This window comes from Neolamprologus brichardi, chromosome 2 (assembly GCF_056152115.1).
Source record: "Neolamprologus brichardi isolate AB-2024 chromosome 2, ASM5615211v1, whole genome shotgun sequence".
NCBI classification, from domain to species: Eukaryota; Metazoa; Chordata; class Actinopteri; order Cichliformes; family Cichlidae; genus Neolamprologus; species Neolamprologus brichardi.
Window position 1 is genome coordinate 22,479,943 of NC_142105.1, and position 107,276 is coordinate 22,587,218.

A 107,276-nucleotide genomic window follows, 5' to 3' on the forward strand; every position below is an offset into this window, starting at 1 on the left:
GCTGTGGTGCGTCCTTAGTACCATTTAAATTGCTGAGAAATACTTGACTACCTACACATTTTGTAGACATGGAGACACACTGGCATTTCTTTGTTTGTTAGTGGCCACTATAGCTATAACTGTAAGTTAATTACCCCTGTCCTTTTAGTTCTGATTGATTAATATAGTACTGATACAGCATAATATTGTGATATTTTGCATTTCAATACAGGGAGACCAAATACTACTTAAATTAAAAAACTTTAATTTAAAAAAGAACAGGAGGGTCCATCTCGGTTAACATTACCTGAGAAAACTTACATTGATTTTGATTGAAAAACCATCCTACACTGGACATACCTAGGCAAAACAAAAAACTCCTACACTCACTCACATACAATGCATGACAAAAGTTTAAAATAAATAAATAAATACATTTTAAAAAATGCAGGACAAAGAAAATATTGTATTTGAAGTATTCTCAAATGATAAGAGACAGTCTTTTGGAAACTGGGTGTGGGATCCCCTGAGGATGACTAACTAACCTTGGCGAGGAAAAATATGTATGATCGTCACTGTCTACTGTAATCCTACAGTAACTCACAAGCGCACAAAACATTTCTTTCAGCCTCACAGAGCAACATCTGCAATCAATTACTCCCACCCACCCAGCTATAGAATCCAATAATGACACTAAAGCACAACAGCAATTTTCTTTTATGATGTTGTTTTCCCTGCTTGGCATTGCTTTCGGTAACTATAGAGATGCACAGCAACGGCTGGCACTGACTTGAGTGAATTGGGTGGTCACCGGGTGAAAAATAGGTGCACCATTACTGACTTCACTGAAGGCCCAACTGTTGATTCACCCTCCCTGTTTTTCACTATATAATGTGCCATAATGAGGACTTACACACTCAGTTACACACAAGACGGATTTGATAGTCATCCTGGACGGTAGCCAGGACCTAGTCACTCTTCGATCTTGGTAGGACTGAAGCGAGTCCATGCTGAAAGCAAGCCTCTTGAGCAAACACTTGTGATGTGGTAATGTCACTTCCTGGCAACTCTGTTTGAAGTGGGGCCTTTGTTGGTGCTTGAGGGGGCGAGGTGATACCCCACTGGGATGGACGTAAGCTGAAAGAAACCAGAAAGGAAACGGGGCAGCTAATGAGCACAGAAGCAGGAGGATGTTGTGGTTGGTCATAGCAGCTGCTTGGTTGACCAAAGTCAGTTCAATCTGGGGCTTCCGCAGCAACCAGACATAATTGCTCACCGGCCTCTGACTTGAGCGTTAGGTCAGAAAGTAATATAACAACACACAGATATGGAGGGAGTGTCTGAAAAGAGACAGTGAGAGAATTTAGTGCCAATAAAGATGACAGTATAGACCCTATAATTAGTGTCAGGGAACTCCCATAGTTGAAAACACACCTGCAGCCTCAAACAATCACACCACTGTCTTAGAAAAGAGAAGCGAGGCTTTACAAGAAGACAACGTGTGTTTGTGCGCGTGTGTTACTGTGTGTGTATGTGAGAGCGGGACAGAGGAGAAAATGAAAACAGGTGGGAAGGACAGTGATTGAATTCCATCATCAGAAACAAAAATAGCATGAAAACACACACTCGGGCACGCACACACTCATACACCAGCTAAGCCTGTTTGATTTCAAGGACAACCCAACAAGGTCCGGGCCAATTCAGTGATCTCAGACAGCATTTTCTGCCTAAAGCCATAACACACAAAGAGAAAACACAACAAAGGCTGACCTTGTGTCTTCTGTTTAAGTTACACCACAAAGAAGAGCATGTAATATTCAAGGTTTCTTCCCTGTAATTATCCCACTGCCAGTTTGTTTAAAAGGATGTGCTTCATGCTCGGAAAACCAACAGGAAGTATGTCTGATAAAGACTTTAACTGGTGTTTTCAGGAAGTGATCTTTTGGAGGAAGAATTTAAAAGACTCGGTAGAAGCACAAAATGTGCTGCTGGTTATCTTTTCAATAGACTCTATTTGAAAAATGGACAATGTCACGGTAAAGTCACCTAGAGAGTTTTTGGCCATGGCCATCTTGTTTAACATTGGGGAGTTTTAAACCAGACGTGACCATTTTTGGATAAAAGACCAGTGCTGGAGAGTTATCAGCTAAAGTCAGCACTGGCTAGCTAGCTAAGTTAGAGACATCATTGGTAATTTGGTGTTATGAATATATGGATGGTTATTTTGGTTAGTGAAAATCAGGCTTTAAATAATGTACTTAGTGAACAACTGACTCATTCTTTTAGCGCAACACTGAAAAATATTAAATTTGTCACTCAATTTAAGTTGCTTAAATTGCTAGCATAAAGATGGCTTGCATTCAGGAGACAGATTCAAAGGACCACTTGAGGAACTTCATTTTTTACAAGGACTCCATACTGTCCAAAACTTCTGTCTTTATATTTTGCCAGGAAATGTGCAAACAAACATGTAATCGTAGGCAAAAATAACATTTGTACAATTCTAATAAGCTTGAAAGTTATTATTTAGTATGGCCACGTTTATTAATCAACATAGCCTGAACTCTCTTAGCTTTTAGTAATCTTCAGGAATAGTTCTCCAAGCTTCATGAAGGACATTCAAATATCTTTTTTGGATGTTGGCTGCCTACCTGATCTCCTCTGTACATAATGACGACTGATTTTCAATACTGTGGCTATTTCTGATGAGGCTTCAGTGAACAGTAATGGATCAACTGAAAAGCTAAATAGATCTCTCAGATCTTGTGTCAGGTCTTTGCCGGATTTTTTCCTGTTTCTTAAAGATCTGACTTTGAATAAATAAATAAAAACAAAAACGATCAGGTACAAGGCTGGTTCCTTGGTTGGTTTAAGACTTTTGTACAGATTTGGTGAAGTGGGATCTTCCACAGTATTCTACCATTACATCATTTGATATTGCTTCATTTGTCTTAGCAAATCAGTCAGTATCACTTCCACTTTACTTGAATCACAGATAACATAACAATGAGTTCAACTGCACAAAAAATGACCACCACAGCTGGAGTACTAACATCTGACCACCCAAGTCAACAATTAAACATGCTTAGTCGGCCAAATTAAAGTGAAAACTACTGAAGAGTGACAGACACACTGCATAAGATATGGGTGATGTTTATACATTGAGCTGACGATCAACTGTTAGGATATCAATCAACCATCAAAAATGACTCCAACTATTCCAGCTCACGGGAGGAGATCTAAAAAACAACATCTGCTCCCACATTGATGTGTCACATTTGGATGGTGGCCCCATTGTCGCCCTGACAAAGCTTCAGTGCTATGTCACATTCCTATAATCCACGCTGGAGTAAGGGGCTCAGGGAAGGTTATTATTTTTCACACACAGGCATAAAGCCACAGAGCGGCGGTCCCCCCTCATGACTCACGCACAGGGAGAAAAAGGAGCTGACTAATCACAATAATAACCATCATCATCCTGCCGTCTCGACAGTTGCTTGTCCTCACCCAATCAGCGCAATAACACAATTCAGATCACTCCTCAAGATGAGACAGTATTGCTGTTGAATCAGCTGTGTCAGTGCATATGTCTGTGCTGAGCATGCTAATTGTAGCGTGTTACTGGTCACCTCTGTCTCTCAGCCAGTAATGGGGCACATTTTAGTAGGGCTTTTCACATGGCTAAGCTCTCTAAAGTGGTCTTCTGGGGCTTGACTTTACTGCCTTATGCAAAGCCGGCTGTGTGGTGTGTTGATAAAGACAGAGCAATCTGGAAGATTAGCTGTGGTGTAATGGGGCGAGATGAAAACTAGATGTCATCTCTGCTTCCACGGGCTCAGCCCTTCTCAGCATGTGTGTTTGTGAGCGAGAACTGGCAGAGGGAGGTCAGGGGCGCGTCTGCCACGAGCTCAGCTCTGGCTCTGAAAGCGACATCACCCATGACCTCATCTAAGGAAAAATCCCCCTCTCCTGCCTTTCTCTCCTCCCTTTTCTCTCCTCAAGGAGCTAAGCTCTGAGCTCTGCTTCTGCATTCCTGCTCTCCGAACAGCTCCCACACTGTCTCCAAACTGTGGCAGGAGAGAGGGAACACACAGGGGAACAGTGGGCTGATGGTTAGACGGAGAACAGCAGAGGGGAAAGTCTTGCTGAGGTCATGGACCCCACTAATAGTCTGTGGGCAGTTCAGACGGCCTCCGAAGGAATGGCAATTTGTTAGACAGTCAGACAGATGAAAGCACATAAATGAAGAAATTCAAAAGAGGCTAACTTATTCAGTCACTTGCTTTAATTCACGGGTCTTTGGTTCCATTATAAGGCAGCTTGACACCTTGCCCTTTGATCAAATGAAATATCCCAACAGTTACTGAATGGACCTCCATGAATTTGTAGGTAGTAAACACTGCAACAACAGTTCACCTGCTGAGCAGTTTGGAGCTTCTTTATTAGGCATCAGAGTTTTGTGATTGTATCTGAACCACTTCATGGAAAATACTCTTCTTGTTTTTGTAGCAATTTGTCAGAGGGACAGTAACTGTCAACATTCCACTCCACCACGTACGTAGCTTAGGAATGAGCAGGTATTTCTCCATAAGAAAAACCCCTTCTCTCATTTCCTACAATCCATACAGGAATCTGTAACAATGATGATTGCTTAAAGTGTGTGTTTTCTTTGGGGAGGTGGAGGAGGTTGTAAGTTGTAGTGGAAGGGTGAGGTGTTCTTTCGGTTTCAACAGCAGCCAGCCACAAAGGGGAAACAGCCAATAAGAATCCCTGGAGCCCAATCCTTGCGGTAACCACAACGTGCTTCCAGCCTCTATGACAGCCATCCGCTCCTCCTTTGTCATACACTGCGGCGTCAGCCAGCTCAGCTAGCCAGCACGCGTTGAGCTGATCCTCTAAAACCATCATTAGGTGCCTGCTTATCCACACATACACACATGAATGCTGGGCGGATATGGGCGGAGAGATTTCTAGTTGTTATTTTCTTTCAGAGAGCTTCAGGTCATACTGTAAGGGGTAGAGAAAACAGATGAGTCAAGCATGCAGTCATCCGGTCTTCCGGTCTATTTGCCCTTGTTTGTTCAAGTTATTTTTTTCTACAAATATATATATGTGTGTGTGTGTGTGTGTATTAGACAACAATAGCGACTGAGTATGCTTTCTCCTCATGTCTTTTTCTATTCTCCTGTTCCTTCCTTTCGCCTGCCTCCCTTCCTTGTCCCCTCTTAACCCATCTCCTCTGGCTCTCTCTCCTCTCATTTTAACCAGTAGGTAATGTGATGCTGCCATCAGCCTCCTCTGAGCCTAAATAGACCACAGTGAGAATTTAATAGTGTGACCATGATACATAACAAGTGTCTGTCCAGCAGGGTGACATCAGCAGCGGGGAATCTGCTGGTATCCCTGCCGAGCTCCTGCTAGCTTTGGGGGCAAGAGGAGAGGGACAGAAGTGAACCGAGCTGCTTTTTTCAACAAAACTGACATAGAAAGCAGAAATATGAGTGGAAGCCAACTGTGAACATGGCATTTTTTTTTACCTTAATAACTGTTAAAATCACACCAAGCTGTGATTCTGTGGTAAGGTATGCCTTTGGTCAGCAGCAACTAATGTGTTTGATTTCTGCAAAACAATTTGTCACGCCTGCACAGGCGAATTACAGTGAACAATTGCGGGATGAGTCAACATTAAAACTCATTGTCAACTGTCTTTTCCGAGGTGATTTTGAAAGGAGTTCTGGGAAGTCGACTTGACTGCGTGTTTTACCAAATAAGCATAAAGTAGAAGAGATGGACACAGCCACCATGACATCATCCACTGGTTTGTTGGCTCCCATTCTGAAGCCTCGTGTTCGGCACTGTTTTCAGCATCACAGTGTCGCCATGTCCTAAATCATACGCTGTTTTATCATCTGCTTTACTCAAAATAGGACTATAATTTACAAAATTATCATTATGTTGTATTTAAATAGACTTAAAACCAGTAACTGAGACCATTAATTTCCATTTAATTCAGTTTTATTTATATAGCACCAAATAACAACAACAATCGTTTCAAGGCACTGGAAGGTAAAGACCCTACAGTAATGGAGAGAAAACCCAAACCCTAAGACAACCTCCTTTGAGCAAGCACTTGGCGACAATGGGAAGGAAAAACACAAATTTTTGCTTGTGGAATAACAATACTTACTTTATTCATCTAATTGTTACAAATGTTGGTTCTTTTTAAGTCAACAACAAAGACATAAATAACAACCTACGAAGACTTATGCACCCTCTTTAAGACCTTCCCATCCTTATCATCTTGAATCAGCACTCCCAGATCTGCGTCCCTCATAGTTTTAAGAACAGAAGAAAAGCCTGAAGTTAAAAAAGAAATTCAATATATAGAAATCAGTGATGCAAATAACAGCGGCACCTACTTACTTTTTCTTAGTAACGAGTAATCTAATCTAACTTGCAACGCTGTTACCGTTACTAACAAGAAAATACGTTACCATTTTTCACCACAGACAGCTGTCTTCTTCTTACCTGAGCTAGGGGGGCGAAACAATCGCACAAGTCCTGCTGATTGGCTGAGGAAGAACGAAGTAGTTGTGGTAAACCAATCACATGACCAATTTAAGATGACATAGCAACAAGATGCGATATACCAGTTTTTAAATTGTGTTGATAGGCCACGTAAAACCAGAGTCATGATAATAAAAATATACACGTTGTTTTTTCCTGAATACTATCGTCACGTTTACTAAGGACAGCGCTAGCCCCCATTCTCTACTGAAGACCAAAAGAAAACGAAACAAAAAACACCCCTTTCATATTGGTGGAAAAATGTACCATATCGACCAATCAAAAGATGATATGGCAACGTGGCATTTGATTGCTTTGCAAGAGGGGTAAGTTTTGGGAGTGAAGGCAAGAGAAAGAGAACGTTTTGAGATGTGAGAGATTTGTAACGTTTAGCATGTTTGGAGTGCGTAGTGTGTTGTCTTTTGTAGTAAGTGTCTGGTGTAGTGGAGAGTTTTCTTTAGTGTATCAGAACTATGAGGCATCAGGGGAATGTCACAGATGCTCCCAAAAAGCCACCAGAGGCAGATTGCAATGCAAACGCTGTCTCCAGGTGTCACGGACCCGGCTCTGGAGGACTCGGGGGTCCGTGAGCAGGATGGACCATTATTGTTATTAGTATTGTTGTTTAGTGGTGTTGTCGGGGAGGTTTTGGGCGGGATCATTCTGTCACGGTCTGGCTGGCAGACCGTGGGGATATGGGGGAATGAGGACCCAAAACGCATGGTTCTGCGATGCAAACAGTGCACTTTATTTACAGTGAAGGTAACAGATGCACAATAAATCCCCTTTGCTCCCTAGACTCCCATGTGTGTGTTCCCCTCCGACGTCCGTGCTCGTGCTCCCAGCAGTTGTGTTTCTGCACACCCTGTGCATGCTGCCCTTCTGATCCCTCGTTCCACCTGCAGGACAATAACAGAAGCAGCCGTTAAACACTGAACCCGTGCGCGCACACGATCCGCACTTCCTAATACTACACACTGACTTGGAGTCTTAGTTTAATGATCCCGCACCGGTGGGAGCTCCAACACTCTCTTAAGTAGCTCCCCCGACGAGCCCTGATCACCAACAGGTGTGTGGCAGGAACTTCAGGTGTGGCCAGTCCTCCTGCAGGGCCACACCCATCAGGCCTGCATGTGGCTGTCCTCCAGCCACACATGTACACACCCTGCCTCTACATATGAGTGGAACACCAAACACAGCATAGTGCAGAAAAACACACATCCCCAAATAACAACAACAATAATAATAACAATTCTAATAACAATAATGGTCCATCCTGCTCACGGACCCCCAAGTCCTCCAGAGCCGGGTCCGTGACACCAGGTGGGAAAACAGGAGGGGTGATATGCCTCCTGTTGTTAGGCCTGCAGGTATTGGGCTTGTGATGTTCTCCTTTATCTTATAGTGGACTGAAATTATTTTTCTGGAGTGGCACGGCTAATTTGTGTGGGATCTTATTTGATGCAGAACACCTGATTGTGCTGTAAATAGTTTGAAATGGTTATTTAAAAAAAACACCTTGGCTGCATTTTAGGTAAATAGCTACATATAACTTTGTTGTTTGCAAAACTTGTGCATAGGTTTTAGTTTTTGCAGTTGTTACAGTAAAAAATACAACTTTTTTTTACTGTTTTTTGTCTGATTTTAGATCAATTGTGTTAATACAGTATGTCAAGATGAAAGAATAACTGTAAATTTAGACATATGAGGTTGTGCTGAAAAGAATGATACCAAACAAGGCACCTTTTTAAAGGTGAAATCTAGAGGTAAAATCAAATGTAGTCAAAAACACCCAATTATACCCTAAAGTAAGACTATAGTTACTTTACCAAGTAATTAGTTAGTTTTAGAATATTGTAACTCAGTTACCAACTCCGTTACTTTTTTTGAAGAAGTAACTAGTAACTAGAAGTAACTAGTTTTCAAAGTAACTTGCCCAACACTGATACAAATATAGCAAGAGCCAGGAAATGATCTAGGAACATAATATCGAGCTTGAAGACTCCTGAAAAAATGTCTTTTAAGGAGAGAAAATTTTATATACCGTTAAAAAGAACTCAAAATAGAATCAACAGACAAATCTTTCGAGGTTCTTGCACCCAGCCTAGCCCATATAAAGAAAGTGTTACTCAGTTATGATCTGTATGTTTGATTTGGCAATGATTTAGAGCTAGATGCCCTTTCTGCCCTTCCCTTGCCATTTATCCAGGCTTGGGATTGGTACTTGGAGTATACTGGCTCCCCATGGCTGGATTAGATGAGAAGGTGAATAACACCTTATTTACTTGACTCACGCTGGGACAACATTGAGTTTACTGGCAAGACTGGGAACCTAAAAAAAAAAACCCAGTTTGCTCTCAATCTTTGCAGGTTTTGGGGGCAGTTGTAAGAAAAATAGCTGGGCCTGATGAAGTAGTGGAGAGAGTAGGCATGAGTCAAGAATGACTCGTTTTTCATCTAACAAATGAGGGGTGTTGGTCAAAAAGTAAACGCCATCAAAGTTGATGAAAAATGAGATTTTATTACTTAATATTTCAGCCTCTTGAGGGCCGCTCTGCTTACACAGACAGTCATGTTTGCCTTCGCCAAATGTCCTGCCTTTGGCTGCATGTGTCAATTTTAGAAGCTTAAGGAGGAAGAGAAAGAGCAGACAGGAAAAGGATGAGGAAATGGAGAAGAAAAGGCTGCATGACAGGAAGAAATAACAAAAAAGAGACTAATCTACTTAATGACAGGTAGTGACAGAGTGACTCTTAATCTTTTGTAGGCGAAAACAAGCGAGCACCCTCCAGAGCAGAGGTTGTCACCTTGACCCATTCTTTGTCCTCCCGTCTATCCCTCTTTCTCACGTTACCCCTTTGCCCTAATCTCTCATTCCTTCTCTTCATTTCTGTCATCCTCCCCTCCCTCCTCCTCCTCCTCCTCTTTTGCACTATGTGCTGTGCAAATGGGCCGACACAGACTGCGTGCAACACGCTGATCCTTTGCAGCTTATTATTGTTGCTCAACAATCACTCCCTCCCTGTCATCGCTTCATCCACCAGGAGTGGCACGCTGACATTTGGGCCAGCATTTCAGGTTGACTTCACGGGCCTGTGAAACGCATATACACCTAAAACAACCTCTGGCATGCACAAAGTAATCAATTTCAGGTAATAATGTGTTCCTGTTGATGATATCCGGCAAGAGAATGATTACATTTCCAACTGCTGGCGTGCGCACTTCCATATTAGTGTGGAAACTACCCATTGTTGCCTCTCAGCAGGGCAGGAAGCACCTTTCACAACAAACCTACCCTCCTTATACCGATTAAATCCAGTGCAGCTGCCGTAGCATCTGATTACTTAAGTCTATTTGGCAATGACAAGAAGGCAATGGAGCAGTTTACTTATTAGCTTTAGATCATTTTGGCAAAAGTTAGAAATAACTAATATTTAATGTTTGAATGTTTCCATTAATGAGCAAAGTAGTCCGCTCCACAGCCTTTGATTTGGCTACTTTTTAATGCTACTGTTTTTCATGTGTACCTCAGAATAAAGCGGAAGTCTTACATGTGTGTGTGAACCAACTTACTCTAGGAAAATCACAGCCCCCAAAAACAATATCAAACACAATAGGCTTGCTGGTATTTCCCACAAGCGTCTGGCATGCAATAAATTTTGCCACTTCTAAAGAATCTCGGCCAACCTGCGAGGAAATGCCTTAAAGCTCTGTGGAAAAATAATCTCTTTGACTCTCTAGGAATAAAAAAATAACTTCTAAGGGCAGGACAAGCTCAAAGTGTAGACTCTGTGGAGCTGTTTCTCAAGCCCAACAAGGAAAATTCATGAGAAGTGCAGTGCTGATGGCTGATGATGGGCCACCATCCTGGCCATTATTTCCTGGCTGGGGTCCACGAGGCCACCGAGAAACAGAACGCAGTGAACTCCCTTCTTCTTCTCTCTCAGCATTGCGATCAGGCCCGGGAATAGCAGCTATGTGAGCATGACTGCACGACACTATTTCTGTGCGCTCTGCTACTTGACATTGAGAGGCTGGGATTAGGTGGCCCCCCACTACTGTAAATGAATAGCTCCCGTCACTCACACACGCACACAAACACATGTGTGTGCTTTGTAAATACACATATGAACATAAAAGAATGTGACTGAGAAACTGGAGTTTTCTGCACATTTTCACCTTCCTGTAAACGCCACGCGAGGATGACGAAAGCCGAAGTGCTGTTTTTCAGTTTCTCAACAAGCGGTATGAAGAAAGTTGCATTTTGAATCAGGTACCACGCCCTCGGTGGTTCAGCTGAACATCTGTCAGCCACCACCACCTCCCCACCACCCCTTGTGCGAACATGAGCTCCCCACAGTGTGCTGCTTATTCAGTCTATATGGAACGTATGGGAATCAGACCCACAAACAGTGCTGAAAAAGATCACATAACAAACATACATGTTTTGCTGTGGATTCTTTTCTTGGTAATGGTTCGGTTAACCCTTCAACCCACTCAGAGTCAGCTCTGAAGCATGACTGTACCACATTCCCACTTACACAAACACACACTGCCAGTGTAACAACATCTGTGTAGGAGGTGACTTCAAGGGAGTGACTAACATTTGGCGGGGCCTCAACCTGCCTTTGAGTCCAGCTGGGTCTTTTGACCGTCCTTACCTCCATTAAACCTGTGTGCGGCATACATGACAGCATTGCTGCATCCTGCTATTTGCTGTATGTGGTCTCTCTGAATACTGTGGTATTCGGGGGCTGGTCGAGGCCTCAGATGTTGTGCTCAATCGCGTGTCTTTGAGTGCGACATCTGTTTCAGCTGCGTGAGTAATGGTGTGTGAGGCAGTGGCTAAACATCAGGTGTTTGCCGTCTTGCACATCTCAGATCTGTTGCCTTTCTCCTCCCCCCCACAGCTGGAATGAGTCCTGTATGTATCATGATTGATCTGTCAGTGAGTCTGTCGATGCTGTTGTCATCACATAAAAAAACAACTGATGTCTTCACTTTCGGCTCGCTTAGACAGTCTGGCATCAGTTATTTGTTGAATTGTAAACAGTGGCACGCACAGATAACCCCAATTACATATAATAACTCAGGAAGGATTTTTGATTCAAGATCTATGAGCACTGGCTAAAAATAATAACAGCACCAATGTGCAGGATACAGGTGTCTCAGTTTAAAGCGACCGCTCACACGCCAGAGACAGGAAATAAAAACATGGTGTTTGCTTTAATTGCGGATCCTGAACGAGCTAGAAGAGCAACAGCGGTGTTATCGTTATTAAGACAGGCATTAATGCACAGTCCAACTCAGGAAGCAAATGAATGACTATAAGCTTGGAATAATAAAGATTTATCCCTGCGATAGACTAGCTACCTGTCCAGGGTGTACCCGCCTCTTGCCCTGTGACATCTGGGATTGGCTCCAGCCCCACCATGATCCTGAATCGGATAAGAAAGCGGGTGGATGGATGGATGGAGAAATAACAGAGAAACTCCAGAACTCACATATTGAGATGTTTATTTATTTATTTTTTATTCTGCTCTGAAAAGAAAATCACAAATATAAATCACTTCAAAACTGCAGGATTTGAATGGATAAAACACTTGAATTCACATTGTTTTTCCTTTTTTCTTGACAGCTTAACAGTTTCTCCTCTAACAATGATAAGACATAAACACAACATATTTATACCCAATTCTTTCTACAGTGCATTTCATATGTGACTCCCTCCCTATTGTGAAAGAAATACAGATGTTGAGAGCAGTTCTTGTGGTGCTTATAATCAGTACATAGCAGTGTGCCTAATGATCAGCGTTACCTCTGAAACTGAAACCTAACGTGAAGTAACGGTCCCCGAACCTGCAGGATAAAGCCGGGTGGGGGGATGGGAGAGAGTAGGGCTTTGCCCTCCCTCATTACCAATACTGATGTGCCTTTGAGCAATTCACTGAACCCACATTGGAGCCACTTAGTGGCTGACAGAAGAGACTGGTTGCCCCAGGGGCAGTTTCCAGGTGTGACTATGAGTAATCGTGAGTGTGGTCAGTGTTGGAAATCATCTGAACCACTGGATCATTAAAAATAATATCAAATAAAATAAAATCTCACGTCTTCAGCGATCAATTTATTAACCACAGTGCTATTGATCATCTAGTGGGTGCCAGAATTAAAGTTTATGCATTATTTTTCATGAAATACTGAGCTTTCGCTTCGTTTGCTTCTGTTTCATAAATAAATAGCCTCGAATAAGAAATATAAAAACACTTTTTTTTTGTTTTATTTTAAAAACTGCTAAAAGGTGGTTAAAAATCTCCATAAATACAGTTAGCTTAAATAAATAAATTAAAATTATAAATATACCGTTTACTGTACACACACAAGAAAAAACAAAACAACAACAAAAAACAAACAAACAAAAAAAAAAACACATGACGGCATTGAGCAGGAAAATACAAAATGTTGTCTTTTGAGAGAAAGAGAATCCAGATTGAGCTCTGATTGTTGTTAAAAATCTCAAATAATTTCAGAGACAGAGTCAAGACGCATTCCTCCTTCTTCCCGTTCCTCGTCGCCTGATTCTCGACACACCTCCTCTGAGCGGTTCAATATTCCAGTTCCAGACCGGGAGTTTCTTCTTCTGAAGCCATCAGGAATACATTCACGTGCCCACTCTTTATTTGAACGGCCAGCAGAACATTGGGCAGACGTCCTTCTGTTCTCTTCTTTGCCTACGTTCATTTTATTTTCCTTTTCTTTTCCTCCGGGACCTCCTGTTGCTGTTCACTTTTCATTTTCAGCTGAGGTAGAATTTCTACATCTTTGCCTAAAATAAAAAAAAGGGGGGAGAATGAGTGAAATCTAGTCGCATTTGATAGCGGCTGATGTCAGTCGGTGTACGTGTTTGTAGCCCTTTCCCTAACCACTCACCTCTCTTTGTTGCTTCAGTGGTTGGATGCTGACCCTAGCTTCACCTTCTCCTCATTCTCTACATCATACTCTCCCCGCTTGTGAAACCTGGAATAAACGAAAGGAAAGGGAGCTCGTTCAGTCTTCTACGTATCGCCTCGTTATTAGCTAAGATCCTAACCTGTGCATGGCTGCGAGTGCGTGCCGGGCGTGTGTTTCGCTCACCTGAGCATTAACAAAAGTCCAATGATGGTGAGGCACAGAGACGACAGCACCACCGCCACCACCGCCAGAGCTGTGGTGCGGTCGTAGCCCTCTCGGGACTGCGATGGCAGCAAGATAAACTGACACCTATCGCCGGAGTAATTATGGTGGCACCTGCGAAGAGGACGGTGAAGGGAAAACGGTTAATAATTGATCGACTTGAGGTGCACATGATGTGCAGGTAAACAGAGAGCTAAATACTCACACGCATGATGGTTCACGGAGGTCTTTCAGGTAAGTGCAGGTCCCATGAATGCAGTAATCTTTGTACTTCTTCAGGCAAGGATTCCTCTTCCTTCCCTTTCCCTTTCCCCTCTTCTTTCCCTTTCCTCTCGTTGTTTTTCCCTCAGTGTTTTCAGCTTCCAGAATGGTAGAAGGATCTTTGGGTTTGCTTGACATGGCAACTAAAGTGAGAAAAAAAAAAACAAGACCAACAATTACATGTACTGTCTTTGTTAAAAGCCACTTAAAAGCACCAATTTAAGACATTTTTTAAGTGCCTTACCTCTTGGCAGTTGCAGTTCATAGTCTCCAGATGTGCCATCCTCATACTCCTCATCCTCATAGTAGTAGTCATCATCGTACTCCTCCGCCTCGCCATCCTTGCTGTAATCTGCTGTTGTCGCCCTCACGCCCCGGTTCTCCTCCTCCTCTGCTCTCCTGTCTCTGGTTGTGTCCAGGAGGCTGATAACAGAGGTGTGCCGCTGCTTGTTGCTCTCGTAACGGTCTACTGCAGCACCGCTGGCCAGTCTGAACATCACTGAAGGAGCAGGAAAATCAAATGTTATGAATGAGGTCTGCTTTGAACATACATACACCACAAAAACAAACAACAAAAATCACAATCAGAAAACTCTTCCTCTAGGGGACAACCAGCACAGACAGGTTAGTGCACCAAGCTGGGTGAGCCTTCTTGGGCAAGTTGAAACATGTTGTACAGGAAGAAGCTTCAGGCAGGATTTTTTAGGGATGCAGTAATTACCCTGCTGTTCTCTCTTAGAAAATACACCGGATCAGACATTGTCCTTAGGGATTGATTGAGTCAATGCCCAGCTCAGGATGCACTCAAAAAAACGCCAAAACCATGTCCTCAAATTCGTGGACATTGAGATATCGGCCTGGCACACAGCCTTCCCCCCTCTGTCTCTCATAACACACGCACAAAATGCATGGGCAGACAGTTAGCTAATGTCAGGCAAGAATATGAGTTAAAAATAAATGTATCCAGTTACATAAAGCATGCTCTAAAATAAGAGAGATGACCCCATTAGCTCCTGAATAGGCTGGCATCATGAAAACTGTTGCCTAAAAGATTAAGTTTACACGACATGTTATAGCTCGGTTATTATAGAGAGGATTACACTGACAGCCAAGAAAGACACACACACACGCACACGCACACACACACACACGCTAAGTGATCCATTAATGAACACAGAAGAAACACTGGTTAAGTTGCACAGGCACATGAAACGTACCCAACGCGTGAGCCAGCAACAGCGCAACAGCGAAAATCCTCATGGCTTCCAGTAGCTTTAAGTAGAAAAATTATTTAAATTAACAAAAAAAAATATCAAAAAATCTAAAAGTTATATTCCGTCCACCTCTCAGTATTCCTTCCTTTTTTTTATATGCTTTTTCTTTTTTGTTAATAGAACTCCTCTCTTCTCCTCGCGCCCCTGCTGCCGCTGTCTTCTCTCGAGAAAGACTGGCGACTGAAGCTCAAGAGCCTTTTAGCCTAGATAGATATCCCCGCCTCCTGGGTGTTGCCAATAACCACAAGAGCATGTTGCGCCAATTAATTCGTATTTTAACTCAAATTATCCATCATGTTACTTGGCACTCCCAAAGATAGAAAATAAAATGCAAAAACTGTCGGGAAATTAAAAGAAACAGGACACTGAAACTTAATTAAAAAACAAAACAAATCCTTGGTTCCTTTTGTACACATTGACTCATTCTTTCTGTCTGAGTGCCGTTATAGGGTTTGGTTGTGTTTAATCCAGGTAAATCCGGTGGTTAAAGCAGTCACAGATTTAAAGTATGCGTGTCACAGAATCAGAAGTCCAAATATTAAGTAAGATACATTAACAGTCCATATTTACATTTAAGCAAGATAAGGAGGACAGGAAACGTAGTAACATGACAAAATATACAACTCTGCAGTAAAAACTGGAGATCAGATGATGGGCTTCACTTTGCCTCCAAGTATTAAAAGCGCCTTTAACGGGTACGAAATGTGAGCGCCACCACGTGGTCAAGAATTACACTACACTGTTTTAGGTTCAGGTAGTTTCCAGAGTTAGAAACAAGCGAAATTAACTATTTATTTGAAAAATGTTTAATTTTGATTTACTTTTTTGTCAGCTTTACAGTTAGTCTTGTTTTCAAAAATTCACAACAGACATTTCAATACAAACACCACTTCTTGAAGGGCAGCTGGTTCACAGTAATGTAGACCTCCCGAATCTAAAGAAAGAAAGGCTACAAAGCATCATCAGGCCACTGTGATGCCAAAGGTTACTAAACTTAAGGCCTTTCCTGTGCGTTTCTATTTTCACTTAGTTTTGTGATAACACAAGTTCTTTTCAGTTATCTCCCTGCCTTCCCCTCTTTTTTTTTTTATTTCAGGTAACTGCAATCAACTACAATGTTTTTTCCACACAGACTTGGGTAATTTGAGAAGCGAGGTGATGAGGTGGTTAAAACTGTCCACTCACAACGTGAAGGTTCTTGGTTCCCAGGGCTTCTTGTCTGTTTTACTTCTCTCCATGTACTCCAGCTTCGTCCACAGATGTGCAATTTAGGGTTAATTGATGATTCTAAATCGACCATGGATGTAAGTGTATAGCATAAAGTGCTGCATAAATGTATGTTTCAGATTGCTTTGAATGGTCAGTAAGTCTAGAAAAGTGTTGTATAAATGCAAGTGCATTACATAGAGGAGTAATGGTAGATTTTCTAAGTGCAAAAGGAAGGACGGCAAGCTCCTAATACGTTTATTCACTGCCATTCACTTGATCTTATTACTACTGGTGTCATGCAGTTCTGAGGTAACAACAATTATTCACTAGAAAATTATCTTTTGATTGCAATGTGAAATTCTCCCTTCAGCTCTCAAGTGTAAAAAATACCATCAATAGGTTAATAGCACAAGTGCTTCAACTGGATTAAAGTATAGTCTGACTTCATGGGTGGCTGTGTTAACAACATTCTTAGAATTAATAATTAAAGTTGGAGTCAATTTAAAGCAACACAAAACGGATCAAATAAAGATAAAAGAGATACACAATACATCAGTATCACAGCTTTTGATGTTATTACTACTGCTGGTTTTCTGGAGATTTATGGGCTTTACTAAGTGCATATTCTTACGATTCCCGTCACAGTAAAGCCTCTTTGGCTAAAGCTTAACTACGTTGTAGTGTGTTTTGAGGTCACATGTGGGTCAGCTGCTCACCACGTATGGGGTAATGAATATGTCTGCCCTCTGTACTAACTCTGATGTGACTACTAAATCTGGTGCGCCAGAATGTCATACTAATGAGATTCTTTTAAATACACGCACAGTGATGATGCAAGTCTGATCAGAAACTGTTTATTTCCAGGTCAGGGAGCAAGAATGAAAAACAATTCTAAAAACATAATAAAATGTTGTCAATACGCTAAAATTACCACCGAGCCTTGATAAAACAATTCTAAAACTGGTAAAAATGCAATTTTCTGTATGCACTAAAAATCCCACCCAGTCCCACAACCCAGGACGAATGTTCGTTATGGGTTCACAGGCCAGAAATTCCTTTGCGGAGCTGCGTGCATGGCAGCCTCGTTCCAGGCAGACGAGGATGAGCCTGCTATCCCCTTCTCGTCCCTTTACTGGGCCCATCACATCCCAACTCAGCTCGCATTCTGCACTGAGTCCGTTGCTCGATCGCCTCCCATCGCGTCATCGCCCTGTAAGTAAACAAATAGGGGCCACAACCATCATCCTGGAAGCTGCCCTGGCTTATAGCCATGGCGACCCCCTCCCAACACGGCTGCACCCGGTGAACAACAGTGAAGACACTACTCACAAATGCTGTTAATCACAGGCGTTGTCTCCTATTGTCGCCGTTCCTGCTGTCGGGACTGGGTCGCTACGTCACGCTAGCAGGTGTTCTGGGAACCGGTCCGTCTCCAGATGAGGCGTCGAACCCCCCGCAGGCAGCGATTCCCCCTATTTATTTATTTATTTATTTATTTATTTATTTATGACCTGGCCTTCTTGCGTTCCTTTTCATATCTTGTGCCTCTGTCATCCCAAGCCCCAGTCAGCTTCCTTTTAAAGGGTCCCTTAAACAGCTGATAGGCCACCTCTGGACACACCCATGTCTCAGGTGATCACTGTCAGCTAATTTGTCCCATGCCCAGCCAGTCCACAGTGGATTAAAACAATGTCAAATAAAACACTAAAAACCATGCAATACAAACAGAATAAAATCATGCAAATAAAAACTAAACTCACAAATAAAGACTAAAAAACAGAATAAAACCAATATAAAAGATAAATACAAATTTCCACTGTGTGACATGAACATTCAATCTCAAGTAACATGACTTTTTCTTCTTCTCCATCTTCTTCTGTCATCTGCTTCCTTCCGCTTCCACAGCAAATGATCTGCACCCATCTCACTCCATCCTTACCATCCTCCTCTGTCAGTCCTCTGCATCTCCTCCTTCACTACATCCACGAACCTCCTCTAAGGTCTTCCTCTTTTCTCTTTTATTCTTTCCTGCCTGGCAGCTGCATTTAGCATCCTCTGTCCCATATGTCCACTATCCCTTCTCCAAACCATCTCAGCCTGCCTCTCTAACTCTGTCTTCAAACCTCTCAACTCAAGGTGTCCCTCTTAAGTAATTGTTTGTCCCTACTGGTCACTCCCAATGAAAATCTTTATCTTTAGTTCTGGCTCCTGTCCTGTGAACCACACTAACCCAACACACTAACCTGAAAGGCACAACTAAAATTTCATTGACTGTGAATAAATAAAAACGCGATCTTTAGTTATTAGATATTTGTCAGTCCGCCACTCTCCAGCCAAGTCCAACAGGTGGCAGTGATTTAACTCCAGTGTGTTTTGCTAACCGCCAATGAATCAAAAGTAAAAGAACGTCAGGCCTCACAAGCGTCCGTTATTGGTCTAAGGCGATCACGTGATTTATACGCGAGAAAGGGGGACGGGGGGAGGGAAAACATGGCTGACGAAACAGGGGAAGTAAACACAGCTGTTACAGAGCGCGACGAAAAACAAGAACAAGATGAGCCCAAAGTTTTACGACCAGCGACTAATGGTGAACCGGATGGGGGCAGAGAGCAGGACTGGACCGAGAGGCAGGCTCCCCAGGTCGCAGAGGAGAACAGCTGGTCGGCTCCTCTCCTGTCTCTGGCTCGTAAGGCCACGGAGACGATTAGCAGCGGGATCAGCTACGCTGCTATCCAGAGAAAGCCCTCACAGGGATCCGCGGCGGGCTCCCCGACCGAGAATGAGGCCGAAAGTGACCTCAGTAACTCAGCGAAAAAGCTTCCAGGTAGACTTTGATTTTTCTGATGCCTGCTAGTTAATGCACTTTAAGGTCGAACCATTGCAGTTGTCACAGGCACTTGAAACACTGTATAAGTGTCAGCTGTCACATCACATGACTCCAAGATCAGACTCTTGGTTTTTTTGGTTAGTGAAGTGCTCCTTGCCTGGCAATATGTTTGGGGTTTTTCCGGCTATGTCATCTGACAGAATTAACCTCAGAGCTTCTGCTTTTTTCATGCTTTCTGTACAGTTGTTCCCCCCAAAGACTCAATGGCAATAGAAAGATCCAACCTGCTCAGCATGCTGAAGCTCAGCATCAGAGTGTTGATTCAGTCTTCTATGAGTCTGGGCAGGACGCTTGACTCGGAGTACCCTCCTCTGCAGCAGTTTTTTGTTGTCCTGGAGCACTGCCTCAAACACGGCCTTAAAGGTTAGACGTAAATAAATCTGACTGTTGCTGTTGTGCTATATTTAGCTGCCTGCATGCTGAAGTTAATTCTGCATGTTCGTCTGATTCAGCCAAGAAATCCTTCATTGGTTACAACAAGTCTGTATGGGGACCACTGGAGCTGGTAGAAAAGTTATGCCCGGAGTCTGTCAACATCGCCACCAGTGCCAGAGACATGCCTGGCATTAAGTATGCCATTAAAAAACCTATTTCTATAATAAAACTGCATCACAACTGTGTTTAATTGTACTTATACTGTCATTCTTGTTTTTGTTTTTTGTTTTTCTTAGGACCGGTTTGGGGAGAGGAAGGGCTTGGCTGCATTTGGCGCTTATGCAGAAGAAAGTAGCTGACTATATGAAGGCCCTGCTGGACCACAAAGACCTCCTGAGGTCAGTTACACTTGTTTTATAGTGCACTATAAACATGGGTTTCTTCCCAGCATCCACTTTACCTTTTAAATCCCTTAGTGAGTTTTATGACTCTGGAGCACTGATGTTGGAAGACGAAGGGTCGGTAATGGTGGGGCTGCTGGTGGGCCTCAACGTAATTGACGCTAACCTTTGCATTAAAGGGGAGGACCTTGATTCACAGGTTAGTGATGCTGTTTTGTAAGAATCAGTTTCACTCTGAGGAAGAGTTGGATCGAGATACAGAGTGATCTGCTCTTCTTTCCCGTTTAGGTAGCAGTCATCGACTTCTCACTTTATCTGAAAGACCCTGCTAGCAATGAGACTCCAAAAGAGTAAGCATCTACACTGCTTTACATTATTTTTTTAATCTGGACTGTTCTATATTGTTATTACTGTTTAAAGCATGACCCCATATTAAAAAATCCTTACTAAACTTTGGATAGATATGTCTCACAACTATAAGATGGTGATTGTATCGCTCCCTTCCTTAGTGATTCGAAGATGACAGCCATATTGGATCAGAAGCACTACATTGAGGAGCTAAATCGTCACCTAAGCGGCACCGTCACTGACCTTCAGGCTAAGATGGACTCTCTAGAGAAGACTAATAGCAAGCTTGTAGAGGAGGTTAGGCGTGCTTTGTGTGTGCAGCTGTGGGACTGTGTTCGCACTGGATTGATCCTCTTTAACATCAGCTGGTATCTGTGTGTGTGTGTTTGTTTTGTTTTTTTTCTCCTTTTCCTCAGCTGACAGCCGCCACAGACAGAATCAACTCTCTACGGGAAGAACAGGAACAGCTGAAAAAGGAGAACGAGACGATCTTGCAGTCCAGCCAGAGAAAAGAGGAGGTGTGGGGAAAAAAGTGTCTAGGACTAACTGCAGCTGAAGCCCCTCCAGATTTCAAGAAGGAATGAAAAATGCCATGTTTTTATTTTTCAGGCAGTGCTTCAGGACAGCCAGGCAGAGCTGGAGACATACAAACAGACTAGACAAGGCCTGGATGAGATGTACAATGTGGTGTGGAAGCAGTACAAGGAGGAAAAGCGCATTCGCCAGGTCAAGTATCAGTGACCTCCAGGACAGACTGAACCAACACTCCACACCTGGTGTTTTTGGGTTTTGACTCAACTCTAACTGAATTTGACTCCCTTGTGTATTAGGAGCTGGAGCGTGAACTGGAGCTGCAGGTGGGGATGAAGCAGGAGATGGAGGTGGCCATGAAACTGCTGGAGAAGGATACGCATGAGAAACAGGACACGCTGGCAGCCCTACGGCTCCAGCTTGACCAAGTCAAGACTCTCAATGTGCAGATGTTCCACAAAGCTCAGGTATAAATAGATGAGTATGATTATAACTTTGTCTTTCACACTTACACACACACACACACACAGATTGCGCATTTGTCCAAATCGTGTGGTTTCTCAGGACTCGGACCGCCAAGCAGAAAAAAAGCAGGCAGAGGCCGTGCAGCTTGAGCAGAGGATGAATGAAATGGAGAACACCATGAAGGAACTTGAGCAGAGGTATGCCTGCTTGCCTAGATTGAGATTCAGTTTCGCGTTTACATTCCTTTAAATTGACGCTCCTCTTCATATTTTGTGACTCATAGACTACAGAGATCGGAGCAGGAGCGCAAGCAGAACGACCAGTCGGACGAAGACATGAAGGCGGAGCTGCAGGGAAAAGTCGATGCTCTGCAGAAACAGCTAACAGATCTCGATACGCTAAGGTGAAGAAATACAATTGTGGGCGGTGTTTGAGTGTGGTATTAAGCAGTACGTAGAGAAAAGGTTCATAAAAGGGCAAAGTTGCAAATGTGATTCGCCTAAAATGTTTGTTCTCAAACTTTTCAAACATTGTGTAGCCCGAGTCCATGCAGTAGTTTGCAGTTTGATGACTTGAGAGTCATGTTTTTGTGTTTTCGGAGCACAGGCTGGGGTTGGAGAACGAGCTGCGCAGTGAGAGGGAACAGAGACAGAATTTGCAAAAAGCTCTCCAGAGGGAGCAGGACAACAGCACCGAACTACGCACACAGCTGCAGCAGCTCCAGGGCCTGCACTCGGTCAGCATCTCTCAAACACACACACAACCTGTGTCAGGTTACGCTTGCTCGGATCTAAATAGCTGAATTATAGCGATGGAAAAAAAATGTGTACGCTCTCGACAAATGAAGTTTTATTTTCAAAGTGAAAGGCAACCTACAGCTGCAGCTAAGATTACTCGTACACACAGGCATAAAATACTGTAATCCAATGCCAACATTTAAAATGTGTGATTGGCTTTGTAGAGACTGCTTCTAGACTCTAGCAATGAAGCTGAATTGGCTACAAGTCAGAATAAGAGCTTTTTTTTTTTATTCTTACGTTCATTAAAAAGTACCTTTTGTAATTGTGGCCTTCAAAATGCAGCAACGCCTTTCACCACCAGGGAGCAGTGTTTTACCAGTGGGTGTGTTGAGGTGTTTTTGAATGTGTGGTGCTATTCTTTTAACTTTAGATACTCCTTTGTGTCCAAGGTGCTTAAGAAGCTTTTCCTTTTGTAAAAGAGAATGTGCTCATCCTGACTTACCTGGTTATTAATTCAATTGGCTTGATGTACAAGGTGGTATTACAAGAAAGTACTGTGCAGCCCCAATCCAACTTCACTGAATGTCATCAACACAGTATATAGATGTTTTAGATTAAAGGTTATGCGGTTTGTTGTTGGTTATTTCTTCAATTCTGCTGGTAACGTTTCATATTTCAAACACAGGAATTTAGAAACTGTACCTTTCAGCTTCATCACCAGCGAATTATGTATTTATGCCAGATGACATTACCTTAAAGATATGGTTTATTTTATAAAAATATTTGTATGACAGCTTTAACAAAGCCTCCCTCCTGTTTCATCCTCTTGTAAGCAGTGTAAGAGCATATTACAAATTCTTGAACATAAATGGGATGCTTTGACCTTTTTCTTTTTCTTCTTATGGATCGACTTTGCAGGAGCTGCAGGAGTTGAAGCAGGAGAAGCAGCAACTGCAGCAGAAGTGCGAGCAGCAGGAACAGGCTCTACAAGAAATGGGACTGCATCTCAGCCAGTCAGTAACTGCGATGTTTTTCTTTCTTTTTCTTACTAACGAATGCCATTTCACGTAGGAGAATTTATGCCGCTTTCATCTTTCTCAAAGGTCTAAACTCAAGATGGAAGATTTCAAGGAGGTCAACAAGGCCCTGAAGGTAAAATGTGAAAGAGTCGAGGGTGGTTTACTTTAATTGTTGACGCTGTAAGACTTGGAATGAGAAACCATTGCTCTTCTCAGGGCCACGCTTGGCTGAAAGATGATGAAGCCACTCAGTGCAAACAATGCCAGAAGGAGTTCTCCATCTCACGCAGAAAGGTACGTTCCGCCCACCCTCATTACATTTCATTTGAGAGCCGCTTCTGTTAACGTCCGCAGTCACATAAATGTTGCCACGTCACGCTGTATGTTTTGCATGCGCAGCACCACTGCAGAAACTGCGGCGACATCTACTGCAACAGCTGCTCCAGTAACGAGCTGGCCTTGCCTTCGTATCCACGGCCTGTGCGAGTGTGCGACGTGTGCCACTCCCTGCTGCTGCAGAGAAGCTCCTCCACAGGTTCCTGACGACATACCCACAGGCTTTAATGTTTTCTCCACACGCTCCAACACTGAATATAATCATTTAATATGAATTTAAATACTTGCGTTATGAAAAGGAAAAAAAAAAAGAAAAGGCGGGAATGTGATTTGGTGTTCCATTGATGCAGTTACCTGAAATTCAGGCATTTTATTTGTACTGACAATGGTCGCCTTTAACGTTGACTGGATGGATTTTAATAAAAAGTAGTTTATGCAGACTTTATGCTAACAACTTTGCATAGACATGGAAAGGCTTGAGTATCTTCCACCAATGTTTCCCTGGGTTGGATTAACAGTTTAACAAATTTGGTAATCTCTTGATAAACTGGCCTTTTGATATGTGCAGTTTTTCTAATTCAAACTGTGGATGTACTGTTGGGATTTTAGCTTGAGCTGAGAATCTCTGCTGTTGCAGGTTTGTGTACTCACAGAATGTAAAGGCACACTGTTTTGTTTATTTAGGATGATTTTCAAAATAAATTTAACAGAAATAACCTGAATAATTTACTTTGTCTTAAAATATTATATTTAAACCTTTGTGAAAATCCTGAATAAGAGGGGTGCATTTTTAATTCTGGAAGTGACTTTGATATTCAGCCTTGTTATGCACTTTTTCCCCTCCCCCTTTTTAAGATCAGCTCTAACCCCACTGCTGGATGCAAGCAGAATTGTGTAAATGACTATTTTAGAATGTATTCTATCAGGGTTTTATGGATCACATCAACTGCTACAAAGCCATTTTCTTAATTTGACTTTTTTTTAACTCTAGATATTTGATAAATGAATAAAGCCTCCTGTTTTTCCACCACTTGTGTCAATTAGATATTCCAGACTAGTTTATTCACTTTGTGCACAAGAAATACAAACAGCATCTGAAGCAGTAGAAACCTTCATGGTAGCAGATTTGAAATAAACTTGCTCTCTGTATAGCCCTCATCCAGGAACAGAAAAAGAGCACTAACAGTCACACCATAAGAAAACAAAACATGCTTTGACCATGTTAAGTCTCAAACCCAGATTAACATTTTGTACAGGAATTTAAAATGAAGCTGAACACTATGTAAAAGGTGAAACAAGGTCCAAACATTAGAAGATACCGGACATTTTCAGTTTCTGTTCATGCACTCGGACACTAAAACGTTTTGTCAAATCCACCAGCACAGGATGAGTTAACTGTGCTTAAAGAACGGTAACACAAAACGGCACGCTTCCAGGGAAAGAAACTCAAAGCACAGTTTGTTATTTGTAAATCTGTGAGGAATGGGGAAGACAAACATCACTTTGACACATTTATTGTGACGAACATATGATCTCACTGCTCTCTGAAGATCACCCACTTAAAAAAAACAAAACAATAATAATACAAACCCTACCCTTTGTTTTCCCCCAAAACAACCCCACCAGACCCGATCTGAATTATTACGAGAGACTTGCATTTCCAGTCCTTTCAGCAAAATGCTGAGTTAAAAAGAAAGACAAAAAAAAAAAACTAAAGGCGAAAAGAAAAAACTACATTCCCCATCCCCCACCCAGTCCATTCATTGAGCCTCTGCTTCCTCCTCCACCGCCGCCATAGTAACTGCTTCCCATTCCGCCCTGGTTACCTAACAAGAGAGAGAAAATACACACTATAGGACCAAGGAGTTCATCAAGGAGTCACGCATAGAAAAAAAAATAGAATGGTTCATTTGTGTCCCTCACGACAAAAGCTTTCCAAGTTTAAAGGGCTCAATTAGCCTGGATCCAAGATGATAGAACTACACAGCACGTTCTTCCTTAGAAGCCAGTGTCATTAAATAATTACACAGCAGTTTTGGAAGGAGCTGCTTCAAGTATTTATTTATTTATTTTTTAAATGATGGGGAATAACAGCACTCCTCTGGTAATTATCCACTGCTTTCACCCTTTGCAACACTGCAACAACCCAACTTTAGGACACTTTTTAGCTGCAGATTTTTCTTTACTGTTACTACCGTATATTAAGTAACAATGTAACTAGCATTTATTTCAAATTGTGTGCTTTAGAATTAGCCAGCTCATAAAAGAAAAGTGTTTTACAAGGGCAGTTTAACATGTTACTGAATATTTATGACTTAAAAACAAACAAAAAAAAACAAAAAACAACTTAATAGCATCTCATTTGGTGCCAGACAGCAAACACTTACAGCTGTCACGAGTTTAAAAATAAACAAAAACAGTCACAGTACACAAATAAGGTTTTATGGCACCTTCACCTAGGACAACTTCAATTTCACTTATCAGAGAAAACGGTTAGACTATAAGTCTTTGCTCAAACCTTTAAAGGTTCTGTAAAGAAATATATTTTAGGAAATACAACAGAGCTGACACTCACTATAGTCACTGTAGCCACCCATGTTTCCTTGGCTGCTGTATCCACCAGAGTACCCTGAGCTCAGCTGGCCTCCACTATAGGATGACTGGCTCCCTGTGGAAACAAATCCCATTGGGCTGTATGAGTAAACCAAAAGGTACACAAGCATTTTAAGGGAAATAACACAGGGCCCTATTTTCAATTTCTCTAAAACTTTGACTCACCCATGCCCCCCATCATCTGGCTGCTGTATGCTCCATTACTGCCACCTGCTGTTGAGTTCAAAAACAGCTCCACGTAGCGGTGCTCTGCAGAACAGGAACAAAAATCATAAGAATTAACACGCAGCTTTAAAAGGGTGGGGTGCTCAAGTTATTTTTTAAAGCAAACTCACGCATGTTAGCTTTATCTTTGGACATGGCTGCTACAGCATCTTCGTGTGTTGCAAACTCCACATCTGCCTCCCCGGTAACTCTGCCATCTGGGCCGATCTCAATATGGACCCGCACCGGATTCAAAGGTGAAAAGAACTAAAAAAGACGAAAAATAAATAAATGCACATATCACAAGTGTTGTCTGCTTTTAAGCCTCTGCAGCGACACACAAAAGATAACAAAGGACTGTCAGTGATCTCTCCACAACTTACATTGTAGATGTCTGTTTCTGTGGCTCTGTATGGCAGGCCCCTCATATGTACACAGTGGCCTGTTGTGCTCTGAAAGGAAGAACCGCCATCGCCATACCGTCCATCCGATACACCTGAACATACATAAATGGAATTAACACAAGGTCTTATGAGGATTTTATCCTAATCGTATTAATTGTTATATGAATTGTTAAGCATGAAGAGACATGAGGGGGTGTTTATTTAAAAGAAACTTCATGGGTAAAGACCAGTAAATCTGATTTCACCTGCTCTCCAGTCCCACTTGGACCCACCTCCTCCGTAGCCTCCTCTGCGCATTCTGTCATAGGACCCCCCTCGGCCCATCATGTTGTAGCCGCGTCCACCAGAGGGCCGGTCATAGGGGCCGGGTCTCTGCATGCCCATAGGCTTCCTCTGGGGTTCGTAATGGGTCCGCACCTCAGCACGGCTACTCTTGAAGATCTCAATGTACCTGAGAGCATACAGATACCACAGTGAGGGCATGGAGAATGGGTGAGAAACTGCATTTGCTTAATACTGGTGAAACTGGGCTATGCAGATGCTGTCATGGTGTAGTCCATAGGTAGTAATAGATTTAAGTACTTATTGCTAGTCGTTAATAAAGAAGATTAAAAATAACTTATTTACTAATCAATAAGGAAGTTGTCCAAATTGATAAGGGCCTCAGTGAGTTTTACACTTTTCTTATGGTTACCTGAAGCGACTCAGATGTGTTTCAGTGTTTCAATAGTGGTATGTGTCGTTGCCATGACAGCTTTTGTCCTGGTTTTAGAGGCACAGAGAGAGCTCCAGCCCTTCTGCAACCCACTAAGCATTACCTGTGACAGTGGGCTCCAGATCCTTGTGTACAGTGGCCCTCTGATTTTTACTAGCAGGGAGACTCCTTACCATTTATCAACCTGGACTCATTTTTAGTGCTGAGACACCATTTGTTCTCCAAATCGGGCATGCACTCCAATTCAGGATTCGCCTCATATTTTTGAATGGTGACCAAGCACTAATCTTCCCCCTGAACATTGTGTATATATATTTTTTAAAAACGTGGATCTAAGATAGCAACTTGTGTGTATGTGTGTGTGCGGTAAATATGACAAATATGCTTCAAGTAGCCAAGATAAATGTGTCAGTTTTGCATTTGGTTCAGATGTTGAAGGTGCACACCATAAGAAAAGCAACTTATCCAGCCAACCAACCAACCATCCCCACCTGTGCCCTATTCTTTCCTTGTGTTTCTTTAGAGCCTTTTCAGCTATATCCTGTGAAGCAAACTGCACGAAGGCCTCCCCCGTACTCCTCCCCTGGATGTCCACCGGCAATGTTATCCCATTTGGCACGATTTCCAACCCTTCAACCCAAGGACAGATAACCCCAGCAGGGGACATATTAAATCACATGCCCAATCACAGAGAGAACTTTCTCTAAAGAGAGAGATATTAGACTTATGGAAAACTCTATACATCATCACACATACCAATTCATTCCTTTTTTGTCTTTTTTCTTTTTCTTTTTTTAAACCAGTGACTTTCCATTTAATTTAGTTACATTTACTGTATTCTAGGGGATAAGATAGAAATGGCAGGATAGAGGAAGACTATGAAGAAGGGCACTGTGTGGGGGATATCGGGCTAGTATTAATGTGCTGATGAGGAGGGTCTAGGTGGGTGACATGAGTAAAATTTGTGGTTGCTCTTTAGTTAAATCTAAGAATTGGCATATCCTCCTGAGAATTGAGGAAACAGGAATCTTCCCATTGAACTTTTTTGGTGATTTCCTTCTTCTTTGGAGCTGAAAGAGGCCACCCAAACACATGGGATATCAATGGAAAGCCCACGATGTCCTCTATTAAGTACTTAGTATGATAGCTCAAATAAGTCAAAAGATATAGACCAGAGGACATGAGTGAACAGGCTGGTGCTCAGGAGGATATACTGGGTTTAAAAAAAAAAAACTTTTAAAGATAAAATTATTAATACATGGTGGGGAAAAAAAAAAAAAAAAAAAAAGTTAAAAAAAACTGAAGACAGAGGCTATATCAGTGATGAGCGGGACCCACTCAATAACTAGTGTATTACCATTAGGCTGAGACTATTTTAAAATGTTTCCACATAATGGGGGGGAAATGTGAAGAATGAGGGCTGAAGATGAAAATGAGGGGCAAAGATAGGAAAGGGTGTTTGCATAACAGATTCCTGCCCTTGTACAAAACATCACGTCTTCAAATAAATTCTCTATTTAAACTTCAACTGGCTTCCTTTTCCAGCATCATTTCCTTCATTCATTGTTTTAAGTGTAACAACATTAGATTGTCATTTACAATGGCATACTGACTTCTTTGTAAATTAGATGCAACAAGTTTTGGTGTCGGTAACCAGAAACAAGAAAAGGAAGATCGGAGGGGAGAAGTTTAAATTACCAGCATTAAGGGGGTTTATATTTAACCAGCGAACAAGGTTTGTTGTTACCTGAGAAAAACTGCACAATCTCCTCCTTGCTGCACCCGAAGGGAAGGCCCCGAAGCCGCACAAGCCCGTCCCCAGCTGTCTCTGGACAGTTTGGGCCAGTGTGCTTCATGACCCAGTCCATTTCCACATTGTTTGACTTAAACACTATATCAGAGAAGAGAGAAATTACTTTGCTCAAACTGGAAACTTATATAGCATTTATCAGACATTAACTCAGCTGTATGCTGTTATACACACCTTCTACATATCTGTGACCCATCGTTTCTCTGTCCTTTTTCACTGCAATCTTCAGGTCTTCTTCTGTCTCAAATTCAACGAATGCCTCTCCACTGGGACGGCCCTCTCTTGTGTAGGTGAAATGGATGCCACTTCCATTGTTTAGGATTTTGCACTCTGCAATCAAAATGCATTATCAGATCATTTCTAACTGTGTTACGTGCTGAAGTATTCTTTTGAAAAACAATAATGCATAAATACCTGAGAAAAACCTCTGAACTTCATCCACTGAACAGGACCAAGGAAGTCCCCGGATTCGCACTACATATCCCTCATCAGCCATGACTGGTCACGATCCCTGAAGATTATGAATAAACGCTTCTTTTAATGTGATTAACCAATACAAACTAACAAAGATACAATAATACATCAGTCAATACCCTGGTGCTTCGTTTACTCTTTTATTTTCGTTGATCCCCTCTTCACAAGAACTCTTTCCCCCGTGCTGCACATTGATTTAAAAACACAGTCTCTCTAATGGGGACACGACTAATTCTGAATACAACTGCATTTAAAAAAATCCGACTGGCTAGTTTATACATATACATTGACTACAATACGCCATAAATCTCTTAAAATATATTAAATACTTCTTCAAAGCTTCCCTTGAGTTACTCTTGAGTTATTTCAAGAAAAAGGGGCCTATGTAGCAGCGCCATCTTGAGACAGTTTCGACAGATATTTAAGAAAAATTGCTTTACTGCTCATACTCTTCCGCGGAACAAAGGTTGTTGTCGTCCAAACGCAAGTCCAAAGCAGTCGTCATAATTTCCTTATCTATCAATACTCGCTAACGAACTACCGGCATCCACGTAACAAAAAGCGGGAGCTCCGAGTCGGTGCCCGCTAGCAGCACAAAATCAGTAGCCAGCCACTTTCATTCGACAATATTTCTGCGATTGTTGGCTTTCGTCAACTACGTAAGAGTTTAAAAGAGCCATGTTGTTGATTTGTTACGAAATATCTCACTTATTTTAAACGCAGTGCACGGCCCTTAGCATATTAACTACCGCACCCACACAAGAGAACAAAAGCGGCCCTCTTGGCCTGCGCCATGTTATTAGCATCGGCAGTTAGCTCTTAAGCTAGTACCGTTAACTAAGCTACCTGTATTAAAGCTGATTCACACATAAAAACCTGTACCTATGCACATTATGAGAAAAGTTGTTCAAACCATGATATAACCAAGAAAAACGAGAGATACATTCATCAATATACCTGATACAAACGCAGATGCAACACGCCGGAGTGTGTGTAATCAGACCTGCGTGGTGCGGCTGAAACTCTCCACTGGGTTGCCAGAATTCTCCAACCATCCCCCCTTCAGGAACATCAAAACGGCGCGCCTCATAATGGCATCTGCTTCAAACGGCCAAACAATGACGCAAATAAAATACGTTTATAACAAATTTTAATATTTATTTGTGTTTTGAATTGTATCAAAACCGAAGAATGTATAGTTTGTGAAAGGGTGTGTAATAAATAACGTGACAGAAAGGGTGGATTTTTAAACACACCTGGCAATCCTGACGAAATAACCAAACGCCTCCAACTGGCCTGTGTCCACGCCCAAAACCGATGACGTTTCTACTTGAGGTCCTGGCGACTTCTTCTGGCCTATAAATCCAAGTAACCCTGTTTACATTCGTCAGTAATCCTTTTCAGCTTTTTTGTTTTCTTTTTTGAGTTAGTGTATATGAATGAGCTACTTTTTATGGCAAGGCCAAAGAGTTCATGTTTATCAATGCCAGCTCAAAGCACCACACTACATCACTAAAAACAACCCATTTAGCTACAAGCCTCAACAGATATTAATTTCGTGCTAGGGTAGCTTGTAATAGTAACCTAGTTCGATGAGGCTTATTTTGATTATTGGAACTAAATGATAACACAAGCCTCAGTTGCTGGTTTTGGTGACTACTATGCCTGAAAGACCATGTTTATATACAATAGGGACTGTTTCTCAGACTTGGATTGAGCTTATCCCTGAAGTAAATTTTTTTTTTTTCCAATTATGAGCTTTGTCAGAGTTTTCTTTTAAGATAGGACTAGGCTTAATCCAAGTCTGGGAAATTAGCCACGGGGTCAGCAGCCCCAAGTAATCCAGATATAGACCACAAGTGACCCAGACCTGCAGCAGGGAGTTGGTTGCAAATCAGTGACACCATTAAAAAACATGTGGAGTAAATGAAGAGTGTGGTTTTTTTTTTTTAACTTATTATCATTATTTCAGTATTGCTGCTTATTCAAGGTTACACTCATCTAGTATTGATGCACACTGCTAGTTAAAACATATATACACAATTCTGTAAATAAATGCTTTCAAAAAATGTATGAATAGTCACACAATAATCAAACACAGTCACATGGGGTTTAACCAAAGGGAATGAAATACACTGTTTTTAACCACACTCAGTCCTTACTGAATCAAATGTGATCTATAAGGTAAGGTGTAAATACAATCTAAGACCTTTGTGTAGTTCAGGTGTCTTGGCTCATGGTGGTGACAATCCTAAATTCATTGGTAGTTCTGTAAGATTACATCAAACACAAACAAGGCTCCAGGTAGGCTTTTGACTTTACGAGTACATTACAGTGATCTTTTGCACTAGAGGGCAGTCCAAGTGAAGTATTTATTCATCACTGAAGTCACCATTGTGTATTTAATCTTGTACAAATGTCGCCAAAGCACGCACAGTTCAATAACCCTCAAGGATATCTTGTGACCAATAGACTTTCTTTCACAGTAGACATTTGGACTTGTTACGGTATAGTGGTATACAGGTGTATTAATGTTGGCTGCATTCCTCTCACGGGAGGGAAGGTACTGTTTTCATGCGTGGTGTTTCACTTTCAGGACTTATCGGGACACGCTGAAAACAGAACAGATTCTCAGATCTCTTCTCTGGAAGACATCATTCCCGTCAGATGACCACTCAGAACTACTTTACATGTATTTGTGCAGACAATTTACCCAAATTAAATAAGTGGACCAGCAAAATGTTCCCCCCATAAAATCACACAATGAGAACCACTCATTTGGGAGGTTATAGTTTCAGAGCATCAATTTAATTGTTAACTTATCTGTGAATGAAAAGTTAGTTCATCATACAGCATTGTTTGTTAATTTTTGTTGTTTTTGTGTGTGCATTTTTGCTAAATATATATATATATATATATATATATATATATATATATATATATATATATATATATATATATATATATATATTTTTTTTTCTTTAAATTATTATGTATGATTACTAATAAATTATTAAATTACATTATATTTAATTGGAAGCACTCAATAATGGCTTGATAGCCGTTATTTTACATTAAAAAAATCACACTAAATGATTCATTATAATTTACAAAGAGTGTCAGTACACTTTCGAAGTAGTCCTTATGTGCAAACGGTATCCCAACATGAGTTTACATCAACTAGTAAAACTAGCAACTAGTTAATTTGGCCTACCATGTCATGTCTTGACGTTCGTTCTACTGCCTCGTGATATTGGTAAACCTAACATGACGTCGCGGGCTAATTTTGACAAGCATCAGCTTTAACCAATAGAAGAGACACGTCTTTCCTGATGAACCAATACGGTCGAGAGGATTTTCCACAAGGGCGGCGTTTCTCAGAAACTGTGCGTATCGGGTTAGGTTGTTAGAAAGTTAATGGCTGGGGGAAAGAGATCCTCCTCAACCCTCGCTTCGGGAGAGTTTCTGGATTCCCTGAAGTAAAATCACGCGAATATTCCACAAGAACGCGCCTGGACAGACATTTAAGTCAACAACTAGCACGTTAACGCACGTATCGTGGACACAAGTATGCAGGATGCAGTAGCCGGGACGGCAATGCTGACGGACGGCTTCGAGGACGAGATTGACTCGGTGACTCCTCGCTCCCCAGTGGCAGGGATGGGGGTAGGAGCGACACCAGGAGGAGTCGGACTAGGGGGCATTGGGATTGGTGTAGGTGGAAAGAAAGTACGTTTGTACGGCGAGCCAGGCGGGCCTGCTGCCGAAAGACTGGATTTCAAACTAGCGGCCGCAGCCGTCCTCTCTTCGGGTCCAGGATCCGGCAGCGACGAAGACGAGGTTTCAGAGGTAGCTACGCTAAGCTAGTTAGCTAAGCCTAACCATAGAACTAGGCAACATTCCTCTCCTAGCGCGAGCTGGCTCCTAGCTAGCACATTAGCTCGCAGTTGGCAGCCACCCCCTCCCAGGCCGCTAAAATTACGTAAAATTAACCAACCCGTCAACAGAATAACACTCCTCGTCAGTTGAGACGCTTATGGACAGTTTACTGTCGATCATGTTTGGTGAGACAGGAGCAGTTGTTCACGCCAACCGGCTGAAATGTTTTATTTATGCAGCGCAGGCTGTGGCCACGGCCTAGTTCGGGTGTAAGCGACGACGGCCTCGTTTGGAGCTGTCGTCTCGCAACACCCATCACAAGTTTGCAAGCTATCCAGCAGCTTTCCAGCCACGGCAAATGGATGATGCCCACAAACCCACGGACGTACACGGCCAGCTAAATATCTACCATTTCATAGTTGTGGTGCAATTACGTCACTTTTCCCACCACACCATGTAAATCAACACCGATTGTCCCTTAGGCTAACTTTTCGATAGGTTTAGATTCGGATTTTTAAAAATAGAATTATTTTTCTGCTCGTATTTCCACAGTCGGTGTCGACTAATTAGCTAACTGGTCTTCCAGCCGTTCACCTAGGTCGTTCAGATGGCCACGGTGACTGTCAGCTTTATTTGCGTTGTCACATTTTGAGGGCGATTTGAGTTCACGTTGAGAGGTGTCCAACTTTCAATGTCACACACGGCGGACAGGTGTGACTGCATCCCGTCAGCTAAACGCACTTTAGACATGTTTTGTCATCTGGGATGACATAGTTTAAATTGTGTGTAAAAACCCTCAGTCACCCTGTCATATATGCATTTCAAATGCACGTGTGGCAGAGCCACATCTTAGGGGATTTTTGTCAAAATCTTGAGAGCTATAGTCACTCATCAAATGCTTCGCTATTTTATTTTATTTTACAGCGTCCGTTTGAACGTTATGAGACTTTGCAGCTTTACTGTTCCCATATAATTGCGTTTACCATATCGTATGACAGCAGCAGACACTGAAATGGAAGTTGTTAGACTGCTTGATTTGCACAAACTTGTCAGATGTCCATGTGACTTTTTTCATGGCAACTTGAGGGTTAGTGTAGTTTGTACTATTAAAAAACGCTTCCATTGAAAAGTTCTTGGTGTTAAATGAACCTGCACCAAGGAGCACTGGACCTGACCTGTGGAGCTGTCTTGTTTATGGATGGCTAGTATGTGACCAGTGGATTCTCTGTCTAAGACACACTGCTACACCTTTGATAGACAAGTGAGGGTGTTAGCTCATCCAGCTGTCAATATATCCTGCTGTTTTTGCCTGAGCATTAGCTCAGCTGTGTAGCAGTGGCAGAAGAAAATATCTAATTTGTCACTTGCCTCAAATTGCAAAGGCAAGCGATCATGTTTTCTTGCTCACCCAGTCTAGTTTATAAGGCTGAAAGGGAGCATTTGTTGTGGTGTTTCACTCCTGTGGAGAACACGCTGCACTGGGTAGTAGCAAAAATCTGAGCCCCAGGATTAAGTAGATGCCATTCTAGGCCTTTCCAGCTCTGTGGATACCAACACTGGGAACTGTAGTTCATTAATACTGAAGAGTGATACCCATTGTTGATGATAAAGGCCTCTGTAGAACTACATCCCCCATGGACTGTTGTGCACTGCACTCCTTTCATATAGCTGAATTCCTCCACATTGCTGAATGCTGACTCTCTCACAACAGTTTCTCTCTGGACCAGACCCCGAAAGTCTGCTGCAGCTTGTGTGTGGACATAGAGATATTGGTTCTTTCTCAGGTTTTGCTGGGGGTTGTTTGAAAATGACCAGTAATTTATTCAAGATCATATTTAGAATCATACCTTTCCTGGTAGTCTCTCTGAGGTAATGTCTGTGGTATTTATATTGGTCAGTAGGTAATCTGTATACCAGACCTACTGTACCATAAATACTTGATCAAATGCAATGAATCCCCTTGCACGAAGCCCTCCACAGATTATTTATATATCCCATGTTGGTGTTCAGACAGTTTTGTTTACTTCACCTGCTTTTTAACAAAAATCATTTCCACAGCTATCTGGATACAGTTAAGATGTTACTTTGAAGATGCAAACAGAATTAAACATCCAGCTGTCAAAGTCTGACTTAAAAAAAAAAAGACACCTTATTATTTTTTCTTAGTTATTTGTATAGGTTATTTGTTTATATCTGTGATTTGTCATACTCATTAATGGTTATGGATAGAGGAGTATACATTTTCAAATGTGAGTGGATGAAAAACATTCTTTTTTCATTTTGACCTTTAATTTCTGTTTTTTCAGTAATATATGAGACTGTAGCTCCAATTTAGCCTTGTGCTGTAGTCACATTTACAAAAATATTTCATTGATCCCCTTCCTTTTTAAAACAAAAACTTTTTTTTATTTTGTGAAAGAAACTCTATAGTACAGACTATGATATCTGAGAGCCAAAGCTCAGGTATGAGGTTGTGGAGCTCCGCTTGGGCAGCTGACTCTCAGCTGAATCCGTGTGTGTGTTTAGGGGCTGTAATTCCTGGCCGTAGCACTTCCTGTGCTTTGACTCTTATCCTTGTGCTCCTTTTTGCTTTCCCTCTGTTGAGAGAAACCATAAATAAACAAGAGCCACATGCCTGGTCTTTTTATAGGTGGTGCATTTGTATGTGTACGGCCGCTTTTTATACAGAGTAATGTAAATAATGTTTTCAGTAGTGTAATTTCTTATTATTTTCCTTTTGCCTTTTTGTATTTTTATAAATACTAACCTGGTATAGATTTGATACTCTTTAATTAATGGCCTGCAATCCAAATGGTATCATAAACTAGCTCTCAGTGGGGAAAAGACTTTGTTGCTGACCCTTACCTGTCTCTCCCAGGTGGAGTCATTCATTCTGGACCAGGAGGACCTGGATAACCCCATTATGAAGACAGCGTCAGAGTTACTTTTGTCCAGCGCTACAGATGGAGTAGATTTGAGAACAGTTGATCCAGAGACACAGGCCAGACTTGAAGCTTTACTGGAAGCTGCAGGTATGACTGCATTGTTTGAACTCAGCTCGCCATACTTCTTGACAAATATAAATATGTAATTAATCAGTATGTCATTAACCACACCCATTTTTATACAGCCTGTTTTAATTTGTGCTTCAACATACAGAACCAGCAAACGACACCTTTCTACCTCAGTCTTTTCCCCATATCCATTGCCAGGCATTTAAAAGTGGAGGCCTTATGTTTTTTTGTTTGTTTGGTTTTTTTTAAGGCCTGAAATTGTAATAAGGAGAAACTGTTGGTTCTGTAAGTGTCATATCAGCAGATAGTTTGAAAGTGATTTGGATAAATTAGTTCAATTAGAACTTGTAATCTCAGAGTAAGAAGGTCTGTGTAGATTAATCCATTAGGGCTGGGTGTCCTGGCCTCGTTTGGGCACGTGAACATTACCATGCAGATTAACGCTGGAACACGCTTGAGCCTCCACAGCATGCACAGAGCTTGTGTTGAACGGCTAATGGCTAATCTCATTCTATTCCCCTTTCTCCCTGGCTGGTCTAAACAGTACAGCTAGGAACTCACGCTACTGGTTTACTTGAGATCTCTACAACTATGTACAATAATAAAAAATAAGTTGTTTATTTATGTTTTCATTGATTTGTTAGCTTATTTGTATTGTTTTTATATAAAATTAGCAGAGAGGAGTAGCGTTTATATGAAATGATTGTGGCAAAAAGATCTGTACAGCCTCCTTTCATTCCCTGCATGAGCAAACTAGCCTAATACCAAACCTGTCAAGACCATCCACAAAGATGCCAAGTGTCTGGTGAGATTGGTGGAATATTGACTTAGGCTGTTGTTTATTGCAAAATATATCTAAATATGTTGGTATGGATTTATTATTTGGGCTTATTTGGAGTTTTTCCTATTTGTTTTACATGTTGTCCACACATAGGAAGGTATATGTAGCATTTTCAATGCATTTTGCTATGTCATTCACACGGAAACTCTGCTCACTAGAAGTGGAATTTTTGGAAAGCTCTTTCAAGTGTAAACAAGATAGGGTACCGCAAACACAACGGTGTCCACTGACAGCTGCTAAGTTTTAAATTGAAAATACATTTGTTTGTAGTCTGAAATGCCCTAAATGGGGAGAAAAGAGCAGCAGTTTGCGCAGTGTTTGATAAAGATATATGCACTTTGAAACTAAGTGTGATATATGGGAATTAATCTTCTTATTTTCCAGTCCATTGCTGTGGATTGTGATACCAAATTAAATTCTTTAATAGATATGACCTTATCTTCCTTAGCTTGGTTTTTTTTTGTAATGTGCCCAAACAGTCTGGTATAACTTTTTCAACAAATCTGGTACCAAAGATTTCAGGTATATAAATTATACCATGTAGAGCAAAACCTAAAAAAATAGCCCTGGTGTTATGCCTAAAACTACTGCTGCCATTGTCAAGGTTTTATTACGTTACTAACAAAGGGATTGATATAACATTTAAAAAAATGCCAAACTTTGTTTCATCGCTGTAGCCATCTGGATGGAGACTAAACAAAGCTGTCAGAATTGATACTTAGTTGCAAAAGCATCGATGCCTACAGTGCCATCTTTGCCACCTCTTGTTGACACCTGCACACAGGACTTCTTATCACAAGTAGCTGAAATAGTGGATGTTCCCAATTCTTTTGGAGGAATTTTGAGAGGTCAATAAAGCTCCCATTTCATTAACATTGATGTATGAAACAGTTGCCATAAATGTTAACCTGGTCAGCTCACACTTTAACATTAACTGTTAAACTGTTAGGTATTTTCTCGATAGTCACCTTAGCCATCTGTTGTCATTAAAACTGGCTATGGTTAATTATAAAACAATAATGTCAATGTTGGAGCTAGGCAGCAAATGTTATCAGTTCTGCTTGCTTAAATTGAGGCGAAGAAAAGTGTTCTATTAAGTAGACAAACAGTGACAGTCTACCTTACCATCAAAAAATATGGCGGTCACCATACTGTCTTTTTTTTAAAAAAAAAAAAAATTCTATTTTAGGAGGGGGTGGGGGTCAAGTTATGTTGCTGTATTTTTTTCCATTATGTCAAACATCTGCCTCCAGCCTCTCTCTCATTCACTGTTCACACTGCTCTGCGTTAGTCTGGATCTCCTTACATCCTCAGCTGTGCGCTCCAGAATTGAAACCCATCTAATTTAGCTGCTCTTTATTTGCTCAGATTAGTTCTCCACACTCTGCAAAAATGCTCTGCACATTCAGCAACCCAAATTCTGCATGTGTCCTTAATTAGCTCTGTCAAGGCTCAATATTCCATCTGTGACCCACGGTTTTCTACCTGCTGAATTAATGACAGCAGATGGCCAATGTGGTTATTGGGTAATTGCTAATAGTTATTAGGGGTGGGGGAAAAAAATCGATACTGTGTAGTATCGTGATATTTTGTTTGCTAATAATGTATCGATACAGGGACAGCAGAAATCGATATTTTGTTACTAAAAAAGTTTTTGTGGACTGGAACATGACTTCAGAGCATGTTGATCCTTTTTCTGAGCAAGAATCCTGACATTCCTTCACTGTCCAAATGTGTTTAACTTTTTTTTCGGCAGCAATAAACATGACAGTTTACTTATTTTAATTTAAGACATGTTTTATTTTAATTAAGTTTAAAACTTTTTTATTTAATGTAAAATTATATTTTGTTTTAATTTACTTTCAAATTCTTCAGTTGCTGAATGGGTTGCATAGTTTTCATAAATGGCATAGTTTAGAATAGCTATAATTGTACCAGATGGTTGCATTCAGTTAAGTTGGACTAGACTGTAATACAAACTGTTCAGTTTGTCACCAATAAAACTGACTGAAATGAGAGAAAGACTGAGTGTGAGGCTTTGTTATTAAATAAAATGAATATTGATAAAGTTTACCTTTATGTACAAAATCTGAATATCGCAAAATATTTTTAAAAATTGCAATAATATCGTATCGTGGGATGTATGGTGATTCCCACCTCTAATAGTTATGTGGCTAATATGTGCATTGGCCAGGTTAAGATTGAAGATCACTGTTTACTGCTTACATGTTGGTGAAACAGGAGCTTTATTGACCTCTTTAAAGTCCTCCTAAAGCGTTGTGAAATTTAACTTCTTCAGCTATTAGTGAGGGGAGGAGCTGTGTGCCTATCTGGCCACAGTGGCGCCGTGTGTCAGCTGGAGACAAAACACCACTGTCTGTATTGATATAGTTACAAATAAATGTTGTAATTTGATATTAGTTTTAGTATTGATTTAATATCTGAATATCATTTTGACAACTGTAATCTTACCCCTAATTGAGCGTAGTGGTATTTTGGCCAAATATAACTTTATTTATACATACATACATACTATTTTTTTTCTTTCTTTTTTTTTTTTTAAGGATTTTTTGTGGTTTGGTAAATTAGTGATTGCATATGAGAAATGGATTCAAAAGTGGTATGCAAGTTTGCCTTTTGGAGCTGTTAAAACATTGTAGTAAATGTAAACAGTTAAAGAGTGAACTGGACATATGACTTCTGTTATCGTTCAGCAGTTAAAATATTACCCACTTTTCTAACGTTTAGCAAACTGTAAACCAAACCATAGCCTAAAAATGAGTTGAACCGAGCTGTTGATCAGGAGAATTTTACACCCCTCCTAAGTAAATTGAACTAGCTTTACTAGTTGTGACATAGTAATAATTTATACTAAGCATACATGGTTGAGTCCTGCAGGGATGTCATATGCAAACATGAAATAAGTGTTTGATCAGGTTAAATATGCCAGTGGCAAATTCGGATTATTTTAGTAACTACATTAACAATTGTTTCTGTAGTTTTAATTAAATGTTCCTTGTTTTGTGTTATGTTTTATAGAGACTAAATGCTCAGACTTAATTACAAGAAATGCATGGTGTAAGACAAGTCGCACATGGATTATAAATGAAGGCTACTGTTACCAGTAGCCATACTTGTATGTACTTGCGTAATATCTCCCTTTCTCTTTACTTCTTAATGTAGATGTAGTGAAAAAATAAACAACAACAACCAAACAATTGTAACCTGAGAAAACAGAGTCGTAGTTAGGGAAGCAGGATGTTTACAGACGGGCACTACTGCAACCTTAGAGACCCTCTTGTCTTCAGTCCAAATTATATGTCCTCTATTTCCACACTTTGATTTTGCAGACTGTGGGGCAGATTCCTTGATATTCACTTCATTGATATAGTCCATCTTAAATGAATGGAAGCACAGTAGTGCTTTAATTCGAATTTGCAATGAACTGAACTGAGTTCATAGTGACACATTTTCTGAAGTTTTCCTAAACCCAAGTAATGATTTCTACAACAATGTTGTTTCATGTTTGTAATGTTCAGTAGTTTTTGTTTTTTTTTCAGTCTTGGCACAACTCAAAGAAACATTTCTGTACTACATGTCATAAAATCCCCTAAATTCATAGCAGCTGTACATTGACAAACCTAACTGATAAATTGTCAAAGTAAGATATTTCTTTAGTTTCCAGTGAATGTTGAGTCATTTCAAATACTTTATTTATTTATGTATTTTTTTTTTTTAATTTTTAGCTAACCAGAATTTTTATTCCTGCAAAGTTAAGTCTCAGTGGCATGCTATTGTTTGTTTTCTACCAAATCAGCTCACTGACCTTTTGCAAGTTGATCTTAATGCTAGATGTAAAAAAGGTGTTTTTGAAGCCGAACTCACCTTTCCCCAGCTTTTCTTCTTGCCTGCATAAAATTCACCCTTGTTTCTCACTCTTTGAGTCACATGATGTAAGAAATTGTTCAAATAATAACTACTGGGTGGCAGAATCTTTAACAGGGCAGCCAGTACAACAATTTGGTAACATAATTTGAAAAACTAATAAGACACTGTCACTGCTGCACGGTTCAGTTGCTTGCGAATTCTGAGCTTCACTGGCCATCGGTTGAGATGACTTTCCCTCCATCACAGCACTTTGAGGTGGACGAACGTCTGCCAGGTTACATTTATCGAAATGCATTCCTCCTTTTCAACATATCGGTTATTGTGGTACAACATTATACTGTAGAAGTAACATGCTAGGTAGCATCACAGTTTGCTAACAGTTTAAAGGTTTGCTCTTTTTTTTAGAAAAGTAACGGCAGATGAAGAAGAGGGACTGCAAGTGAAGTTTAAAAAAAAAAAAACAAAAACCCCACAACACTCAGACTTTTTCAGTAATAAAGAAAATTTTTTTGCTACGTTTTTGATCTCACTTTCACAGCAACAGGGTACTAGGTGAGGTAAAGATAACACATTACATGAACCTAACAGGTGTTTTTTTGTTGTTGTTTTTTTTCCCCCCCCAACAATCGAATAGTTTGTGCAACAAAATCTGGAAGTATAAGTTCACATGGTAATTGTTTCAAAGCTACACCTTGGTGTTGCAGTGGAAGTGAATGCTAAGGAGGCATGTGTCGGCTTTGTTTAGAAACGGAGGCAACAAAAGTGTCCGTACATATAACTGACTCTAAAGCCAGGAATAAAAGGTTTGATATTCCTGTTCTGTTTAATTTGGCTGTTATGGCATTAAAGTTTTTAATGTTATTTTGTTTATTATATATCTTATTATATATAAAAACTATAAATATCTACTTGCGCCGAAATATTTAATAATAATGATACCAGGTTACTGTGAAACTGCCAGACTCTTAAATAACCATTGTGCCTTTAAAAAAATATATATATCATGCCACCCAGCATTATGGCCAATAAAACCTTATTAGCAAATGTTAAACTGAACATTTAGACACTAAGAGTGAGAACAGGTGAGTGGCAGGGAACGTATTGTTACTGTTGGATGTAGGTCTTGACTGCAGTTTGTGGTTAATTCAAAGTCTGTTATTAATAAACAGAGGAAATCTGTAGAGGTAGCTTTTGTGAAATGCCTCCAAAATCCTAAAGCTTTGTTCTTGGCTTCTTCTATGCTATGTTAGCTCTTTTGCTAGCGCCCCATACACTGCTTCTGACCCGTGACATAGTAAACAGAGCATATAGCTGAACTTAATAAATCGTCCACATTTATTTACCTGCTGACACAGATACCTGGTCCAGCTGTTTGACTCAGGATGGGATCAAGATCAGTTCATCCTGTGGCGTTGTAGTTATGTCACATCCGGAGTTCTCTGGAAAGGCTATGCAAAAAATGTGGATTATGTGGAAAACCATTTGGAACATGGGATGGGCTGCAATGTGTGAAGGTTACCTTGAGTTTGTTTACAGCGATGCCCAAGTTTGAAGTGCTTAGGCTGACTTCTGTTTAAGCAGCAAGATAATGAGCTGCTTTATTTGTTGTCTCTTGTTTTTGTTTTTTTTAAAGATGTAAATCTATTGACTGTAATTGTACAGTGTATTAAACTGAATGAGGCGCATTGTTAGTCTAAGGCCTATCTGTTACATATGATGAAATAATGATGGATACCTTTATTTTGAATTTGATGTGAATTCAGTACAGAATAAGCTGGATCCAATGAGGAAAACGGATGCTCAAGCCTTGATTGAAGTGCTCTAATAAGCATTCAGCAGTCATGCACGCTTGCATGCACTGGCTGTAGTGGGCTTTGATAACCATCAGTACTGCTGCAAAGATGTAACTTGGGCTGTCTTATATGGGTAAGAAAAATTGTTCCTGTATCCTTCAGAGAGTCAAGGTAACACACTGTATGTTGAAAACTTGAACAAAGCTTGGTGTAAAAGTAACAAACATGATGTGCAGTAGAAATTGTGGCCTCTGAATGTGTGTGGTGACAGTGATTCATGCTACCAGCTCAGCCTTTTCCTTTAAGAAGATGGCCTTGTGGCCCCTTAATGTGGAAATGTCTGTGTCAGAAGTACCTTTAACCGCATGAAGCCACAGCCTCTGTAAAGTGATCACTGTAGTTGGGTCCAGAGTTTAAATAGGAGTTGCTAGTTATGAGTCAGGCTAGATTAAACAGGGTTTAACCAGTTGTGGTTTTCTTGTACTGTGCCAGGACAAGATTGTCAACCCCTCCCAACCCCCCTACAGGCCTGCCCTCACACAGTGTTTAACAATCTGGGTCCCAAGTACACTTCACTTTTTCTCAGCATTTCAGTTCCCACCTCTTGCATTTCTTCTTTTATGCACACAGCCTAAAAGAAACACTGTTGGAAAGCGCAAAGATGGCAACTAAGGAATGTATTTCAGGGCTAAAGTGGGGCATTTTCTTTTGGACTGCTGTTCTCTTATAGAACTTTAAGATTTAATAGAACTGATTTTACATGGAGGCAGCTGTTGTTGAGGAGGGTGTTGGTGCTCCAAGTTTGGGCTTGGTTACTACATGTATACCTTGAGTCAGTTCACTACACAGCAGGCACACTAGACAAATGAACTGGAATCAAGGGGTAAAATGTGCTTAGGCACATTATGAATTACCTTGCTGAGTGCACACTTGGTCTAAAATCAGAGGTTCTGCCTATCACAGTTAGTAGCCACAGGTCTGGAGGGTTGCGTCTATGCATGCATGCACGCACCAGGCATTGGGATAAAATCTGCTAATATGCTGTGGGATTAATGTGATCTTTGACTGCTAAGTGTATTTGGACACAAGTCCAAATTTTTATTTTATTTTTTATTTTTTTGCCGTTTTCCTAAAACTTTCAAAACTTCTAGATTAGCCCACAAAAGCTGATTTTATTTCTTTTGTTTATTTTCAATTTTTAACTTGAGGAGGTGATGATTTAGTAACGATGCTTAGTCATTGTAGCATCTACATAAGTGATTTAACATATCATTTAAAAACTTGATTAGGATTACAAGAAACTGTTAACCATCACAGTCTACACAGTGGTATTTCTGCCCTTTAGCCAGCATCACTAAAGGGGCAAATTTTTTTTCTAGCAGACTGACCAGATGTATACCACTTTATGCTTACCCCTGTTGCATGGTGGTGTCATTGAAAAATGATGTCATATCCGCTGGTGTCTGCCACTGTTTTTGTATCAGGTCAGCTGGTCGTGCACCCCTCAATTTTTGTAGCTTGGCATGTTGTATCTCTCTGCCAAGATCCCCCCCTCCCCCTCCCCCCAAATGTCTTTGCTTTTGGCTTTGACCTCTTCTCCTCCTACATTGGTGCTGTTTTGGTGGTGACACCTGTTGTTCAGGAGAATACTGCAGCAGCTTCCTGTGTTTTCTGGCAAGTGTAAATAAATAAAAATAAATAAAGGGAATGTAGAATGTTGCAGCAGTGCGGAGGGTACTCTGGTGCTGTGTGTCTGTGCAGAACAGTTTAGTTGTGTTTAGTTTTTCTAGTTTTCAGTTGTGGCACAGAGGGTTACTGGGAGAGGGTTTGGGGCAATGTTGTCAGTTAATATTGGCAACTTAAGCATTCGAAACTGTTCAATAAGCCACAATTTTTCAGACAGTTTTGAGAGTTGCAGACAGTTGAGACAACAAAAACTGGAAATATTGGAATGGTGCATTTTTGCTTGGCTGTGTTGGCAGCCAGGATTCTCAGTCTGTCTTTTCACATGCAGTATACATGTATAGAATATATCAACATCTGTGACTGTCCCATTCCTACAAAATGACGGATGGTGATTGTTAAAAAGACCAGGTTGTTATGGAACTCTGGATCTACATAGATTAAAGCAGAGATGATACTTTTATTTTGATAGTCTGGGGTCCACCCAGGTCCCAGTGTCATAAACTTTGCCATGAGTAAGTTGCATGAGGGTCTATCCAAACGTCTATGTGCCTACCTGAGGTTTTTGTGATTACGGCAACTTGTTGAATTTACATTACAATGCAACGACTGCGCATGCGCCTCAGGCGGCAGACTTTGAAGAAGTATAACAGGAATGTTGGCTCTCCAGTTGTCTTTGTCTGCAAAAGTGCATAATCCAGGTTTAACGCTTTTAAATTAAATTAACTCAAAAATCTTCTCCACCCCACACTGTGCCATCAAACACAGACCATGAATATGGGAACTACATATATTGTGAATTATACAAGTCCTAAGTAGGGCTGTGCGATATGACCAAAATCTCATATCCCGATATAAAACATCTATCGTCTGATAACGATATAAATCACAAATATTATATTTTCTGTAAATTCTGTCAATCTTGGGTAGGTGAAGTGTTTCCAGCTGGGCGTCATGTACCTGGAGTCGAGTGTTTTAACCGATGCATGAAACTACACATTTTTAGACATATGTTGTAATGGCCGCCGTTTTCTTTGTGAGTATTTATTACACGGCGTGCTGCAGGGAAAAGCCTGTTCTAACGTTTGAGTCTAAGGTTTGTTTTTTAGCACCTGACGGCTCTTTTTTTGGCTTCTCATCCGTCAATACTTTTTCACGTGATTCCGTTTATTTTGAAAAGTGTCAACAGGATCTTGAGCTTTATTGTGAAAGGTTTATGGGGAAAATAAACAAGCGGACATGCAATGGTTTTACCGTCGTTGTTGCTAACAACAACCCATAAAAACAGGCCCTTGTCCGTCCATAGTGTGGTTATATTAAATACAAGAGAAAGAGAGAACTTTAAGAAATTAATATAGCCACTACAGTGACCATCAAAACGATGAAAAAATATTGCCGTAAACAGTTTATTTTGCGACACCACAAAACAAACGGTAGCGTAAAATGAAACGATAGACGTTTTTATATCGTTATCCGATATATATCGTTATATCAAACAGCCCTAGTCCTAAGTGTCAGTATTTTTTTTTTATCAAAAATTGACTTGCACACCTACTATTTCATGAGTGGTGGCAGTGGTTGAGCTTAGCAAATGAATGAAAGTGAAGTGACCACGTAGGAATGCACCAATTTTTTTTTTTTTTTAATCCATTGTAGAGGGGGGGTCGGTGAATGGTGAAAGTTGTCTAGTGGACAAAAGGTTACAATAAATATTATACATGATACACATATCACATAAGAATCATTTAAAACTGTTTATCAAGTTCTTTTATAATCAAGTTAGATTTAAATTATTATTAATTATTTAAATTAAATTATTCCTTAGAACTAAATGTGTGTAGACCTTTTTTTTCCAGAGCGCTCCTGTTGGAAAGTCTCAGGATTGCAGCAGCAGCACTTTTGGGATCACCAGTTTATCAAAACATAATTGTTTCTAGCAATTATCCTGTTGTGTACTTTTTAAGAGTTGAAACCCTTTCATTTTCTGTCTGGGGTTCCCTTGTTGCTCTGTGTGGGGAAAATTATATCAAAAGAGCTTGCTTTCATGATGCTGCTGCAAATACAAAGCCTAGTTTATTACAGTTACATCCTCAGATTCAGTTCCTGCCCCTTTGTCATGTCTTGGCAGTTACTTGATCCTTTTCTTTTTCCTCCTACAGGAGAGCCACCATGATTTTGCACTCAAACATTATACTGAAAAACTGGTTTTAATAGATTAGTGGCTGCTCTTATTCCACATTACCCAGACACCAGAGACTTTACTGGTACTGCAAATGTAAGTTCATGAAATAACGAATGACATGCAATTAAATGTTCATTTGAAGTAAGTTGACTTAAAGTTTACGTACCTAAACGCACAAAGAAATAAGTGGTGTAAAATAGTTTCTGCTTAGTTTAACAACATTAAGATGAGCTCATGCTCATCCCATTCTGAGATTTTTAAGATCTCTGGCTCTCACTAGCTAGTTTAATTCTACATTCAGACCTCTTAAATGAGGGGAAGGGCGGGTTGCTCAGATGTAATTGATGGCCACAAAATATCACACTAAGTTATTAGCCAGCGCTTACCAGCAGTATTATTGGTTGGTTTTACCTAGAAGGCAACTCATTTTCTCTGAAATGGTACTAATGGTTTCGTCTGACGTATTGTTAGGATAGCTTACATTTTGATCTAGTTGTTGATTTCATTGCACGTAAATGCTTCAAGAATGATTCCTGTTAGACTGGTGTCGGTGCCAGTTATGTTTTCAGTAGGCATTTGGTGTATATACACTTGTCCTGATGAATTTTATTTTAGTTTAACACGATAAAAGATAGATGGTGTTGTACGTGTAAACATGGCAGTGTTGTAGGTGGAGCTGAGCAGGAACAAGTGCTTATGTGTAAACACAGCGAAGAAGGTCTTTTAAATTGATGTTGTGACTGAAATTCTTGACTCATTCACTACTTCCTGCTCTGTTTAGTAGTTATATGTAGAGGATTATACACAGGAGAGGGGATTTGGTGACGGCTGATATCTAACCTATTTATTCCTGTTTAGTGAATGAAGTGCTTGTGTTCTCAGAGGAAAAACACGATAAAGTAAAACATTAATGATCAACTTCCTTGACCTCTTTCCTTGTGCATATGAGACTGTTGTGAAATCTTTGTCTGAGAGCGGTGCTAAGTTTAGCCCGAGTCAGTGGTGAGAAAACACAACCTTAAGGACTGAAGCTCTCTTGTGCCTGGTTAATGGATGGGTTGAAGTTGAGGCCGAAAGGTTTAAAGCCAACTTTATTTATTTTTTTTCCCTATTTTCCCTTCATTTTTACACACGTCTGTAAAATGCACACTGTTACTCCTCTCACAAGTGGTTTGCTGGTTTGGAAATGTTCATTGTTTTCCCTTGAGAGATCTTCCTCCGTAGGTCATTAGCAAAAGCAGTTGTTTTCATTTTGCTGCTGCTTGCCTTGCACTCTGGTCATTGACTTTTCTTCTTTTTCATGACAAAATAGACACACAGACTTTTTTTTCCCTGTCATATTGCATTGTGTTTTCTTCAGTTCTTCTCTTGCTTGCTGGCCACTGTTCCTAACACACCATTTTCTCTCATGGTCACTGCTTTTTACCCATCTATAATTCACACAGGATGAGACAGTTTTCTCTTCGAACATTAACAGCTTGAATCTACATTGGTTCGTATACACTACTGATCACAAGTTTGGAACGAATCTGAACGTGCTAAAAGATTTAAATAAGCATGAAAAGAAGAGAAAGGATCTTATTTTCATGTTCATTATTTAACCTTGAAGTATTTGAATTAAAGCACATCAATTGTGAGATTGGTCCATCTGTCAGTCAAGGTAGAGGAAATGTGTCTAGGAAAGTGTGAGATTTGAACAAGAAAAGTTTTATTTCCAAACTACTTGTTTTAATAAAACACCAGTTTGCTGGTATTGTTATAATGAAATCACCACCAAAGTAATGCTAATTGTCAGTCCTATTGTAGGACGCTAGACTGTAACATACAGGAAGTGCACATAATATTAAACTAATTTAACTTGAAGTCATTTTCAAGAAGCTTGTCTTTACGGCAAAATTATATCCAGTAAATATCAGAATTTCTCAGCAGTGTCACATTGCAGTTCATTTAATGACTTAAGGAAAACTGCAAAATTATGACTCCAAACCTTTGAGCCTTGGTGTATACAACAGCTTAATTTCACTGGTATTATTGTTCTGAACACAAAGTACTGTGCAAACGTCTCAAGTCATTTCTTTTTATTTTGTTTCCAATGAGCCAAGTGTCGTGTCATTTTTTAAATATATATATATATATATATATATATATATATATTTTAAATAATCTTGAGCAATAGGTCTCCAGGCTTTCTAAATGGCTCCGTTTGACATTGGCCAGTACTTGTACCTGATTGTTTTACAGAGGATTTGTTTTCCTCCAAAGAAGAGATTTGAATGTCCTTCAAGAACTATTAATGAAGACTACTTACAGAAAGCCTGACTAATGGTTCCGGCTGTGTTTGGGGAAAAAATGGCAAATACTGACTTAAAAACTCGTTACATTTGTACAAACTATTTGTTATGTTTGTACATCTCAATAAATTGCTGCACCTTTTTCCCGTTTTCCTAGCCCAACATAAAGAAATGAAGACTGACTTAAGACTTTTGCACAGCGCAGTAGATACTCCCATTATTCCCTTTTTATTGTGTACCTTACTATTTGATAAAGAAATTGCGACTCTTAGGTGGTTTATTGAAAAAAGATATATTAAGCCACATTAACAAATGCTTGTGTTTTCTGTGTGATTTTCTTTTTCTATTCATTTTTAAATTTTTATTTTATTTTTTTATTGATTTTTTTCCCTCTTTGTGTTTGCTGCTACTAACCCTGGATTGGATTTGCTGGACTGGACTTGCTTCTTCATCTGGTCTGGTGTGGTTGTGCTCCCCTGTGGTTTGCATTGCCCTATGCACCTCTGCCCTTTTGGTGTTCGGCAGGCATCGGTAAACTGTCCACTGCCGATGGTAAAGCTTTTGCAGACCCCGAGGTGCTACGGCGACTGACGTCATCTGTGAGTTGTGCCCTGGACGAGGCCGCAGCCGCCCTCACCCGGATGAGAGCTGAAAACACACTCAATGCCGGCCAAGCAGACAAGTATGTATCTCGCTCACACCATCAACTCACTCTCTGCTTCATAAACAATATATATGAGCATGCATGTGTGTGTCTCTTTGCTGCCTGGAAGTAATGGTGTTGTTGTGAGGGGTGTGTGTGTTCACCTGCCACAGTGGCAGTAATTGTAGCAGTCTGGTTATTTTCAGCCGTAGTTTAGCAGAGGCGTGTTCGGATGGGGATGTCAACGCCGTGCGCAAATTGCTGGATGAGGGCCGGAGCGTCAATGAGCACACTGAGGAAGGGGAGAGCTTGCTGTGTCTCGCCTGCTCGGCTGGCTACTATGAACTTGCACAGGTATGGAAGAGGTTAGATTGGTGTCCGGATTAAGTTACTGCTAAATACTTAAGGGCCTGTATTCCTTTGACAAGCCTATGAATATATATATTTTTTCTTCTTCTTCTTTTTTCTATTCTTAGGTTTTGTTGGCTATGCATGCCAATGTGGAGGACAGGGGCATCAAGGGGGATATAACACCACTCATGGCTGCTGCTAGTGGAGGTTATGTGGACATTGTCAAACTACTACTTGTCCATGGGGCAGATGTCAATGCCCAGTCCTCTACTGGTAAGACTACTTTAACTTTTCTATTTATAAACCATTTAATGTGACTTCAAAACACACGGTATATTCTCACTTCTGTCTTTCAGGCAACACAGCTTTGACGTATGCATGTGCCGGTGGCTTCGTGGATGTGGTGAAGGTGCTGCTCAAAGAGGGTGCTAACATTGAGGACCACAACGAGAACGGACACACACCTCTCATGGAGGCGGCCAGTGCTGGCCACGTAGAAGTGGCCAGGGTACTATTGGAGTATGGCGCTGGCATCAACACACACTCCAATGAGTTCAAGGAGAGTGCTCTCACACTTGCGTGCTACAAAGGTCAGTACTTAAGTATGGAACTTGTATCCCTAGGTTAGTTTTTATGTTGAGGGTTTATTTTTAGAAAGGAATAAACGTGCATTGTCCTTTTACTTTTTTAGTTGTTATGCAATTTAGCGACTTGGGATAATACTGTTGTAAAATAAAGCTCTTACATAAGTTCTGTTAGCTATCCTAACAGTCGGCTACTCTTTAAAATTGAGCTGGTTATTTTATTTTTCCTTTTAATGAAATGTTTTTTAAAAAAAGTCTACATCTTAAGATCAGTAAAATTGCTGTACTTGCAGTTGACTCTGAACTCATCTAACTTGCTACTTTTCCCCCAGTGGCAGGTTACTCCCATAACCTTGTTCAAAGGCCTGTAAAAGATTAATTACATTGATTTTGTTTGTCCTCTGCAGGTCACTTGGATATGGTGCGTTTTCTCTTGGAGGCCGGAGCAGACCAGGAACACAAAACGGATGAGATGCACACGGCGCTGATGGAGGCCTGCATGGTAAGCATCTGACCTAAAACCTCACTTGACATTTCACACCCCAAACCACTTGTTATGACTTTGTATTTGTAACTATAAACAGACAGTGCATACATTGAAGTAATCGGCATGGTCAAGAATGAATTGCTTTATATATCTTAGACTCCCTTTTGTGTCTCAGTACAGCTCAAACAAAATAAACTTTAATATTAAATTTTAAAAAAAATAACATCAGAAGCATAACAGCAGGTCTTATTCAGTGTCCAAACCCAACAGAGTTCTGTTAATGGTTGGGTACTCGCATGGTTAAATGGGAGAAAAGTGGACTGAAAGATTTTAATAATTTACACCATCTCCCCCGTGCTAATTGTTTTTTATCTTGTTTGCAGATTAGTCGTGCTAAATAATTGTGGAAGGGGTGTGCAGTTTTCTGTAAACATTAATTGTGCTATTGTCGATGGAACTGTACAGCAAGATTTTAGATGCCTTTTCCATCAGTCTGCTAAAATGTCACTTTTCTTCTTTCTCGTTTTAAACACTTTTTCAAATTGATGGTTTAAATTCATGTAGCTTGACTAGAAATTGATACGTGTATTTATTCAGGTGCTTATCTCTATATTCTCTGTGTGTCTCGCTGTCCCAGGATGGCCATGTGGAGGTGGCACGGCTGCTGTTGGACAGCGGCGCGCAAGTCAACATGCCAGCTGATTCCTTTGAGTCGCCCCTTACCCTGGCAGCTTGTGGAGGACATGTGGAGCTGGCAGCCTTGCTTATAGAGAGAGGAGCCAACTTGGAGGAGGTATGCAAAGAGACACTTTAAAAACAAAACGGAAAAAAAATTGTATAGCTGTAGATAGATTTGCTGTGAAGATATACTATAAATGCTCCAAACCAAAAAGTGTCGGTCCTTTTAAACAAAAGTGTTTGCTTCCAAAATTGGGAAATGGCTAATTTTTCACTGTTATCTAAAATGTAAATGACAACATTGATGTAACTGGCTAAAGGCAGTTGGATGAAAATTTCCATCCACATAAACACAAGTCAGGGTTGTGTCCGTGTAACCTGCGAGTCATTTTCACCTTATGTTTTCTTATCTGATGATGCTTCTGTTTGTGTCCAGGTTAATGATGAGGGCTACACTCCCCTGATGGAGGCAGCCAGAGAAGGCCATGAGGAGATGGTAGCACTGCTGCTGGCTCAAGGTAGCAGCCTTTGTTCTTGCATCTCTGAAACACCATAAATAAAAAAAAAACCTAACAATTTTGACATGATCACAGTCGGTTATCATTATGTTTTCCCATTTTAGTAGCTGAATATAACAAAACTGTTCTTGCTCTGTCGTTTAGGTGCTAACATCAATGCCCAGACAGAGGAGACCCAGGAGACCGCTTTGACCCTAGCATGTTGTGGAGGCTTTTTAGAAGTGGCTGACTTCCTCATTAAGGCAGGGGCAGACATTGAGCTGGGCTGCTCTACCCCGCTAATGGAAGCTGCACAAGAAGGCCATCTGGAATTGGTGAAATACCTACTGGCTGCAGGTGGGCAAGGAAGAAGATGCAGCAATGGTAGAAAGAAAAGACACATCAAAAATGTCTTAGACTCTTGAGCTCACACTCCTGTAACTTTTTCTCGTTCAGGAGCAAACGTTCATGCCACGACGGCAACTGGCGATACAGCACTGACGTATGCGTGTGAGAACGGACACACTGATGTGGCAGACGTGCTACTGCAGGCTGGAGCCAATTTGGTACGCCGTACTCTTAAATCCTCTTAGTCACTTATGATTTGCCCTGCTTTTAAAAAAAATGTAGTTACATATACATTGGTTCAAGTGACAGCGGGGCAAGAAAAGATGTGTAAAAGTTTTTTGTGTGTAAATGTATATTGATTGAACTGAGCATCTTCTATTGTGTGAAGCAAGACCTTTACCTTGTAGAACTTGCACCTACAGCAGCAGTTTTCAAGATGAATACAGATTATAGCCATTTTGTTTAACTTCTGTGTTGAACTGAACAAATCCACTTCATCTTTTTCCTTTAGGAGCATGAGTCTGAAGGGGGACGGACACCCTTAATGAAGGCAGCGAGGGCAGGGCATCTCTGTACAGTGCAGTTTCTTATCAGCAAAGGTGCGTAACTGAGTAGCTCTTGGATTTAAATACAAGTATTTGAGGGGGAAAATGCATATCTAACCTCCTGTAGAGTTAGAGAATTGCCTCTCTTGAAAGGGGAAGTAGATTGTTTATATGGGCGGGTTTTGTTTTTGTTTTTTCTGCACATCTGTCACTTAAACTATGATTAATTGAAGTGAATAAATGTCATTGCATGAAGGGATGAGAAGTTTAAAATTTCACCTGAAAATTGTTTTTTCCACCAGTACACTTAGTGTAAGACCAGCAATTGTTATTGTGTCCAGGTTAATGATGAACCACGTTATTGAATATCTGGCTGTAGATATGCATTATCATTACTCCATTACTCTTATAATATATGCATTTGTCTTTGTCTGTGTTAGGTGCTAATGTGAACAGAGCCACTGCCAATAATGATCACACGGTGGTTTCTCTGGCCTGTGCTGGAGGACATTTGGCTGTGGTGGAGCTGCTGCTGGCGCATGGGGCGGATCCTACTCACAGACTCAAAGTAATGCACCCAGTCTGGATTAACACCAGCTGCTTTAATAACGATTATGCTCATTTGCATGTGTTTAATGATAATGCTGATAGAGAAAAACATGCCATATTTTTTCTTTGTAGGATGGCTCAACCATGTTGATAGAAGCTGCTAAGGGTGGCCACACCAATGTGGTTTCCTACCTGTTGGACTACCCCAACAACATCCTGTCTGTCCCAGCCCCAGACCTCTCTCAACTCACTCCCCCATCGCAAGATGCCTCTCAGGTATATGCAGCAACATGATACCCCTCCTTTTTTTCTTTTTTAACTATCATTCTTGCAAGCATGGCTGTTTTCTTTCTTTTTTCCCATTGCTTTAACACAACATATCCTCTGTCATAACAGGTTCCTCGTGTCCCATTCCAAGCTCTCGCCATGGTAGTGCCCCCTCAGGAGCCAGACAGAACCCCATCAAACATCGCTACGCCCCCACCTGTCTCTAGTAAAGGTAAACTGTGCTAGGGGCCCGCTCGGTATACTTAAAAAGTTCTACTTACAAAGTGCACACTTCACTGAGCTGTAGATATATTTATTTGGCCATCTTTAAATCTCAACATCTTTGATGTGTTTTGTTCAAATTCAGGCGTGTCCAAACAGAGACAAGCAGCCCTTCAGCCCGGTGTTCCCAGCTCTGTTGGCCGGGGACCTGAAGCAGAGCCTCTGCCACCCTTCCACTTGTGCCAGCCCCTAGAGTGCATTGTGGAGGAGACGGAGGGAAAGCTGAATGAACTGGGCCAGAGAATTAGCGCTATTGAGAAAGCCCAGCTACAGTCGCTAGAACTCATTCAGGGGGAGCCGCTCACCAAAGACAAGATTGAGGAGCTGAAGAAGAGCCGAGAGGAGCAGGTATAATCCATCATCCACTTAAGATCTGATCTCATTTTGATCTTAAGTTAGGTAGCCTTTAACTTGTAAGCTAATTGACCCTTCAGTGCTTTTTTTCCCCCCCGTATGCATAGCAACATATCACAAGTTAGTCAAACAAGGATGTGACTCTTCCTTAGGTTCAGAAGAAGAAGAAAATCTTGAAGGAGCTGCAGAAGGTGGAACGTCAGCTGCAGCTGAAAACACAGCAACAGTTCACCAAAGAGTACATGGAGGCAAAGGGCTTAGAGCAGCAGGAGGCTGGACAGAGCCAGGGTCCGGGCCCGGGGCCTGGATGTGCATCGTCTGTTCCAGTGCCTCTTCTCACCACAGCGGGTGCACAAGTACACAGTGGCTCTGACAAGGACGAGGAGACAAGCAAAGATGGGGAACAGGAAGAGCCGGAGGATGACGTCGAAGAGGTGAATTTTTCGTATTTGTTTTCTTTGTTTGAATAATGTTTGTTCCCTAGCACTGTCCTAACAGATCCGAGAGACTTAATATGCTCTCTGTATGCTTTCAGGAAGAGGAAGATGATGATGAAGAGGGCTCAGAGGATGAACCAGATGGAGAAGAGGATGATTACCCCAAGCTTCCTCAGGTGGACACAATCATGGGTCACAGGGATGGGTCGCAGTCACGACAGCAGCCGCCTCTTCCCCCTTCGCCACAGACCCAGCCCCAGCCGCCGCCTCCCCCTCTTCAGGCAGCCTTCGTTCCTATCCAACCTCTGCCAGACTACAACCCTGCAGACTACCCAGGAAGTACCAGTCCAGAGCTGCAGAGGGTACTAGTAGGGCAGCAGATGTTGGGGCAGCAGCAGCAGGGTCAGCAGCTGGCTGGGTTAGGCCCAGGAATGATACCTCAACAGGCTCCAGATGGGCTCTTGGTAGCTACACCTGCACAGACGCTCACAGACACACTGGACGACATCATGGCAGGCAAGTACTCAGAAGTTTAACTGTTGGGTGTGAGATGCGAGACTGTGCTCTACAAAGTTTTTTTTTCCTTTTTTTGGGGGGGGTGCTTACATTTGTTTTTGTTTCTTTCTTGCAGCTGTGAGCAGCCGCGTGCCCATGCTGAACACTACATCTTCACCCACACCCCTTTCCCAGCCGCCCACACAGACGCCCGCAAACATCGCCTCTCCCCCTTCAGTCCTACCCCTTTACCCCTCTGTTGACATAGACGCACATGTAAGCCAGTTTGACCTGACAGTATACATATTCTGATAATCCAAGTTAATACATTTATGTAAAAAGTAATATGCCCTGTTAAGAGAGTGTTTTCTTCACAGACGGAGAGTAATCATGATACGGCCCTGACGCTGGCGTGTGCAGGAGGACACGAGGAGCTTGTGTCTGTCCTGATTTCACGGGGAGCCAACATTGAGCACCGGGATAAAAAGGGTATCTTAGAAAGATGATTACAGTCTTCTGATAGTATGGCAGTCTGGAGGGTTAGAGTTTGATTTTAATTCAAAATAGTTTCATTTAACAAAGGACTCATTATTTCTGTTCTCTACAGGTTTTACGCCGCTGATCCTGGCCGCCACTGCTGGCCATGTAGGCGTGGTTGAGGTACTCCTGGACAAAGGGGGTGATATTGAGGCTCAATCAGAGAGAACCAAAGACACACCCCTCTCCCTGGCCTGCTCTGGGGGACGCCAGGAGGTATAAAACTGTTTCAGTTTACTCTCACAGTCATGACATTCCTATACTCCTGCCGCTAACTTCATTATTATCTATGTTGGTAAGGTTGTTGAGTTGCTGCTGCTGCGGGGAGCCAATAAGGAACACCGCAATGTCTCAGACTACACGCCTCTCAGCCTGGCTGCCTCTGGGGGTTATGTCAACATCATCAAAATACTCCTCAATGCTGGTGCCGAGATTAACTCCAGGTGAGCAACAACTGATACCATACATGTAGCATTTTCTCTGTTTTACGCTTCTTTTCTAAAGACTATTTCACTCTTTTTAGGACTGGCAGTAAACTGGGAATCTCTCCTCTGATGCTGGCAGCTATGAACGGTCATGTGCCAGCAGTGAAGCTGTTGCTGGATATGGGTTCAGACATCAATGCCCAGATTGAGACCAACAGAAACACAGCTCTGACCCTAGCCTGCTTTCAGGGGCGGGCTGAGGTCGTCAGTCTGCTGCTAGATCGCAAGGCCAACGTAGAGCATCGTGCTAAGGTGAAGACTTGTGATCACATATAACAGGACTCTGCGGCCACATTCAGATAGTCAAATATCTCAGGGAGGTTTCTGAGTCGAGTGCACTGTGACGTATCTGCAGGGACACCTTAATAAGAGCTGGTTGAATTAGCTTAATAATAAGGGAAGTTATTTAGTGCTTCCTTCATTGCCTTCTTTAGCAAAATGAACATGGTTTAAGAATGGAAATGAGACAACAAAAGAAATCATCTATATATTTTACTTCAATTACAGATGATCTAAAGGCAGAGTTGAGAAACTAGGAGTAGATGGAACAAAAATCAACCATCACAAGCATTTCACCATTTAGGTTCCTGTTTGTTTAAAATCTGAGCAATGAAGTGACATTTTTCTTTGTATGTAAAATGGATTAAACAATCCAATAAGAATAGACTGATTAAACTATTTGGGATGAGTTTTTGGTCCCATTTCAGGACCTGAGTTTCATCATAGCAGACTCAGAGTCCCAGCACCGCTACACATTTCTTTTGCTAAATCCTTAAATTCTTCTTTTCCTTATCCTATGATGTTTGTAAAATAGTAAAAAATAATTACAAAAGAAGGTGGGAAGTAATTTTTTGGGACTGGTTGACCGCACCCATTATCTTCACCATGGTTGAGCTAGGATTTACTTATTACACGCATATCCATCCTTTTCTAGAGCTTGACATAATGGTGTGTGCTGACTACACAACCTGTTTATTATACAACCTTGAGCCCCCTAACTTCTCCCACTGACTCCGTGTCATGTATGAATTATTGGACGATACAAACACTATTTTTATCCTTTTGGGTTACCCTCTTGGCCTTCTTAATAACTAACTGATCGGTTTAAACAGACTGGTCTTACCCCGCTGATGGAGGCAGCATCAGGAGGTTATGCAGAGGTGGGCCGAGTGCTGCTGGACAAAGGCGCCGACGTCAACGCTCCCCCTGTTCCTTCATCCAGAGACACTGCACTCACCATTGCTGCCGACAAGGGCCACTACAAGTTCTGTGAGCTGCTCATCAACAGGTGAGGACTGTTTTGAGTTAAATCTCACTGTGATTCATCATTTAAGGGAATTGGATTGAATGCAAGTTTATTTCTTAGTGAAGCAGACGTTTTAAGCTACACTTTCTGTTTTTTTTTTTCTTGTTTTTGCTTTTAAAAACCAGATGCTTGCCATAAATTGTATTCAGTCTTCTAACCTCATTAGCAAGGTGGCTTTCATTAACTGATGATGGCAACAATTCTGTCTTATTTCAGAGGTGCGCATATTGACGTACGAAACAAGAAAGGGAACACTCCCCTCTGGCTGGCAGCGAACGGTGGTCATTTTGACGTGGTCCAGCTCCTGGTACACGCCAGTGCTGATGTAGATGCTGCTGACAACCGAAAGATTACCCCGCTCATGGCTGCTTTTCGTAAGGTGCGCAGTTGAAGAAGACCTAAGAACGTTGCTTTGTTCTGCTGCACTTTAGGACTACTGCAGTTACTAATTCTTTACTTAAAATTTCAGGGTCACGTGAAGGTGGTGCAGTATCTTGTGAAGGAAGTCAACCAGTTCCCGTCAGATATTGAGTGCATGAGATATATCGCCACCATTGCTGACAAGGTGGGTATTGTTTGCATTTCAGTCAGTAGTCACCTACAGCTACAGAACCTACAGAACCTTTAGAGGAATATGCAGAGCTAAAACTCCAAATGTGACCCTGCAGGAGCTGCTGAAGAAGTGTCACCAGTGCATGGAGACCATTGTCAAAGCTAAAGACCAGCAGGCTGCCGAGGCCAACAAGAACGCTACGATTCTCCTCAAGGAGTTAGACTTGGAGAAGGTAATTTCAGTCACATGTGATAGTGTTTTAGGAGGTAAAAGCATTTTGAATAAAAGGCATGGATAGAAAGAGATTTTATGACTCTTGCAGTCTCGAGAGGAGAGCAAGAAGCAGGCTCTGGCTGCCAAGCGTGAGAAGAGGAAGGAGAAACGCAAGAAGAAGAAGGAGGAGCAGAAGAGGAAACAGGAGGAAGAGGAGGGGCAGAAAACCAAGGAGGAGACATCTGAGATGCAGGAGCAGAAGGAGGATTCAGCTGAAGGTATTGTTTCATTGAAACTTTTAACTCAGAAGTATTTTCATGACTTGGATACATTTTAACTAGAATCTTGTGGCCTGATTCTTCCTAACGCCTGAATTTTACCCCTCGCCTTCCTCAGAAGCAGAGGTTCCAATTGAACCTCCGAGTGCAACTACCACCACCACCATTGGCATATCTGCCACCTCCACCACTTTCACTACAGCTTTTAGTAAGAAGCGAGCGAGTGTGGCCACTACCCCAAGCACCAATCGGAAGAACAAAAAGAACAAGACCAAGGATTCGGTGCCCAATGAACCCATCATATTGCAAGATCCGCAGGTGAGCACTACTCTTTTTAATCTGCCCTGTTTTCATCTCCAGCTTTTCCTAAAGATCGAAGAGGGGGAAATGACAATGTGTGCATTTCTTAACAGGTTGCACTAGCGCAGCACAAAGCTGACAAGAACAAGATCCACGGCGAGCCACGGGGTGGGGGTGGGGGAGTGACAGGCGGCAACAGTGATTCTGACCCCTTGGATAGCACAGACTGTGCCAGTGAGAGCAGCAGCAGTGGGAGCAAGAGTCAGGAGCTCAACTACCTCCCTGACCTCACCTCCTCCGGCACCTCCTCCTCTTCTTCCTCGTCGTCCTCTTCTTCCTCTGCCCCCTCTTCAGGAGCAGTCCAGGCCCTCCTGTCCGGCCCAGAGAAGAGACACAGTTCCCAGCCGCAGAGTGACGGCAAAGTGGAAAACAAAGTCACAGTCTCCATCTCAAAACCAACGCAAAAGTGAGTCTCTGATCGAGCGGGCACGTTTGTTGTTTGACATGTACTTTTGTGTGTAACTTTGGATCTTTAGACATAACAACTACTACTTTGTTGCGTCCTATCATGTCTGTAAGCAAACAGTCTGTCTGGTTCCAGAGCTGCAGATGCAAGCGACTCCACCACCAACTCCCTGCCCTCCCCGTTCAAGACCATGGCTCTTCCTGTCACCTCACCCAACAGTAAGCTCAGCCTCACGAGTCCAAAGAGAGGCCAGAAAAGAGAAGAAGGTTGGAAGGAGGTCGTCAGACGGTCAGTTTGAGTTTGACTCAATGTGTGGAAATTATCAAGAGCAATACTTACATTTTTGTTGTCCCCATTGTCAAATTTTACTTTTTTTCTTTTATTATATTATTATGTATACATCTTAAGGCAAGGCATTGCTTGCACACAAAGCCAATGATTGCATGTTTTTTGATTGAATTAAGAGACAGCTATAGTACAAACATTAATATCATCATTTCACGTGTTCTTTTGAAGATCAAAGAAGCTTTCTGTACCAGCGTCCGTTGTGTCTCGGATCATGGGTCGAGGAGGCTGCAACATAACAGCCATCCAGGATGTGACAGGAGCTCACATTGACGTGGACAAGCAGAAGGACAAGAATGGAGAGAGGATGATCACTATAAGGTAAAAGCAGCGCCCTCTGCTGGACTACAAAGCCATTACAGCTATCACCATATCACCACCATATCAGATGGACTATATGAAGGCTGCTCTTTTTTTTTTTTTTGGGAGGGGGGGGCGATGACGAAATACACATCTGACATTTAATGTGCGAAATATGCAGATTTTCTTTTGCTAGTATTTTCCTCAAGATACTCCCAGTTCACAAAGAGGAGGTGGAAGAGTGAGATATCATATAAGGAGTCTTTTCAAGACATTGCATTTTTTCAGGATAAACGCAAGAAGCATATTTTGGGATTGAACATGCAGACGTATGCAAAGCTTGCCTGTACAGCTCTACATAGCCTGCAAAACAGCTTTGCCTCTAGTGCTACATATGAACAGCCATGTTATTTTGAAAGTATGGGTCAGCCTCTTTAATAGATTTAATAGACTGCTGTCTATTCACATCATGGATGCTTAAGGCTGAAATGAAAATGAGTCATTAAAATGACTTGCGAAATTGCGGCGAGCTATATTCAGTGTGTAGAGGGAAAATAAGCACATCTAGAAACTTTACTTCCTCTTTGGTATAGTTTTGCAGCTTAATGTTGTGTATTGAGCTTTTCTGGGTTTGGTGTCTTGTATGAGGTGCAGAACCTAGAGCTACAGTTGGTGTGCAGTTATTTGGCAAAATAATAAATAACATATTTTTAAAACCATTTTTTTGCCAGTTTTTTTTTTTTTTTTTTTTTTTTTTTTTTTAAGGACATATTTTTGAATAAGCATATTCTGGTGTTTGGTTTCAGAGGAGGCACGGAGTCTACAAGGCATGCAGTCCAGCTGATCAATGCTCTGATCCAGGACCCAGCCAAAGAGCTTGAGGATCTGATTCCCCGGATTCACATCAGAGCACCGGGCTCGAAAACGACCTCAGCTTCCTTCCCCAGTACCACGGGGGCCACCAGTGGTTCAACCACTGGGCCAAAGGCTCTAAGCTCATTGCCCACTTCAACAGGCGTCTCGTTCCAGCCTCCCTCATCCTCGTCTTCATCCTCTTCTCAGGCCGGGGGAAAGATTGGGAAAGGGCTGTCGTCAAACGTCAGGCAGCCTTTCCCAGTGTCCCTGTCCCTGGCATACACCCACCCTCAGCTAGCGCTCCTGGCTGCTCAGACCATGCACCAGATCAGGCACCCTCGTCTACCCATGGCGCAGTTTGGTGGCACCTTCTCTCCTGCTGCTAGCACCTGGGGACCCTTCCCCGTGCGCCCTGTGAGTCCTGGCAGTGCTAACAGCTCCCCCAAACACAGCGGAGGATCCAGTAACACAGGACCACAGGCCAGACCCAACTCGAATCACAGTGAACATAGCAGCACCGCAAGCTCAGGAGTCCCAGTCACAACCACCAATACCGCCACCACCAGTGCTCCCAACACATCCGCTGCTATAGCTACACCTCATACGCCTAACCCTACTCCATATAATCCCCAACAGAGTGTTGCTACGCCTTCCTCTGTCAGAAAACAGCTCTTTGCTCCAGACCCCAAGCCTGCCGGTGTCACACCTGTTTCTGTTTCGTTGCCTTCCAGTGGCAGTAGTACAGTACGAGGCACCAGCTCTCCCGCACATCACAGTTCCACTACAACTACGGCAAATGCTCCTCAGCAGCCAGTGGGACCCATTTCACAGCCCCCCATCCAGCCAGTTAAAACAGAGCCCAGTGCTGCTCTCCCTGCTGGAAAAGACAAGTCGTCTCTGCCCGTAGAGAGCCAGCCCGCTGCTGTCAGCGAGAGCAGCAACTCTGTGAGTTTCGCGGCCCCTGCCATGTCCTTAGCTCCAAAGCCAGAACCCCGCCAGCAGTTACCTCCCCCTCCCTCCTCTGTACCATCCACAGAAGTTCCACAGCCCCACCTCAACCCACAGCCCAGTTCTCACCTACCCACAGCACCTGCTGCTGTTTTCTCGCACAACGTCGCGCACCCCAACAACACCGTACCCCACTTCTCAGCACCTGCACCCAGAGTCTCCCATCGTATGCAGCCACCAGGGCCTTATTATTCCCTTTCTGAGCAGCAGCAGCAGCAAACACAGCAGCAACAACAGTCTGTGTTTGTACCCTTCAGCACTCACCAAGAAGCCCCAAAACAAACCCAAAACCCGACTTCCCAGCCAGCAAGTTTGCCTCCACAAGCTCAGACCCAAGCTCAAGCCCAGATCCCAGGCTCCCTTCAGGTCTCTGGTAATCTTGGAATGATGAACGGTTCTCAAATGCAGCATGTCGCCAGTGCAGGCAAGCCTCAGCAGATGCACCCCAACCTCGGTCATACAGGTCTCTTCGGTTTCAGCAGCATCTTTGATAACAGCAGCCAGGTACGTGTAAATAAATCTTCACAACTACAACTTTACTTGACCGTGCATTTACTTTGATAAGGGCACCATTCAGCTGCATTTTGATAGTAATCAGTTGTGCTTGCCTTTGCAGGTGGGAAACAATCCAGTGTGGGGTGCATGCCATTTGCCTACTCGATCACCCCCAGAGCAGTCTTTCTCGGCTCAGCAAGCGTACATGAGCATGGGCCAGATGGAGAATATGATGCCCCCACCTCCTCCAGACAGCTCAAAAGCCCCTGGCTACCGTTCCACCACCCAGAGGATGGTCAACAGCCCCATCGGTATGGCTGCATTTTTGTTTAATTCCTGTTCTTTGGGTTTAATAATCAAAACAATTATCAGAATAATTTCAGGAGAAATAAAGAAGGTGGCGATTACAGTACACATGCAACCGGATGTGGTGAATCTATGTTGACATGTAAGGTCTTATTTAAATTTAGGACTGTAAAGCTGACAGTCTCCTTCTATTGTCTGTGTCCTTAGCGTTGCCTAACTTTGCCACCGGGATCTCTGGCAGTCCTGTTTTTCTACCTGGTCATACAGCTGGCACACCCTCATTCAGCAGACAGCACTTTTCCCCCCACCCATGGAGTGCATCCACATCAGGTACCAGGCTCACACACTGCTTCTCTTTAATTCTTTTACATTTTAGGCCTTAAATGTACCCCTGCCCCCTTTTATAATCCCTTTAACATTAATTTAATATTAGAGAATTTAACAGCATTTTTCCAATGCTTGTTTTTTTTAAAAAAAATCAGTCTCTTAAAAATTATTTGGAAGTGCTCTAACCTAGGCTTTGTCTTTTTCCACCAGGTGAATCTCCTGTCCCACCTCCCTCCACGGTGTCCTCCTCTGCCCTTTCCACCTCAGCGGTTGCTTCACCTCCTCAGCCTAAGCCAGGCAGCTCCTCGCAACAGGACCGGAAGGTTCCCCCACCCATCGGCACAGAGCGGTTGGCCAGGATCAGACAGACGGGGTCTGTAAACCCACCTCTGCTCACAACCAGCTATACGGCATCAGTCGGACAGGGAGGCATTTGGTCATTCGGGGTTGGCAGTGGTTCAGGTAAGAGCAAATTGGGCCCGTGTGAGAGTTGAACACAGCCATATACAGAAATGGCTTCTCAGTAACTTTGGCGTCCAGCGATAAAACCGCCTTGTGTTGTTTTGGTACAGAGGCTATGTCTGGTTGGTCCCAGCCCTTGATGAACAGCCACATGATGCACCCGCAGATGCACGCGGAGCAATCGGCCTTCTCTCAGCACCAGCCCATGGAGCAGGACGACACGGGCATCGCAAACCCTGCTAACAACTACCACCAGCCGCAGCATTTGCCCAACAGTTACATGGATTTCCCAAAGGTAACTCAGAGTAACAGCTCTGACGGACTTTCAATGCCCATTTGTCTGTCTACTTGTGTTTTACTGGCTATCTGTGTCCATTTTGTCCAGGGGATGCCAATGTCTATGTATGGAGGAACCATGCTGCCCCCTCATCCTACCATGGCAGAAGGCCCAGGGGGGCCGATGTACAATGGTTTGCACGCTGGTCACGCTGGTGACCCTGCATGGAGCCCCATCATTAAAGTGGTCCCAAACAATGCAGATAACTCTGACCCACAACAGCAGGTAAAGTTGGCCTTCATTAAAATCAGACTTGCGACACTGGTGCAGATTTATGCCATTTTATAAGGAGCAGCATTTGACTAATAACCCCCCTGACCTTTCTCCTCTCTCCTTCAGGTGTGGACCGGTACCTGGGCACCTCATGTGGGCAATGTGCACCTGAACCATGTCAATTAGACGGCATCCTACAGCAATCAAACACACACAGCATGACCCACAGTGCAAACATGTAATACCAACTGACCGATACGACCGAATAAGACGACGAAAAAATTAACGCGTAAACTTTTAAACTTTAGTAGAGACCTGAAATGCAGAGTAAAGGTTGAAGAATTGGAAGTTCTCTTTGACGCCATTCTTTGATGTGCCTATCTAACGAGGAAAGAGGAAATTGGGCCAGAGCTGTTATCAGTGTCCCAATGATGCAAACACACACACGCGCGATCACCTGTTCAACAGGATCCATTCTCTGCGTAGTTTAGCGATTTTTGACTTTAAACCCGCGTACACCGTTCTTGGGCTGCGGGGTGGGGGGGGCTCAACATGAAGTAGCTATTTAAACTTGGCCCAGAACTAGATGATGATTACCTGAAGAGCGAAATCAGAACCTTTTAGAGTGGTAAATACATGTATAATTGTTTACATACTAAAAAGGGTTAAAATGAGAGTAAATTTCATGTCGTATAGTGGCTCTACTTTATGTAGCCTGTATTAATGTGAAATATTTACCTTAATATTCAATAAAAAGATTGAAAAATATTTGTGCTGAAGCTTTTTTGTTTATCTTTGTTGATGTATATGACTCCTGAGTCTTCAGTTAAGTTTTGGGTTTTTTTTTTTATCCACTAGATTTTTATTTTATTTTATTTTTTATTCCTTTTTGGGCTCAAGCTTCCTGACTGCATGATTTCTTAGGCAGACATTAAAGTATTTCATTCTAAGTGCTTTACTGAGGGGGAAAAGTGATTTTATGTTTGAGAATCAGTGAAGGTTGTACAATACTGCCACTCAGTGGTAAGAGTGGGGTTTATTTTGTGAAAAATTGAGAGCTATGTGAAACTCCCAATATACCGCGTAGCTTTCCTCCCTATAGCAAACAATTTGTGATTAAAATAAAATGTGGTACTTGAAGATTCGTTTAGATTTAATGTGTAGCTGTTTCATTGAGGCCAATGCATTGTAAAGCACATAAGGAATGTGCCACTGGAAAGTGAAACCTCGCATTCAGGAAAATTAGAACGTCCAGCAGTTTAGCTTTGAGTTGAAAGTTGTGTATTGAGAAGATGCAATAAAGTGTACTCTAAAGTAAAAAGAAGAAAAAGCGCAATTATATCTAAAGTAAAAGCACTTACTGCGCACAATCAGATATTGGATCATAATATTGCTGCAGCTGGGTATGATTTTAAATACTTGTATACTAAAATACTTGAATATCTGCACTAAGAGGCCGTGGTCAGTGTTTAGTCTAATTTGTTTTATATTGATGAATTTGTCCAAGGCATTCCTCTCTAACCAAGGTAGACTTCTTTTTTTTTTTTTAATTTAAAATATTTGGACCTTTATTGTGAAGCCGTGGAAAATCTTAACCGGAAGTGTAGTTTTTGGGATTTCCGGGTTGTCATACCCAAGGTAAGCATGGCGGCAGCAGCAACACCCGGAGTTGCAGAGCAAACACCCGGAGCAGCTCCGCAGAGAGCTGTGCCGTTTGATTTATCCCAGGCTCCACACATCGAAGGCTTCAACCCTTTGCCTAAAGTCAAAGATGAGACATTCAAGGAAAAGTTTGCGAGGAAAACCAAGGAGAACCCATTCGTCCCGATAGGTGAGTTACACAAGCGGAGAAAAGCGCTGCACTGTAAAGTCACAACTGCGGTCCGCTATGTCCTCTACTTCACACAACTATGTTAGCGCTTAAATATAAAACATAAAGGCTTGGGTGAGAGGTGGGCACGACATCAGCTGGTAACACAGCAGAGGTGTGTGGCTAGATCAACGTAACCTATGACATATTTCCCAATGATCTGCTTTCGGTACCGGAAATATTCCCGGAGCTCCTCCTCCAGCTGTGCGGCCGCGTCCTCTCAACCCCCGGAGGTCATTCTTCATATATTTTGTAACTCGTGGTCTGCACATTAAAACCTTAAATACATCAAAGCGTATTAAAAGCTCTTTTAAGTGGATAATGTAAAACCGGACAAACATGTTTGGGATATAATTGGACTGTATCTCACATTCTTGTTCATCTGTCAACAGTTATTTACGTAATTCTGTATCTGATATACTACTGTTGCTTCACGAGAGCTTTATTAAAATAGCCTGTGCTGTTTTCTTTCATCGTTACTCCCAAAATCATACATATAGTCCATTGATGCCTATGATATTATTGCTGATTCTTGTTTTGTGTTCCCTGAAGCGTTTAAGATTCTAATTTAGAAGCTGTTTACACTGAGGTCATCTGTTGTTGACATCTGTAGCAATAATGCTGTCATTAGAAATGAACAAAACTGTAATCCGTGGCAGTTCTCCCGTTATTTTACCGTTGACTGCAGCCACCCTGATAACTAAAGTGTCTGTGCCAAAGGAAAGTGCAGCTTTTATATCTCCATCACCCTATTCTACTTGATATTAGTTACACTATTCAGCCATGAGTTTTGCCTTGTCTATGGATCCAGTTAACTGTCCTAATAAACTGGGTTTATAAGCTATAATTTCTTTATTTTCCAGGTTGCTTGGGAACAGCGGGAGCGCTGATTTATGGTCTCCGTGCCTTCCATCAAGGGAAAACCAGACAGTCCCAGCTCTTGATGAGGGGACGCATCTTTGCTCAAGGCTTCACTGTAGTCGCCATTATTGTTGGCGTTTTTGCCACGGCTCTGAAACCCAAGCAGTGAAATGGATCGATCCCACATCTCTGCCATTGTCCATTCAGTGTATGGAATCGCAGGAGACTCCGGACTTCTTTAAATGAACTGAATAATGTATTGGGTCTTTAACATTCTTCAGACACATGTAAATGTCAGCATTATTTATTGCTGTTTAAAAACTGTGAATCACTCACAAAAAATGAATATTTTCGCTTCTTGCTGACAGTGTGGAACAGCAAAGTTGAATCGGCTTGTTACCAGTAAACAGGCTGGACTTCTTTAACACTACTAAAATGGTGTTGAAGCAAATTGCTGATAAATGTAAATTGTTTTCTTGCTTCTTGCTCATTTGGTGAGCTCTGCTTCAAATGTATCCCCCATACTGTTATTGTTATATTCTAATAAAATGTGACATTTGAACCTGGTGTCATATTTAAGATAAAGCACCATATCTTTGAGTTTCCTGGTGTGCTAACCTATAAGGTTATATTGACAAACTCAGTGTGGAAATTCGTTGTTAATGACTTGAGTTAGGCCCAAGTCCACCTTAAAACACTCAACAGAATAAAATCCTCCTAAGAAGACCTTCAGGTGTTATGTGTAGTTTAATAGTGTAAATTATACACTTTATAAAGTCACTTCTCAGAGAATTGTGCTAGCCAAGTTAAGCATGATATGTATAAAAGAAATTATGCTTAAAAGATTTAAAATATCTGTAAATAACCCAAACGTGGTCATAATATTAGCACTGACTTTAGAGCTACCTTAATTATTTGTCGCACATAAGGTGCTGGAAACATTCCTCAGAGACTAGACCAGGTGTGGTCTTCTGATCTGCATTCAGAGATGCTCTTCTGCATACCTTGGTTGTACCAAACAGTTATTCAGGTTACTGTTGCCTTCCAATCAGCTTGAACTAGTCTGGTCATTCTTTGTAAACCTCAGAGTTGGCTGTGTGGGGAAATCTCAGTAGATCAGCAGTTTCTGAAATACTCAGAGCAGCCACTCCAGCACTAACAACCATGCCACATTCAAAGTCACTTAAATCACCTTTCTTCTCCATTCTGATGCTCTGTTTGAACCACCTATCAAAGTTGCTTGTATGTCAAAATACAAGGGCATAAGGAAGCAATTATCACCAGTGCATTAAGGTGTCAACAGTCACAGCTAAGAATTGAAGACAAATCGGCTGAAGTGATCATACTACACTGTTTTTATTTTCCAGTTCCCTTTTAACATTCACTTTTTCACTATTCCTTAAATCCAAATAGGCAACATGTGAAACAATGTGAAGACATCGCTGTTGTAAATGACCCCGTGCATCATTTCTTTAAAAAGAAATTTAAAATTTGTTGGCGTAACAGAAAATGGTATAATATAGCAAAATAAGAAACAAGCCGTCAAATGTGTGAACTCTGAAAATTTCAATGAAATCTTTGGTTGTAGTTCAATGTTTCTGAATTTAGCTGAAATCTTGCCAAATTGAAGAGAAATTCATCCGGCTAAGTGCTCAAATTGTAGAAAGAGTTCGATCAAAAAAGGCCACGAGCTTGGGTATGTTATAGTGAAAAATATGCTAACTTAAAAACAGTAATTAGGGATATAATATAATACAGTGAACATGAATGTGCTTCAGTTAATGGTTTATAGTTGATGAGAGGCAAAACTGGTTACAATCTAATCTGTAACAGTGCTTAATCGCTAAGTGCTTGACTGTAATGCTAATTTATAAATTCAACTAAAAATGTGCATCCAAAATATCAGGAAGGCATGCAATAAAGTTGACCTAGTAACAATTTATAAGTTAAAGGAGAAAGGGAAATTACTGAATTTACAGTAACAATATTTTCTTAATATAGCAGTGATGAAGCTGACCAACTAAAGGATGTTGTAACAGTAATCCCTCCTCTCACACGAGCGTCAGGTTTAAGTATATTATTTGACTCTAACAGGCATCTTTAAAGGCAGGAAGTGTTTAAAGGTTATAAACATACCAGGGTGTTTTTCGTACACAAAAGGGCATACAAATCCTTCTGATGCAAAGTGAGATTAAAAGGCAATGTTTCTAGCTCCCCCCAGCGACATGCTCTAGCGAACTAGAGGTGTCTGTTTGAGAGAGATCAGCACAGAGCGCATTCGGGAAACATCCTTCGCCTGCTTGTTGGTTTTTGGATTGAAGTCACAGAGACGAGCTACTCTCTCCCATTCAGACCCGGGGCTGTTGCTGTCCGTCTCTGCCATGAAAGCCTCCTCAGATGCTCTGTGGATGTGAAGGGAAGCACAGAAAGGTGTCGGTGAGCTGGAGGTTATCAGAGGGATTTCACGAAAGCAAACGCAGCCTGAGCCAAACACGGTTCCCAACCACAAAGTTCAATCACACCAAGAGCACGTGTTCACGAGATAGTAAAAGCAAAAAAAACCTCATGCATGTCTTTATGCCGCAGATGGTGTAGAAGATGGATGTAGCTTCCAGATCTAAAACCCGAATCCTGCTTTTGTTTTAATGGCCAGCAGGGGGCGACATCCCAGACTAATAAAGGACTTGAAAGCAAATAGAAGTGGCTGAAAAAGATCCTCAGCTGCCTCACTCTTTGACATCAGTAGAACTTTTCACGAGGACTTTATGGGCTCAAAAGTTTTTGGTCCATTTAAAAAACAAACAAACAAACAAAAAAAACATGATTATTCTAAGCGTCAGATTGAAGCAGCTCATTGGCTAACAATTTGTCAATATCAAATCATGGAAAAGCGTAACTGGACTTAAGGGTAGCTACATCCATCTTTCATACAGTCTATACTTTATACCCAACATACACTTCATTGTTGACATATTTAATATTTATTTTTGGTATATAAAAACATCCAGGGCACAAATCAGTCAAAAATAACACAAATAATGCCAAATGAAGCCTTTGACAAAAAAGAAAAAAAAAAAACAGAATTCCAGTGTTGGGTCATGCATCGTGGGCAAAAGAGGTCATTCAGGGGGCAGATCATACAATATTAGAAAGCAGAAGAATTCTAAACGTACACAAAGCCTATAACATCAGAGTTGGGCTGTTTGTAGAAAGCCTTATCAGCAATCCTAGCGTGCAGGGCAAGGCCAAGAAAGCAGTAAAAAAGAAGGAGAGGAGAACAGTTTCAGTGTCAGTCAACAAGCAGAAAAGTGTTAGAGTCTGGGTTATTGTAAGCAACTGAGAAACATTTCTAATGAGGTGGAAACAGTGACTAAACATCTTGCACTAGTGTCATAAACAATCTAGGATGGTCTTTGCTCTAGCATGGGGAGGGGGCGACTGCAGCATTTTCTTTCTGCTGTCTGCATTCTTTTCAGCTAGCTAGTTTCCTGTTTTGCTTTCTGGAGACTTGAACTGGACACACAGCTGTAGACTAATATCTCATCAGAGTATTGCCTCTCAGTGCTTTAGAAAAAATAGAAGAAAAAAGAAAAGAGCTACAGATGCAGAGCGATACCGTGCCAGACTTGGACAGAGTCTGTTGGGAAGTGTGAGAGAATAACTGGTTAGCTTGGTCAAGAAAAGAGAGACTGCACAGTTTATGACACTGAGGGGAACCAGGCTAAATGAAGTATTAAGTATTATAGTGTTTTAATCTGTTGTGATCACCTTGGTGCAGTAAATTCAACACATATACCACAACCGTGTCAATTTATCAGTCAGCTGTAAAACATACACAGGTCTAGGATGTAATCTTGTAGAGAAAGGCACAGTTTCCCACACCTCGGAAGAACCTATAAGGACCTCCACTGAACGTTTATAGTTTAGAGCGAGGTATGTCTGCAAACTGAACCACAATGTTTGTTTTACCAAGAACAACTACCTCTAACTACCAATACAATTTTTTTAAAAAAAGGTAGTAGAGTGATTACAGCACCACCATCATGGATTACTTCTCTGCACATTAGTGGTGGGTTGGGGAGGTCAGATCCTAACCTGTTGTTGGTCTTGTTCTTCTCCATCTGCTCATTTTGGTGTACGTGCCAGTCTTCAAGCTCCTTCTTCGCTTTCACTCTCCATTCTTCCTCCGCTGCCTTGGATGCCGAGTCTTATTAGGACGCAAGAAAGCAGAAACGTCACACAGTTGTATTACATTTAATTTCTTCTGTTTCTATGTGTGACACAAATCTTTTCTGATTAGTTTAAACTTTATCACCAGTGTGTTGAAAGCCAGTTTAGCCTCTAACAGAAGGGCAAAAAGCAGTACAGTGAAGCGTTAGTAAATAGGTGTGATATGAACCTGGGACCTTGTAAGGAAAATAAGAAGAATCATAAGAGCTACACAGCACTAAGTGCATTACACACAATCACTGATAGCGTCTGGGAAACATTGTTACCAACCTAATGCTTCAAGGCGTGTCTTCTGCTCCTCCCTCCATTTGCGTAAACTTTCAGGTTCTTGCCTTTGAATATCCACCTGGGCGATGGCTGCGTAGCTGTCTGTTGGGCCATTGGACTCCTGTTGGAGTACGCAAAACATGTACACCATTAGAAGCAGCTATTCGGTTCATTCATGCGTGAACGCCACAGCAAACCCACTCCTTCATCACATGATTACGGTGTTCAGAATAAAACTCAACCACACTTAGGTTATGTAAAGAGGCAGACAAGACTGAAGCTCACCTGAAACAGGTCTCCATTCAACGTGGCAGGCTCTTCAAACCCGTCTAGCATTTTTTTTTAAAAAAAACAAAACAAAAAATACACAGATATAAGTTAAGATGAACTTCTTGGAGTTTATCCGCTTATACTTCCTTGCTATCTGGAGCGACTTATGCTCGCTGCTACTACTACCGTGGTGTAACTTTTGGTCTCGAAACGGATAAGACTTCAGAAATGCAGCAACACCTGTTTGGTTACCTGCTTAATATTGTCTGGGCTGCTTTGTCGGTTAGAAGGCCAGTAGCACTTGTTCGCTTGCTTAGTTTTAAGGTGCTAGTGTCACATAGCTGATGTTATGTGGGATAGCGTTAAACAAAACCTACGTGTCGCAGCTAGCTAAGCTACAAGGCTAACGTAATGTTAGTTTGAATCTAATTGGAAGCAATAAGAGTGTTACCCACTTATATCAGACAGCGGTGTTGTTAACATATGGCGGTGGGGCCTTTGTTGGCTAACTACCAAGCAAGTTGCCGATGCAAGTCCCGGTATTAATATTAGCTAGCTCTAGTTAGCTTTGTTTGCTCGTTAGCTAAACGTTAGCTGACGTTAGCTCAGGGAGAAACTTGCCATAGTTGTCGGTCTGCGGCTGCTGAACACCGGCTCCTTCTAGGATCCCAAATGCGTCGCCATCGTTTTCTATCCCCGCTATCTCATTCTCCTGTTGAGCCAGGAAAGCGGCGGCCGGGTCCTCTTCAGTCGGGTGCGCTCCGTTGTCAGCCATCTTTCACAAAAAGTGTAGAAGTTTGACTGAGCTTGCTTAGCTAGCTAAACGTTAAAGCCACAAAAAATCAGGCCACCGAGCTCTGCAACGTTAATAGTAACAACTTAAAAATTCGATTAGAGTGATATCTATTCTAAATATTGCTTGGAACAATAGAGTCAGCTAGTAAAGCATACGGAATAAACAATCTACGCGTCGATTAAAGGCCGTAACTGATGATTCATTATTTCTTCACTTGTTCAACCAGTATGTGTATGATGATAGAGCAGGGGCAGCACCCCGAGGGGACCTTTACATTTTGTTGGAGTTTGTCGCCATCTGCTGGCCATCTGCAGCACAGCACTGTCATCTCCAAGGGTTGTAGTGCTAATGCAGTGACAGTAATAAAAAATATCTACAAACCTTATATAGCACAATTTCTAAACAGAAATGGAAAAATGGTTCGTAAAAGCATAAAGGTTATGCATTCACACACACACCCCCCTTGCAGGAAAATAAATATCCTCAGCAAAATCTACATGAGTGGGTCATTAAAAGGGAGACGCAGCAGACATCCTCACCACTTAACTGGAACACCTTCAAATCCTCCCTGCCACCTGCTCCTGGATCAAAGATTTCCTCACTAACCGCCCCCAATCAGTCCAACTTTGCCCTCACCTCTCCCCCCACTCGCTGTCACTCTGCACCAGCTCCCCCTATTGTATGCCCTCTACACTGACATCAACCCACCCAACCAACATAGTCGTCAAATATTGCTGATGACATACAAGACATTAGCCCTTGGCTATAATCTGGTATGTTTACATTCATGTAATTTTATTTTTTACATTTATGTTCATTAACATGCACTGTCCTAAATAAATAAATAAATAAATAAATAAAATACTGGGTTCATCTCTGATGGAGGCGTACAGGGCAGAGGTAGAGAAACTTGTCACACTGGTGCTCAGAAAATAACCTAAAGCTGAAGGTCCTTAAAACAAAAGAGCTCACCTTGTCCTCTGCTGGCCTTCTACTGCTCCTCAGTGGAGCATGCTCTCCTACTGCCTGGGTGTTGGGTACGCAGGGGCCACAGCTGAGAGCAGGAAGGCTGTGCAAATGTAATTACATCGCCCAGAAAACCATTGACTGTCCTCTGCCAACCCTGGAGGCCAGGTCAAGATCTCCGGTCAGTCAGGTCCTACACCTCCAGACTTACAAACAGCTTCTTCCCCTGGGCCATTCGGACTGTTAACAAACACTCAACAAACACCCACACCCCACCCCTGCCCACTCACCTCACCATGGTTTGAGTATCCTCATAACTCAGGTGACTCACACACAGTCTATTCAGACCATATATTTTCTTTACACTGCTTCCAAGCACTTTGCAACTTGTTCTCTAAAATGTGCCTTTCTCTTATTTTTGTATATACCCCTCTTGACTCCTGTTTATATATATTTCTCCTGTTTGCTATTTACTCCTGCTATGGATCTTATTAACAGCCTATGACCTAAATGACATAAATCTATCCATATGACATAAATCTGGCTAGAACTTTGTCTGTCACATAAATGTTAATAATAAATATTACCCTCCTCAATTGATCAAGCTTAACGTAACGCCTGTTACGTTAAGCAAAAGAAAACAACTCCATTTGCAGGTGCTGATAGCGCCAAGGGCACGAAACAGCATACCCATTGTAGTGGAAGTAACGTTAGGTTTCACAGCGAGCGGCGTGTATGGTCGTTTTGTGACTTCCTCCCCTTTCTTTGGAATGTACAAAGGTACAAAAGAGCGAGAGCTCCACTTCTGTTTCAGGGACTGCGATTGATGACATGCGCATGATAATAAATGGTAAATGGACTGATTCTTATATAGCGCTTTTCTACTCTCCCGGAGTACTCAAAGCGCTCTATACAACATGCCACATTCACCCAGTCACACCCATTCTCACAAGCACTTTATCTGTACTTAGTGCTTTTTCTAGCTACATTCACACACATTCATACTCCGATGGACGCATCGGAGAGCAACTTGGGGTTAGTATCTTGCCCAAGGATAGTTGGCATGCAGACTGGAGGAGCCTGGGATCGAACCTCCAACCTTCCGATCAGTAGGTGACCTGCTCTACCTCCTGAGCTACAGCCACCCCAAAGAGTGTTGATTGCGGCTGACCGTATCTGCGGACTTTCTTAACTTTTTTGTTTTGTTTTTTGGTGATACGTTTATCCACTTATCCATTTTCCTACCAAGGAGCTTCCCTCAAAAATGTTTCACAAAAGCATTTTCAAAGAAAATATAAAGCCAAACATAGTAGCACTTGCAGTAGAAGCAAATACAATATTTCTGTCTTTACGCACATTTGTACGGGGGCCTGGAGATGCAAAATACAAAATAAAACAAAAAACAACAGGCAGTATAGACAGTTAAAAATCCTTATCACTCTTAAATGCAACAAATATTTTATTGTTTATAGGGTGTACCTTGCTTTCTTACGAATGCATATTTCCTCATGCCTCTATGCTCAGGCCTAATTCTTGATTTCAGGGTTTGAGGACTTTCTTAACTAAATGTGCACGACAACACACAATGTCAGTCTAACTTTAACTGTTTTTTGAACTAACTTCACTTTTCTTTATTATTTTACAGGCTCTTGCGCTATTTCATAGTATAAGTCTCTTACCATGCAGGCACCTGTGAAACTTTCATTTTAACTGTGTTGGTTATTGTAGACGGTACTAGTTTTACTTGCTGGTAAAGTATATATCTGTTTCTCTCTCCATCTAGGATACGTCATGTCAAATTAAGTTACCTATTACTATTAAATAATAATGGCTTAGCTAGTAAGTGCAGTAAACAGCGTGTGTAAAAAGTTATTCTTCAGGGGCGGTGTCCTGGAATAGTTCATGTTTATCCCTGAGGCATAGTCTTATTTATTTATTTATGTTCCTTTAGTTAAAACCGACGGAGTGATTGAAAAAAGAGGTTTCAGGGCGGCTATGATGAATGGCTTTAGTAGTAGCAGCTGATGAGTGCAACTCGGCCTCTGAGTGAAATGAAGCCTCCGCCCATGTGACTTCTGACGTCTCAGCAGAGTCCTGCTAAAAAGAATTTGAGGGAATGAGTTTGCTGCTCACCAGGGGGATCCACGGCGGCTTCCTGACGTTTGCTGCAAGGAAGTCTGAAAAGTTGCCTGCTTGCCAACTCACTTATTACCATATTTTTAAATTATTTTTAATCCGGTACACTCGTGATGTCCGGCGAGCACAGAGAGACACAAGAGGTAAGCTAATGCATCTTTGTGTGTTTGTGTAACTTCTTCAAACCAACTTTTTCCCCCCACAGAGGAGGTTTGTATGGGTTAAGCTGGTGCTCCAAACTGTGCAGGCTCATGCTTCTGGCCATCTTCCCCGAGCCCCTGCTGCTCTGTAGCTGTGCTAACTACTTTGATAGAGCCGAGAGTTTTGTCCGGTTTTCGTGTCCCGTGTTGTCGCGAGCGGAAACCTGGCTGTCTGCGGCGGCGTTAACCGGGGTACAGCGTTCACAGCGTGGCCTTTAATTACCGCTGGGAAATTAGTGTGCTAGACGCATTGAAGAAACCCGTGTAAACTCGTAATTGCGTAGCGTGTTTACTAAAAATTCCGTGTATTTGAGCTCTCATTAAACGCAACACGAGTTCCTATAGAACTAATGCAGCAGCAGCAATAATATAGAAGATTATAAATAGCAACACCATCAGCATGGGGATGAGTGCCACACATTTATTGGCTTAAAACTGCTGCTTCTATTCTCTTGTTTATCATACAGGGTGGTGTTTAATTAAGTGGAGTGCAGTCACATTAATGCTGTTACTTCCTCCGCTTTAATACAGTCTGAGCAATCAGCTTTCAGTGTGGTGTTTGTCACCAGTGAAATCTAGCCTCCATTACCTGCTGCTCCTGCTGCAGGTCTTTCTGTGTCGCCTTATGCCCCTCTGTATCATAATTCCCTTTCCCTGGCTCTGAGAAAAACTAATTTAAGCTGTGCCAATAAAGAGTCAGGTTTGTACAGATCTAGCGGCTGCATTGGCAGTAAATGAATGCGAATGCAAGTCTTTTTTTATTTTAAGGATTTCCATTAACTTGAGCAGATTTGCAGGTTTTCTTAGTGGGATTATTTGGGGTGCTAGGCTGGATTAAAGGCTGTGTGTGTAAAGGCTAGATTTTCCTTATCTGTGAGCACCCCACTGTCTCACCAGCCTTTACAGCGTGTGTTAGCTGCTCTGTTGCTTTAAGAGCTTGATGTTAAAGTATAATTGCTGAGGGTTTTTTTTTCTTGCTTGTACTATGTTTCATGCCCTACAGAAAGAATGTAGAGGGTTGTGTGCTTTGCTTCATTTGTGGCCGTCTGCCGTTTCCCAAGTGCAATGAACTTAGAGGAAGAGAAAAAAAATCTCCTGGCCCGTGCCAGAATCCATGGGTCGTTGACGTTACCTCTCTCCATCCTCCTCTGCCCCCCCCTCCTCCTCCTCCTTCTCTCCCTGTGACTCATGTGGGTGTTGGGCTGAAATAGTTTGGTGTAGTTTTACATTCCTTATATAGCCTCTGAGGAGTGAGCAGAGGCTACGGCTTGCCTGTGTCACAGTCAGGATCGAGGGGGTAGGGTTTGCCAACAGAGAGGGAATCTGCTTGTTCCAGCTTACTGACTCTTTAGCTTTCTCCCAGGTTTTGGCTACCAGCTGACCTTTGAGGACAAGGTAGGTGGCATAGCTGTGTGTCACGGAGACCTGTGACACCTGGTAGGTTTGCGGAAGAGGAGGTTGAGGAGGAGCAGGGCTAGAGTAGCAGTGTGAGCACAGAGGTCAGTGGTCAAACCCTAACTCTGTGTAAGCCACTAACAGAGGGCTGCATCTCATGTTGCCCTTTGGTTCTTAAAACTACCTAGTTATTTAGTGCCTTGCCGCAGACTGGCAGTAATTAATTGCAGTGAAGCCACGATACCTGTTACCTGGCTGAATACAGCAAGTGGCACATTATCCCCCCCGAAGGAGGGGTTGTTACTGCTATTGTTGTGCAGTAGATCTTCTAAATGCTGCACATTGGTGCTGCAGTAGACTGAAATGAATTAAACTCTAACTTCACCTTAGAGTTTAGCTTTAGATTATGACACCAGGCTATTTATGTGTGTTTTGAAATGTGTAAAAATGGCACATCCAACCGGCACCGCTCCCTCTTTATTGCCTAATTTTGACGTGCCGTAACGTGGTTATTCCTAAAACTAAGACGTGACATTATCTGCTGTAAAAGAAAACAACTTGAGTGCCATTTTCTGTATGGTGTGTGTATGTGTGCTCTTGTGGGCTGGTGGTGCTGACAGCCAGCAGATAGACTGTTTCAGATAAAGCAAAAATAATAAAGGACCTTGAACCTTTTCCGGGCTTTCTGGCTAATTAAGATGTTTCCTTTCCCCTTTTTTTTTCTCCTTCCTCAAGGGTATGAATACGTACTCTGTAACCCTCAGCGGCTCGCCGCCTTGGGGCTTCAGGCTGCAGGGTGGCAAGGACTTCAACATGCCTCTCACCGTGTCAAGGGTAAGAAAGCGCACATGGAATCAGCTTTTGTACTTTTTGTTTTGCATCTGTGCAGAGCAGCAGTTGAGGTGTTTGCACTCTCCTCGGAGATTTCCTCTAAGCTTCTATGAAAGCCTCGGCCTGTTAACAAGAGTCTGTTGGTTTTAAGTACCAGCTTGGCCACCTCAGTCATCAGGGCTTACCCTGCCTCAGCATATGCATGTTTTACATCTCTTTTTTTTTCTTTTTTCTTTATCAGGCACGGATAGTAAGATAGTAAAGGGTTTTGTCTACAGAACCATTTCCATACTATTCAAATGTTTTTATGGCTCATTTTGGTAACCCTTCCCGATCTGTTCTAACATGCAGTTTCTTTGCATGACACTCCTGCTGTGTGCTTTGTACTCTGTGTGTTCGCTGCCCTCCTCCTTCCCTGGACAAATTTTCAGATACTCTTTTATAAACTTCTGTTGCTATTGACGAGAGCGGCGACCACTTTCCAGCCCATATAAGTGCAGAGCTGCTTTGCCTGACAAACATACAGACTCGCACTTGCAGCTACGCACACAGACGCCTGCACATTGCAACACACATAAAATCATTCCAGCTTTCCTGCCAGCTATTGCTCACACAAATCTAGTTTTCTATTATGCGCTTGCTGGTTTTATTGCATTATTGCACTGCTATCCAAATAAACCAGGAAATCTGTAATTGTCAGTCTGACTTAACAGGTATTAATTCTGTAGTTATGTTCAATATTTGCAGTTTATTATTTCACAGAAGATTAGGAGTTAATAGGTTTGGACCCTGGTGTAATTATTGAATTGAGCTTTCATTTCTTTGTCTTTGTAGGTGCAAAAAAAAAAGATTGCATACTTAAAACAGACAAATACAGGTTCCCATGAACTGCAGGGTATTGTGAGTAGCATCACACTGAGGTGCATGTAGAGCTCATCTAATCCTGTGGCGAGGGCAAACGTTATCGTCAACCCTGTCAGTACTTGTCTTGTATTTGCTCTACTTACTGCCAGGCATTTCAGTCAGAAACACAATGTTCCCCTTGGATTTATGACAAGAAGCATTTTACTTGTGCCCATAAAAGACCGAACAGATGTAGAAACCTCTTTTGACGAACGGCCACAAACAAACTGAGACATAGCTGTTAACTTGGAGGAATTTCAGTCCAGGCAGACGGGGCGTACTGCAGGGTGAATATCAATGTGTGAGTCAGTAGATCTAGACGGCTATCAAACGAGTTCTCATCTAAATGTGTTGACTGATTACTGAAGTGGCGCAAGAGCCCAGTTTGTCTGCATTCCAGGTACATATCACACGCTGGTGATTTTTCCCTACTACAAAAACTTGTGTGATATTTTATAGTTTATGATTTATAGTATAGCAATATCCTTCCCTCAGGTTGGTCTAAGCTAATCGCTCCTAGCCGAGGAACAAAAAACCCTTAGTATCTCTAAGCTTGGAGCTGTAACGACTGGTCAGCGGCCAATATCTCTGTTTGCTCCAGCACTGGGCCTCGGGGTTCACAAGTTATAAAGATGTGACAGGTTTTCTCTCTTTTTTCTTTTCTTTTCACCTCTCGGGGACTGTTTGCTCTCATCGTGATTGTCATAAAAGTAGGGACAGCGAGTCCCACAGTCGCAGAGGTTGAAAACAGCCCAACAAGGGGCCGTAAACTCCAATGATCTACAGTATCCCTTAGTAACAGGAAGAGAAGTCAGACCTACACTTACTGGGTTCGCATTAGATGGATGTGGTGGGTGGTCTGTGTTTACCGGCGTGTAGCTGATGAGTATGTGAACCCAGACGGACGGTTAAGTGATTACAAAATGAAGAGAGTGTAGATTGATGGAACAAAAGGCTCTTAGAGTCTCTGTGAGGTGATGAGATTGCAACTCCCGAAGGATCCATGTGTCCAAGTGGTTTTTGTTTTGTTTTTTTGGTAAACACCAGATGACAGTTGGCATTGTTTGGGAGTGGATTTGTTGAAGCTGATGGTTATTTAGGTCACTCGAGCTTGGTCGTGCTGTGGCAGATAGTGATATTGTTTCTTGTACTGCACGTGGATATTCCAATTATTGATTTGTAAAGTTGCGGCTTTGTGACTTGCTTCCTCCCCGTGTTTGGCGCTCGGTTTTGTTGGTTTCCATGCTAGACAAATGTGGTTGTTTCCTTCCTCTGTCTGCAGGCAGGGAAGGCTATGCTTTCTCAGCATTCCAGGGATTTTTCTCATATCCACTCTGTTGCTGCCAACAGACAATCCTGTTGTCTCCTTTCTGTGTCTAATACGTCTTGTACACTCACTTTTCTCATTCACGTGATGGACTCCTCCGGTCTCAAAGGGATAATTTCCCAGTGAGATCAGAGGAATGATGGCCATTACTTTTAAGTCACAGTGAAGGGAAAAGGAAGAATAAGTTTTTCACCTTGGATTAATAGGCACACATTGATTTAATCCTGAAAGAAATATGTGCAGGGCTTTTATTTTGCTCAATCAATGTTCAGCTGATTTTCTTCTAGCTGTTCTAATTTTCTTCCTCGTGGTAATAGATGCTTAAGCATTTCTAGCTAGTAAAATCATTAGTTCGCGTGACCCTTCACCATACCGCTAAAGAATTATCTATAAAGCATGTCATTATAAGCCATAAAACCTGACAAGATTATGCTAGTCGCAGCCATGCCCAGTGGACTTTGCTTCACCCTCTCAACAACTAGGATCTGAGTGGTGCTTGGCTTTGGTTTCTTTTTTGGTTCAGACCTGATCGTTACTTGAGTTTAAGTGGGTTTTAAAGGGACAGCTAGTTCTTATTTCATATCCATTAACTTAAAGGACTTACAAGAGACGGCTGAAGCACCAAAGGCTCAGAGACCCCCACCTTTACTCCCAAGTATGAGTCAAACTCTAGAAAGACTGAGTCCTAAATTTTCCATAAAGCTGTTTGATGGTTCCTTTTATTACATCCTTCCTGCCTTGTAGTGTGTTCATTTTTTAATACTTTACAGCTCTAGACTGTAATGAAGAATTTCCAGTATAAATATGTAGTCTCTCCCCGTGACAACATCAGAATTATTTTCTCAGATGTACTAAATTTTTCCTAAGAATTCCCCTAAAGCTGCAGAGGATGTTGGTATTTAAGGAAACACTTGTCTATGATGAAAAATGCTAAACTTCACTTACTAGCATAATGTAATTCTTTGGCCATGGTGGTAGTGTGCAAAATTCTGTTTGCTTTTTGAATGTAAGATTGTGATGACCTTGAAGTAGGCCGTCTTCTTGACTCAACTTGTATCTCGCTCCGCATATTGACGCCAGTATCCTGTTTCAACAGGAAAGGCATGAAATATAGGAAGCAAGATGTTGTCGTAATGCAGTTTTGTCACTTTCCATGTCGAGTGCAACGCACTCTGGCGCAGGCCCGCAACTCTTCCGAGGAGTTTGTCCATATATCTGACCCAGATCTCGTGCCAGTGTGATTCCAGAAACATTATGATAGCATAACCGAGGCTTCTGAGCGCCATCTGGTTTCTTTTGACAAACACATGCCATACCACTGAAATCAGATGTTCATAGGAAATTACTAATGATGTCATGTCAATAAGCAAGTAGAGAGATTTGTGACCGTCTCTCCACCACCAACACCCATCCACCACCACAGCTGGATGAGTCATCGGCTCTTCTATTCCGGTTTCTGTGTCCCAGTCTGACTAGTAGGCCATCTGTTGCTTTATCACTGGTATCTTCTTAAACACTCCTCTGTCTTTCTCACTCTCACACTCACACAAACTCCGGGAAGAGAGGCCTTGTTAGAGGGGTGATTTAATAATTCAGAGCTTGCTGATACATCGGCTGCAGGGGGCATTTCTCCTAGTTGGATAAATAAATGTCTTATGATGCAGTGTTTTTAAGGTGAGTTGGTACTAGGTGTTCAGTTGCAGTCATGTTGGGTGGGGGCAGGGGTGGGGGGGTGACCACATACTTACAGGTTTGAGTTTCCATTTCTCAGAGTGATATTTATGGCTTGGCATCAGCTGTGCTCTGTGTGTGTGTGTGTGTTTTTGAGTGAGTGATGTAAGGACAGACTGTCTCTTGGCCCCCAAATAGCCCTGGAAAGAATAAAAGTGAGCTGGTGCAGAGTTACACAGTCAGTATATCAGAAGTTGCAGATAAACTTGAGGGCATTATTAGTTTAACCAAAAAACAGAAAGGCTGAGAGCAAGTGTGGGGGGCCCTGGATCACCTGTGAGGTTACCCAAGGAGAGAACTTCAAAGTTGAATTCAAGAAGCTGCATTTTGAGAGGCTGGCGAATGCTTTGAAATTCAATAGCATTCCAAAACAGCTTTGCTGCTCTGCCAAAAAGCCTTGAAACTGGCTAAAAACTCTTCGGCTAGCCTCCCAGTTGCAAATACTTCAAGCTGCAGAAACGTCGAGTCATTGGCATGATCGCATTTGCACAAAATCACGTGTAACACGTAGAGCGTAAATAAACGTATACGATAAGAGCTGGCCTTGTCTCGCAGCCGTCTTTGTGCCGCACCCGGGCTGTTGTGGGGAACAGTGGGGTGCGTTACAAGAACATGTTTTCTACTGACGTTAACTGTATTGACAAACTGCTGCAAAGTGAACGAGGTGGGTGTAGGGTTTCTGTCTGCCCCCCACCAACCGAAGGTCTGAGCACAGCAACTTTAACTGCTGCCCTCTCAAGTAAGGGAGCAGCTGCACTCTGAACCTGAGCCAGAAGCACAGGTGTCCGTGTCCATCAATAACCAACTCTCTCTCACACACACATATTCACCTAATGCAGTCCACAGCGTTAGAACTTTATCTACATCATCTTTTTAAAAGCAAAACCAGTTCGTGAGGAGCACCATGACCCTCCCGAATAATGTCATTGGTTCTTTTTATTCCTGCTAGAACAGCGGTCCCCAACCTTTTTTGCACCACGGACCGGTTTATGTCCGACCATATTTTCACAGACCGGCCTTTAAGGTGTCGTGGATAAATACAACAAAATAAAACCAGTACCGGTACCAAAAAAAAAGGAAGATTTATTCATAACACATGGGAAAAGACCCAGGGAAACAGAGTTAACGATAAAAACGATTAAAAAAATAACGATAAAATCCCTGAAAACCATAAAGCCTCAACTCTTGCGGCCCAGTACCAAACGACTCCGGTCCGTGGCCCAGGGGTTGGGGACCGCTGTCCTAGAACACCTGCAGGCAGTTTTGTAACACTATGACTAAAGTCAGTAATATATTTTACCCGATAAAACATTCTTCACATCAGCATGGTGAATCGAAGTACTCTTGTTTTATTTCCTCCTATAAAATGGAAGAAATGTATTATGTGGCGACACTATAAAAAGGCTCTAATTAGAGAAAAATTATGGACTTGTTAATGGAAGTCGGTCCACCCATTCCTGGGATACGCGAGCCTCGTCTAGTCAAGGCACAGTCGTCCTGCATCGCTGACAATTGTCGGAGATAAAAACAAAACAAAAATTAATCTATTTGAGAGGGGAAATGGCCAACTGACCCTAAACTCTGACCATCATATGAATTCTCTTGGAAATTACCACTAAGTGAGCTTCATGATAATCACACGACTGTAATAGCGTGGGTAAAAATCCCCGACCTTAGACTTCTAGGGTTAAAGAAGATGGCCATTTATTGCATTGTAGTTGTTGGTTGGGGAAAGCTGCTGGCTTTTCCGTTGTATGGGCTTCCTTAATTTCTTAATGTACCCCTTGTTAGGAACTTTGTTGTTAAAAGCTTCCAAAATTCCTGGGGTTTTCTGTCCATATTCTATGGTTCGTGGGTATTTACTGTGTTGGTTAACATTTTAAAACCCCTTTTGATTTAAGGGAGATTAAAGATACAGCTCCCAAGTGGCTTTGCCAGCTTTTCTGTGGCCAAAAACTAAAAGGACATGCTGTTTAACAGTAATCAAATAATTGTTTTGCTCTGGCACAGCGGCGAGATGCTGGAGTTTTACTACGCAGTGTAGCAGGGAAGCAGGACTGCAGCTCTCTGTAGTGAACCTCCATGGCATTATGCCAGGATGTGGCCCTTTTTTCCGAACACGTCACATGTCACAGTTGGTTTTTCCCTAATGTAAGCTGTTAAAGGCCTTTTGAAGTTCTTTCTAAACTAAGAAAAATCTTTCTTAACCCCTCTAATTGCCTTTGATTTTCACTCACTGGAAGCAATTAAAGTGATGCTTGAACTTGGCTGTAAAATAAGCGTAACTCGGATTGCCCCTTAGGAATGCATGTCTTCCTATTTTTAGCTTTGCCGTGTTTTGATGCCAGACTGGCTTTAACTTGCGTTGTCTTTGTGGGGCGCAGTCATTTTTCAGCCTTAACCGTCATGTGTTTATGATGCATATTTACACCCCACCCCCACCGACATCGCTGTTTATGTTTAAAGCGTGCAATCAAAGCGGCGAGTGCGACAGCTTAGCCGAACATGCCAGAAAGCTATTGATTGCACCACTCCTCTGAGCATTTCATGAGCTAACATTTACAGTGATCCATGACATCAGAGAGAAATCCTTGTGGGGCCTCTTTTTTTCTTTTTTCTTTTTTTTTTCTTTGTTACAAATCTTGGCAATCCCTCACTTATCTAACGCTGAACACTTGGCTCTTCATTTATTTAGAATATGACACGTCTTTCCACTGGAAAAGCTGACTAAGCCTTTACTGAACACGGCGGGTCATCTCTCTTCTGTAGAGGTGTTGCCAGACGCGCCGTGCACATGTAGAATACCATTACTGCCTCTCTAAACTCTGTCAAGTTTTTCCTGTTGTAACAGGACCATATCCTTGACTCAAGCTCTGACTCAATATGCCGGCGTTCTGTGTGACAGCCCGAGAGGATGATGTCATACTCCTGTCAGTAAGTGATTTACCTGCCTGCGTGGGAAAAGGTAGATGGTTCTTTCCAGTAAATGATGTGACTATTGGTAACACACGGTCCTCGTCTGCAGCTATCAAGTATGTCTCTGGCAGTCTGCGGTAAATCATAAGCTGCTGACTGATAACGTCATGATGACCCATAATGCCTGTCTCTGCTGGTGAAATGGACCCAGAAGCGCAGACTCTGTGAGCGGATCATCGAGTTTTAATGATCAACACAGCAAAATCAGTTTTGGCTCAGGAGGTGTAGGGGGTTGTCACTAATCACAAAGTTGAAGGTTGGATTCTTGGGTTTTTCTGAGCTGCTTGTTGAGATGTCCTGGGGCAAGATACTGAACACCAAATTGCCCCCAATGCGTCAGTATGTGTGAGATGCATAAAACGCTGTCTAAGTCTGTGTGTGTGTCTGAATGTGGCTCACGACATAAAGCGTTCAGCGTTAAGGCTAGAAGGTGGCACACTAAAGCAGCCTATTAATGACTTTTTATGTTTAGGTTGTTATTTTACTTTGACATGTGTGAAGGGGGGCTGAGCTGAACATGGAAGTCACACAGCTCGATCTTTAAAGGGGATTTATTAAGCTTTCTTTGACATTATCTCTAAAAGCAAACTTAAAATGCTCTCTAAAGCAGGGGTGTCAAACATAAGGCATGGGGGCCAGAATAGGCCCAGCAAAGACTTCAATGTGGCCCACTAGATGGTCCCTGTAAAATCTGAAGGAGGGCTTTTCCCACTGAGAAAAAGCTCCCCTGTTTTAAATGAAAGGTTTTTTCCTTCTTCAGTAATTTTACACATTTATTTGTTACAGTTTAAACCCAGAGAGTCATGCTCTCTGTGATTTCTGTCATTTATTACAGCAGCGTTTCTTTGTTATGTAGAAAAACTGAGACGCACTGTTTTAAACGGCACTTCTGTTTCTCACATTAACCCTTTGTTTACCACGGGCCCACTTACGGTCCCATTTTACAAGCACCTTTAAATAATTGTAACTCCATTAACGTTTGTGCTAGATGGGAAACTCAAATGGTTTCAGAAGAAAGAGAAGGCGATCTTTACAGGGATATTTGGTGTGTCATGGTAGCACAAGGCATTCACAAGGTACTGCTGTCTGAACACGGACAGAAACAGTCCTCTCTGCCTTGATGTTACCATGTACGCTTCACATTACCATAGCTGTCTAACCTCCTGTCTGAATTCGTTTCTTTTCCTCCAGCTGACGCCGGGCGGAAAGGCAGCTCAGGCTGCCATCGATGTTGGAGACTGGGTGGTGGCGATCGGTGACGCCAACGCAGAGGAGATGACCCACGTGGAGGCACAAAACAAGATCAGAGAAGCGTCAGGCTCCCTCACCCTCGCCCTCAGCAGGTTAGCCGTCCGACATCGCGTGATGTAACGAAATGATACGCTTATCTCATTCAAACAGAAGCACAAATCCCCACAAAACAAATGCCCGATTTCATCCTTACTTTGACAAAATAGGACGACATACTTTGAGTGAAACCTGATCCAACGTGACGGATTTTAAATTGGTTTTTAGATTCGGGCACGGCTCAAATAAAGCAAAGTAAATATTTATTGGCAGAAAGGTGTTATTAATGAGGAGTTAACAGGATATATATATATTTCATTAGCATTGAACAAAAAAGACCTTCAGGCACATTTCATAAAGGATTTGATCCTTTTTTTTTTCTTTCTTCTCAGCAACATTGAATTTGGGCATTTTTTGCACACGTGTATTCAATTCAAATGCTATGACATTTCTGCTGCACTTGGATTTACAGAATTTGGTGGTGTGGAAACCGTATTCAGGTCCTCAATTCGAAGCTTTTTTTATTTTATTTTTTGAAATAAACGGCCTCATTTCCAGCCTCATTCATAAGAGACTTCAGCCTTGAAACACCCTATTAAAGTATGATGGCCTTTTGCTTGCAGGCAGTTTAAAAGACTAACTTTGTGCCTGTCGGTCTGAAATTAAACTTGATACAAATGAATTATTCACTGCATGTATTTTAATAGTAATGCTAGGTGCGCCATTCTCACTTATTAAAGCAGAGAATGTCGTGGATTTGGCAGAGGTACAGCCTGTCTGAATCCATCCTAGCTTACTTCTAACAGTAATATTCTGTCCTTCACATCATAAAGAAGGAAACGCAGCGATGAGTGCGCCGCACTTTGCAGAAGATATGCTCGCAACTGCTGTCGGGTGGATGTACCGGCCTTTGTTCTGTTCAAATACACCATCTTCAGAGGAACCTTGGGCACCATACTTGCCTCAGTTCCATAATGAAATTAGAGAAACTTACAACACTTTGTTGTTAAATGTGCGCCAGGAAAATCTTTTTATTTTGCTTCAGTAATTTTTAATTAGCGCTGCATAACCTTCTATAGGCAGCACTTATACCTGCTCACATACTTCCTGCCAGAAATACTTGACAAAGTCTCTCCATAGAGTCAAAGCCAGAATGTTTCATCAAGAGCTTAATTATAAGAGAGCGAGGGGAAGGTGGGGGGGAAAAAATCCCTCCCGATGAAGGATCAAACGTAATCATTCAAGGACCTAAAACCTTCAGAAAATGAGAAGTATTGACTTGTTAAGTAACAAAGATGGGCCGGCTGCTGTCATGGGACTCATTTTGATTTTGTGATCCTCATAAGTAAGATGAAAATGGCTGTGTTAACGTCTTCGCTTTATTGTTCCTACCAAGAGACTCGACTCTTTAATTCTTACAAATCTTCTTTGTGCGTTTAGTTGAATCCGAGCAGCCGCAGGTCATTTATCAGGCTGCTCAGAAGGCAGAGCCATTACGTGAATGAATAGAAGGGAGATTTGGAGATATGTTTACGGCATATTGTTTCAAATATTCCGGGTTTTCTTGCATTTGTACAACATAATAGATTTGAGTACTTGGCTTTCCCACTCTTGTTTCCCTTTTTTATTATGTTGATCAGCGTGTTGCTGGACATTAACCTGTATTTCTAAGCATTTTAAGCTCTTTCCTTAATTGGACAACCAATTAAAACAGGGTATAATGTCCAGGAATAAGATTTGCTACATCCTGTTGATGTGTTATCAGATCAGTCTCATCATTCATTAAATTATAGTGTACATTACGTTCTCCTGGCACTTTATTTGGTATACTCTGGTCGTACTGGGTTGGGCCCTCTTTTGCTTTTAGATATGCCTTGAACAATAGTTCATGGTTCAACAAGGTGCTGGACACATTCCTTAGATTTTGCTCCATATTGACATGATGCCATCACACAGTTTCTGGAATAGTCTTTTTTTTTTTTGGCTGCACATTCACAATGTCTACACTGCTGCTCACTGGATATTTTCTCTTTCTGCTTTCAAAGTCACTTAAATCACCTTTCTCCTCCGTTTTGGTGCTCGGTTTTAACTCCAACAGGTCTTTTTGACCAAATGTACCAAGTTGTTGCCGTCTGATTGGCTAATTAGATATTTTCATTATGGTGCGGTTGAACAGGTGTACCTAATGAAGTGGCCTGTGAATGTAAGCGGTATTGCACTCTGGATATGGATGTCAAAATATAACGTTGCTTTGTATTTGAAAAATATCTGTTTAATTAAAAATGTGGCTTCGCAGGAAATGGTGTAATATTTCGACAGAACAGCAACAGGTCAGCGTGTTTACTTTTCTTGCACTCTGTGGTTTTTCCTCCTCCATTTCTCGTCTCCTTGTGGAGTCCGGCTTTTGTAAACATTTCACATTCTTCTTCCCATGACTCCCCAGTCTCCTCTCTTCATCTCACCCCGTCCGATTGTTATTATATTGTAAGACAAGCAAATATTGTTTTCCTGAAACACTTTTCAGAGAGGAGCTATTGTCAGTCTTATTTATTCGTATCTTGGCTGCCATCCACGGTTTCTTTTTATGCCCAGAGAGGAGGACAGCTGCGCGATGATGAGATACGGTCTATTGTTTGGTTTGGCGTCTCATTTTGTACGACACCAATGATCATCTTGTCTAATAGAAAAGGTTTTAGCTTTATCCTGAGCCTTTTTATGGGGACTGGAATCCTCCAAAAAATATGTCCAGTAGAGTTTCACCTTCACAGGAAAAACATCCCACAGCATCCACGGGGACACATTAGACTCATATTTTAGCCAGCCGCTGGACTGGAGGCTTGTGTTTGGAGAATGCTGGTGAAGTGCGCAAAGTTGATTGGTATCATGGGAGTTTTTTGTTATTTCTAACTTGATCTAAGATCAGCTTGAAAGCTAAACGTGCATCAGCTAAGATAAGTGACCCATGAAATGAAGTGGGAAATGATCTCATACACCGTGCGTATTCGGTTTCAGCACAAGCAAACTGATTTCTTCCAAAAACACAGATGAAATCATCTCCATATTTGTTCATTTTAGTCCACCTTGCCAAATTAAACGCGGTAACAGAAGGGTCATGGCACGAATTCCCCGTGTCCCAGATTTCAAATGTGTCTCATTAACTTGTCAGCCTAGCTAAGGTGAGCTCAAGCACTGTGTCACATCGATTTGTCTTCCAGAAATGTGACATGAGCAGACATGTCAGTATGCCTTCCCCTGGCTGCCTTGTCTATCTGCTCAGCCCTGTTGTCATTCTGTCTCAAACACTGCTCTATTAGCGGCTGAGCAGGCAACAGCATGAGCGGTTATTATTTTCTGTGTCACAGGAAGCGCGGCCCATTGTTTTTGTTGGTGATTATAGCCTCAAACAATGAGTAACTGCAGGGTGGATTCATTCTGGCTTAACCCTATTTGAGCTTTGTGCAGCGTATAAGCGCTGGTCAGAGGGTGGTGGTGATTTATGTTCAATTATTTCAGGAGGAAACAGAAGTGTAAAGCCGGCCGCCTCCATGTTTAATGCGTAAAGATATATTCTAATAAACGTGTGCTCTGTCGGGGGCGGGGGACACCGCAGGGATGTTAATCCTGGGAGAAGCTTTAAGACCTGAACAGGACTGATTGACCCGCTGTATTCTCGGCTCTCTTAATAAGTTTATTAAAATGAAAATCCTTTTTTTTTTCTTTTCAAAGTACAGCACACAAACTAAAAAATTTAACAAATTTTTCCAAGTTACCTCTTACGATAATGTGAAGTAAAACTAGTGGAAATATAATGAATAATGAGCACATTTTTTCTGACGTGTTTATTTTTTCCCCCTCTTTCTCTTTAGACCCTCCAAAGCGGGAGGAGACCAGAAGGTAAGCCTCCATTTATCTGACTCGCCGAGCTCACCTCAGCGTGGACACTCTGGATGGTTTGGCATGGTGTGCTGTGACAGTTAAATTCAAACTTAATTGTTCCTCACAGTTTTTCGTGTCACTTTGTGTTCTTCAATTTCATCTGAATCACCTGCCTTGTCAAGCTCTCACAGAGTCCATGCACTCTGCATTAGCCAAGCATCAGCAGGTTGCAAAATTAGCAGTTTGCCGGGCAGTTGTCGCTGATGCATTTTTGCATTTCCCGCACAGTCCCTGATACCAGATAAATACTGACGCTTTAAGTCTGTGGAGTCGCCCGGCCAGCTGATCAAACTGAACGGTTTTTAGAAAAGCAGCCGGCACATGACACAAACGCAGAGTCACTGTTCTATTTTAATAGTTGTTTATTTTCTTGCTGCAGTCCATGCACAATACTCAAGGAGGAAATCTCATTAGTGAGACACGTCAGTTATAGACGACAGTTTGAGCATTTTCATTTTAGCAGCAGTAGCAGATTACATTGGCCAGCAATTGGCCGCCTGCCAACACAAATAAAATCTGTGTTCACACTTCTTAAGCATTTTTTTCCATGTGTAGAGAAAAGCCCGGAGGCTTTTGACAGAGCCGCCGTCGCAGTACAGAGTAATCTTTTTGCTATAATGAAATATTGGGACTGCGCTGGAAAAGCTTGGGCTTGTGCGGCGGCAGATGGAGTTCTGTGCGTGTCACAAACGTCTAACTGCATGTCGTGCACTGTGCTGCATTGTCTCCTTCTCCCACACCCTCACAGGACTCGCTCGCTACAGCTTCTGTTCCGCCAAAGTACTCCTTTGCCCCGAGCACGACCATTAACAAGATGGCGAGGCCATTTGCAGCAGGTGGTGCTAGTGCCAACTCAGGACCTGCTATTAAACCTGTGGCCTACTCTGCTAAACTCAACACCCCGCGCTCACAGGGGCATGCCAGTACACCCCAGCCACAGAATGGGTAGGTGGATGAATAAACGCTATTACCATTGGAACCGCAACGTGACTAATGTGGTTTTAATGGCATTTTTCTGACGTCTCATTATTCTTGTTTTAAACTTAAAAAGAAAATAATGCCTTTAGGAATTTAAAGAATTTAGTCCAATCAGTGCTGCGGTGTGGTGCCAAAGTGAAGTCACAGATTTTTTTACATTTTATTTTAGGGCACGTTAGAGAAAAGAGAGCAGGGCAAATGCAAGCTGACTCGCTGTGGAAATCCAATTATTAACTGTGCTTATAATTTGTCTAAACTTAGGCTAATGCTAAACACACCAGCAGTAAGAGTTGCTGTTGTAGATTGTGTGCTGATTAAGTCTGGTGGTGTTTGTATAGCAGGAAATGTTTAGCTGAAATATGCAGTTCCAGCTGTGGATGAAAGACAGCTGCAGTAAAATCTATCAAGATGACAGAGAAGTATTGGGATTGGTTACATGTGCCAATAATCAGTCACAGTTTTACAGCCATGTTAAACTCTGTGTTCTTTGGACACTGTAGATGTTGTCACGAGTTTTTTTCTTTTTCTGCATTGTTTAATCTTTGTTCCCATCATCCTCATTTTGTGTGTTTAACTTAATCTGTTTACTCAGTCACTTTCCTTTTTACGTCTTCTCTAACCTTAGAACGGGGGAAAAAAAAGAACATCATGATTTAAATCTTTAAGATTTATACAAAGACTTTGTTTAAGGCTGGATTCGAGTATATATTAGAATGAGTAAGCGACAGTGGAGGTGAGTCTTTAGGAAATGATTGCAAGTCGGTGTAATGTGTGGGAGAGAAAAGCACTGATGTTGTTTTTAATAGTGGGAACTGAAAAGAAGATGCAAAATCATTTCTTTCTTATAACAGATTTTCCATTTCAGCAGATGGGTTATTGATCGAGCGCGATTATTACTCGTCTCTTGCATCTACAGTTAGCAGAATGAAATATGTAATGTTTGACAGATGCAGTGTGGCGCTTGACATTATGATTCTGATGCACAAATCTCACACGCTAATGCTGATCGAGCTGTCACCGAGTCCTGCTCAAGGACACTTCGGTACGTGGAATAGCCGGGGAATGAACGCCGGCCTCTGCATTTACGGGATAATCTGCTGTACCGCCTGAGACGCAGATTCCCAGAAACAATTTGATGTAGTTTGCTGTAAAAGTGAGCCTTCGACCTTGAAATGTTCATTGCGCTTTTTTTTTTTTTTTCCTTTAACCCGCTGAGTTTTTAATATTTTTTTCCAAGTATTCCTGCAAGAAATGTGTTTTAAATGATCCGGAAAGTATAAGTTTGGCATGAAATGGTCTGTAAGGATAGGCCGGTCCAGTTCCTTTTAATTTGGGTCATGGCAGCGCTCTGTCTCCAGCCGCTGGTGAGATGTGGTCTGTTGCTGTATTTAGCCCCATACATTCTGTTGGTTTCCCAAGCTTTTCCTGCTCTGCTTTTCTTCTTCTTTGTAAAATCAACTTTTCTTGTTACTCTGCAACGCTAATTCCTCTTGTCATGTTTGAAAAGAGTTGAGCGTAATCAAAACCATCAGGTTAATCTGGTGAGGACGTCATCTATTCTTTGATTCTCCACAGTTAATAGTTGGATCCAAAAAGCTGTCTAAGCCCGACGTGTTAGAACAGGGGTAGCGTTGTGTTGTTTGGACAGAGTTACCAGTAATACGTCACTGCTGTAGCATTTATGATGAGCAGATCCCTCTTGTGCTCCTGTTGAATGAAGCCCGATGGCACAGAAATTAGATTTAATTTTCCTTTCAAAAGGCTACAGCCGTGTACGTACCTCTGAGGCGTTTGTGTACGGGGATGAGAGGAGCAGGAAAGCAAATGTTTTGTGCCAGTCTGCTGAGTCCTTTTGGGTCAGGGTGACAATGGATGATTTGACAGTCAAACAATGCCGTCCTTCTTCCTCCTCTCACAGAGCCTGCTGACAATAGCAGCATGTCTCTACACACCTCTCGCATGGTTTCTGCATTTTGCAATGTTTTTGATCGTCTGTTGTGTGAAACCTTTGTCATGTATAGACGTGCTCAGTTTCTCCTCCCCCTGAAATCTTAACCCTAACCTTTTCCCCACTCTTTTCTTCTTTTAACTCCACAGATGGAAGCTCATTACAAGTTAGTATGTTTCTTTTTTTGTTTTCATTTGCAGTCAAGTGTGTGTATATATACACTTTTATAAATTGGCATTCACACTTGGTCTCATGACAAAGCTGTGCACAGCCTGATAGTAGTTCGGTTGCATGTCTTTACTGGGTGTGACTTCACAAAACTATTGTATTAGAATAACTTAATTTAAAAGAAGAATGCGAGACTAATATTGTGCACATTTTTAATTAGCCTTAAAGTCAGAGACCCCAAAAAGGAGAATGAAGTTGCTGTTTATCTCCTACTTCACAGTTAAACTATTTCTTATTAGATTGCAGTCTGTGCAAAATAAGAAATATTGTCAAATGTCGCCTTCCATCTTCTCGTTCCTATGGTAACTTCACGAGCCTAGTGTTTACGTGCTCTTTGGTCTAATCCACAGGGGTGAAGCAACTTACTATGATGATATCTACCAACAGTCCAAGTAAGGGGCAGCTGCATGGTGGCTGTGCGGTCGGCTTTGTAGGCTAATCTGGCCAAGTCGTTTATGTAAAAGAGAGAAAATGCTGATGCCCTTTTGTTAGACTGAGTGACTGTGTTTACAGAGCGAGGATGGCACTTCATTAATGACTGTGTCTTTTGATATTTCTCTCGCTTGTTTACGAACGCATGCTGCAGTTGACCTACAGCTGTGCTTAAAATGAGCAGCTTAAAAAGCATTTCATTTGAGTGATTAAGTTGTTTATGAAAAATAAATGCCTCTCCTTTTAGCTTTTTTCTTTTTTTCCCTCTTCACATAAAGCCAGGTACTGAAGTGAAGTGGCTTTTCTTGCGCAGATTCTAATGACAGTTATGAGTATCTTCCGTTTACGAGCCTCTGCCGTGTCCTCATGAGAAATCTTAGTAATGGGTGTCCATTAGTGCTGTTATTGCGTGACTCTGATACTAAGCGTTCCTCCATGCGTTTGTGTGAGTGGGTAGTCCCTGGATGTGATTGTGTTAACCACACCTGCTGTGTGCTCTTGCTGCTGCTGTTGGGTGTGTGTGCGCGGCAGGCACGGCCTCAGGGTGGAGAGCATCCCCTGTTTTATTCCCAACGACCGCAGCAAGAAGAGGCTGATTGAGGACACTGAGGACTGGCAGCCCCGCACTGGCACCACCCAGTCTCGTTCCTTCCGCATCCTGGCTCAGCTCACAGGCACCGACTTCAGTAAGTCAGGGCCTAAGACAGAAATGATGGACTGTTACAGCAGAGAGTAATGGGTTTGAGGGGTGGGCCTCTCTGTTAGTCAAGATAAGGTGTAGGATGGGGGGGGCTGTTACTAAACGGTTGATGTGATTTGATCTCTGGGACTGAGTGTGACAGCAAGAATGAGTGACACAGAAAAGGTGGATGAGGGGTTTCTTCATTTTTCAGCTGAAGAGAGGTGGCTGGTGTTTTCACTGACATGTTTTCATGTTTTGTTTTGTTTTTTCTACCCTGACTGTAACCAGTCTGACAAAGGAAGAAACTGCATAGCTAAATATAAGGAATATCATTACTTATTCTGAGGTGTGTCAACATTTGTATTAGTGAGGCATTCTGATGTGTGTCTCTCCTGGATCTCTCAGTGCAGGACCCAGATGATGAAAACATGAAGAGGTCCAGGTAAACGGATTGTCATTAATGTGACCGGTCACGTGTTTGTGTTTGTACACTTGCATATGTGGAAGCCTCAGCTTGGCAGTTACTTTGAAAAAAGAAAAGGAACAAAAAAACCTCTCCCTCAGTGTAGTTTAAATCGTGCAGCTCTGCCTCTGTGTACCACCACAATGAATAAAAACAAGACGGATCTGATTTAAGTGTAGACCTGAAGATCAACTTAAACTTGTTTAACAGAGTTATTACACTGATCATTCAATAATTAGACTTTTTGCAATGTTTACAGTGAGATGGGATCATCATTATAAATGTGAGTTTACTCATTAGAAAGTAGCAGGATACAATTTATGTGCGCAGAGCTGTTTTCTGCTGAGATACAGTTAAATGCTGCATAACTGTTCATGAATGGCCAAGTTAGGTCACCTGACCTCGGCTAAACATGCTGCTCTCTTACTGTAGACAAAACTAAAAATAGAAAACCCCACAAATCTGCAGCGACTGAAGGCAGTTGCAGTAAAGGCCCAGAAAAGCATCTCAAAGGCGGAAACGTGGCATTCGGGGATGTTTATGGTTTCCACATCCTGCCTTAATAATGATGTTTCCCAATTTGTACACATACCTTTGGGCCTGTAAAGGGATGGTACGGAGGTATTATATTTATATTAGTGATTTTAGCGTTAATCTCGTTAAAATGATGTTAACGTCACAACCGCATTAACGCCGCAAATCTCCGTTAGCCAGGTGTCAACGGGTTAGCGCAGTTAGCTCGTTAGCGCGGTTAGCTCGTTAACGCGTTAGCACCGTCCAGCCCCACACAGGGGGCGATCCCGCTGACTTGCTAACGGAGATCTGCGGTTATGGCGTTAACGTCATTTTAACGAGATTAACGCGACAGCACTAATTAATAATGAAAAAAAGGTTTCTGATCAGTGTCTGTTAAACTCATTGAATTAAAGCTAAAAGTCTGCACATCCTGACTGTACGATCCATGGTGGTGTTGTACAGATATAGCAACCATAATTCTGCTGCTTTGAACATCAGCATGCTGCTGTGTTTTTGTTCATAGTGTGGTTTTGTTGTTGTTTTGAGTCTGCTCAGTAGCGTAACATATTAACATATTTGCTTTTTTGCTGTGTTGCTAAAATGCAGATGGGAAGATTTGATAGTATTTTAATTTCTAGAGCCATCGTCCAATTACCTTGGTGCATGCAGCAGCAGTATGCTATGTTCCTCAAAAGTCCCCTTTTATTTTAATTAGTAGATTAGCAGGTTCCTTCTGTTTCCATACTTTTCTAATTGTTATATTTAAAAGTACTAAATGTCATAAATGTTACTACTACATCCCTCTGCTTTTTTCTTCTTCAACTTTTCACTTGGTGCACTTTACTCCCTTTTCTGCTCCATCCCTTTCATCTCATTTATTCTCTCCCCTGTAATCTGTTTCCTTCCTGTCTATCTCTCTTTCATATCTGTTTTTGCCTGCGGTCAGGGAAAAGTTCCTCACTGAGATTCAGAGTCCCCGCTATGCCCGTCTGAGGGATTGGCACCACGACAGGTCTGCTCGCGCCCTCAATATTAAATCCTGAGCGACATCCTAGATGCCCTGGGACGCAGAGCCCAGCCAGAGCCGGCTAGCGATAGCTACACTGCAACGACTACGTGATAAAGACGACGAAGATAGTGGACTGTCTCCTGGCAGTTAACAAATTCACCTCCTTAGATGCAGATGGACTGACAAAGAAATTTGGGGAAGCGAAGAAAAGCAAAAATATAAGAAACGTATCCTAGATGACAAAAGCCTAAAGTGGAGCCTTGCATACTGAGCCTAAGCATAAGATCTCCCTCTGAAATTCTGACTTGATGATTGTTGACAACACTGTGGACCATTGTGTCTGTAGCCCTATTTTCCATTTCACACTGCGTTACTCGGAGTAAACTGGTGGAAAGGTGGGGAGGGGGTCTCGGCGGTGGGAAGCACTGTTCTTTCTTCTTTGATTGTGAAGTTCAGACCCTCCTTTTGATCTCTGTCTGTCTCTTTTGCTACCTGTTTACATTTATTGAGTTTTCATCCTTTAGAGTTCTCAGTTTTGATCCCCTCTTCTAATAGGCTTCTTGCACAATTTAAAGAAAAAAAACAACTGTACTTTTTTTCCTGCTGTCATCAAAAATATATAAAATATAAAACATCTGGAAAAAAAAGCAACTCTTGTTCTCTGTCCTTCTGTGTTTCTTTTCTTGTTTACTTTGAGCTTACAAGGGCATATCTCTCTAACAGTTCTTTCCTTTTTTCCCCTGCTGTTAAGTCACAATTGCTTTACTTACAGTGTGCTGGACAAAAAGTGATTATATAGAAGCGAGGCTTTATTCAGTATTTATGCAGGTTGGAATTAATGGGATGTCTTAAAGAGCCAGGTTCAAGGTTTACTTTTATTGCCCCTGAGAGAAAATTGTTGTGCATTCGGGCATAAAAAACCCAACAAATGTGCATACTCATTTATAAAGTGCTGAGATGAACGGTGAGGAAAGTCTGTCTCGAGTTATTTGCATTTTCCTGAAATGCAAAAAAAAAATGTAATCCTGAAGCGCTATAGGTTTTGACACCAGACTAAAACAAATAGGTTTGGTAGGTAATGACTTTTCATCAGTAGTATTTCTTGTAGTAATGTTTCTGGATGTATAAAATCCATAACATCCATAGTGAAGGACTTCTATAAATCCCATTTAAAAATGTCTACAGATGAGATGATTTAGAGCTTGAGGATACAGCTTTAAACCCTTTAGCTGTGCTCACTCTCACACATCTGACTCATGCTTATACTTTGTTTGTCGTGCTGGCCATGTCATGTAAGGGGAACCATTATAACTGCTGCTTTATGAGGGGCAAATGGTTGGTTAACCAACGCTGGCCCATAAACATCGAAATTCAGCTTGATTGGTCTGAGGCGCACAGACCCAGGTGGAAGACGAAGATAAATTATTAGCACATACTGACAGAGTTTTTATAATTTGGTAAATAATTCGTTTAACAAATGCACCAGTAGTGAGGAGAGCAGATTTATGTAATGAGCTTGTAGCACACTCACTGGAAATGCCTTCCTGGTACCTGATTGGACCCAGTGTTTTCCTTCAGATCCTTAATTCTTTGTGCTTACAAGGTGCTGGAAACATTCCTGGGAAATCTTGGTCCATACTGACATGACAGCATCACACAGTTGTTGCAGATTTTTCTTTTGGCTGCAAATCTATGACGTGAATCTCCTGTTTCATCGCACCTCGAAGGTGCTCTGTTGGTTTGAGATCTGGAGATCAGGTGATCTGGCCGTGTGAGTACAAGGAGAAAGCAGTTTGAGATGATATGAACCATCAGAAGATGAATACAGTTTGTTCATACAGGACACTGTCAGCAACAATGATCAGGTAGGCTGTGCTAAAGGCCTCTAAGAAAATGTCCTCCACACTGTTACACCGCCACCCGGCTGAAGCATTGATACAAGACTGGATGTTTTCATGTTGTTCTGAACCTACCATCCGAATATCGCAGCATAGTCGGAGACTGATCAGTCCTGGCAACATTTTACCAGTCTTTTGTTTCCAATTTTTGGTGACACATGCATACTTTTGTAAAAGTGCCTGTTTAAGTTGCTTGTTGCCTTCAACAAAACATTTTTGATGCAGAGAACTGCTGCTTACTGGATATTTTATCTTTCAGACCATCTTCTGTAAACCTCAGAGATGGCTTTGTGGGAAATTCTGGTGGATCTGAAATACTCTGACCGCGCTGTCTAGCATAAACGACCATGATGAATTCAAAGAAACTTAAATTGCCTTTCTTTCTCTTTCCGATGCTCAGTTTGAACTTCAGCGGGTCATCCTGACCATGTCTACAAGGGTAAATACATTCCGGTGCTTCCATTTGATTGGCTGGTTAGTTATCTGGATTAAAGAGAAGCAGGTGTATCTAATGAAATGGCTGACAAATGTGTTTTAATGTATAGTGAAGTTGGAGGTATTACTAAGTGACTAATTAAGGAAAATTAGTGGAAAACTAGCTAGAGTATGAATGTATCCAGACCAATGTGCTAAATTAGACAAGTTAATCGAAGTCAAGCATCAACTTGTAGAAATTTCAACTGTAAGAGAGGATTTCAGAGGGGGAAAAAATCAATGTGTAAAAATATTACTTTACATCTGTAGAAATACTAGTAAGCAGGAAGATACTGAAGAAAGCTTTGTGCAAAGCTTAGATGTGAAGAGCCAATAGGAATGAGGTTTCTCATTCAGCCCTTCTAGGCATGTGCCACCACTGTCGCACATGGTTTTTAGTCACATTTGACTTCTTGCAGAGCTGCATCACCTTTACCTCCTCACTGGGTGGAGGGGTGACACATGTTAGGGGCTTGTTGCTCCATGAAAAATCAAAACCTGCTATTTCCTTTGCCGGATGCTGAGCTGCCAGCAAAGTTCTCTGCTTTCCTCGTTGCTCAGGTTGATGCATCCCACAGGAGTGGATACCCAAAAAGGGGGGAGAAAAAAGAGAAACCGGTACAGATGAATCTAAAATCAGAGCTGCAACGGATGAACAAGAAAAGTGAAAGGAAATGCTCCAGTCAAAAGCTAAATAAATAAATAAATAAATAAAAAATCCCGTCTGCACAGCCTCTGATAGAGAAAATGTGCACCTGCATCATATCGAGCCTCTTGCTGAGCAGGGAGGAGGAGGAGGAGGGGGTTTGAAAGCAGGGAAAATGTCAAGGATAACACAATCTAGGCTGCTCCAGGTGGGAAGAAGCCGACATAGAGGTGTAGTGCAATTTGCACCTGCAACATTCATCATAGTGAGGTGCAGCAGAGAGAAGAAAGAAACCTCATGGTTGCGAGACAGCCGAGCCATCGGCCTTTCAACACGTACGGGCAGCCTGGCAAGGGAATGTAGCCGGGGCAGCGGTGTTGAATAGGAGTTTGTTTTGTCAGTTGTTAGGTGAGGTCCCAGATGTGAGGCTTGTCAGTGTGTCTGTGGAGTGGAGGGCAGCTGACCCAAGGTCTGTGAGTCACACACGGGCAGAAACAGCCTCTGTCCTTTGTTTGACTCCATCAGCAGACATCCTGCTCATCCAGCCTTCTGACTTCCTCTTAGGCGTTTTTCTTTCTTTCTGCGGATTCTTTGCAAAAATCTCATGGTAGGAGGTCTTGCGATCCTTAATTTAGAAAGATTTAGCTTCCTTACTGTCACTAGTCCTATAAGCCAGATTCTTGGTATTGCAAAGGGATTTAATGTTCTTTATTATTCCAGAAATAGCAGACGGCTTTTATGCTTTTTTTTTTTTTCTTGCTAGATTGCTCCCAGCTGTAACTTCTGCCTCTGTAGCTACAGTTTTTTTTTTTTTTTTTTTTTTTTTTTTTTTTTTTTTTTTTTCTTCCTCCTGTATTTATGTTTGGCGACATAAATAACATTCTTTCATATACAGACTTAACCTGATAAAGGCACGACTATGGAATGAGGTTGGTGTAGGGTAATTGATTTTACAATCTCTTTCATTTTCTTTACGCTAATGAAAGGGGATTTCATCTCCTTTCATTAGTGTGTTTTAGATGGCACAGTTGATGATGTAAACACGATAGATGCCTAAGGTGCTGTTACAATCCCCGCCCGGTTCTTTTTCTCAAGATAAAAGTCTCCAGAGCTCACTGTCTTGGCTCAGAAGTTGTTTTTCTGTCTTCCGTCAAGATTTGAAGCTTTTTCTGAATATAGTGACGCTTGCTGCGGGTAACAGATCTTTGAAATGTAGAAAACGCTTTATTTCAACACTCCTGCACATGCAAGCTCTAAGCGAAACTCTTCCGCACCCAAATCTGAAAGCGACTGAGTTTCCAGTCGTCTAACTTTTGCCTAACTTTGAGCGACATCAGTCGGCCTGAGGAGATGTTGGTGTTTCTTATGCTCTTGTGAGAGGCTGCGGCTCTTGAACAGCAGGGCGATGACGCTGAAATCACGTTCGGCTTGATGGATTTTTGAGTCATGATAGACACTGCTCACTGTTGCTCTTTGATACTGGAGAAATTTCAATTATTGTGCTGCTTTCAGTTAAATCTAATACACTGAATCAGAATGTGTGATCACAACAGGTGGGGGCACCACGCTACCCTGTTAATCCCAATTAATATTAATAATGGTGCTTCGAATCATTCACACACAAGGTAATCCGTGGCACAGCATAATGGTGACAGCTCAGCCATGGCAGGAGATATCCAAACATGGCATCCATTGAGAAGTAACTATAGTTAGTGTGTGTGTGTGTGCGTGTGTGCGTGTGTGTGTGCGCGTGCGTGCGTGCGTCTACCTTTTCTAATTAGTCATTTTCTCCCCACAGCCTTGAGCCAACTCCCTCACCTGCCAAGGCCCAAGCAGCAAATAAACCAGATGGTGAGTTTCTTCTCCTGCTGATGCGTTAAAAAGAGCCCCAGCAGCCTCCGGGAGAGGCTGCGCTAATAGATTCTAAGTCTTAAGTGTCAATACAGCAGCAACAACGCGACACTCAAAGCTGTCACCACAGACATCTGTTTGAAGGGTGGATTGTTATGGGATTTTTTTTTTTTTTTGTGTGTGTGTGTGTGTGATGTGCAGAATCGACAAGTGCCGCACCAAAGAGTTCTGCTCCTTCCTGCCGACCGCCGTGGGTCTCGGACCCCAATTTTGCCGACCGCTTTCGCCCAGACAAGGTCAGCACCGTCGTGACCCAGCACCAGAAGCCAGCCCAGCCCACGCCTATGCAGAGCCGCAGTTCCATCCTGCAGGCTGCACAGCAGGCGCCGGAAGACAGCGGGAGGACCCCCATATGTGGTGCCTGCAACAAAATCATCAGGTGAGGCTGCACCGCCGCTACACACAGGCTGATTCTTTTTAACTCCAGCGAGGCGCTCTGTGTTTGCTCCTTGGAGGCTCCTGTTAGAGATGACAATTTAAGACTCTTAATATTCACGACACACTGCCTGTCTGCAGCAAATTAAGCCAGTCAGCATATTTCACAGAGTGTGGAGACATCTTGTTATCACTCAGAATAACAAAGAAACTCTGGTTGATATTCTGGTCACCATTGCAAACAAAGAGCTTTTATTCATTAATTTTTGAGTGAAGACTCAAATTCAAATTCTGGAAAACCTAAAATTTGTCTTCAGCGTTTGCTCACATTTCACACAGTCTAGTGTATTTTTGCTGAGTGCCTTTGGATCTTTTTTCACTCCTCTGTTGAAGCTTTGGATTATTTAGCCAATTTATATAAAAAAAAAAAAATCCCTATTTATGTGTTACTAAGAGTCTTTTTTTTTTTTTTTTTTTTTTCTTTTCTCCAGGGGACGGTACCTGGTGGCACTGGGACGGTCTTGGCACCCGGAAGAGTTTACATGCTCGCAGTGTAAGGCGGTCCTGGAGGAGGGGGGCTTCTTTGAAGAAAGGGGAGCCGTCTATTGTACCAAGTGCCACGATAACCGATACGCTCCGAACTGTGCCAAGTGCAAAAAGAAGATCATAGGGGTACGAGCTTCTGTCGTATCCAGCAAAATCAAAAAAAGCTGTTTCAAAGTTTTTAAAAAAAGTTAACCTTTTTCCTCCCCCCCCCCCCCCCCCCCCCCCCCCATCAGGAAATCATGCATGCACTGAAGATGACTTACCATGTTCAGTGTTTCAAGTGTGCAGCCTGCAAGAATCCAATCAGGAATCAAGCCTTTTACATGGAGGAGGGTGAACCCTACTGTGAGAGAGGTGAGTAACTGAACCATTGCAGTCCACACGTACTATACTTCCTATCTTGCATACCTGAACAATCTAAATGCAAATGGTGCAATTTATTGTGTAAGAGTTGGAAAAGGTAAAAAAAAAAAACAAAGACCGAAACAGCTCTTTTTGGAGCCACATTCACAAACTGATGCTACTGCTTTACATCCTACATGAAACAACACCAATGCTGTGACACAGTTGATTGTCTTCCAAGGGCCAGGGGAGGATACATACAACTATTCTGCTTGTTAGTGATGGCTGTGATGTCCTCTGTTGTGTAAAATATGGGATGAACTCACACCTAGTATAAAAAGCTGAATTCAAATTGAAGCTAGTGTGATTTTACACATCCATTTTCCCTATAAGCCAGCAGGGGGCGACGTCTCTCAGCTTGACAAAGAAGTCAGTTTCTGTAGAAGTGCATGAAAAAAATGAGTGTACTTCTGTCTTGATTAATGAACTCTGTAACCACTTTCCTAATGAGTTTTTCTTCTGAATTGCTAGTTTCAAGTCTTATTTAATACAGCTCGGTGTTCACTTTGTAAATTATGGTTCCATTTAGAGTAAAATAGACGATAAAGCAGGGCAAGCTTTAGGGCATCACTATTTCACCATTAACAAGTCGCTACCATACGAGCGTGCAGTATCCTGAGTTTGAGTCTGATCCAAAAACCATAACATGCAGTCTGTGCTTCAACGGTGCTCCAAAAGATGGTAAATGTCCGCCTTTCTTTTACGATTTCATCACTCTTTAGGACAGTTTGGTTCCAGACTCGCGTGTCTAGTGAGAAAAGGATAGTTTACTTATAATAAAGACCTCAGTCGTGACCAAATGTGTAGTTCGACTGTGTTTTCTCTCAAGGACTCTGTTCATTCATTCAAACAATCCAACACTGAAGGCTTCACAAAACATAAATGTGTCACCATGGTGAAAAATCCTCTGCTGGAAATAAAAGCAGTCGCATTTATGTCGTTCTAAGGAACAGTTGCAAATACTACTACTACTACTACTACTACTACTACTACTACTAATAACTGCAACAATGACAGTAGTCAGTTCTGCTGAGTAGATGGAAGCGCCCACAGAAACCTGTGCTTTAATAAAAAGTTCAATTCTAAACCCGAGTCCAAGCCAGATAGCATTTGCCTGAGCGTGCTGAAAATCCGAGTGTGCAGACCGATTAGTTCCAGCGCCGACTGAGAACATCTCGACTCATGTAAGACGCCCGATTATAAATCTCCACTGGCCTCAAGTCCACAGATGAGACAGAGCAAGCTGACACCCACAAAGCACGTTTTAAATAGATGCTACAGGTCGGCCCACGTCATAGACGTCGGGGTACAAAATCTTTAAATTCAGCCAGTGCACGAATCAGGTGTAGCGTGCATTTTGTGATAAAATTGTTTCCTCTCTACAGTGCATCCTCTCCAGTCTATCTGCAATAATTTTGATTATTTTCTTTGTAAAAATCAAACTATTTCTGACACGTTTTGTCAAACATTGTAGTATTGCTGTGGGGTTTGGCAGAAACCTACATCGAGAGTCTCCTGGCACATACCGCAGTCAATCATAAAGTGTGATGTTTTCATCTGCTGTAATCTATTTAGCTCCAGTTTACTTCATACATACCTCTATTGGGTTTTATGAATGGTGCGTGCTCTTCTATTATGATATAAATGACTTAGCGGGGCATCTGACGTGGATTGCTGCTTTATCAGAGGCGAAGCCAGAACCTGGGTACTCATATTCTGAATAATGCCTTCAGCTCTGATAAACATTCTGCTGCCTCAGCATCTTTCAGGGATTGTACAGCTCTCACCCACTCACTCTTGAGAAGCAGCATTATAACCTGACACTTTCCCCCCCCCAGAGTCCTTGTGATGAAAGAGACTGGCAAATCCAGTCAAGTATCTGGAGCAATTTCCACCTCATCCTAATCCCACCCCTACACTCTGGAAAGGCACTAATGTACAGTGGGTGGACACAACAACACAAACAGTATAGATATCAAATGGCCAATAAGAAGAGGAGCCGGCATTTGGCATCAAAGCAGCTCTATAAGTCTTTATTTTACACCGTTCAGTCCCTTAAGTGGTTGCGTGTAGCGTGTAGTGAGGATTGCTCATCTCGGAGCGGCATACAGCCTCCACTTCTTCTTCTAAAGATGAAAGATGTGGAAAAGGATTTCGGTCTCTACGGATCCCGTAAAGGTTAAGCGATGTTTACAAACGGCAATTGCGGAGGCCGGGGCGATTCCTTGGCCTGATGCAGGCAACAATAAAAGCTCTTTTGAGTTAAGGTGAATATAAGATTACATTTTTATCTCACATTTCTTCTGCTCGCCACTCCCCCCCCCTCCCTCCTCCTCTCCTCTCCAGACTATGAGAAGATGTTTGGCACCAAATGCCATGGCTGTGACTTCAAGATTGATGCCGGGGATCGGTTTCTGGAGGCCTTGGGCTACAGCTGGCACGATACGTGCTTCGTCTGTGCTGTAAGTCATTTTGATGGATATAGCTCCTTGTGGGCTCTCTTTGCCCCCGTATCTCGCAGCTGTCCCAGTACAATGGCACCTGGAGAAAAAAAATTTGCCTCCATGTCTGGACCTCAAGCTTTCTCCCTCTCTCTCTCAGCCTGTCACCTGCAGTCTATAACTCTCTATATCTCTCTCATTCTGTGAAGAAAACTGAAAGCAAATGCAGTCAAGTAAAGCTTGCTCTGGCCACTAGAAACTGTGTAAATTCACATCAGCAGTGTTGAAGTCTGATATCTACTCTGCCCTCGTTTCCCAATCCGTCTCTCTCACTCTGTGTGTCTCCTTTCATCTTTAAAGCTCTGCCAAATCAACCTGGAGGGGAAGACGTTCTACTCGAAGAAGGATAAGCCCCTGTGCAAAGGCCATGCTTTTGCTCCAGTGTGAGAGCGCGAGGCGCATCTTCAGAAGAAGGAGCACTGTTCACTCCCTTCTCTTTACCCCCTGACACTTCCGTAGACGCACCACATCCCTTCTTGCCACACACCTTGTTAAACTAAGTCCTTTCTCTCTGTGCTGCAGACTTTGTTTTTGTTCTCGAGGCTTAATGCTGGCTGCACGTACCGTCACTTTACTCTGCTGTTAGGAGACTTCTGATGGCACTGCCTCTAATGCCAAATGCTGTGTTGCATAACTGGAAGGAGTCGAGGAATTATGTCACGCCATCGGTAACTTTTTGACTTCCAAGTTGTTTTTAGGTCATGAAAAAAATGTCACCGCAGGTCACGTCGATTTGTAGTTGTCAGCGGAGTAATCTCCCGCCTCTGTTCTCCTCGTCCTTGTTAATTCAAGTCACCAACTTGAAGGAGTCATTGAGCCTCTAATAATGTCTCATATTGCAGTAATGATCAAGCAATTCTCTTGCACTAAGTGTAGTGAAGTGCTGGCCCCATACAGGACCCCAGCCCACTCATCGGCTCTCACTGCAGCGCCCTTTAATGTAATGGGGGGCCAGTCGAGCAGAAAAGGAGGTGTCCATTTCTGCTTGACTGGATCTCCTCCACAGAATCACTAACTACTTATTACTTTGACTCTGGCAAGTCAGAGCGCACACTCCAGCTTGAAGAGTCATTTAGAATGATGTAGTAATTAACCCATTTTTAATCGTCATACACGCGGGTGATGGAGATTGATTTTTAACTTTTCCTTTGATTTGACTTTTTTTTTTTATTATTATTAAATGAGACAAAGTAAGTCTAAGTGTTCCCCATGTCACTGTGATATTATTCCTTAGAGTACTTTCACATCACTGAATCTGTATTTATATTGCTTCAGAAGTGGCCTGTAAGTGTTGTTTTTATTGCAGCTGAAAGTTTCAAATAAAATTATTTAGTAATTCCATGTGCCGGGTCATTTTGTTTCTCTTGGAAACACTCCCATCTGTAACAATTTTCCAAAACCCTGCTGAAGCCTTTGTATGCTCCCTATAAATATAATCAACAAAGTGATACTGAAATAAGTGGCATTTTATCTTAACTGGTAGGTAGCCAGGTGCTTAAAACATCATTCTTGCTGGAATAGCTACATTTTTGTTTAGGTGAGAAGCTCCTCTTAAAAGCTTGGCATCAGCAGTGGTAGCAGTGGGTCAGCAGCTAGCATGCAGTCCAGAGTTTAAAAAACAAAAAACTG

At 42.0% G+C, this 107,276-nt stretch overlaps 7 protein-coding genes across 18 annotated transcripts; 4 read left to right on the forward strand and 3 right to left on the reverse strand.

Moving 5' to 3' along the window:
- Positions 1 to 12,946: 12,946 nt before the first annotated feature.
- Positions 12,947 to 15,410, reverse strand: hbegfa (heparin-binding EGF-like growth factor a). Of its 2 annotated transcripts, XM_006781641.2 has the most exons (6): positions 15,195 to 15,410; positions 14,222 to 14,476; positions 13,922 to 14,120; positions 13,678 to 13,830; positions 13,474 to 13,560; positions 12,947 to 13,369 (listed from the first exon to the last, which is right to left on the reverse strand). In XM_006781641.2, the coding sequence occupies exons 1-5, from the start codon at positions 15,235 to 15,237 to the stop codon at positions 13,488 to 13,490; spliced, it is 723 nt and encodes a 240-aa protein (XP_006781704.1). In that variant the 5' UTR covers positions 15,238 to 15,410; the 3' UTR covers positions 12,947 to 13,369; positions 13,474 to 13,487. The 2 variants fall into 2 exon arrangements, with proteins under 2 accessions (XP_006781704.1, XP_006781705.1); XM_006781642.2 differs by lacking the exon at positions 13,474 to 13,560.
- A 3,522-nt stretch (positions 15,411 to 18,932) lies between these two features.
- On the forward strand, positions 18,933 to 24,611 carry rufy1 (RUN and FYVE domain containing 1). The gene is made up of 17 exons (XM_006781638.3): positions 18,933 to 19,284; positions 19,531 to 19,710; positions 19,800 to 19,917; positions 20,019 to 20,120; positions 20,199 to 20,322; positions 20,412 to 20,473; positions 20,633 to 20,768; positions 20,888 to 20,989; positions 21,081 to 21,197; positions 21,302 to 21,469; positions 21,567 to 21,664; positions 21,751 to 21,870; positions 22,074 to 22,203; positions 23,126 to 23,220; positions 23,311 to 23,359; positions 23,443 to 23,520; positions 23,626 to 24,611. The coding sequence occupies exons 1-17, from the start codon at positions 18,951 to 18,953 to the stop codon at positions 23,767 to 23,769; spliced, it is 2,157 nt and encodes a 718-aa protein (XP_006781701.1). The 5' UTR covers positions 18,933 to 18,950; the 3' UTR covers positions 23,770 to 24,611.
- On the reverse strand, positions 24,594 to 30,894 carry hnrnph1 (heterogeneous nuclear ribonucleoprotein H1). Of its 4 annotated transcripts, none has more exons than XM_035910240.2 (11): positions 30,740 to 30,894; positions 29,723 to 29,819; positions 29,483 to 29,638; positions 29,246 to 29,389; positions 27,990 to 28,128; positions 27,029 to 27,234; positions 26,763 to 26,875; positions 26,511 to 26,646; positions 26,341 to 26,424; positions 26,138 to 26,230; positions 24,594 to 25,388 (listed from the first exon to the last, which is right to left on the reverse strand). In XM_035910240.2, the coding sequence occupies exons 2-11, from the start codon at positions 29,802 to 29,804 to the stop codon at positions 25,294 to 25,296; spliced, it is 1,248 nt and encodes a 415-aa protein (XP_035766133.1). In that variant the 5' UTR covers positions 29,805 to 29,819; positions 30,740 to 30,894; the 3' UTR covers positions 24,594 to 25,293. The 4 variants fall into 4 exon arrangements, with proteins under 4 accessions (XP_035766133.1, XP_006781702.1, XP_087704757.1 ...); XM_006781639.3 differs by having other exon boundaries at positions 27,056 to 27,234; positions 30,740 to 30,880; XM_087848631.1 differs by having other exon boundaries at positions 30,786 to 30,860.
- Positions 30,895 to 33,185: 2,291 nt separating this feature from the next.
- ankhd1 (ankyrin repeat and KH domain containing 1) lies at positions 33,186 to 65,424 on the forward strand. 5 transcript variants are annotated; one of them, XM_087848661.1, is made up of 39 exons: positions 33,186 to 33,631; positions 36,540 to 36,693; positions 49,879 to 50,035; positions 50,188 to 50,350; positions 50,473 to 50,620; positions 50,704 to 50,937; positions 51,339 to 51,433; positions 52,056 to 52,211; positions 52,533 to 52,614; positions 52,759 to 52,950; positions 53,050 to 53,159; positions 53,453 to 53,540; positions 53,927 to 54,054; positions 54,168 to 54,311; positions 54,432 to 54,534; positions 54,670 to 54,932; positions 55,091 to 55,372; positions 55,474 to 55,891; positions 56,007 to 56,146; positions 56,248 to 56,359; positions 56,478 to 56,623; positions 56,708 to 56,850; positions 56,931 to 57,144; positions 58,005 to 58,180; positions 58,415 to 58,577; positions 58,668 to 58,763; positions 58,867 to 58,983; positions 59,074 to 59,242; positions 59,361 to 59,560; positions 59,656 to 60,008; positions 60,144 to 60,296; positions 60,525 to 60,674; positions 61,460 to 63,020; positions 63,133 to 63,322; positions 63,525 to 63,647; positions 63,855 to 64,106; positions 64,217 to 64,401; positions 64,492 to 64,668; positions 64,783 to 65,424. In XM_087848661.1, exons 1-39 carry the CDS (start codon positions 33,353 to 33,355, stop codon positions 64,840 to 64,842), a joined length of 8,076 nt encoding a protein of 2,691 aa, XP_087704787.1. In that variant the 5' UTR covers positions 33,186 to 33,352; the 3' UTR covers positions 64,843 to 65,424. The 5 variants fall into 5 exon arrangements, with proteins under 5 accessions (XP_087704787.1, XP_087704779.1, XP_087704797.1 ...); XM_087848653.1 differs by having other exon boundaries at positions 51,339 to 51,431; positions 52,048 to 52,211; XM_087848671.1 differs by having other exon boundaries at positions 50,203 to 50,350.
- Positions 65,425 to 66,283: 859 nt separating this feature from the next.
- higd2a (HIG1 hypoxia inducible domain family, member 2A) lies at positions 66,284 to 67,949 on the forward strand. The gene is made up of 2 exons (XM_006781633.3): positions 66,284 to 66,487; positions 67,390 to 67,949. Exons 1-2 carry the CDS (start codon positions 66,301 to 66,303, stop codon positions 67,554 to 67,556), a joined length of 354 nt encoding a protein of 117 aa, XP_006781696.2. The 5' UTR covers positions 66,284 to 66,300; the 3' UTR covers positions 67,557 to 67,949.
- A 770-nt stretch (positions 67,950 to 68,719) lies between these two features.
- Positions 68,720 to 73,213, reverse strand: cltb (clathrin, light chain B). Of its 3 annotated transcripts, none has more exons than XM_006781630.3 (6): positions 72,776 to 73,213; positions 72,170 to 72,213; positions 71,888 to 72,005; positions 71,483 to 71,594; positions 70,561 to 70,614; positions 68,720 to 69,789 (listed from the first exon to the last, which is right to left on the reverse strand). In XM_006781630.3, exons 1-6 carry the CDS (start codon positions 72,927 to 72,929, stop codon positions 69,618 to 69,620), a joined length of 654 nt encoding a protein of 217 aa, XP_006781693.1. In that variant the 5' UTR covers positions 72,930 to 73,213; the 3' UTR covers positions 68,720 to 69,617. The 3 variants fall into 3 exon arrangements, with proteins under 3 accessions (XP_006781693.1, XP_006781694.1, XP_006781695.1); XM_006781631.3 differs by lacking the exon at positions 70,561 to 70,614 and adding an exon at positions 71,004 to 71,024; XM_006781632.3 differs by lacking the exon at positions 70,561 to 70,614.
- Positions 73,214 to 76,012: 2,799 nt separating this feature from the next.
- Positions 76,013 to 106,980, forward strand: pdlim7 (PDZ and LIM domain 7). 2 transcript variants are annotated; one of them, XM_087848742.1, is made up of 11 exons: positions 76,013 to 76,195; positions 78,383 to 78,481; positions 86,607 to 86,758; positions 90,569 to 90,596; positions 91,387 to 91,583; positions 101,711 to 101,763; positions 101,965 to 102,202; positions 102,690 to 102,870; positions 102,978 to 103,098; positions 105,493 to 105,608; positions 105,948 to 106,980. In XM_087848742.1, the coding sequence occupies exons 1-11, from the start codon at positions 76,166 to 76,168 to the stop codon at positions 106,032 to 106,034; spliced, it is 1,302 nt and encodes a 433-aa protein (XP_087704868.1). In that variant the 5' UTR covers positions 76,013 to 76,165; the 3' UTR covers positions 106,035 to 106,980. The 2 variants fall into 2 exon arrangements, with proteins under 2 accessions (XP_087704868.1, XP_087704866.1); XM_087848740.1 differs by lacking the exons at positions 91,387 to 91,583; positions 101,711 to 101,763; positions 101,965 to 102,202; ... (2 more) ...; positions 105,493 to 105,608; positions 105,948 to 106,980 and adding exons at positions 93,714 to 93,730; positions 94,143 to 94,184; positions 94,756 to 94,910; positions 95,312 to 95,348; positions 96,832 to 97,545 and having other exon boundaries at positions 76,030 to 76,195.
- Positions 106,981 to 107,276: the final 296 nt, after the last annotated feature.

Excerpts from the sequence above, each read along its gene's own strand:
- hbegfa (XM_006781641.2), bottom strand. The coding sequence starts at position 15,237 with ATGAGGATTTTCGCTGTTGCGCTGTTGCTGGCTCACGCGTTGG. Across the intron at positions 14,121-14,221 it reads TGAACTGCAACTGCCAAGAG|TTGCCATGTCAAGCAAACCC; the intron begins GTAAGGCACTTA and ends TTCTCACTTTAG. Across the intron at positions 13,561-13,677 it reads GGACTTTTGTTAATGCTCAG|GTTTCACAAGCGGGGAGAGT; the intron begins GTGAGCGAAACA and ends CGTTTATTCCAG.
- rufy1 (XM_006781638.3), top strand. The coding sequence starts at position 18,951 with ATGGCTGACGAAACAGGGGAAGTAAACACAGCTGTTACAGAGCGCGAC. Across the intron at positions 21,871-22,073 it reads ACAGATCTCGATACGCTAAG|GCTGGGGTTGGAGAACGAGC; the intron begins GTGAAGAAATAC and ends TTCGGAGCACAG. Across the intron at positions 23,521-23,625 it reads TCTCCATCTCACGCAGAAAG|CACCACTGCAGAAACTGCGG; the intron begins GTACGTTCCGCC and ends TTGCATGCGCAG.
- hnrnph1 (XM_035910240.2), bottom strand. The coding sequence starts at position 29,804 with ATGGCTGATGAGGGATATGTAGTGCGAATCCGGGGACTTCCTTGGTCC. Across the intron at positions 29,639-29,722 it reads AGTTCAGAGGTTTTTCTCAG|AGTGCAAAATCCTAAACAAT; the intron begins GTATTTATGCAT and ends TTTTGATTGCAG. Across the intron at positions 27,235-27,989 it reads AAGGAAAGAATAGGGCACAG|GTACATTGAGATCTTCAAGA; the intron begins GTGGGGATGGTT and ends GTATGCTCTCAG.
- ankhd1 (XM_087848653.1), top strand. The coding sequence starts at position 33,353 with ATGCAGGATGCAGTAGCCGGGACGGCAATGCTGACGGACGGCTTCGAG. Across the intron at positions 56,360-56,477 it reads TGAGCACCGGGATAAAAAGG|GTTTTACGCCGCTGATCCTG; the intron begins GTATCTTAGAAA and ends TGTTCTCTACAG. Across the intron at positions 60,297-60,524 it reads TGGAAGGAGGTCGTCAGACG|ATCAAAGAAGCTTTCTGTAC; the intron begins GTCAGTTTGAGT and ends GTTCTTTTGAAG.
- higd2a (XM_006781633.3), top strand. The coding sequence starts at position 66,301 with ATGGCGGCAGCAGCAACACCCGGAGTTGCAGAGCAAACACCCGGAGCA. Across the intron at positions 66,488-67,389 it reads GAACCCATTCGTCCCGATAG|GTTGCTTGGGAACAGCGGGA; the intron begins GTGAGTTACACA and ends TTTATTTTCCAG.
- cltb (XM_006781630.3), bottom strand. The coding sequence starts at position 72,929 with ATGGCTGACAACGGAGCGCACCCGACTGAAGAGGACCCGGCCGCCGCT. Across the intron at positions 72,006-72,169 it reads TGAATGGAGACCTGTTTCAG|GAGTCCAATGGCCCAACAGA; the intron begins GTGAGCTTCAGT and ends GTACTCCAACAG. Across the intron at positions 69,790-70,560 it reads TCTGATGTTATAGGCTTTGT|AGCATCTGAGGAGGCTTTCA; the intron begins GTACGTTTAGAA and ends TCACATCCACAG.
- pdlim7 (XM_087848742.1), top strand. The coding sequence starts at position 76,166 with ATGTCCGGCGAGCACAGAGAGACACAAGAG. Across the intron at positions 101,764-101,964 it reads AGCAGCAAATAAACCAGATG|AATCGACAAGTGCCGCACCA; the intron begins GTGAGTTTCTTC and ends TGTGATGTGCAG. Across the intron at positions 102,203-102,689 it reads GCCTGCAACAAAATCATCAG|GGGACGGTACCTGGTGGCAC; the intron begins GTGAGGCTGCAC and ends TCTTTTCTCCAG.